Source organism: Mustela nigripes, chromosome 11, assembly GCF_022355385.1.
Source record: "Mustela nigripes isolate SB6536 chromosome 11, MUSNIG.SB6536, whole genome shotgun sequence".
Taxonomy (NCBI): Eukaryota; Metazoa; Chordata; class Mammalia; order Carnivora; family Mustelidae; genus Mustela; species Mustela nigripes.
Window position 1 is genome coordinate 38,405,597 of NC_081567.1, and position 138,622 is coordinate 38,544,218.

The 138,622-nt window shown below is 59.7% G+C and overlaps 2 protein-coding genes across 3 annotated transcripts; one reads left to right on the forward strand and one right to left on the reverse strand.

Annotated features, from left to right (window-relative positions):
* Positions 1–22,435: 22,435 nt before the first annotated feature.
* On the reverse strand, positions 22,436–27,432 carry SOX8 (SRY-box transcription factor 8). Its single transcript, XM_059415760.1, has 3 exons — positions 26,866–27,432; positions 25,267–25,496; positions 22,436–24,537 (listed from the first exon to the last, which is right to left on the reverse strand). The coding sequence occupies exons 1-3, from the start codon at positions 27,285–27,287 to the stop codon at positions 23,801–23,803; spliced, it is 1,389 nt and encodes a 462-aa protein (XP_059271743.1). The 5' UTR covers positions 27,288–27,432; the 3' UTR covers positions 22,436–23,800.
* Positions 27,433–37,548: 10,116 nt separating this feature from the next.
* On the forward strand, positions 37,549–119,481 carry LMF1 (lipase maturation factor 1). 2 transcript variants are annotated; one of them, XM_059415761.1, is made up of 11 exons: positions 37,549–37,773; positions 50,457–50,766; positions 57,216–57,226; positions 85,404–85,552; positions 99,263–99,328; positions 107,304–107,471; positions 117,463–117,646; positions 117,762–117,915; positions 118,031–118,214; positions 118,854–118,966; positions 119,262–119,481. In XM_059415761.1, exons 1-11 carry the CDS (start codon positions 37,575–37,577, stop codon positions 119,434–119,436), a joined length of 1,713 nt encoding a protein of 570 aa, XP_059271744.1. In that variant the 5' UTR covers positions 37,549–37,574; the 3' UTR covers positions 119,437–119,481. The 2 variants fall into 2 exon arrangements, with proteins under 2 accessions (XP_059271744.1, XP_059271745.1); XM_059415762.1 differs by lacking the exon at positions 107,304–107,471.
* The last annotated feature ends 19,141 nt before the right edge of the window (positions 119,482–138,622 follow it).

Sequence of the window (138,622 nt, forward strand, 5' to 3'; positions counted from 1 at the left end):
GGGGTCCGGCTGCAGGAAACAGGGAGTGGGGAGAGGACGTGGCTCCTTCCCTGTGGGGTCCGGCTGCAGGAAACAGGGAGTGGGGAGAGGACGTGGCTCCTTCCCTGTTGGCCCTCCAAGACCTCCTCAGGCCGTGGCTCCCAACGGCCTTGTATGGTGCGCCCTGCCTCTGTCTGAGCCGTCGCTCTGGGCCGTCCCTTGACCCCCAGGCCAGGCCGTCTGAGCCTGGGCCTCGGCTCTGCCGCCGCGGCGCTGGCTCAGTGGGGCTGAGAGACAGACAAAAAGGACAAGAAGGTCCTGTTCCGAGATGCCCGCCCACTCCAGACGCCCCCCAGGGAGGGACCCCACGGCTTCCCCGGGGTACAGGAGCAGCATCCCCAGCCCAGCCTAACATTCCACAGAGGGAAGCGACCAGGCCACCAGCTCTGCGTCCTCACCCAAGCCAGGCCCCCGTGAGTCAGCCCAGGAAATCCCACCCTGTGTGTGTGGCAGGGTGAGGCCTCGGGCTCTGTTTGCTCTCACTGGAAGCGGAAGAAACGTCCTGCGAAGGTACTGTGGCCACTTGCCAAGTGGATTCCGAGGGTGTTTTCCAGGCAAATCGGGAAGTGCCCTCGGCTCCTCCTCATTCTCCTGGGAAGGGCCCCCAACGCCGGCTCCTCGGGACGGAGAAACCAGGTCACACGTCCCTGACTCTGAGAGCCCGGGACCCAGCCCTCACCATCTCACAGCCAGGCGCCCACAGACGGGGCACAAATCCCTCCATACCAGGTCCCGGAGGGGAAGGAGTGGGAGCCCTCGAGGGCAGGACCCCATCCTTGCTGGGAACAACCTGCGAAGTCGGGTTAGCAAGCGTCAGACACCGGGGGGCAGGTATTGGAAACAGCAAGCACCCGCAGGGATGGAAGACCCCAGTGGGGGTCCCCGACTGCGGAGGCTCTGGAGCAGCCGACACAAAGTTCACTACCTGCCTCTGGGGGACAGAGCACACAGCTGTGGTACAGCGCCAGTTGCCACAACCCCGGCCTGAACCCTGCATTCCAGCCAGGAAAACCCCGCTTCCCTCATTTTTCTGGGGAATTCACCCAGAAGCAGAAGTTTACGCAGATCACCTGAAAACCCCGGAAAAGGTCATGGCCAGGTGAGGGACCCAGGCTCCTCCCACCCCAAGAGCCTCCATGGCCCTTGGGGCAAAGATACCAGTGGAAATTGGGGGAACCCCCATGCCCTGGCTTGGAGGCAAATCCTGGGGGTCACACCCCATAGCTCAGTTCACTTCCTGGATTCAGGGAGACACCAGGTCACAAATGGGCCAGTTCCGGCCCAGGAGCGGGGCTGGAGAGGGTGGCCTGGGCTGGTGGCTTCCTCTCTGGGGGGCAGGCTGCTGGGCTCTGCGAGGAGGTAGCTGCGGGGTAAACCCATTCCTCTCCGCACAGGCTGGGGCAGGCCTCCGGGCCCTGGCCCCAAGGAGCAGAGGGACAGATGAGGGTCCCTGGAGTCTCTGGGAACCAATAAGGCCTCCTGGAGGTCGACCACCAGGCAGCCTACAGGCTGCGGTGGGGCTGGAGTTCAAGCTCATTAGCACACACCCGGCGGCAGACCAGGGACGTCCATGGGCCCTGACCTCTCCACCTCTGTCTTTCACTGCCTGCAGGGTGGCTCGGCCCTCCCTGCTCTGGGATGCAGCCAGGCCCTGGCTCCCCTCACTCCCTGAGCAGCGCCCCCCACGGGCTTCCGGTGGCTGCCAATGAGCTGAGAACCAGGCCTGCAGGGCTAAGAGCCCTTCCCTGGCTTCCTGGTCTCCTACATGGGGCAGTGGGGGCAAGACAAGAAAGAGGAGAGGACAGGGTGTCGGGACTCCCCCAGTCCTCTGCATCTACCCACCTTGCCTGGAAAGTCCCCCCAGCAATGATGCTCTCAGGCCCCTGTGGGGAGAGGGAGACAAGTGCACGGAGTCTGTCCCCGGGGCCCGAGGACCTCCAGGTGTGCGGAGTCCTGGCAGGATAGAGAGGCAGCTCTGAGGGGTCTTCGGCCCTAGGCGGGGACCCCCCCCCAATAGGATAGGCACACGGCTGCTTGGGGAACCCGTCCACGGAGAGGAGAGAGTCCCACGCCCCCAGCCCCCAATTCCTGCCGAGCCCAAGCCCCCTGGAGAGGGCTGCTCTCCCCCAGATCTCAGGCCACATGCAAGAGAGGCTGCTGCCCCCCAAGGCCCCCGGAGGCCCCCAGAGGCCTGGCCGAGGACAGCGGATCCACATCCGCCTGCGTCTGCACGTGGGCCCTCAACAGAACCCAGAAGGTTCCATGGGCTGGGCTCCACGGCAGCCCGCCAGGTCCTTACACAGGTGAGCCTGAGGACCCGCCCCTTTCACCGTATGTCCCCGCAGCCGCCCATTGTCAGCTCCAGACACTGCCCAGACAGCCGCGGGCATCCCCGTGACCCCACAAAGGGATGGCGTCTCCAGAAATCCCAAACAAGCCGTTGTGGAGACAGAGGCCAGGCCCGGGCAGGGGCTATGCCAGCCGAGCGCAGCTGGGAGCGCAGGGAGCCTGGGCGGGCACGGCCTGCCCTGACCCTGCCCGCGCCTCCCACCTTGGGACTGGAGGGGCTCCCCGGCAGTGCAGCAGCCCCAGAGCCGGGCGCCCAGGAGCTGTCCCCGGCTTGCTGGTTTGTGGCCGACTTAATCCACACTAATTGGATTCGGCCTCAGTGCTGAAACCGCTTCGTGCCTGCCGGCCGGCTGCCACTTTTGCACAGAATTTTAATTGTTTCCAAATTAATCCTCCGACTGGAGTGAGCTCAGCGCAGATAAGCTGGTGGCAGGGAGGGGAGCGGCCGTCTTCCCATCTTCCCGGCCCCGAGCTGGCCGCCCCTCCGGGGGCGTGGGGAGGCCGAGCCTCGGACATGACGTGATCGCCGAGAAATGTCCAGCGCCTTCTCCAGCTCTCCCGCCTCCGAGAGCGCGGCCCGGCTTTCTCCTTCTGTGTGCCCTTGGCTAAGCTGCTCCCCTAATCCCATTTTCGGCAGTTTCTATCCAATTTAATACAGCTTCTGTGAGTCAAAATTAATTACCCCGTGTGTCCAGTCCTGCGTCCCGCCACTCGCCGTTCGCTGTCCTGTGGCTGGGCTCGGAAGGGAGGGCGCGGAGGGCAGGAGGGGGGAGACAAGGACAGCCCACAAGGGCAGGGGCTTTGGGGTCCACTCCCACACCGAGGGCCCCCACCAGGCTGAAGGGGCAAAGCCCCAGGCCCACAGCACGCAGGGCCAGCTCTGACACCAGGAAGACTTCCCTGATTGCCTCGGCCTCCCTGAGTGTCCCTGACATCTGTGGCCCATGCCCACGCCAAGCCCACCTTCTCACCACCCTGCTCCTGAAGGCCTCGGGCAACACACGCCCATTCCAGGTGGATAAAAATGCATAAAGTTTCCAGAAGCAGAAAAACAGATAAATGAGACTCCAGTGGAGCTGAAGCATTCCACGCCTTCATGGGACGGCGGGGGCACAGCCGGCGGAGTGGGAAAGGCGTCTGCAGGTCACACAGCCGATAAGAGCCGCGTGTCCTGGACACGTAAAGAAGTCTTACAACTGGGCGCCTGGGTGGCTCAGTGGGTTAAGCCGCTGCCTTCGGCTCAGGTCATGATCTCAGGGTCCTGGGATCGAGTCCCGCACCGGGCTCTCTGCTCAGCAGGGAGCCTGCTTCCTCCTCTCTCTCTCTCTGCCTGCCTCTCTGCCTACTTGTGATCTCTCTCTGTCAAATAAATAAAAAAAATCTTTAAAAAAAAAAAAAAAAAAAAAAAAGAAGTCTTACAACTCACCAGGAAAGCATGAACCACCTTGTCATAAAAACCGGGCAAAGGGTGTGAGCAGATGCCTCTCCAAAGGAGACGTGCGCCGGCCAGTCAGCGCACGGGGAGACGTTCAACGTTGTGAACCGCAGGCACCGGGCGAGAGGTACCACCACACACGCGCTGAGGCCCATCGGCAAACCCAGCGGCCCGAGAAGCTTGCGAGTGTCGGCGAGGGTGTCGGGCACGGAGGCCCGGGCGTGGCCAGCGGGTGTGGACACGGTGCGGGGCGGGGGGTGGGGGTGGCAGTCGGGCGTTTGCCTACAAGCGTACGCGCACACAGTTGCCGCGTGACCCATCACTTGCCCTCGCCGGCAAGCCTCCAGACCCTTGGACACACGCGTCCCCACGGAAGCCTGCACACTAATTGCTAGTGTCCTGGCTCCCCCCACAGGAGCCCAACATGGACACCATGTCCCTCCACAGAGGAGCGGACGGACGGCCCTCGGTCCATCCACACAGCGGGACAGGATCCAGCCAGAAAGAGGGGGAGGAGCGCTGACACTCGCGACCGCGTGCGCTCCATGAAATGAGGACATGTGCTGTGTGACACGTCCAGGGCAGGGAGCCCGGAGAGGACACGGGGTCAGTGGTCACCCAGGGCCAGGCACGAGGATGTGCTGCCCAAGGGGCCGGCTCGCCCAGAGGGACAAGGAGATGCTGGAAAACGACGAGACGAAGATCGCAGTCACACACTTTAGAACCGCAAACCCGAGAGCGTCTGAGTTAACATCCAAGAGAGAAAACTGGAAGTTGTTCTTGAAGAAAGCGAACCACGTGTGAACGAGGGAAGGCGAGAGGAGACACGGGAGAAACCAAGAGCTTCTGCGAGCGCCTGGGGTCCCCTGGCGGGGGGGGGGGTGTCCCTGCCTCTGCTGAGGGCTGACGCGGGCCGACGCATTCTGAGCGGGAAGGCCCGGTGCCCGGCCCGAGACCAGCACCTGCTTCCGACATGGATTAGCAGAGGGCGGGCATGAACCAAGCCTGCTGGCTCTCTAGCCCACGTGTGTGTGTGGGCCTCACACAAGTCCCCGTGAGTGTGCGCACGTCCACGTGCCTGTCCCTGTGTGTGTGCGTGCACGTCCACGCGCACATCCCTGTGAGTGTGCACACGTCCACATGCATGTCCACATCCACGTTTGTGCGCACACCCACGTGCATGTCTCCGTGAGTGTGTGCACGTCCCCGTGTGTGTGCACGCACATGTGTGTGCAAGCGTGTCTCTGCCGCGCTCCCTGTGTGTGCTGTCGTGGCAGTGTGTGTGTGTTCTCTGTGACCATGGTGAGGGCGTGCCAGGCTGGCGCAGGGAGAGGTGCCGCGCTCAGCCCATCCCTGAGCAGCATTGGGTCTGTGGCCCAAAGCCCAAGAGCCAGGAGCAGGCACCCCTTCCACACCCTGAGCTCCATAGAGACCCCGGTTCCTTCCCGACGAGTGACTCCAGAGCAGCTTCTCGGCTATCCAATCGCCTTGGGAAGCACGGACAGATGCTGCCTGGCAGAGTGGGGCAGCCCTCAGCTTCCTGGGGACACGGCGGCCACCAGAGAGCCCTGAAGACTGACTTTCCACCGATGTAACCTCCTCCCCCGTTCCTCCCAGCGTGGCCCTCGTCATCCCCTTCCCACCCACCTGCAAGGGGCTCCTGGCTGTGTATTAAGATAAAGGGGGACATGAGTGTGCTCCCGAGAGCCCCAAAACAGGCCCACGGAGGTCCTCGGGTGGTTCGGAGCCCCGGAGGAGAGCCCTTCTTGCCGGCGGCCTGTGCTCTCCCCGTGTTCTCCCACCCCCAGCATCGAAAACCTGTGGCAGGAAAACTTGCAAAACAGATGTGAAGCTCAGGAAGGGAGAAGTTTTCTAGAGAAAACTCGGGGTCCAGTCGTACAGATGGCCGTGGGCACAGACAGCCGCACCAGAACACCCGCCTGGAGGGCAGGGACCCACACTCGCGGGAGCAGTCAGGCTCAGAGGCTCTGCTGCGCACCCAGTTCCGTGCTGCCGGGTCTGGGGGTTCGAGTGGAGGAAAACACGGGGGTCCCTGTGGCCCCAGAGCTACTATTGCACCAGGGGAGGGCCGGCTGGTGGGGCTGGCGCGGCCACTGGGTTATCCCACCCACAGTTGGAGGAGGACAAGGCCGCTGGCCGGTGGGCGATGGAGTCACGCCCCTGGCCACAAGGACACTGACCCATCACGGAGTCTAACTCCTTTCCTCCAGGCCCCCTGAGCCCTCACATGCGGCTCTCACCAGTTCTCTCGCCATCCCAGAAGAGCCACACGTGGGAGCCTCCCCCACCCCCACCGCGTGTGGGACAGGATGGGCCACGGACGTGGCGTGGACACCATCAGGGTGTCCTCACTGGAGGGTGGACTGGAGGCCTGTGGCCACCAGCCAAGAAGGGCCAGGATGGCTGGGGAGAACAGCAGCAGTAGGAAACTAACGTCGGACAGGGTCCAGTAACACGGGACCCACCCCGGCCGGGGTCGGGTCCTCTCCCTAAGTTCTGAGGCTGGAAGGTCTCAGCCCAGTGCAGTGGGGCTCCAGGGATCCTGAGCCCGCAGCCACCTCCTCGGGCCTCTGTCCTCACTCTCCAGCCCCTTGGGCTATGCCCACTGCTACCCCGGGGGCAGAGCCTGCTCACCGCCCCCTGCTCCTCAGCTGTTCGGCGTCCGGGCCAGCCTGAAACACCCTGGGCTCGCGCCACCTCCCTCGATGCCCAGAGGACAGTGAGACTATGAACTGCCAGAGCCCCAGGAGGTAGGCCTCCCCGGTGTGCGTCCCTCTCCCCTGCCCATAGCCGGTCAACCCATGGAGACACCTAGGCCTCGCCAAGCCTCTGGAGGTGCCTGCAGCCTGCTACAGAGTTACCTCTGTCTGGCCCCGTCCCCCACCCCGGCACCTTGCATGTACAGCGGAAAGCCCTCCCAGGCGCCTCTGTTCCGTGGACACCCCAAGAACTCCTGATGGGCGTCCTTCCCTGCCTGTCCTTGCAAGGGTCCCCACAGGGGCCACATCCTTGTTCTCCCCACTGTGTGACCCTCAAGGGATTCCACCAGGCAGGGGCTCAGACCTCTGCAGAGGCCACGGGGGCCGCCCTGCGCCAGACTCACGCCAGCATCTTCCCGTGGGCATTCCCACCCCTTGGGCATTCTTGGAGCCCTGACTCTGGGCAAGGCTGCCTGCCATCACCCTAGTGGGAGGCTGTGATGGAAGGTTCTGGGCGTGCCGGTCCAGTCTGGACCTCCAGAACCTCCCATCACTGTACCCCTACCCCATCTGGCCAGCCCCGGTCCAGTGCTTGGCCAAAGCTGCAACCAGCCAGTGCCCCTCAGCCCCCACAGAGGCCCTCCTGTCCACCGGCCCCCGTGGACCTGGCTGTGTGCACAAAAGTCCACTTCTCTGGCCCTCCCCTATGAGCTCAAGTCAGAGGCCACAGATGGGCGCTGCACTGGGTTTAATGATGTCCCCCCGATTCATGTCCCCTGGGACCTCAGAATGTGACTTCATGTGGAAATAGCCTCCATAGATGGAATGAGGGCATCCTGGGTCGGGATGGAGGCTTTAGTCCAGCACCTTGTATCCTTGTAGGAAGAGAGACACAAGCAGGGAGAAGACAGCCTCTGTTACTAGGGGAGCCTCCTTGTTGCTGTTCTCAGACTTTGTGTGGAGTGACTACAGTGGCCCCAGGACACTGACACCAACCTCCCATGAGTCCTGGGGCCAGGAGCAGGATGCCAGCCAGTGCCTTCCAGCCGCAGCTGGAGATGGGCCCAGGGGGAGACAAAGTCTGTGGGGGCCAGGCTGGAGGTCCCCACTGAGGGTCTGCAGGCTCAGGACAAGAGTGGGGGGTCCCGGACAGAGACCCAGCAGAGCATCAGGACCCCTCACCCCAGGGCCATGGGGAAGGGGGCCGGTTTCTGTCAGGGCCTAGGAGGTACGGCCGTAGTGGAAGGAGAATGTGGAGCCTCTGGGCAGGGGGGCTGCCCCCCCAGCTTTGCGCCTGGGCCAAAGGGGTATCCCTGGGCCAGGCTCTGCTTACCTGGCTAGGCAGGGTGGCCCGCAGCTGCCGGTGTAGCACACACACACCACCCACCGCTGGGCACCCCAAGAGTTATTTCAGGCGCCTGGTGGAGACTCGACCCGTCTGGCCAGACAGGGGCACGGCCCCGCCCACCGGGTCCTCTCTGCCAGGCCTCCCTGACCCTGCCAGCCACAGTGACTCACGCCCTTGTGGAGCTGCTGGCCGCCTCAGTGCAGGGGAGCCCAAGAGCTCTGCTCCCCCAGCCCCCGCAGCAAGAGGCCCCCGTGCCAGGCCCTACAGAGAGCCAGCTGGGAGCCAGGCCTGGGGGACCTCCTTCAGCCCCGCAGCACCCCCATACCTCCCCACCTAAGCATCTTTGCACATCTGCTCCCTGCGAAGCATGAGGCCCCACCGGGAAGGTCGCTGGGGTCCTGGGGGTTGGTCGTGGCCCAATCACCCCACCTCTCTTTCTGGCTTCCCAAGGCCCAGGCTGCTGCCCCAGGTGCCATGACATGTCTCCACTTGGAAGAGGGAGAGCACCCTTGCACCGCTGTCCTCAAGCCCTGCTCCGGGGTCCACACCCCCGTCCCTCTTGGTCCATGCAGTCTGCTCTGGGCCAGGGTCTCAGGGGCCCCTTATGACTGGTGACTGAGCAAAGGGCCCAGGAAGCTTTGGGGCTTCACCACCCCAAGTTTGGGATGCCAGGACAGCCTCGGCGACAGTTTCTGTGTGAACAGGGACAGGAGAGAGCAGCTTGCCTCCTGAGCGGATGGTTTCCTGCCAGGGAAGGCCGACTGTCCATGCCCCAGGGGACAAGAAGAACTCCAAGGTCCTCTGTCCCTTGGGCGGGGGCAGATTCCCATCAGGGGTCCCTGGACCCGGGCCCTCTATAGGCACCCGGAGCTGGGTGTAGGTGCGGGGAGGGGCTCCCCTGCCTCCCTCCAGGCCAAGCCCTCCACACCATCCGTGACCCCACACCTAACTAGGGCCCCACCCATCATGTGTGCTGTGGAAGATTCCAGACGAGGGGAGGAGGAAGCAGGTCGGCAGGGCCCTCCGGGTAGAGAGCTGAGTCCGGACCCCTCTCAACTGGTGCCACCCCCCTCGCTCCCCCACTCCGTCTTCCAAAAATTCAAATCAGCACAGAATCAAGAAAACAAAAGCATCACTGCCCATTTCGAAGTGCGATTTCCATCCTATCTTCTGATTTACTGGTTACTGGAAAGTAAGTCCTACAAATGGGTTTCTGTAAAGGACTTGTTTTTGGCGAGTTTATATAGCTACCTTTGTTCACATAAAAATCCAGAGGCCGCCTCCTGTGCGCTGGGCCCCGGCCCCCTCCGACACTTGGGGGAGGCCTTTCTTGCGTGATCTGCACCCCTGCGGGTGCCGGGAGAGGCCCTGCTCCGAACGGCCGGTGCAGTAAACCCTGAGCTGGGATTTGTTTAACCTTTCACCCTGAGGCAGCAAGTGCGCCGCAGAGCACCCTGGTGCTCTCATGTGTTTTTATAACTCCTGGCAGGGCTGCTTTGGAGCCTGGAGAAAATCTGCCAATAGCCACCGCAGAGGTGGGCTTCTGCGCGGGCTGGCCCCTCCCAGGAAAAGTTCTGAAGCCTTGTGGCTCTCTGCAGCACACCCGTTCATTCATTCATTCACTTGCTTGTGCATTCACAGCTGACTTCCCTCTCCAGCCAGGGGTGGCAGCTGCTGGACTGCCCAGCCCCAGCCCCCAGTACCTGCCCACCCTGAGGCCATAGGCAGGCGATGGGGCGTGGGGACCTTCATAACACGCCCAAGTCCGTTGCCCTCAGAAATCGAGAGGAACGGCCAAAGAAGAAGGCAGGAACAGAGAAACTTGGCCTCACTTCAAGTCATCCCAGCAAGCATGGGCCACCTTCGCAGGAAGTGAGCCCTCTGTCTCTAGAGGTAACCAAGGAGAAGATGTTGGGTTCAGGATGCTGCAGGGAGCAGGGTGAGCTGGGAGACCCTGGGGTCTCTCCAGGAATGCCCCCACTCCCTGCTCAGAGAGAGCATGCTCCCGTGGGCCCCAGGCCGGTCTGCTTCTTCTTACCAACGGCCAAGACTTGGAAGGAGGCGCTAGACAGCCCAGGAACCAGGGAACGTGTGGACACCCAGGTCCACACTGAAGACCCAGCGCCTCACCAAGAAAGGCCAGCCGGCCACCCCTGGCCTTGGGGTCGCACGACCGATTTCTCGGCTCCAACACACTCTTGGGGCCTGGGTGAGATCCCCCAGGGGGATACCGCCCCCACAGTCATCCACCCAGGGTGGGGGGTGCTGCTGCAGGGCAGGCCGAGGAGAGCAGAGGGCAGGGGAGGGGGCCGTCCTCGGCCCCGAACCTGAAAGCCGCCTTTATAAACCCAGCCTTAGGAGAACGCAGTGGGAACGTTCTCCCTAGTGCGGGGCCGCAGGTGCCCTCACCCCACTCACCCTGCCTCCCCTCTGCCCAGCCGCGTCTCCGAGCCTGGCAACAGCCCCGGGGTCACCCAGAAGTCTCAGTCCCTGGCACCACCTCTGCTCATCATCACTGTTGGCCGAGGGGGGGGCAAGAGGGCAGCGGTGGGGGGGGCGGGCAGTGGCCCTGGGGGGCCTGCAGCACAGCTCCCACACGCGCCTGCCACACTCCCTGGGCCCCTGCCATGTTTGTGGGGTTTATGAGCCACCCCGGGGCCCCCGAAGGGCGCTTACATTTATGTTGGGAAACATAACAGGGCTTCTTGTCCATGAAATGCCCATTCATGGCTTCTGGAAGGGAGAGGAGCCTTGGGATCCAACCCTGCAGGAGCGTGAAACTCACCGTTGTGCTCGCCTTGCGGCTTGGCAGGCTCAGAGCCAAAGGCGGAGCCAGGCGCCCTCTCCACGGTGCTCCTCCTGGCTGTTGCCCCCGGCGCAGGGTCTCCCAGCCAAGGTCCGGCCGGGGAAGGACTGGCTGTGAGCCCGCAGGCCACTGTGTGCATCTGCACTGTGTTCCACGCAGTGGGGTGGGGCGTGAGCCCCAGGGAGGGGCTGGTTTACACAGCGAGGGGCACAGAAGCTTCCGGAAACCCTCCCAGAGCGTGGCCATGGGCTGCCTCAAGTCACACAGTCCTTGGCCTGCAAATACTTCAGTAGAATGCCTGGTGGCTTCTGTCAGCCAGGCAGCCACACTGGGCTTCACAGACGGGGGCTCAACAGGAGTGTGTGTGATAGCGACCCTACTGGCTGGAAGTCTGAGACCCAAGTGTGGGCAGGGCTGGACCCTCCGGAGGCCTTGGCTTCCAGACGCCGTCTCCTCCGGTGACGCCGGAGGGGGAGGCTCCCCAGTGAGTCTGTGTGCTCACCTCCTGGAGACACCAGGCCCCGGGTGGAGACCCCCCCTAAGGACCTCACTTTACCTTAATCACCCCTGTCTGCAAACAGTCCCAGCTGAGAAACTGGGCGTTAGGACTTCAACGACAAGATCTGGGGGACACACTGGTCTGTAAGGCAATGTCCTCCGGCAATCGCCCCAGGTGAGGTGGGGACAATGATCGGGGTTTTGCAATTTGCAAACATTTCCAGGCCCGGCTGCCCCTTCACCCCCACAGGTAGGGACCCTGATTTTCTCCCCTGGCCCCAGGCCCAAAGTGGGGATGCTGCGCTCTAACCCCCAGGAGGCACCAAGAGACAACCTCGCTGTCCAGGGACCTCGGGCGACATGCAGGACTCGGGTGCTGGTGGTGATGGGGCTGGGAGACAATTGTTAACGGACTCTCTCCACCCCTCAGGACTCCTAGAAGCAAGCCTCTCTGAGCCTCAGTTTCCCCACCTGGAGGTCACGCGTGTAAGGGCCTGTGTCTGAGCAGACTGTGTCCCTCCCGCAGCAGCTGTCGTCACTGCCAGCAAAGTCATGGATGGAGAAATCACACCTAGGGAGCAAAGGCGAGCGGAGGGCACACAGCCCACCCCCGCCAAGGGCCTGAGCGCCCAGCACCCTCCTCCCCCACACTCTCCTGCAAGGGGTCACCCTGTGCCTGCCCAGCCCCCAGACCCACGTGCTCACCCAGGCAAAGGTGGGGCCTGGCCACAGGGACACCTGCCTGAGGCTCCATGGCCTCCTGGGGCTCCCAGAGGAGGGCCCCCGCACTCTCCCTGAGAGTCTGGCAGCCCTTGGAGACAGCACTGAGCAGTTGATCCTGGTTACTGAGGTCCGATGGCCCAGGAATAATGAAAGGGGTACGATGCTGGGACGCTTTCTGGGGATGTCGGCTCGGGCAGCCTCCAGGTGCTGCTGCCCGGGGTCCATGCGGCATGTGGGGCTCAGGGCGGACAGCAGCTCCAGCAGCCCCCTCTGGGGCCAAGTCTGCGTTCCCCGCCCCAGACTCTGGCCACCAGCGGGGCTGTCTGTGAAGCCGGGAAAATCCCGCCAACGCCTGCCCCTTCCTCAAAGAGGGGTGTGTGATTCGGGGGGGACGAGCGAGCCCCTCGGCCACATGGGACCGCGGGGATGAGTATGGGGCCATCCGTGGTACTCTCCGGGTTTGCACACTGCGCGGGGAGGCCGGGGGTGAGGGGAGCAGGGTGTGCGGCCCCGACCCCAGCGCCTCTCTGGAGCTGGAGCCCTCAGCTCTGGGCAGGGTTCCCCGGGACGCCAAAGGCCGCCAGCCGTGCCTCCCCCTCCCAGCTCCTCCCTCCACACCCCTAGCATGGTTCAGGCCCCCAGACTCCAGCGGCCAGGCCCTGACAAGGGCTTTCATTTCTCCAAAACCAAAGCCATCCCTGACCCGGGAGGGCCGAGCCTGCATCCGCAGCTTGGCGCAGGGGAGGCCAGAGCCTCAGGCCCATCTCCACTCCGGATGAAGACTACCTCCTGCCCTCCGTGCCCCCAGGACCTCACTTGGGCTTTTCAGCATTCTGGAAAAGGTCAGGTTTGTCGTTAAGTGGCCACAATGCGAATGGTCTGGATGAGTCACCCTGGCGGCCACGATCCTCGTACTTTAATTCCTTTTCTTCATGGAGGTGAGATTCTGTGGCATTTCGTGCTGCCCCAACACGTGCGACCCTCAGGTCAATCCACGGTCATCCCCCCCGAAACAAGACCTTGCCCCCATCCTCAGTGACCCTCCCAGCCCTCCCCCAGCCCCCTGCAGCCACTCGTCCACTTTCTGTCTGTCTGGACGGTCCATAGAGGTGCGGTCACACAGCGTGGCCTTTCGTGAGTGGCTTCTCCCGCTGAGGGTCCTGCCTGGGGGTCAAGGGCCAGCCCCCTGGGTGTAGCCGAGTCCTGGGCCTCTGTCTACCTGCCCACGACCTCAAGTGAGCACTTTCCAGCCCACACTTGGCCACGATTTTGTCGTGGTTCCTTCTGGAGGCATTGCTGGAAAACCAAGGCCCGGGGCTGCCTGAGGATAATTTGGATCTCATTAATTTTAACCAGCCCAGGTGTGGGGTGTCAGTGTCCTGGGGGGACTGTCCGGAGACACTGATTTCCTGTCAGGCAGGTCGGTCCACGTCTGCTGTCAGAAGCAGGCTGGGCCAGGTGTGAGGGCCCTCCCGCGGCCCCGCACCAAATCGCTCTGGGGCCCCATCGGCAGGGGACGTACGGAGGCCCGGACAGGCCAAGAGGCGTGCCCAAGGCGGGACGGAGATGCCAGAGCCCAGGAGGCTATACCCCCCTGGCTCGCCTGAGAGTCCCTGCCCAGGGAGGCCGTGCCCCCCAACCCACCCCGGGGTCCCAGCCCAGTCTCTGCTTTCCCTCCCCCTGCTATCCCTCGCTCTACTTCCAGCTGATTTTTCTGTCAGCATTCCAGGGAAAATCAAATCCTCCCGGGTAGAAAGGGCATCGGTCCAAATGAGTTTTCTGAGTCTGGTTTAAAACACTTCGGGAAGCTCCAGGAGAGAAAATATGGTTTTGATTTGGTGGAGCAGGCGCAGACCCCTCGACCCTGAACTTAGCCCACATGGCCTGAGAGCCCGTCTCCGAGACTCTCCCCCAGACACCGCGCGTCACAGAGCGCGTCGCAGAGAGAGCTGGGCTGGAGCTTACTGACGAGTGGCCTCCTTCCGGGGGCCTGGAGCTCCCGTCCGAGGCCACAGCTCTCTCTGAGGCCGGGACCCGAGGGAGCTCAGAGCTCAGAGAGCCAGCCGCCGGAGTGTGGACAGACACTTGTCAAGGTCCTGAGAAGCTTGGGTGGGGAAAAGACTTGATCCCACGGGGCCCACCCTGGCCAGCACAGCTCCCCTCTCTCAACGCCCACTGCCTGGTGGCAGGCGGATGTCCGTGGTCCCCTCCCGCCTGCGACTGCCTGTGAGATGGGGTGGAGGGACATGGATGGAAGTGAGGTTCTCATAAGCACCTTGGGCACGTGTCTTGCCTTGTCTGAGGTCAGAGGCGTGGGTCACGGCCACCCTGCCCAGAAGCCATGGCGAGGCGACCCCAGGGCTACTCCTGCTTTCGGTCCCAGCCCAGGCTCTCCAGAAGCCTGAGGCCGCATCTGCCTCCCAGGTCTGGGGTCATGGGGTAAGGGCCCTCCTGCTCCTAGGGGTCCCCGGAGGTCTACACACCTCCCGCACCCCATGTTGACAGAGAATAACCCGGGAGGCCTCACCAGTGTCTTGATGCCTCGTGACCGGGAGCCCCTTGTTGCCCCACAGCAGAGGGCGGAAGACCCTGCCCAGGCTCTGAGAGGCCACAGGCTCGGAGAGGGAGGCGGAGCCTCCATGCCTCTGTTGACTGAAGACCCTCAGAGGTTCACAGCTGTGAGGGGCAACTCCAGGGGCCTGGCATGACCCAAGCGGGCCCCACTGTTGCCCTCCTGGGCCGCACGAAGTATGGGCAGGGTGACTGGGACCCACACGGTCCTGACTGGTGTGCCGGTAGCCGGTGGGGACCTGAGCAGCAGGGGTAATGATCAGAGGGGCTCACAGCTGGGGGGCAGTCCTTCTGTCCTTTCCTTTCAGGCGTTGAGTGCAAGGGGTGACCTCGGGCCCTCAGCCATCCTGGGCCTTGGTCCTCTTCCAGGCTCCCTGCCTGCCCCATTCCTCTACCTTCTTCCCCATGGGCACGGCCAGGCACCAGCACTCCCTGGACGCCCGCTGCAAGCCAGTCCCTATTGTGAACCCTGCTCCAAACCCCCCCAGGCCTGAGGGGCAGGGTCTCCAGCAGTCCTGGTGGGCACACGTGTCCTTCACTTCGTGGCCACACCAGCCTCAGAGCCCGACACCAGCACCCGTCACTCTGCCTTCTGCACCCATGGCTGTGGGGACAGCAATTTAATCCCTTTCCGTGAGCTTATCTGGGTCCAAGCGCCTCCTCACTCAAGCCCACCACCTGGCCACCGCCTAGGACCTCCGTCCCTGCTGGCTCCCCCGCCCTCCGAGGGCCCCAGGCAGGCAGCACATGGGTGTCCATTTCTCAGGTGGGTAAACTGAGTCTGTGGCTTCCCCTGACGTGTACCAGCAGGGATCTCAGAAGCTGCTGGTAGCTGGGGTCCCTCCACCCCTCTGCGCAGTGTCTGGGACGGTAGGGCCCTGCACCGTGCAGACCTGAGCTGCAGAAACTCCAAATAAAGGATGACTTGGTCGGGGATGCCTGGGGGCTTCATGCAAATGAGCCTCCTTGCGGGCTGTTTTGTAACGAAGCAGGGAGCAGGCTCGCCCACACTCCGGATCTGCCGCACCCGCTGCCGCCCACAGCCCCTGCGGAATTAGCTCGCAAATGGGAGGAACAGGTGACAGGCGCCCGCTCTGGGATGGGAGCCCTCCGATCTCACACTCGAGGTGTGCGAAGCAGGAGGCGGGGGCGCAGGCCGAGACCCTGTTGCAAATTCAGATGTACTTTGCCTCCGTTTCCAAAGCCTCGTCCCTGCTTTGCAAGAAAATGACTCTCCTGCCAGATGGGAGCAGGACGCCCACCTCCCCGCAGCGCCACACTGCGTGCATTCCTGAAGGGCTGAGAAACACCCCCCCCGCCCCCCCCCCCCGCAGCCTCCGGTGGGCCTGCGACATCCATTTCCCCAGGCGGGTAGGTGGGTGGGGCTGGGGCTGGGCTGGGGAAGGAAATACTCCAGCCAGAGCTTCCTGCGGGGGTCGCCCGGCCTCCCGGCATCTCCCGCCTGGCCTGGCAGGCCTGGCGGTCATGGGGACTGTAGCTGAGCCAGTCTTGGCGTCCCCCCACCCTGCCACTCGGGCCAGCTCCCTGGGGACCTGCGGGTCCTTCCTGGGCTCAGGGCTGAGCTGAGCATCCCTTCGTTCCCCCCACCCGGGGCCCTGGCCCTCTTTGTCCCCTTCCCAGGGTTTGGCCTGGGGTCCCAGCCAAGCCGGGAAGCACTGACCCGTCAGGCCCTGTCCCCTCATGCATTAAACTGGGCACAGACAAGGACAGCCAGCAAGCCTCCGAGCCTCGCTGAGGGTGCACTGGCTGAAGAGGAGCCGGCTGGGACGCTTTCCTTCTGGGCATGGCATTGACGTCAGCTGCCCCCTCACCGCGGAACACCCACCCGTCCCCAGCCCAGATGCAGGGGTGCTCGGGGGTCCCTTGATGACTGGATGACTTCCCCAGGACCTGGGCTGCATCGACCACCTGGCACTGAGATTTCCTCTTTTTACCCATGCTCCCTGGGCGGGGGGCGTTTCCTCTCCCAGGGATTTGGGGCAGCTGTGAGTGGGCTCCGTCCCCCTGCCCCTCCTCTCCATCAGGGGAGGAACAGTGCTCCAGATGCCCAAGAAGGTACGAAAGGCTGTCGTTGGAGCCGTTCCCCCACTTCGGGACGTTTTCTTCCCACCTTCTGAATCGGGAGGAATGTTCTAGAATGTGGAGACCCCCAAGGCTGGGAGAGACATCTAGGGACATGGCTTTCCAAAAGACAGATCCTCATAACTCTGGACTGATTCTGGAAGAAATCTCCCAGAAATGTTTTTCTCACTGCTCTGCCTTAAAAGAGAAAATCAAAACCAAACCAAACCCTAACTACTTTACATAAGTGGGGTCTTGTGGGATGTCCTCTGTCCGCGGGGGCGGCTCGGTGTTGCCTGCACTCCCTCTCACCATCGGACTGATTCCCAATGTGTGAAGGATCATAATTCATTTATTCACCAAGGGCGTGAGGAATGTTCCTGGACAGCGGTCGGCCATGACCCTCCTAGTAGAACGGGGAACATGAGCCTGTGTTGGGGCTGGGTGTGACCACACCTGGGGGCCCACCCGTTCCTAGGTCACCTCCTGTTAGCTTTCAGTGGGACCTCTGGAAGTGAGAAGAAGGGGAGGCTCCCCCTCTTCGGGGCTGATGCCCAGGGTGTCACGGCCCACCTTAGCTTCACACACACATTTGAGAGGGACACACACACACACACACACACACACACACACACACACCCCTTAGTGAGTTGCGAAGACATCGATGGTACTTCCCAGCAGTGTCTGGACACGCCACCACCTGACAGACACTTGTCACCTAGAAAGAGGTGTGGCCTCTGCTTTAGGGCACCTGACCGGGGTGGAGACCCTCTACCCAGAGACGACCAGGGCTCTCCCTCATTCTGTGTGAGAGGCTGTCCTCTGGTCTCAGGGACATGGGGACAGCCGTGGGACACAGCCCAGGATCAAGTCCTGGAGTAAGGGACACAGCTTAGCGCCCTCATCACCTGTCGCTTAGGGGTCCCTCCAGAATTGCGAGTGGGCCGAAGGAGACGGTGCTGGCACGGTCCCACCAGCAGCGTGCTGAGGCGGTGCAGAGTGCCGGTTATATCCCTGTCCCTGGACATCTGGCAAGGGAAATATTGTTGACTGACCAACTAACAAACACTGATTTTACTCTGCCATTCTCATCATCCCTGGGGCAGGGGCGACCTCTCCCCATCCACCCGGAGTTTCTCCCCCTCTGTCCCACAGGCTACCAGAGGGGCAGCAGGAAACCTAAGGACAGAGTGCAGCTAGTTTTCAAATCCAGCCCCCAGGGAGTCGTGGCTCATGGGCACAGCGGCACTGAGCCCCCACTCCTTGGGCCAGGAACCTCGGCCAGCAGGACCCCTGATGAGCCCCCCTTCACAGGCGCTCCACTCTAGCTCCCCAGCCCCCCCGAGGAGCTCAAATTTTCTGGGTGGGAGAGCCAGATCTGTGGGTGGCACTTTTTTCCTGGTGACGTCTGGATAAGCTTGACAGCAGCTCAGGGAGGAGGAGCCTGGCTCTGGGAAGAGCTTCTGGGTCTCCCCCCCTTTCTTCTCCCCTCCTTCTCCTCCCCCAACCCCTGCCTTCTGCCTCTCTCACGGTGGGGGAAGGACCCCCATGCCAGCCTCTGTACCCCACCCCCAGCCAGAAGTAGAGTCCAGGGGCCTGAACGCCATCCCCAAGTCCCTTCGCATCCAAATATTTACCACCGTGTCTGCACATAAAAATTAATACGCCAGTTTTGTCTGCGGTTCCCACTACCCGCTTTGCCTTTGGGGCTCAGGCCTGCCCCCGCTGCCCGGCTGGCCACAATGCCAGCGCCCACAAAGCCCGCACAGAGGCGGCTGGTCGCGCATACAAAGCACCCGGCCCCGCCATTATCATTCCGGAGCCGAAATCCAGCCCGGCGCGCATCTCATCGGTCATTCAGCAACCCTTAATGACTTGTCAGTTCCTTGCCCTGCCATTTTCTGTCTAATTAATTCTTTTATTGTGCACCGGATAAAGAAAGACAAAGGCCTCCCCGGCAATAATGATTCATTAAAATGCAGCGCCTTCGCCGAAGCTCTTGGCCCCGCACCAGCCCGGCTGCTCTGCCCGCTGCAGGCCCTGCCCGCCTGCCCGCCCGCCCGCCGCACTCCCACCCAGGCCGCGCACCCCTTAACCCTTTGCAGCCCCGAAGGCCTGGCTGCATCCTCCCAGGTCTCAGGCTTGAGGGGAGCTGGGGAGTGGGGCTCCCGTACACAGGGCTCAGGGAAGAGCCCAGACCGGACTTCGCAGTCACCATGCCCACCAGCGTCCTGCACTTTCCCACCGGGGCCTCAGCGGGACTGGATTCTGGCCCAGCAACCACCCCCAAAGGTTGGGGCTGCTGGGTGCATCTGCCACACACAGGACAGCATCCCCCCCTCCGCTCTGGGCCGCCCAGCATGGGTGCAGGAGGGAGGGAGGCTGAGTTGAGCACTGGGAAGAGAGTCAAGGCCCCAGAGGCACAGGGCAGGAGGGTACCTGTCAACGTGTGTCTGTCACGTGTGCCAAGCCTGGTCAATCCTCAGAGCCCCTCAGCGAGGCTGTCACCATCCCATGGTCACGGGGGAAGGAAACAGAGGCACACAGAGATGACTGACAAGGGACAGAGCTTCGGACCCCTGGCCTGGCCTGCTTGGGGTGTGGGGGGTTGTAAGACACCCCCCATGCGGCAGGAGGGAGAGGTGCCCCCTGCTTCCTGAGGCTTCTGAGTGCACATTCTCTGCCTGGTTTACTTTGAATTTTCTAACCAACAAACCCACCTCACTGTGCGGGTGAGCAAACAGAAGTGTGTGATTAGAGGTAGTAACGTGTTTAACAGTCACTCTCGGGCCTCTGTGCGGAGCTCTGGGTCACAGCCGCAGCAGCCGGTTCCTAATCTCACTGAGAGCCCCCAGCTCCACGAGGGGTCTTGTTCCCAGCTTACTGCTGGGAACTCAGAGGCTGCACGGGAAGCCAGTGCCCCGAAGCCAGCAGAGAAGGCAGGAGCTGGGGAACCCCTCAGAGCCCCACTCCCTCTCTTCCTGGAGACAAAGGGGCTGGGGGTGAGCCAGGCTGGGCTCTTGGCACCAGAAGGTCCTCCCAGGAGGGCAGGGCCATGTGTGTCTTCTCTTCTCTCCTTGGAAGGCCCCCTGGGTCATGGCAGCCCATCCTGGGAGGGGTTGGTCTGCACATCTGCCCCCTCTGGATCCAGGGACCCCGCAAGCAGGCAGGCTGTGGCCCAGGGTGACAGAGCAGCAGGAGGCATGAGGACATGAAGTCTCCAAAACACAGATCCACGATGCTCCTCTTCTCTGCCTGGGGACTGGGGTGGGTCCCTGCAGCTCCCAGCAGCCACCCAGGTGTCCTCCGGATCTGGACAGACGGGCCTGGGGGGTGCGGGGCCTGAGGAGCAGCAGGGCTGTGCCCAGCAGGGAGGGCTCAGGACACAAGGAAATGTCTCCTTCCCTCAGTAGTGCCACATGCCTGGGGCAGCAGCTCCCTCTCCCTTGTCTTGGGGTCTACACTGGCCCCAGGGGTGGGAGCAGGGGATCTCACGCCACTGTCTCCGTGGCCCTGAGACCAGTCCTGGCCAGCACAGGTTTCCCCTGAAGTGGAAAGTGTGGTGGAAAGTGTCCCAGGAGGCTGCCCAGCGGCCGTCAGTCACCACCCACAAACATGTCATGCCAGCCCTGATGTGTGGCCCACAGCCTCTGCAGACCTGGTCAGCCACAGATGAGGTCCGTGAAGATCCTCCATCCAGGGCCAGCCTGGAGGCCCTGGGCCAGACTCTGGGGAGGGAGGACAGGGGTCCACATAGCAAGGCACGTCCCTGAGTCGGTGACACTTGCCCTGGCTGTCCCCCAGATGTGGCCAAAAGTCAAAGCAGGCAGGGTGGGGGTAGAGTGTGCCCAAGGGACAGGCCTGGGTGGGGGAGTGAGGGCCTCCCCCGGCAGCTGCTCTGAGGACACGGGCCCTCCCCTGAGCTGACAGCCGCACCAGCCATGAACTCACATCCAAACAGAAAACCCACTCCTGAAAGCAGATATCATCCCAGGAAGAGCGGCTGTGAACAGGCCCGGCGTTGGGGGCGGGGGGCTTTCCCAATCTACCAGAGCAGGGTCTGGGTCATAAGGCTGTTTCCCCTTTGTCTCTGAATAGGGCATTCTGTTCAGCTGAGATCAGAGGCAATGTGCTCTGCTCTGGGGAAGGAAACGAAAAATGAGGAACTTTTCCCGCCAGCTCATCCCCAAGATGGGCCGATGGGACACTCTCCCTGAGGACGCAGACCTGGACAAGCTGTGGCAACAGCCGCCCTGGCCTTAGGCAAGGTGGGGTAAGGCCAGCCTTGTGAATGATGTCTGCTGGGAGCTCCCTGGAAAAACCCTCCCAAGCCTGAGAACCAGGGCAGCCCCTGGGACCCCTCCCAGTGGCCCTGACTGCCCCCCCCCCCCACCTAGGGATCCACCTTGCCTCCTGGCAACGTCACTGGGGACCCTGTGTTTGGGAAGCAGAGCCCCCAGGACTCCAATGCCTGAGAACATGCCCTCGGAGAACCCACTGGCCTGGCTCCCGGAAAGCGGGGGATGGGGTGGGGGGCAGAGGCACGGCCTTGAAAGAATGGTGGGGCCGTCCTCGCTCTCCCTGCAACTCCATGATGAGCTCAAAGAGAGGAAACCCTCCGGAGGCTTGCCCGGGCTGGGACCCAGGGCCGTCGGGGCCTTTGCACCAGGCAGGCTGGCGGGAGGAAGGGCCACACCCCCAAGGAGTCAACACGCAGGAGCCCCTCCAAGTGCAAACTGAACAGGCAGGGCCTCCCGCCCCCAGGAGCCTGGCACGGCCTGATCGATTCCAGAGCAGTGAAGGGGCGGCCTCGCTCCCTGTCAGGGAGCTTGATGCGGGCGCTTTCCTTGCTTTGGGGTGTCCATGGGAGAGCCTGGAGGGCCATATGGAACTGGACAGCCCTCAGCTGCACCAGGACTTGCTGGACCGGCCCCACACAAGCATCCGTGAGCCTGGCTTACAGCCCCCTGCAGACCCCGCCTGGCCCAGGAGGCTTGGCACACCCCAGACCTCACGAACCCTCATAAACCCGGGCAGCTCTTCCCCAAGACTACTCTTGGCAGGCCCGGGACAAGGCTCTCCAGCACAGGGTGAGGTCCGCGCCCTGGATCACAGCCACACGGGCGGCTGGCAGACCAGGAGACTGGCTGAGCGTCCCCCTCCCCCGCTGGAATCACAGAGCTAGTTGTTTCAGGGATCTGGGTCCTTGTGAGAAGCTCGATCTTCCTCTCAGCCCCAGATGCATCCCCAGGGCCTGGCAGCGGGTGCACCCAGCCCGGTGAAGCCCGGATGCCGGCTACATGGGCCGGGGCGGCCCCAGCAAGGGGTGAGGCCACCCCTCGCCTGCGCTAGCTCCCCACAAGCATTTCTCTCTTGAAACAGTCAGCTAACCGGACACCCCGCCTGGTGCCTGCAGGGCGGCATTCACCCAGCTCCCAGCTTGGCTGGGCGCCAGGGCCCGAAAAATGCCGTCAGCCACCCAGAAACCCAGCTCTGGGATTCGCCCGGGAGGAAACCATGGCCCCATATTGGACCCGATTTGCCTACTGAATAGGCCTTGGGTAGGGGTGGGGGGCCAGGGAAGGAAGGCTCTGGCTGGCCAGCCAGCAGCTTGGGGCCTGAGATTTGCTCAGATGCAGATGCAGCCCCTGGAGGGCGGGGGCAGGGGTGGTGGTGCCTGGCTGTGCCCCAGGGCTGGGGCGCTGTCTCCGCCCTCGTGAGGCTTCTGGTGCCCACATCCTCCAAGGAGGGCCTGGGGCGAACCCCACTCCTGCCTTGGCCGAGGCCCTCCCGCACGGGACCCCATACGTACAGAAAGCAACACACAAAATGCAGCCCACGTAGATAAAAAGCTTTTTTTTTTTTAATTTTATCAAACTGGTCTGTACAAAAGTTAGCGTTGCTTGGTCAGAAAGCAGCAGAACACAGCAGGTAGTGGCGGCGGAAGGCCAGACTCCGCGCGGAGCAGCAGAGTCGGCGTGAGAATGAGCTGTAGTTCCCTGCCCGCTCGCCCAGGAAGAGACAGGCCAAAAAAAAAAAAAAAAAAAAAAAAAAAATTGTTTCTAGAAAAAGGTAGGAAAAAGTAGAAAAAGTAAAAAGAAGCGACTTCTCAGACGTCTCTCTATGTACAAAGTTGAAAGGCACAAGGTTCCATGAAGTAGGCGCGGTCAGGGCTCTGCACACAGCGGAAGCAGGGGTTACTCCTCTAAGACTAAGCCTCTAAACACTTTAGTGGATGAGGTTTCAGCTTCACAGCTTGTAGGTGGCGTCTGGTTCCTAAGAGCCCCGATGAATGAGCTACCCCGTCCCAGGAAATCCCCATCCTGGGCGGAGACCAACTGGAGCCACAGCCCTGCCTTCCAAATGTCGGGTGGATGCCGGCACCGGGGCCAGGGCGCCCCAACCCAGTCAGAGACACTGCAAGGCAAGTCCCTTCTCCTCCCTGGGCGGGGGTGCTGGGGGGGACCCCAGAGGGGCCTGGAGCTTAGGGGGATGAGGGGGCACCCCACCTGACCTCCCAGCCCTCGTGCTCAGCCACCGGCCTCCGTTTTGTCTTCAATTCTACTCTCAGTACGAATGGACTTCATTAATTAAAGATAAAATAATACAGAACATAAATACACTTCAACAGCTTCCCAAACAAATCGAATGTGTTTAAGCTTCAAAAATAACAATTAAAAAAATAAAATAAAAAGAGAGAAATGTTAGTCGCAGCCAAACCTTGCCAGGAAGAGCCTTTCATGGCAGACAGCACCTCAGAGCGGACGGGCCGGTCCCCAGAGGGGCTCCTGCAATGGGGTCCCCTGGAGGTCTCCACGCACGTGAGGCTGGTGGGGACCCTGGAGCACAGGAGGCCGGAGACCCCACGCCTCTTCCCTCCTTTCTGTTTTGTGCTGTGGCTGCTCCGTCCACCGAGAGGCAAAACCGAGGCGCTGGTGCCGGCAGGGAAGAGGGCCCAGTGGCAGTCCTTGGTTCCAGAGTCGCCAGCCACGGTGAAAAGAGCACGGGAAAGGGGCTCTGTCAGACGCAGGGAACATGGAGATCTGGAAGCCCCCACGTGGGTTACAAAGCGAGGCTTCCCGGCACACTTCAGCCTGCACCCGCCGGGCCGTCCCCGGCCCTCCCTCACTAGCGCACCCCTCCCACTAGACAGGAGGCTCCATCCATCCTCGCCGAGATCCAGGCTGTCCCGCACCGACGCCAGTCCCCTCCCTGGGGCCACAGCACCCTCAGGGCCTGGTCAGGGTCGTGTACACGGGCTGGTCCCAGTTGCCGGGCGGGCTGTGGGCAGGCGGCACAGAGAGGCCGCTGAGCAGGGGTGAGGCATAGGGCCGCCGAGAAGGGTGGAAGTAGGGGCACTGGTAGAGGCTGGACGGGCAGCCGGGGTACGGGCCGTAGTAGCTGGGGGCCTGCAGGTCGGTGTAGTCGCCCTGTGAGCTGCTGAAGGAGCTGGCGGCCGCGGCGGGGGCGGCTGTGGTGACACTGGCCTGGCCGCTGTAGGAGCCGTAGTCGGCGCGGCCCGGGGAGCCGTGTGACTGGTCTCCATAGTGGCCAGGGCTCAGCTGCTCCGTCTTGATGTGCGGCCGCGGGGGGCCCGCCTCGGTGGGCGACGCGGAGGCTGACGGGGCTCCCTTGTGGGCCCACACGGGGGACGCCCCAATGCCTGCCGCCCCCGAGTGTGAGTAGGAGGCAGCCCCGTAGGAGCTGGCGGCCGGCTGGCCTGGCTCCGTGGGCAGGGCCGAGTGGCCGTTGAGGGGCAGGTACTGGTCGAACTCATGCACATCGAAGGTGTCCATGTTGCCGATGACCTCGCTGCTCAGCTCTGAGATGTCCACGTTGCTGAAGTCGATGTTCTGACGCCCGCTGTCCGCCAGGCGGCGGCCTTCCAGCTTCAGCTCGGGCTTGCCCCCGTGGTGCAGGTCCGTCTTGGGGGTGGTGGGTGGGGTGGGTGGCCCGTGGGTCTGCCCTGAGGACAGAGCATGTTTCAGAGATGAATGCCCCTTTTGTGGGGGGCCGGCCAGGCCAGCGATGCGCACCCGGAGGAACGCGAGCCCGCTAACTGCCGCAGGTAGAAATCAACGGCTTTTTGTTTCTGTACGTTTCCCAGAAATTCCAGCACAGCCAGACCTAGACCTCACTCCTTGGCCGAGGAAATTCCGTTAAGCACTGTTCTAGGGCAAGAGCTGGGGCTGCGGAGGCCCCGCTGTGAAGACCAAGGTAGGGGAAAGAAAAGGAAGTGCCTGGCCCCCTGCACACGACCACAACGGGACCCACACAAAACGTGTTCTCCCGGAGGCTCGCAGCTTTCGCCAGCTTGACCGAGACTGCTCGGCTGGCCAGGATTCTCCCCGTCTGTCTGATGTTAGCTGGGCAGCTGACCGCCACGCCAGGGGCAGGAGTGCTGGGTCAGCACCAGCAGGAAGGCCAGTGGAAGCAGAAACGCCTTCAGGCGGAGCAGAACACACCCACATCACCCAGCTCCAGACCACAGCAAAGCTGCGAGACCCTCAGTGCTAGGTGGGGGCTAAGCAGACCCCCGGCCGCCCGTGTGCATCGGGGAACCTGGGATTATCTCAGCGCCACCTGTCCTGGGAGTGAGCCCCACTTCCCACCCCCACTACCCATCTCAGCAGACGCCGAGACCCCCACTTCTCCTGCTGGGGCAGGCACCTGCTGTGGGGCCCCGGGAGCCCACCTGTGTGGTCGCTGTGATGGTGTGGGTCACCCAGGCTGGCATCAGCCTTGTACACGGTGCTGCCAGGGTGGGGGCCCAGCTCAGGTCCGGAGTCAGAGTCGCCTTGGCCCGTCTTCACGCTCTTCCTGCGGCGTGGCTGGTACTTGTAATCTGGGTGGTCCTTCTTGTGTTGGACCCGCAGCCGCTCTGCCTCCTCCACGAAGGGGCGCTTCTCACTCTCGCTCAGCAAGCTGCAGCAGCAAGGGCAGACGTGGGATGGCCTGGGTCCCCACTGCTGCCCCAGGGGCAGGGCCTCACCCACCCCGACACTCACGGGGAGGCCCGTGCGTGCCCCTGCACCTCAGCAGGCACCAGGCAGGCTCTCCCCTCGCCAGGGACAGGGCACTCAGGCCAGCGAGGAGTTCTGGTGAGGTCTGTTCTCACCAGGGTCACAGGAACGTGCTACAACAAGACCTAAACCTTCCCACTCCATCATCTTCTTACTTCCCTTCGCTCAGAGCCTGTGTAAGTCCCCTCCCTTTGGAGCTTTCTCAGGCAGGCGGGGAGGAGGCCGAACCCAGCAGAGAACACACCAGGGACAAAGCAAGACTTCCTGAGAACAGGCAGGGATACCTTGGGCATCTGGGCTTCCCAGACCCCCAGAAAAACTGGCAAAACCCGTGTGATCCTCCCTGAGGCTCAGAACACACACGGTCCTCTCAAACCTTTCCAGAAACTCACCTCCAACCACCTACGGGACAGGCTGCAGGGCTGCCAGAGTCCGCTGTGCCCAGAGCAGACAGAGACAGGCACACAGAGGACAGACGTCCCAACTCCCAGTGCCCACTCCCAAGGAGAGGGGCAGGAAATGGGAGCCAGTGCCCCAAACCCACAGCCATCCATTTTAAACCCAAGTAGAATAGAACACATTTGGTGGGGATAGGCAGTTCTCAGCATCACTGCTGTCCTACTTTCTGTAAAAATGTCCAGCTTTGCCATCCCCAAGTATGTGCGCAGCGTGCCCGTGCTGGACCCCTCCTGTATTTCATTTCTCATCCTTCCCTGCACAGGGTGCAGAGGTGGGAAAGGAGGAAAAAGCTGTGGGGACCCTCCACCTTCATGGAGGAGGCAGACGTGCACCCCTCCAACTAACTGCCTTCTCTTCCCCACATGGTGGTCAGAGTGGAGGGGAACCCTTTCCAAAGAGGGACACTTCCAGAGGGCACTACCCTGCCTGCTACTGTGTCCTGCTTCCAGACAGAAGCCACCTTCCCTTGGAGAGGGCTAGGCCTCCAGACTCTGGGGCCGCTCACGCGTGGGGTCCCCAATCCCCACATGCCATCCCAGCCTTCCGCAGGCTGCTGGCGACTGAGGGAGCGTGCTAGGGTTTGCACACTCGCGGGGCAGCCCTCTGTGGCCCTGACCACCTGTGCAGCCCAGTCAAAGAGGGGGTTCCCACTGGGACTGGCCCTGAGAACAGCCACTGGGAGCAGAGCCCAGGACGGGAGCAGGGCCATCTTCAGGGTCCCTGCGCACCTCCCCCAGAACCGCTCGCAGCCCGCCCGCGCGGCTGCGGGGCCCGTCCCTGCACACACGCACACCGGGGCACCGCGCACTCACCGCCACAGCTTGCCCAGCGTCTTGCTGAGCTCGGCGTTGTGCAGGTGCGGGTACTGGTCCGCCAGCTTGCGGCGCGCCGCCTGCGCCCACACCATGAAGGCGTTCATGGGCCGCTTCACGTGAGGCTTGGCCTTGAGCGCGCCGCCGCCGCCCCCGCGCACGGGCATAGGCACCAGGCTCCAGTCGTAGCCCTTGAGCACCTGCGACACGGCGTCGCGGATGCAGGCCGGGAAGCGCTCGTCCGCCGCCTCGGCCGCGTCGCCCCGGACGCCGCCCCCCGCGCCCGCCGCGCGGCCCAGGCCCTCGGACCCGGTAGGCGACGGCGGCGCGTCCGAGTCCGAGTCCTCCACGTGCGACATGGAGCTGGCGGTGCCGGACGGGCTGCAGGGCGGCTGGGCGCGGGCCTCGCTCATGTCCAGCATCGGGGCCGCGCGCGGACGGGCGCGCACCGGGACCCGCGGGGCCGCTGCTCAGCTGCGCCGCGGCCGCTCCGGAACCCGAGGTCGCCGCGCCGTGGTCCGACCTGCGTCGTCGTCGCCGCCGCCGCCGCCGCTGCCGCCGCCCGACCCGGGCCTCCCCGCCGCCGCCGCCGCCGCCGCCGCCGCCGCCGAAGCTCCGTCCCGACCGAGGACCCGCAACAAGTTTCTTTAAGCGGCGGCCGCGAGGCCCCGCCCCCTCCCCGGCTCCTCATTGGCCGGCGCGCGCCCCGCTGCCCTCGGGGGCGGAGCCTGGCGCCCGCCCCTCCCCCATCCGAAGAAAGTGCAGTGGTTCCCTCTGCGCCCCCGCACGCCCCGCCCGGCGCCGCCCCGCGCCTGGGGCCACTTTTCCAGTCGGGTCGGGGAGGGAAAGGGGTCGAGGACCGGGGACGGCGGGGCGCTCCGGGGTGTCTCTGCGAGGCGCGTTGCGGCTTCTGCGGGTCCTGCCCCCGGCCGGGTCGCCAAGCCCGGAGAAGCCCGCTCCGCTTGGAGGCGGGTCCTCCAGAGCTTCCCCCACAGGCGGTCCTGAGCCCCGACGTCTCGCCCGCAACCCAGAGGCGCCGGGGTCAACTCCTGCCAGCCTGCAGCCCAAGGGAGGGTTGGCTCGGCCGTGTAGCCTCAAAGCCCGGGCTCCCCGCCCGCAGGGCCAGCGCGCCGGGCAAGACCCTCCAGGGCGCCCTTGGTTTGCGCGCCGCGCACGTCCAGGTAAAGCGCGCCCAAGGGCCGCGGCTGGGAGCTGGACGATCCCAGGTCCCCCGCCCAGTCCGGTATGAGCGGGGAAAGCGCGGGCGGGAGAGCGGCCCCAGGAGCCGGGCAGCAGAGGGAGGCGGGAGCGCTGGGCAGGGACTGAGCTGACCCTACTTGTGGAGTCCCTGGGGCCGCCCGGCGGATGGCGTGGCCGGACGCGGGGGCCTAGGGCCTTCCGGGCCTGACCCGTTGAGGGCGGGGGGCGCTGAGGCTCTCCGGCTGGGCGGCCCTGGGTGGTCCAGCGAAGGTGATGGCCGCCCCGAGGCGCCTTCGGTGGAGGAGATGGGCGCGTCAGCCTGGAGGGAAGGGGGCGGGCTGTGCCGCCCGTCTTGGGGCAGTGGGGTCGGAGAGGGGACATTTCTCCTGAGGCTAGAGCTGGGCCGCGGCTCCGAGTCCCCGCCCGAGGCCGCCCCCGCGAGTTGGCTTTGGGCCTGGCAGTCCCCGAGGGGGGCTCAGATTCTTTTGCCAAACCCTCGGGGAGGCGAGGAACCGGCTGCCCAGAGCTTCGCCACAGGCCCCCGCGTGGCCGAGTGGGAACACGTGTGGCTGTGAGCTCTGGGTCCCGCGCCCTGGGTGACCCTAGACAAGGGCACCGATTCCCCTCCTCAGAGTCTTGGACGCCCGGGCCACTGGCCCCTGCAGCGAAGGGGCGATGCCCAGAACGGAGTGGGTGTGCTACCAGAAAACTCCAAATTTAAAGTCGGTGCGTCCACGGAAGAGTCTCGGAGTGCTCATAATACGGATCCCGGGCTCACCACCAAGCCCCGGACTGCCCAGGGCAGGCTTCCTGGCCCCACCCAGGCCTGCCCTTGCCACCGGTTGCCGATTCTTTAGCTCGCACTTGGGCCTTGAAGCCCTGTCCACCTGGGCTGCCTGTCTAGGGATGAAGCCTTCACCTCAGGGACTCTAGGGGCTGCCCAGGGATCCCACAGCCTTGCATGGGAACATGCTGGCCTCTCTGTGGGGACACCTCAGAGTCTAAGAGGGAGGAGCCCAGATTTCCTGTCACCTGCAGGTGACCCCAAGGCACAGGATGGGCTCCGCTGCTTGCCCTACATCAGCGAACCTGATATTGTGCGTTATGGCGCGGTTGCTGTCTAAGCGCTCGTGGAGGGCCCCAGGACGGCAGAGCTGAAGCCTCTGGGCTTGGCTTGTGCCCTTGTCTCCTGTCCTGTGGCCGGCCTCCCTTGGCTCTGTCACCTGCGGGGGAACATCCTTACCTGCTTGTCTGCAGTGGCCTCCCCTTGAGGTCCTGCCCTCCATCTGGGGTCCGCACTCCACACTCTGCAGCAGGAGGACTGAGGGAGGCCCAAACGGGGATCGCCTGAGGGTACGCATCCATCTTACTGGCCCGTGGGGACCCACTGCAAATGCAAGCAGGAGAAGGGTTGAGGTTGGCAGACCTGGACCCCCGAGAAAACAGGTCCCACCCCTCCCTGCATCCAGTGTACCCCTGGGCACCAGATCTGCTGTGTGCAGAGACAGGAAGCACAAACGGCAAGGGAGGCATCAGGTAAGGCAGCCTCTCCACTGGCCCAGAGGGTCATGGGCTGGTGACCACCAGGCAGGGGGAGTCCCCTGCCAATCCCTGTCATACAGGTCCTAGGCCCCACCATCAGCTCCACGGGGCTGCAGCGACTGCCCTGGAGATTGGTAGGGCTGGTGGGCCATGCCCATCATGTATGTACAGCTCATGACTCCAACAGGATGGGAAGGGAGCGCAAATCCTGCCAGGCCCGGACTCGGACTGTCTGTGTGTATGCCCTTCCCCACCAGGCAGCATCCAGGTGTAAGCTCATCGGCCCAGCGCAGGCTATGGACACATAGGATGGCACGCAGACATATTCCACAGCCTCCTGGCCTTCTGGAAAGCCCGTATACTTACCAGCGTGCCATCCAGCCTCCTCTTCCGTTAGTGCTGACCTCAGTGTGTGCCCTCAATGGCTAGGCAGGCCTTGAGCAGGTACGCGGGTGTAGCGTTCAGAGAAAGGGGTGACCGTGGTTGCTTCCTGTGTTCCTTAGTAATGATGAAGCATCTGTTTTGTGCCAGGGGCTTTAGTGGGCAAACACCAAAGAGATGCGACACTCACCACAGCAGAGGGGGGTGTGTGTGTGTGTGTGTGTGTGTGTGTGTGTGCGCGCGCGCATCTGGGAAGGAGTCTTTTGAGGAGGCAAAATTCAGCTGAGACCTAAAGCTTCCAACTTCTGGAAAAAGGAGGAAAGACCATTCTCTCAATGGCAAGGAAGTTGGGGGAAGACAACATGTGCAAAGGCCCTGAGGCAGCAGAGAGCATAGGGTATCTGAGAAAGAGTGAAGCTACAGTGATTTAAAACTTGAGGGACAGTTCTTTGAACTTCCTCTCGGTCCACCTCCTGGCTGTTCCTTCCTGCCCCCACACCCCCAACTTCACCCCGTGGCTTTTGCAGTCTCAGGGATATGATCCAATAGTCCAGGTATAAATCATATCCCTGCCCCTGGGGCCTAGGAATGTCGATGGAGATGAGGATTCTAGACCTACACCCTCGGCAGGGCCCCAAGGGCACCTGTGAAGAAGGGTGTACAGGCTGGCAAACACCCCTGTGCCAATGAGCCCGGGCTGGTCCAGGCCCGGACGGTTCCAGGGAGACCTTTTCCAGGCAGAAGACCCCCAATCCTCCCACCTGTTGGCTTCTAGGGAAGCTCAGAAAGCCCTTGCCCACATGTGTGCACCTGTGTGCATACACATACATGTGCGAGCACATGTGCATGCTCCCAGGTGTGTGTGTGTGTGTGTGTGCATGTGTGTGCCCTTATGTGTGCGTGTGCACGTACCCTGTGTGTGCCCGAGTAAATGTGTGGGCATGCCTATGTATGTGTGCCACTATGTGTACATGTGTGTGCTCATGTGCATGTGTGTGTGTGTGTGTGTGTGTGTGTGGTGGGCCCTGGGGAGGCTGAGTGGGAAGGAAGGGCTGCCCACCATGGAAGTGGGCCTTGTACTCTAACTGCTCGCAGTGCCCTGATGTCTCTGCCCACCCCCTGCCCAGCCCAGATCTTGGACAGCCTGGGAGGCCGTGTCCTTGGTGTGTACGGTCTTTCAGAGAAAGGCACGGGGGGGGTGCTCTTGAGCCCCAGGGACGGCATGTCCCCTGTGTGTCTGCAGTCGTGACCTGGGCCTCTCTGTGAGCCAGCCCAAGGCAGTTGGCATCACATCCTGGGACCCCCGGCTCAGTCTCAAAGATTAATTGGTGCTTTTAATTACTGGCTGGTCTGCAGAAACCGAAAGTCTCAGACACAGATGAGCAGTCAGCCCCAAACAGTGGCTCCATAAAGACAGCCTCGTCCTGCCCCACTGGGTCTCCAGAGAGGCGAGGGGACTCCCAGGGGCGCCAGGAGTCCAGTGTCCCTCAGTAACAGACCATCAGGGCTCTGGGCCAAGCTTTTTGTTCAAACACCCCGACTTAGTTTGCCAGCTGGCGTGGAAGTTCTGGTTTGGGTCAAAGCCCTCCCCTTGGTTGGGCTGATGTCCACTTGGGAGCTGGCTGTGTCTGTTCCTGGGCCTTCTCTGCTCTGCGTGTGGAGGACACTAGAAGGAAGATCCCGCCTGGATTCTGCTCCCTCCGCCACAGACCTTGGTGCTGCGGGCCAGCGTGTGCGGGTTGCTGAGCGGCTCGCTCCAGAGGGGGGCTCCTGCTCAAGCCAGTGTATCTTCAGGACCCCGCCCAGCCTTTAGGTAGGGATGGCCGCAGCTCTTGTCTGCACCTTGTCACCAGCTCTGAAGCCTCCTGGGAGGAAAGCCACCCTGCCCAGGGATGACTGCTGATGGCCCAGTGGGACCCTCTGTGTGGCCATTCTTGGAAAATGTTTGGGGAGAGAGCGATGCTGAACCCAGAGGGCTGAGCCCCAGTGAACACGGCCTGTCCAGTGACATGTGCTACACAGATGTGTTGAGAACAGCTGTGGTCTCTGCCCAGGCCTCCGGTCACCCCCTGCTGGTAGCGACACCCTTCACCACCAGCCCCAGCCTCCAGCTGTGCCTATCCATCTCTCCTCCCCCTGGCCTGGGCCTGGGGGGCTGACTCCACTAGTGACATTCAGGTTTTGGTGTGTGTCTTTGACGGGAGGCAGACGCTGCTTCTGTAGCAAAAAAAAAAAAAAAAAAAAAACAAAAAAAAACAAAACCGTCCTCAGGCAGGGTCCCAGGGGTCTCCGAATACAGCCTTCCTTGGACACCAGGTGTCCAGGCCAGGTGCCAGCAATATCATCGATGGGGGAAACCAAGTCCGCTGAGGTGTTAGAGACCTGGGATCTGCCATCCCATGGCAGATCCATGGCATTGACATGGTACAATACGTTCCCTTCCTTGCCTGAGCACATGGGCTTTACATAATACAGGATCCTGGGCCTCAGACCCCACCCTCATTCTGGACCCTAGGCTTTCCGGCTACTCTGGGCGCTTGCCCCCTGGACCCCAGTCCCCAGCTCAGGACCCTTGCCCTTCACCAGCAGCTGGGTCCTTGTCCCTGTGCACCAAGCTCCCCTGCGTTCTGATCACTGGGCTCCTCTGAGAGGCAACGGGGCTTGGAGAGGCTTTCCCAGCCCCCTGGCCGGAGGGGAGCCAGCACTTCGAAAGAGAACCCTCAGTCCAGAAAACTGGATTCCGAGCCCAGATAGGCTCCGGGAGCTGTGCTTGTCCTCCCGAACTCAACTTTCAGATTTAACGAGGCTTCCTGTTGAAGATAGACGTGGGAAGCCCCCGGGAATGGAGCCCCACATCTGTTACGATCGAGAAAGGCAGACGTTAGCTTGAAAAAAAGTCTCGGAGAGAAAAATCCTCTTTCAGAGTGAGGGGCCCAGGCTGGCTCTGACCCCACAGAAGGTTCCAGAGACAGGGCAGTACCAAAGACAAATTAAGGGGCACCTGGGTGGCTCAGTGGGTTAAAGCCTCTGCCTTCGGCTCAGGTCATGATTCCAGGGTCCTGGGATCGAGCCCCACATCAGGCTCTCTGCTCAGCCGGGAGCCTGCTTCCCTCTCTCTCTCTGCCTGCCTCTCTGTCTGCTTGTGATCTCCATCTGTCAAATAAAAAAAAAAAAAGAAAAAAAGAAAAAAAAGACAAATTAAAACACACCCTGTCAAAAGATTTCCTCTGTCTCCCAAAGATTTATTTTTCGGAACTTGGCGAAGGAGGCTCGAATTAAGACCCCCTCAGGCGGGAGCCTTGTGCATAAGGGAAGAAAGCTGAGAGTTCTTGGGAGCCCATCAGGAAGGCTCAGAGGAAGAGTGGCCACCTGCCCCTGCCTCCCGCCCTCAGGGTGTGGAAAGGGGCATGAGGGAGTTGCAGGGGTCCCCTGAGAAGGCACTAAAGTTCTGCAAAAGAGGGCGTCGAGGTCACGGGAATGTGACGCCTCTGTCCCCTGTGGCCCTTTGACTTTGGGTGAGTCCGGGCTTACTCTGGGCAGCAGGGGGGTCCGGAATGCCCGTCTGTTCCACGGGCTTGCCGTGGGGCCTATGTGAACTGGTGGATGCCGGCTGCTGGGCATCCAGGAGACCCCACCTGATGCTTGTCGCTTGTCAGTCCCAGTAGCAACTTCCAGAGCCCGTCTGCACTGCTGGGGCTGTCTCCACCTTCGCGGAGAATACCTCATAGGAGTGACACCTGTTCTCTTCAGAAGCGAGTCGTTTGCTAGAATCAGGGGCAGAAATCCTCCAGACGTGAGGCATAGTCCTAGAGGGTGGGGGGCACAAGCTCCGCAAGCCCATGAAATAAGGAGTTTGGGTCAAATCAGGGGTCTTGGGTGCCGATGCCATCTGGAGCCTGGTCAGGAGGGGAGTGTGGAGCCACTATGGGCCAGGCTGTAAGGCCTCCGGAGAGAGGCCCCAGCCTGCCCCGTGTCCAGCTGCTCCCAGACCTCAGCCAACTGCAGACGCACAGCCTGAGCCCAGCTCGGAGGGTAGCAGCGCGGCCGGCACCATGATTTTTGGTTTGAAGTCTGTTTGTTACACAGTATTGTTGTGGTGACTGGTAACTGACACAGATCTGCAAGTAGAATTCAGCCCGCAGTCCTCCTGTTTGTGACCCCTGGCCTGGGCAGTTTCCAAATCTTCCTTCGGGACAGAGCCTGACTCCAAGAGAAACACTTCAGAGCACGTATTCTTGTCCCATCTGGCTCAACAGCCACGGATGGTAACAGCACCCTGACTTTCTGCTTTCGTCTCTGCCTTGCGGTCGTGGCTCGTGGCTTACCGGCCTTGCCTGGCCGCACAGAACCACATCTCCTTCTGGGGTGGAGGCACGGGAAGAGAGGCGAGGGTGCCAGGAGAGGGATGGGTGAGCCAAGCAGAACAGCCGTCCGTGAGTCACAGTTCCCGCAAACCAGCAAATGGCCCAGCACCTGCTCACCCACCCCCACCGGCACCTGCCAGCCTTACCCAGGGTCTTGGCCACTGGACAGTCAGGGGGGGACCAGCCCAAACTGACCACCCCCCCAGAAGAAAGTGACAGATGTTAGCGCCCGTGGGTTCTGTCTCCCCATCAACAGATGTCAAGACATGAAAAATTGGGGTAAATGAAGGGAGGGCGATTAGGTCGGGCCCAAGCTGGGGTCTTGTGGGTGCCAGAGACAGCTGCAGACACACGGCAGGAACAATTGCCCTGAGGCAGAGGGGGCTGCCAAGCCAGGGTGCCTGGGGACAGTTGGACGAGGTGCTGACACGGGGCTCATTCCTCCGTGAAGCCCTCCCGCAGCTGCTGGGAATACCGCCAGCCCGTGGGCCTGTGTGCGCCTCCACTCTGGGACGGCACCCGGGGAGCTGTGGATAGCACCCCTGGGACGGGCCCAGGAGTTCTGGCTTGTCTGTGGGTCCGTGTGACACCAGCCCCAGGCTGGAGCTAAGGGGTCATTTCGGGGAAGCCTCCCTTTCTCTCCTCTTGTCTTCTTCTGGGCTCTTTCTCGCTCGTTCTGTCCAGGCGGGGCTCTGCACCCGTCCCTCGGGAACCAGGCTTTTTCCTCCAGCAGTTTTTGGCTTGAAAATGTAGGTTTAGGAGCCCTCCCCCTACCCCAGGGCTCCTGGTATGGGGGAGAAGCCTCTCCAGAGATAGACCCCCGCATTCCTGGGGCTTGCAGGCGTGGAAGTGAAGTTCACAGGGCAGAGCGTGTAAGCATTTGGAAGTGTGCGCTGGGTAGGCTTTCGGCGGGCTCCCCGTGCTGCGCAGCCATCACCTCTGTCTGGCTCTGGAGTACTTTCGTCACTCCCCGACCCCCAGCCCTAGACAAGCACCAGTCTGCTTTCTGTCTCTGCGGACTGTTTATCCTGGACATGTCATATACGGGGAACAGGACCACACATGACCTGTGCGTCCGCTGCTCCCGCTGGGCTTGACATGCAGCAGGTGTCAATATTTCTCTCTGCTCTCCGGCTCAGTAATAGACCAGCACACTTCTGATTAAATCGGCGTGGAAACAGACCATCCCTGAGCCGCTGGCCGGCCTCTCCTCAGGGCAAGCCCTGCTCTGTCAGGTTTGCTCCCTTGTGCGTTCTAGACCCTCAGACTCGCTGGATCTCTGCAGTCAGCAACCAGGAAGGCAGGTCCCGGAGGAAACAGAAGGACATGAGCTCCCCGCCATCCTCTCCGATGGCCTCGCCCACCCTGGGTAAACCCGGAGAGGGAGCCTGGAGCCCAGCAAGCTGGATGCTGGACAAGGCCCCTTTTCTGCTCTACACAATGCCCCATTGTGCCCTTCTCTGGGGAGAACAATGCAACTCGGGCCAGGGGAAGCCGAGGACAAAGGGCCCTTTGTGAGGACTGTCCCCACCTGAAAAGCAGCACCCTGGGTCACACCTGATGGCAGAGCTGTCCTTCCTTGCCTTCTGTCCCTTGAGCACCTCCTGCATCCGGGGGAAGGCATGGAAGCTCAAGTGGGCTTGGGCTGAGGGGCGCCAAATTCTCCCTGCTCTCCCCCAGACAGCTGTGCTAACCCATCCCAAACAGCACCCGGACCCGGCAGGGGAAGTGCAGATCGTAGCTTTGAAGGAAAGACCTGGAAGGACAGACAGGGACTAACTGTTCCCCAGACCCCCAGGGCTGGGAGCCCTTGGGCACATGGTTTCCTGCTGGGGGCTCACAAAAATGCAGAAAATGTTTGCCCCCCCCCCCCGCTGATCTTTTACATGCCCCACTTTGCAGTTGGGCTCTGAAGGGAGACCTTTCCACTGCAAAAAAGGGGGGAAGGCACTGCTTAAAAACTCACACTGTAAGATGCACGTGTTATCACTCCAGCAGTGCAGGTGGGGGACAGCCAGGGGCTGAAGAAAGGTTCCAGAAGTTGCTGATCTGTCCTAGATTTGGGGGAGTCTATGTCCAAAGCCAGTCCCTGCCCTCACAGAGCTCACACAGCAGGTAGTAAAGATATAATCAAACAAGACTGATCATTTGGCCACACAAGTATACATAATTTATACATCAAAACACTCAGAACAAGATGTCAAAACAAAACACCCAGGACAAACATTTGCAATGTACACACAAGAACAGGATCTTTAAAATGTAAAGAGTTGTGAAGAATAAGGAAAACCCACACTTGCCTCAGCGATGTGCTTCCAAGCACCTCACAGTGTGCCCACTGACCACTAAGGGTCTAATACCTACGCCGTCTTGCACGCCCTGTGTTCTTCTAAGGAGTGCCTGTGAGCACATGGCACGCTTCTCCTGAGCGGTGCCTGGGCTGCTCTGTGCTCAGAACGTGGAGTTGCTGGTGTTCTCACCAGGTTTCTGCTTGGGACATTGGTCGGTAAGTTCTTTCCTCTGAATCCTCACGGCGCCACTTTCCCCAGGGGGCTGGCGGTGCCACCCTGAGAGCCTGTAGGGGTGCTGCCTAGTGCAGCTTTGCTGCCCTGAGCTGAAGGATCTGGCTGGATTTCAGGACCCAGCCGCTGACTGTGCTCTCCCTGCTAGCTGGGTAACTGTCACCCCAACATCCTCCCAGGACAGCAGACATGAGGGCATGGGAAGGGCACCTGTAGACCCCTGGCCACACACGCTGAGCTGTCAGTGGCTGCCTCCAAGCCTTCCTCTCCTGGAATGCGACTCCATACACCGCAGGGGCACGCAGAGGGAGTGCAGCACCCACAAGGGTCCTCTGCTGCCCACGCGGACGCTGACCAGGCCCACCCCGGTCATGTCCAGACACAAGCTTTCCAACAGTCATAGAGAGAGGGTCCAGGAGGGCAGCCGCGTGGGTGAGAAAGTGCACCGGGAGCTTCTGCAACACTGGCTGATGAAAGCGCCAACCAGGGAATGAGTCCGCCGCTTTACGGATGGAGTACACGCTGGTCCTCCCAGGTACACCCCGTCTTGCCCTCACTGCTGCAGCACGCCCGGCGGCCTGCGGGGGGCGCGCGCGCGCCTGGAGCCGGAGCGCGCTCCCCGCCCATGGGCGTGGCCAGCCCTGGCGGGAGCGGCCTCCCTTTTTGGGCGGGGCGTCCGGGCGCTTGGCGCCTCACGCGCATGCGCACTGGCGGCCCCGCGATGGCGGCCCCCGAGGAGTCCCTGAGGAGGCGGAAAGCCGGGAATGCGGGCGCCGAGCCTGGGTCTCCGCCGGGACGGGGGCCGGGGCGCGAGCCCACGGGCTGTAATGCCCGTCTCCGAGCGGGCACTTTCTGGCTGACCAGGATCGTGCTCCTGAGGGCCCTCGCTTTCGTTTACTGTGAGTCCGCGGGGCCCAGGGCTCCCGTCACTGTGGCCCCCGCACGCGCCCTCGTCCCCCAGACCGTCCCCGACGCCGGGACAGCCCCTCGCCCAAGACAACGCTTTCCTCGCACTCTTCGCCCCCCGCCCCGGTCCCATCCGTCTCCCCCTTTCCCGGGGCACCTCCACAGCGCCCCCGACGCCCCTCCCCTTGCACATGCCCCTCTCCTCCCCTCAGGGCGCCCCTCCCCCCGGGCGTCCCTTCCCCCCAGGGCGCTCCCCCGGACGCCCTCTCCCGACGTGCCCCTACTCCCCAGGGCGCTCCTCACCTCTCCCCACAGGAAGCTTATCACCCCACCCCACGCCCCTCTCCTCGGGACGCCCCCCCTCCAGGGTCCCCTTTCCCTGGGACGCCTCTCCCCCTTGGGCGATCCTCCCCACAGGACGCTCTCCCTCCACAACGTGCATCCCCGGGTCTCTCCCCCATCGCTTCCCCGCCACTTCCCCAGTGCTCCTCCCTCCACTCGTGCCCCTCCCCTGCACGACGCCCCTCCTCCGGGACACACCCCCCCCCCCCCCCAAAGCCCCCTTCTGGATCGCCCCCCCCCCCCCCCCCAAAAAACGCTCCCTGGCAGACAGGGCGACCCACAAGCGCTACCCCCTCCCCCATGCTACCCCCACCCAGGCTTCTGGGTGCCCCTCTCCCTGGATGCAACACCCCTCCCACAGGCTCCCCTTCAGCCTTCAGACAGGTGCACCGCAGAGCCCCTGCTCCTTGCGCGGTCGTGCCCCCCTAGTCTGGAGCGTTGGGTTTGAGGTGAAGGTGCTCAAGGGCGACCGCACCTGCCCCCACTTGAGCACTTCCCGGGGCTTCCGCGTTCGGCCGGGGCGTGCGTGGGTGGGGGCCTCCGAGCCCCTGTCCCTAGAGCCTTGTCCGTTAGCACCCTGTGCCCCCGACTCAGCAGCGGCACCTAGGCCGCGGGCAGCCCCTTGCACAACCCGGGAGCCTGTGGAGGCTGGCCTGGCCCCAAGCCTCACCGCTGTTCTGGAAGCTTCTGAGCAGGCTTCTCGTTCCGTGGTAGGTTAAGCTTGAGCCTCAGCCCTCCTTTGACCGGCCAGGAGCCGCTGGGCCCTCCACAGTGCAGAGCCCGCAGCAGCCCTGAGGGTGAAGCCTGTGGGTGCTGAACCCACCTCCCCTCCCCCGCCCTGCATCCACAAGGGCGCAGGAGCCCTGAGCCTTCCAGCAGTGGAGCTCAAGCTCAGGTTCTCCAGCCGACCTGGGGAGCAGACTGAGAGACCCCAGCCCTGGTGGTCTCTGCTCCGGGATCCAGAGGGTGCTGGTCCCTGGCATTGCTGGCCTCCACCGCGCGGGGGTCACCGAACATCTCAGCTTCGTTTCTCAGCTCTTTCATCCCCCGAGGAAGCAGCACTGTCCTTACAGAATCACGGAACTGTGGGCTGCGCCCTAGGAGGGCGCCGGGCTTTTGCGTCTCCTGGTGCACAGGGGAGACCCGGCTTTCCAGAGCAATTCCGTGGCTTTCCGCAATGCCTCCCTCTCTTTTGTTACCGTAAACATAGTTTTCGCCAGCGCTGCCTTGTGCTCCACACTGTGACATAGTCGTTGGGAGTGTTTGAGCTGTCACTTAGCAAGAGATGGAGTGAGACAGAGGTCCCCAAGGAGGCTTCAGAGACTGTTACCAGGGGAGCCCGGAGCTGGCCCGTGGCACTGCCTGCTAACGCCAGCCCCGGCTTCCCTGGGAGCAGGGCTGCCTTTGATCTCTGCGGCTTCTCTGTTCTAGTCCTGAAGAGATTGTTCTGAGCTGCTGGGTCGTGGACAATTTAAGCCCTGTGCTGAGCACAGAACCACTTGCTTTGAGACATGCATTTTTCCCTCTTTTCTCTACATTTGGGGTAGAATCAGTGTTTTTCAGTTGTATGAAGGAACTTGTTTCCCATTTCCAGGGATGAAGTTCTCTGACAGATGACCCTGGGCAAGTGGCCATGCATCTTGCATTGGTCCCTTTCTGGAAAGTTCTGGATCTTTCTGGTAGCCTGAACTACCTCAGAGTTTCTGAAGTCCCAGTGTTTTCCATGATGCCATGGGGGCCGCCTGCACATTTCACTTGATGTGGAATTTTATAGTTGTCCCTGTGGACTCCTGACCCCACCCCAAGGCTGCATAATGAACCCCTGCCCTGCACTTCGTTCTCTGCACGTTTAAGAGAGTTTTTGCAGTCCTGTCTTGAGCGTCCCTGTTCCTCCACTCGTGAGCCTGCGGCTGGGACGGGTTCTTCCTCACACTTCTGTCCTCCATCTTCTAGCGGCATCTCGTGCTTCGGAAAATTTCCTTGACTTCTTGCATAATCTTTATCAGTACTCTTTGTCCCCACGGGATACTTTCCCATCTGTGTCCCCCTTTCCCCCCCCCCCCCCCCCCCCACCAGCTGCTTGGTGCGGACACTCAGGACACAGACCGCCTGCCCGAGAGGCCCTGACTCCCTCTGGGTTGTAGTCGCAGTTCTTCAGCTCTCACATCGCCGTCTTTTTGTCTTTTATTCTTTTAGTCTCTCTTTTTCTGGGATTTGTCCCCAAACAACTTTTTAAGAAAGAACTTGAAGCTGGACTTTCTCTGGTCTTCTTGCACCCAGGGGTCTTATGAATCTGCCTGGGTCTTCCGTTCTCAGTCGGAGCAGGTTTCTCAGAGCTTCTGGGGCTGATGATAAGTCTTCACGCAGCCGGACCCCCTACTCGCTCTTCTCCGGACGCCTAAGTAGAAGCGTTTTCCTTTTCCTTTTTCTTTTACTTTTTTTGAAGATTTTATTTATTTACTTGAGAGAGGGGCAGCAGGAGTTGGGGGAGGGGCAGAGGGAGAAGCAGACTCCCCACTGAGGAGGAAGCCCAGTGCTGGGCTCCTCCCGGGATCATGACCTGATCGGAAGGTAGATGCTTAGCCAGCTGAGCCACCCAGATGCCCCAACACTTTCATTTTTCTGCTGACACACTCTTGACACCAAATGTGGGTTTTTTTCCCTCACAAGCAGTTCTGACGCTATCTGTCCGGCATGAGTGCAGCTGCCGCCTGGCCCCACGAGACCGCCCCCACGTCCAGGCTGTCACCAGCTGTAAGTCAGGGTTCCAGACCCCCTTGTCCAACCTTAATTTGTTAGAATGGCTCACAGAACTCAGGGAAACACCTTACTCCAGTTACCGGTTCATCGTCAAGGACAGGATCCGGGAACAGCAGAAGGAAGACACCCCCAGGGCAGGTGGGTATGTGGAAGGAGCACGGGGCTTCCAGGCCCTGCCCCCTGCCCAGGGGCCACCCGCCCCCTGCTGGCACCCCCATGTGCCCAGAGACTCCCGCACCCCTTCATTTTGGTTTCTTAGGGGAGCTCAGGGCTGATGGGCTCATTGGATGATGGGCTTGATCTCCAGCCTTCTAATCCCACGTCGGGGCCTTTGGCCACCAGCCCTCAAGCTGCTCCCCTAGGTGGTGTGAAGCCGGGTAAGGCGCATCTGGCCTGGTCAGGGGCCCCTGCAGCTGCTCCTCTTGGCCCCGCTGCTCAGCGAACTCCCAGGAGCAGGGACGAGGAGCGCAGAAGCAGAAACGGTTCTGGTTCTTCGCTTCTTCATAGGTGGCATAGGTGGCGATACTACAGTGACCTGTGTTTACCTCTGGAGGCTTTCAGAGTCCCTGCTGCTGTGCCATCTTATTCTGGGTCCTTGTTATTTAATGGCATGTCGACGTGAGCGTCCCTTCCTCATTCTTTCTCAGGGCTCCTGCCCTAGTTCTGGACAGCTTCTCTGACCGTGCCCCATCTGCTGCCTCTAGGTCCCTGTGTGTCCGAACACCCCAGTGGGTCCCAGATGTGCCCCATTAGCGGACTTGTCCCCATCAAGCGTCCCAGGTTGGTGGGAGCCTGTCTGAGAAGCCACTTCCCAGAGCTAAATGAGGGCCTGTTGGAGAAGATGGGCCCCTCCCAGGCCCTGTGGATGCTGCTGCGGTGATGGCCCAGTCTGCTGAGTGTCCACGAGTAGTGATGTGGGGGCCTCCAGAGGGGGCTCTGAGCACTGTGGGAGCAGAGACATTAGGGTTCGAAGCTGAGAGCCAGTAAGGAGTTCTTGAGATGTCTTTGGTATAAAAAAGTCATTTAATTAAAGCACGGGCACAGGCGACCTATGGGCAGAAGGAGCCGAGCCGAGGTCATGGGGAGTGGCCCATTCGTACCTTCAAGTCTGGGGAGGGTTGGGGACAGTGTGAGTCTCCCAGGAATTTTGGAAACAAGGTTTTCAAGATCCCAAGGGTGCTAGCTATTGTTATTAAAAGGCCATTCTTACCATTTAGTAAAAACTCAGTTGTGAGACCCCTCAGATGTAAATTTGTGGGCCATGTGCTTGGGTGGTGATTGCTAACACGCATCTTGAGGGGTAGAGAAAAGGGAGTTTCCGAAGGAGTTTTTTTATGTTCAAGTAGACTTACAGGGTTGGGCTAGGACTGCCTTTTGTCCTTAGCAAACTGTCCACATTGGGGCAATTGAGTCCCTAGAGGAAGGTCACTGCCTGTTCCAGGACCTGTCAGTGGGCTTAGGTAGCCACGGAAATGTGATCATTTCTCGGCTGCCTTTGTTTCCCACGCCACAGAGGACAGGGGCATGTAAGCAGATTGCACATTCCACTTCCCTCTGTTACTGCGGAGTCCCTAGAATCGAATTTCTTTGAAAATCCTGTCTCTGAGTGGTCTCGGGGCTAGTTGTGGCCAGACGCTGATTCTTGGTTTTGCTTTACGTGCGTGTGTGTGTGGCGGCTCTGGCGGCTCTCCTTGTTCAGTCCATGTGCTAGCCCCGACCCGACCGCGGCTGCTCTTCGAGGCGAGTCAGAACTGCACTTTCTAGAAGCAGAAGCTGGTTGACCTCCCCATCAGGGCTCTGCTGTCTCCTCCCTCACTGCCACCCCAGGGACCGGGAAGGGGGCGCTTGCCGCGCAGACAGCAGAGCCCGGGCCTGGTGGGCACTGGACTTTCGGAACTCCTAGCTGCTCCGTGGAAAGTTTGAGGGAAAAATGGAGCCAAAAGAAATCCTGCTTCATTGTATATGGTGGTGACGCTTCCTGCTCCAAGAGCTCGCGGAGGTCAGCCCTTGTCTGTGCTCCGGGCCCTTGGATTTGAACAAGGTGCTCTGCTGGCTTTTACAGGGTTCTCTGTGAAGCACTGCCAGGTTGTTTAAAAACAGGTGCCACTGCCCGCTTCAGAGCTGTCCGCAGCGCATGCCTCCAAAGAGCGAGGCCTGGGCGCTGCCGTGCCCTGGCCAGGGCTTAGCCACACTCGGTAAAACCCCTGCCCAGAATGGCATCTGGGGTGATTCTGTTTCAGTTTTATAGACATTCATCTGAATGAGACAGAAACCTCAATTTTTAGTTTCTAAAGAAAGTATCTGCAGACGTCCTTGGTAATGGATATTTAGGGAATCTGCTCACCTCTCCTAGATCAGCATCTGGGTTACCTCCCACCCTGCACCCCCAGTTTCCTGCCTTCAGGGGCTGGGGTGGGGGTGGGGCAGACTCCTGCCTGCCTGGGGTGGGGTGGCGGGGCGGGGGTGCTAAGGCTTTGGAGGTTCAGTTGGTTGGTTGAGCTTTTGGATGCTATGATATTTTGACATTTTCACTTCTTTCTACTTAGGCATTTCTGTAACAGGAGTGGAAATTTAAATAGGTTTTCTTTCCTGAAATTTTAATCGAAGCTCTGTTCATGGCTTCCTGATAAGATAGGAAATTTCCTAAGCTTCTTGCCTTAGAATCACTTTTTAAAACTAATTGGTACGGGGCATCTGGGTGGCTCAGTCAGTTGAACAGCTCCCTTTAGCTCTGGTTGTGGTCCTGGGTCCTGGGATTGAGCCGCAGCTGGGGCTCAGCAGGGAGTCTGCTTCTCCCTCTCCCTTTGCCTCCCTTCCCCCACTCGTGTATGTGCTCGCTCGCTCTCTGTCAAATAAGTAAAATCTTTTTTTAGGAAGAAATAATGGGTGAGACCAGGGGTCCCTGGCAGCTGAGTCGGTGAAGCGTCCGACTCTTGATCTTGGGATTGTGAGCCCGAGCCTCACGTTGGGCATAAAGATTACTTTAAAAAGAGAGAGAGAGAGAAGTCCTCGAACAGATCGGTTAGACCAGATCTTGTTTTCCTTCCCTGGCAATGGAGTGTGAATCATGGTCATAGGGAGAAAGGACGTGCCTCTCTTCCGTCATCGCTCATCAGGTCCCTGTGTGGGTGAGCCCCACGGCTCTGGAATGGGCCAGGGTATCGTCAGTGAGGAAGGAGACGGGCTGGGCTCCATGTGGGGCAGCCCTGCTGTGGCCTCGAGGGTCAGTGGCATGTGGACTTGATTGGTTCTGCCCGAGGTGGAGGCGGGTGAGGGAGAAGGATGTCTGCGGGTGCTCCACTGCTTTCCCACTGACCCTCTGTGGATGGTGGGGGCTTTCGTCCTCAGGTGACTCCCACCCACTGTCCCTTCCCTTGGCCTCCCGTGGTCACGTGAGGGTCAGGCCTCACTTCTCTATCTCCGCTGCTCTGAGCTTCATATCGTGGGCGTTCAAGACACTTGGAAGAAAAAGACCAACCTGTTAAGAAAACCCCAGACTTCATTGGAATTTCTCACAGGTGCCCCTTCTCATCCCGGGGCCCCTCCCGGGGCCACACTGCACTCTGTCGCCGCGTCTCCTTGGGCCCCTCTGGTCTGTGGCAGTCTGTAGGACCTCCTTGGCTCTTCGTGAGCTTGGTCATTCTGGGAAGTTCTCGTCCCATATTTGCTCCAATGCCTCCACGCTGGGTTTGTCTGGTGTTTCTGGGACAAGACGGGTCACAGAGGCGAGGTGCCTTTGTCACCGATCGGGTGCCCAAGTCCACACGACTCGCCGTGGGCCTGTATCACCTGGTGAAGGTGTGTTTCCAGGTGTCTCCTCCCACCGGTTCCCTGTCCCTGGTTACGGTGCCCTAGGGGAGGGAGGACTCTGCTCCAGCCCCGGAGGGCATCTCCCCGCATCACTGGGAATCCCTCTGTGAGGAAGGCTCATGTCTGCTCTCCTTGTCTTCACCAGGGGCTCCAGGTTGTGTCCCACACTGTTCCTTACTGTGGCTCCAGACTGTCCGCCTCTGGTCAGCGCTCTGCGCTCCTCTTGCCCCGCCCGGCCCTGCCGTCTCCCCTTCCTTCCTTTGTTGCTCTCCTCACCCGCCTTTGCCATCCCTAACACTGGTGGTTTGTCTGGCGTAGTTTCTTCCCCAGGGAGCAGTGTTTGGAGCCCAGATCTGTGTGCCGGGAGTGCCTGCTGTCGCGTGCGGTCACAATCCGTCGGAATGTCTGCCGGGGTTAACGTGAATTCACGCTGGCCTCTCCAGTCCCGATCCAGGACACAGGTGCGCCCCTTCCTTCCTCGCTTCTCTGGAACCTCCTTGTGTCCTGCTGGGACCCTTGCTCCACCCCCCGCACATGCAGACGGCTTCAGACTGCTGCGCTCCCGCCCTAAAAAAAAACCAGCCAGACTCCGGGGTTTCTCAGCCATTCCTTTGGTCTTTGTCCTGACACTGTTCACGCGAAGCATTTTCCGGAGTCCCTTAAGCCAGCCTTCCCTTCCTCCTTGGGCACAGTGCGATGACGTTAGATATCTGCCATAGAGTGGCGTTCAGGGGTCACAGTCTGCATTTCGTCCTGGCTTCTTCTGACCTCCAGTCTGGCTTGTTTCGATGGTTCGAAAACACTGAAGTTCATTGCTTGTGACCTACAGATCTGTGGGTATTGACACATGCATGTTTCTCTGTCACGGTGGTACTATACAGGGTAGCTGTATCCCCCCCAGACTCCCCTGTGCATGTCATCACCTACCCCCCACCCAGCCCCGGCACGGCCGTTGTCGTCCCCCTGGCTTTGCCTTTTCTAGTGTGAATGGAACCCTAGAGTATGTAGCCTTTGGGTCCTATTCTGTTCGTTGGAAAAGGACATTTGTGATCCTGCCATGCTGTTGTGTGACTCAGCGGCTTGTGTAGCTTCTCTCCACTGTCCCCCCACTGTCCCCCGACTATAGGCAGCTTCCACCCGTGGATGTTTACCCCCCACATGCGGGGACCTCTGTGCTGTTTCCCATGCTAGTGGTTGTGAACCAGGCCCCTGTTGGCTGCATTTGCGCACGAGCTTTTGCGGAAATGGGAGTTTTCAGTTCATGCGGGCACAAACCTAAGCGTCGGACTTCTGGGCTATCTGCGGTAACCCGGGTTCTGCTTTAGAAGAAACAGCCAGCGCCTCGCCCACGGCAGCTGCAGCCCATGCCCTCTCGCCGGCGGTGAGCGTATGTGGCTCTGGACCCTCGGGGGCGCTTGGTGTTCCCCGCATTTGGGATTTTGCCTGTTGTGATAGGTGCTGGTGCATTCAGGCCTTACTTGGCATTTCCCCAGTAAATGCTACTGAGCGTCTTTTCTGTGTGTATGTAACATCCGTGTGTCTTACTCATGTGCCGCAGATGACTTCGGCGTCCAGGTGCTCTGCCCAGCTTAAACATTGGGCTGTTTGTTTCCTTATTCTTGACTTTCTTGAAGGCACTTAGTATCCTGCGAACACAGGATTCCGGCACTTGAATATTCTGGATGCAAGTGCCTGATCAGGTCATTTATGTGGTCTGTGAATGTTTTCTCCCAATCCGTGCTTTGTTTTTTCAGCCTCACTTACAGAGCAGGAGGTTTTCGTCTGATGCAGCTCTGTCTGTTGGTCTTTCTCTGTCTTGTGTCACACTTCCGGGGTTGCCACACCCAAGCCGCAGATTTTCTTGTAGAAGCTCCCTACTTTTACACTTCACGTGGAGGTCTGTGGTCCTTTTTGAGTAAATTTCGGGGTAACGTGTAAGATGTGTGTGGGACCGTCCGTCTGCTTCTGGTCGCCCGTTGTTCGGGATCATCTTTCTCCGTCGACCCGTCTGTGCCTCTTTGTCAGAGATCAGTTGGCCATACTCATGTGCCTTTGTTTCTGGGCTCTGTGTCCTGTGCCACGCCATCCGGGTCCTTCCTTCTGCCACACTGTCTTGATCGCCGTGCTTTGTAGTAACTCTTGACATTGGGTAGTACGGCTCCTCCGGCATCGTTCTTTCTCAGGGTCACTCTGGCGGTTCTAGTTCCTTTGCTTCTCCGCATCTGTTTTAGAACCAGCTTGTCTCTACCAACAGCGGAACTTTCTGGGTGCTTGGATCGAGACTGAGTCTGTAGGTCAGACTGGGGAGAGTGGACATCCTCGTGATGCTGAATCTCCTGGTCCACAAACGTCATGTACCTCCTGCTTATTTAGGTCTTCCTTTGTCAGTGCCTTTCTGTTTTCCACATACAGACTCTGCAGGTGTTTTGTAAGAGTTTTACTTATGTATTTTGGGGGTTGCTATTTATTATAATTAGAAAATTCAGATTACAGTTCACTGCTGATACATATGAATACAATGAACTTTTAAGTATTGATCTTGTGTTCTGTGCTTGTGATCAACTTGTTGATTAGGTCCAAGAGGGGGTTTTTTGGTATTTTTTTGAGATCTTCTACTCAGACCCTCATATCATCTGTTAATAAAGACAGTTTGATTTCTTTCTTTCCAGTCCATGTGCCTTTTACTTCTCTTGCCGGCCTCACTGTGTGAGTCAGGACTTCCATACACTGCTCAGTAGGTTGGTGAGATGTCCTTGCTTTGTCCCAGATCTCAGGAAAGGACTGAGGTCTGGTGTTGGCTGTCGTTGTGCATAGCCGCCCTTGTGGGCTGATGGAAGTTCCCTTCTGTTCCCAGCGTGCTGGAGGTTTTCACCGTGAGCAGCTGCTGAATGCTGTCACTGCTGTCATGTGTCTGCTGGTCTTACCGTATTGCTTTCTCTTCTCAGTCTGGTCGTTGGTACATCACAGTGATCTGTGAGGATTGAACCAGCCTTGCATCCCTGGCCTGCAGTGGGTTGCGATTTGTCACCCATATTTCTTGTTTTGTGAGTTTTGGTAGTTTGTGTCTTTCAAGTAATTTGTTTCATCTGAGCTGCTGAGAGACCTGTAGTATCCTTTTCATCTTTTTAGTGTCTGTGAGACCAGTAGCAGCGCTCCCTTCTCTGTTCTTGATACTGCTCTCTCTTTTTCTTGATTAGTCTGGCTAGAGGTCTGTCGGTTATCCTTTGGAAGAACCAACTTTTGATTTTCTTGATCTTATCCATTTTTTTTTCTTGTTTTCAATTTCATTCAACTCCACTCTTAAGTTTTTAAAGGTTTCTTTCCTTCTGCTTGTTTTGTGTATCATTGCTCTTTTTTTCTGATTTCTTAAAGTAGAAGTTTAGACTTGAGCCCTATCTTTCTAACGTGAGCACTTTACTATAAATTTCCCTTTAAGTGCTGCTTCAACAGCATCTTGCATTTTTTTTTTGATATATTGTGTTTTCAATTTTCATTCTGTTGAAAAATACCTTATAATTTTGCTTTTGTTTTATTTTTTAAGATTTTATTTATTTGAGAAAGAGCATAAACAGGGAGGAGGAACAGAGGAAGAAGCAGGCTCCCCACTGAGCAGAGAGCTTGATGGGAGGCTTGATCCCAGGACCCTGAGATCATGACCTGAGCTGACGGCAGAGGTTTCACCAACTGAGCTGCCCAGGTGCCCCTTTTTGTGGTTATATATGTGTATTTTTTTCAATTCGTATTCATCACATTTAACATAAGTATTCATCACATATATATGGTTTATTTAGAAGAGTGGGTGTAATTTCCAAAGACTTGGGTACGTTTCCAGATAACGTCCTGTGGCCAACTGCTAGGTTAATTCTCTTTGTTCAGGACACACATTATTTTCGATTCCAGTTCTTTTCGGTATGTTGGTATTTGCTGTGCGGTCACAGCGTGGAGTGTCCTGGCGGACGTTCCGCATAGTAGTTGAAAATCATATCTGTTTAGCTGTTGGGTAGGGTGTTCTATGGATGTCATGGTACCATATCTTGCCCTTTTATACCGTATGACAGTCTCTAACTGTCAGATCAAGTCAGTTAATGTACGCATAGCGTATAGATATGTTTTAGCTGAGGTGATTTAATATACATAAGTTTTGTTGCTAGACTCGTGCATTTAATGTTCTCATGTCTATTTGTTGATTCCTTATCATTATGCAATGTCCTTTTTTATCCCTCATATTGTTCCTTGTTTTTATGTCTTTTGTCTGATATTCATATAGCGATCAGCTTTCTTTTGATTAATGTTTGTATGATACATGTTTTTCTGTGCTTTTGCTTTTAGTCTACCTGTGTGTTTATATTTTGAATGAATTTCTTATAAACACCACAGATTTGAGTCTTTTTTTTTGTTTTAAATTTGAGGGTGAGCAAGAGAGAGCATGAGCAAGGGCAGAGGGAGAGGGGGAAGCAGACTCCCTGCTGAGCAGGGAGCCCAACGTGGGGCTCAGTCTCAGAACCCTGGGATCATGACCTGAGCTGACAGCAGACACTTAACTGACTGAGCCATCCAGGCACCTGAGTCCTGCTTTTTTATCCATTCTGACAATTTGTCTTTACTGGTAGGTTTAGAACATTCTCATTTAAAGCATCAGATTAAAATCTGTCATATTGCTAGTTGTGTTCTATTTGTTTCTTCTGTTCTTTTTTTTTTTTCTTTCCCTGCCTTCTCTTTGGTTAGTTTAGCATTTTCTATGATTCCCTTTTTGTATCTGTATTAATTATTTAGAGTCACTTAAATTTTTATTTGCTCTCCCATAGGACTTCCAGTAAACAAATTAATCTGAGCCTGCAACTTCCTGTGTGGCATCAGGTCCTTCTAAGAGTGGCTTCCAACATCTCCCTCTGGCCTTGATGTTTTCTCACATTGGGCCCTTCGTGTGCGTTAGGCGAATGTGATTGGTTTTGCTTTAGACGAGGGGTAACACACGTTTCTGCCAGTCAACATCACACTGTGAGCCCAGACCCGTGTTTGTGGAACTAGAATCTGAGCTACAGCCATGCTCCCTTCTCTCCCTCTACCCCATCCGGCCTTGTGGTGCAGCTGCCCGGCCCTCAGGCGTGCAGCTGTGTCCACAGGGCGGGCGTCCCTGCCGTGCGTGCAGTGCGGCCTGAGATGGCCTGTTGCCTTGCTCTTTCTCCTTGGTGGGCGTGGAGTCGCCCTGCTCTACACATTCGTGGAGGGGAATGTGTGCCCTCGCTCCCTGCCTGCGGCATCCCTGTGCAGACACGTCTGTGCACGCACCCAACCCTAGACTCTATAGAGTGCTGGTGTACTCTTGTGGGGCAGGGCTTGAAGGAAGCCCGCGGCCCCCAATGCGGGCGATCGTGACTGATATGTGAGCTGTAGCCCGTCCAGGAGGGCCGCTGTGGACCTGGACCATGGGCCGTGCAGACATGCGTTGTCATGACAGATGCTGAGTGATGTTCCCTTGTGGTCACGTGAGACACCTGCATCTGTGTCACATACACATACATGACACGTAATTGGACACAACCCGTGTTGGTTTGTGTATGTGTGCAACACAGCCTAACCTTCCCAGATTGGGTCTTCTAGTATTTTCCCTAGGATTTTGGAATTTGGACCTCTTGCATCCCTGCTTTGATTCCAAACCATGGCTCAGACAGCCCCTCGTCTCCTCACCCCGCCATGCCCCCTCCTGCAGGTGTCCACAGACGGCTGTGCTCCTGTTCACGGTCCTTCTGTCTGTTTCTTCCAGTCGTGGCGTTCCTGGTGGCTTTCCACCAGAACAAGCAGCTGATCGGAGACCGGGGCCTGCTGCCGTGCGGCACATACCTGAAGAGCGTACAGCAGTATTTCCGGGGCCCAGTCGGCTGGGATGCCGTGAGCTACGCACCCACCCTGCTCTGGCTGCTGGACTGGTCACACATGGACTCCAACCTGGACGCCCTGGCACTGCTTGGGCTGGGTGTCTCGTCTTTCGTCCTGCTCACTGGCTGTGCCAACATGGCGCTCATGGCCACTCTCTGGGTTCTCTACATGTCCCTGGTCAACGTGGGACAGATCTGGTAAGCAGGAGGACGTGGAGTGTTGGGGTTCAGGCAGGCTGGGGCCCCGTGGCCTGGCAGCCTCCTGGCAGCTGGGGAGACGGAGCAAGCTTGCTGCTCACGCTCGTCCGAGGGGTACCACCATGTCGCTCTGGCGGTAGGTGAGTCTGCTAGTTGCCAGTTGACCGGAATCCAAGGGACTTTGTGCCTTGGGAAGAACCATGATTCTGTTCAGTGTGGCGTGGCCACCCCTGAGAGTCTGCATTCAGCCTCCTGGGGCCGGAAAATAGGAGGTGGATGTAGGGTCCTGCCGTGGGCTTCTGGGAGTGCTCTGGGGGTGGGGGCCGGCTTTGGGGGCCCGTTTCTTCCGCTCGTCCCCACTCCAGCTCCTTCCTCGTTCAGGAGGAGCTGCTACCGGCAATGTCAGGGGTCACTATCAGGTTGGGCCTGCTTGGCGCTTCACACAGCCAGGGAGGCTGGAGGAGTCCTACGGGGAGCTGGGGGAGTGTGCCAGGGTGGCCCACCCTCCAGGGGCCCTGATGGAAGCGCAGCAGCCGCGGGCTGCTACAGTGTGCCCGAGCCGAGGGCTGGCACTCCTTCCTGTCGTGGGCTCCAGAGGAAGCACGGAGGACTCTAAGAAAAGGCATGGTTTGGGGAGAAGCTCTGGGATGGGGGTCGGTGTCTGTGCAGATGTGGAGGAAGCAGATGTGAGCATCTGCAGCTGTGCACGTGCGGAGGTGGTGGGCACTGACCGCAGGGTCATCTGTTTTCCGGAGGACAGATGTAAGTCCAGTGTCCCGACGGTTCCTCTAGCGCTGGCCCGGCCTGGGGAGGCTTGTGCAGTCTTCCCGGAATGTGGGCTCTGACCCAGACTGTCTCCACCTGGGCCTACGGAGCTGCCTGCCCTTCAGTCCCGTCTGGCAGGTCTGTTTCGACTGGTCTGTCAGGGCTGTGGCCTGGCTCCCCCATGTGCAGCTGCGCCCTGGTCCCCGTGGGCAGGTGTGCGCCACTCGGAGAGGAGTTGGGGCTGGACTCTGGCCTCTTCCTGGCCGTGGGAAGTGCCGCTTCGCACCACACTGGGGAGGCCAGGTGTGGAAGACACTCCCGTGCAGGAGGTCTGTCATGCAGATCTGGTCTGTGGCCAAGAAGGCTGGGTATCCCGGGCACCCTGGGAGACCCCTGCTCTGCCCACGCCTGGGGCCCTCCTGTCAGTGTATTACTGTTGACCATGGCGGTGCAAATGGGCTGGGGTACCTTGGGTGGGGTCTGGGTGACAGTCCCACATGCCTCCTGCACATTAAGCAGCTGTGAGGTGTGATGCCCCCTGGACCCCCACCTGCTCCTTCCCTCGTGGAATTCTTGGAGGTCAGACGCCCAAGGCGCTGTCCCTTCTGCCCCTAGGCTCTTGGTCACACACAGAGACTCTGGCTGGTATTTCTGTGGTGCTAAAGAGGTTGCTGGGTTTTGAGACATGTGCTTTTAGTCCACACCAGACCAGGGAGAGCTCTGGGCACACGCGGTGAGCACACCCGACTGTGTGGGTGGCCAGGGCGGCACACGTCCTGCATGGTGCATGGCTTGGGTCACGCTTCGGTGTCTGGCAGCCAGAGAGATCATTCTGACTTTAAGTTCCCTGTGAGAAGTATTTCCTAGTCACAAGTAGGGTATGGTCAGGAAAGAGTAACCCCAGGTTTAAACTTCTGAAAACCATTTTGGGTACGCATGGCCAAGGTAGTCTTGTATTGTTTTCACTGGAAGAGATACTTCGCTCCCCTTCCCTCGGATACGTAAAAAAGAAAAATGTGATTCAAATTAGGTTAAGCTCACTAAAGCAAAACAGAATAAAGGTACATCTTCTCAGAAATGATTAGAAAATGAGGAAGAAAACAAAATCTGTCATGGAGACCAGTGGTTTCTTCACCCTGCCCCTGCTGCTGATGCACTCATTCCCAGCCCAGCTGCTTGGCACTGGTTTCGTGCTCTGGTGGGGCCGCGGGGTTGGGCTCCGAGCCCTCTGCCTCCACGGTCTGTCCAGCCTTGCCCTTGACGCGGGTTTCCCGGACAGACGGCAGCTTCAGGGTCAGAGTGACATTGAACACTTACTAAGTGAGGACCCCTCCTGTGGACAGTAGGCTTTCTTTTTCCTGGTACCCCAGAGTGAGAGGCACAGACTGTTCTCACCTGTCCCATTTATTTAAAGTTGAAAAAAAAGAATGAGGTGAGGTGTCAGATAATGGGCACTCTTGACAGACGTCTTTCAGGTGTTGTCCAGCTCCGGGCAGGGGCACAGGGTGCTTCTCTGAGGGCACTGCTGCCTTGGTCTGGGGTCCTGTGGGGACGACCCTGCGTCCGCTGGCCGTTGCTGCGTGTGTGCGGTAGCTGTTGGTTCGCTAGGCCCTCTGCGTCTCCTGTCCCTCTGGAGGCGTCCGCCGAGCTGCTTCCCATCTCAGACTAGTGCCCCTGCCCAGGACCTGGCATCTCACACACGTGTTCCAGAGCAGTGGGAAGCCCATGCGGCTGCCCTGGGAGGCAGGTGAACCTTGCGCTTGGGGGCACCGTGAGTGTCTGAGGCAGATGCCATGGGGTGCAGGCAGGTGTCCTTACACAGCACCCTGCCCCTTCCAGAACCACAACCGTCCTTCTCCCACTCTCCTGACCCGTTCCTGACGCTGTATCATGGGTGGGAACTCACAAAGCCACTTTGTGACGGCAGTGACTAGGGATCTCATCATGGGGAGAGCGGCTCCCATCCAGGCGGTGAGCGCTCTGCAGAGTGACGGCCTGTGATGGCCCTTAGAATTGGGGGGCGGGGCGCTGATGCTCTGAGGTCCTTGCTGGGGCTGCGGGAGGCACAGCCAGAGGGAGCCCAGGGCCACGGGGGCCAGCATGAGGGACTGAGGCTGGGGGCGGACTGGGGACTGTGCCCTGGGCAGCTGCACCCCGGCGGGCCCTGTCCCAGAGCTGCAGGGCTGGCAGCAGTGTGGGTGGCCTATGGTTGGGCATGGGGTGACCGTGGACTGTGAGGGAGCACTGCCGGGCTGGACGCTCAGCCTTCCGTGAGGCCACCCCCTCTGTCTCACGAGCCCCCGTGCCTGCGGTTCCATAGCCATCGGTGGGAACCTGGGGAACCTGGGACGCCGACTCTCCCCGCTTCCCCCATGTTTCCCTGGACTCCACATCCTCCTGATTTTACCTACCAAGTGTTTCCAGAACCTTCCTCTGCTGTCAGCACCCGGTGTGGCCCCACGTTCATGACAGCTTTCAGCTCTCCTTCCCACACGGTGTTGTTTTGTCACAGGCACGGGCCAGCTTCATTCTGTCGTTCCACTTACGGGCAGTGAAGACCCACTGTTTCCGTATGTCGGGCAGTCTAAGGTGATGAATCACGATTTCTCCATGGACTCCGGCCACCGCCCTCCCTGTCAGCCTCGTGCTGAGGACCAGGGCAGACACGATGTTGGTTGTGGCCCCTGTCAGGGAATGGGAGCCCCACACCCCAGGGGAGGGGCCTGTCTGCTGCAGGAAGTAGCTGGGGCAGGGGTGCGCGTCCCAGGACCACCGGGGGCTGTGCTGTGCTCAGGAGGGTGAGGGAGGAGTGCGGTCCTTTCCCCTGTGGTGTCGCAGTAGACTTGGGCTTTCCTCTGCCTGAGTAGAGGAAGGGACACAGGAGATGCCATGCAGGCCTTGCTCATGCAAGAGAGGTGAGCAGGCAGGAAGTACGGACAGGGCCTGGCACCAGGCACCCCACGTCCTCCGGGGCTTCATCTTGGAGGCCACTGCGAGCCAGCAGTCGAGGCGCCGACGTAGGGCACACCCGTGCAGGGGTGCCGAGTGGCTTTCACCCAACTGCTTTCGCCCCCTTCCCATCCTCAGCTCTCGAGTGTGGTCGGAACAGGTTTTCTTTGCCTGGTCTACAGGGCAGGAGCATCACAAGGGTGTCCATCCCCGAGGTTGTGCGGTTGGGGCAGAGAGATGACCGCCAGTGGTTCCTCTTGCTTATGAGCAAAGGAAGCCTTGTTAGCAGGGGTGCGGCACCATCTGCCGGGTGCACACGGAGAGGAGGCGACCTGGGACTGGGTCGAGCAAGAAGGGGCCCGGGGCACACGGCTGGCAGGTGGCACCCCGTGGCTGAGCCGACGCGTCCTTGTCCTTGGACACAGTGGGCCGCGTGCACACATCTGCACGCACTGTGGACGGGTGCTGTTCTTGGTGAGGACTTGACTTTGTCTGCCTTGCACGTTGCCCAGAGCTCCAGAGGTTTCGTTCTGTGGAAGGAAGCTTGGGCCTGGCCTGTGCGGGCGCCACACACAGGTCGGGTGGCTGGTGGGGACCCGGCGGGCCGGAGTGCTTCTTCCCCCAGGCAGAGATTCTGTTGCTGCCTAGCTACTTCCCCCTCCTTTTAATTGAATAAACCTCCTTTTTGAAATAGTTGTGGGCTTACAGGTTCATTGCGGAGACAGTATAGAGAACTCCTGTGTACCCACACCCCGCTTCTTGTATTGTCTGCCTTTTCCTCGTCCAATTTAAAGAGCTAACACTGACCTCTTCCGTCCCTGGCTCCCCTCTGGGACATTTGGGCATCATGTCCCCTCAGGCTCCTCTGGGCTGAGACAGCATCTCTCACTCTCCGGCTTTGAGGAGGACCAGTCAGGGATGCTGTGGGACGTCTCTGCGCGGGGACTTGGTTGATGCTCTTTCTCGTGACTGGACTGGGCCGTGGGTTTGGGGAGAAGGCCATGGAGTGCACGCGGCCTCCTCAGCACAGCGCGGCTTGTCAGGGTGGGTGACACCGACGTGACTCGCCTGCGCCGCTGCTGCCCCCCTGCTCCCGGCCAAGGTCCCATCTGCCCTGTGTCAGGGCAGGGTGCTGGGGACTGGGACGCTTCTGCTGGGGAGTCAGGTCTCCTGGCCCTGTGTCAGTCACAGCAAGTCATTGTGAGGCTTCGGGTGTCTGTCCTCTTGCTCTAGGGCCTTAACTGTCTTGGGGACCGGTGACATTGGAAGAGAGAACGAAAGTTCAGTAGCCGTGACCACAGGAAGTTTACGTGAGTTTACAGAAGAGTCTTGTCGCACCAGTTCTGTCCTCCGACGGGGGAACGTGGAAGAACACAGGAGGCCCTAGAATTGTGACTTTGCTCCGGCCGCCCCACTTAGCATCAGTTTTCCAGAACACTGGTTTCTGATCCTTTTATCTGTGCTTTACTTTGGCAGTGCTCCTAAAGGGCTCCTTTGTTGCTAGCGAGGACGGCTGTGCGACTGCCTTTTCTCTTCCCCACCTTCCTGGCCCCCCAAAAGAAGAAAGGATTATCTCCAGAAACTTGGACGGAGGTCGGGGAGGCTCAGGGGGTCCCTTCCTGTGGAGGAAGCCGCCTTGGCCACGTCCCTCTGAGAGAGCGGACAGAGCTTGCACTTCAAAGAGCACCGAGAGCAGATGCCAGAGGGCCGCGGGGGGCGCGGGGGTCAGGGTCAGTGCCACGGGGTGCGCTGCCAGGCTGCTCCCTTCTGACTGTCAACAGTGAAAACCTCGTTTTGTCTTAAACACACTAGCACTCCCTGAGGCCCCACGCCACTGCCCGGCCCCTGCCCGCTGCCCGCAGCTCTGCCATGGACCTTGCCCAGAGCCCAGATGTTGTGTCTACTGAGTATGGACTGAAGATGGAATTGATACATAGTCGTGAACTCCTGCTTCAGTTCTGCGAGGTTCGGGGAGCAGAGTGGGGCCGTTTCCGCTCTGTGGGAGCAGTGGCCTTGCACACCCAGTGCCTGCGTGCTGCCAAGGACCCTGTGTTCGCATCACAGTCCACTCTGGGACAACCCTTCCTCAGCCCCGGGAGTGGAGACCAGACACCTTTCAGTTAGGGTCCCCTTTGCAATCATCTGTGCTCGGGGTACTGGGCAACTTTGAAACTTTCAAGTTCTAGGGTAGGACATTTTCCTGAAGTTTAATTACTTACAGAATTACTTGCCAGATTTCCACTGTTACGTTTGCTTTTTCCTGAAAGACTCCTTGATTGGCCTGGGTGGGCATGGCCTTAGACCCCTAGGTGGAATGGGGGCCTGGCCAGCAGGTGGGCCCTGCACAAAACACTTGAGGGCTGGTCTCCCCTCCCCCACCTTCTCCCACCACATTTAATGTCCATGGGGTCTGTGACCTGACCCACTGTGTCCTGGGGTCACTGAGTTGGCCTTTACCTAGTTGGGTAGCATGATACCAAATTTTTTGACAAAGCAAGGCAAAAAAATTTTTTTGAGATTTATTTGAGAGAGAGGCAGAAAGCCAGCACAATTGGGGTAGGGGGCAGAGGGAGAGGGAAGAGCAGGCTTCCCACTGAGCAGGGAGCCCAACTCAAGACTCAATCCCAGGACCCCGGGATTGTGACCTGAGCTGAAGGCAGATGCATAACCGACTGAGCCACCCAGGCACCCAGCAAGGCAGAATTTTAATGCCTTTTTCTCCTTTTGTTTTTTAGGTATTCATTTGGTAAGTGAAGTCAGAAAGTCCTCCGTGGGAGTTTAGCGTTGTTGGTGGGGTATGTATTCCCATGCTCTTCCCGCTTGTCTCCTTGCCTGAGCTGCTGTTGTCGGCTTGGCAGGTGTCCGTGTTGTCTGAGGTCCGCTGTCTAGTCTGGAATCGTGGCCCACGCTGGCTTCCGTGCCCACAGTGGTGGACCAGGGCAAGCAAGGAGGCAGAGGATGTTCAGGCGTCTTGGTGTCGATGGCGGTCTCCGCACAGCTGGGATGAGCTGCCCCACGGCAGTGACAGCACGGTCCTGTCGCGTGTCAGTTCCGTTCCCTGGGTGGAGGCCATGCCATCCTGCAGGCCAGCTCCTCCCCACTCTAGGCCGTGCCAAATTCCCAGAGGACACACGCTTGTGGAGGGGTCAACTTGGGGCTGACACTTGTGGGCACCCCAGAGGCGGTCAGGTGCCTGTTCATTTTGCTGAAGGGAGGACTTCGGATCCCGCAGCCCGTGCTCTGTGGGGAGTGCTGTTCCCAGTGTGAGCCTGTGGAGTCGGGTTTGTTCAGAAATGAGGGGCAGTGGGCACTAGGCTGCTGGTGGGGGTGAGCAGAGGACAGCCCCCTACTTCCTCTGGGCTGAGCCTCATCGCGTGCCAGTATCACAGAGACGGCTGCTCGCTCCAGCGGTCATGACAGCCTACATGCCCCACCGCACAGCACCCCCAGCGCCCAGGCAGAATCCCCGACCACACGAGGAATCCCCAGGGTCTAGTGCCCCTGTCGTGACTGGGCGCAAGGCCCTAATGCACGAAAACAAGAGCTCTCAGGAGAGGAACTGATTAGATGAGAAAAGAACCAGGTGGAAAATACAGTATTTGAAACGAAAGACTCCCTGGACCGGCTGGCTGGCAGGATGTGGGTGACAGCAGGGGATGGAGGGGTCCCAGAGGCCATCAGGCCCAGCAGAGCTCAGGCGCCATAGGGAGAGCTCAGAGGTTGGTGGCGTATGTATGGAGTCCTGGGGGGCGGGGCTCGGTGGCCAAAGTTTCCAGATGTGGAACAACACACAGATGCCTGGCCCAGAGAACCCCGTGAATCCCGCACAGCATGAACGGGAGGAGGCTCTGCCTCCAGGTCATCCACACGCTGCTGAAAACCAGGGAAAGGGAGCGTGTTGAAAGCGGTAGGAGAAAGGGGACATGGCCCTGAGAGCTCAGGAGCAGTGGGCCATGCGCCTTGGTGCTAATGTGGGAACCGGGACCCTGTCTGGGGGCGGAGCCTTCAGATCGGGGGAGTGAGAGAACTCAGGGTCCAGGGGCAGACTTGGGGTGCCAGTGTGGGGTTCCAGGTCACGCGGGAGGGACAGGAGGAATGGAAGGGTAAGCTGGGCGTCTGGGAGGAGTGCCAAGCACAGAGAGCGGGAATCTGCTGGGCAGCGTGAATGCCTCTGCTCCCCTCTTTCTTTACACACACCTGATCATTTAAAGCAAAGGACGTTGTTTACCCTGAGACGGACAGTGCCCCCCAGAGCAGACACACGCGACAGGCTGAGGGCACACAGTGGGTGGGCCCACATGGTCTCGGGTTTCCATGCGTTATGTGAAGCTGCACAACTTTTACAAAAATACATTAATTTATATGAGAGAGAGAGTGTGTGTGGACGCATGCAGGGCGGGGAGGGGCGGAGAGAGAGAGGGAGTCCTGAAGCAGGCCCCCCTCTAGCACATAGTCTGACACGGGTCTCGGCCCCAGGACCCTGAGATCACTACCTGAGCTGAGATCAAGAGTCAGATGCTCAGTAACTGTACCACTCAAGTGCCCCTGCCTTTGTTTTGTTTTGTTTTGTTTTGTTTTAATTTATTTATTATTTGAGAGCGAGCATTCACGCAGGTAGGGAGGGGCAGAGGGAGAGAGAAGCTTAGCAACTCAGCACTGAGCATGGAGCCCGACCCAGGGCTTGATCCCACGACCCTGAGATGGGGGCCTGAGCTGAAACTGAGGCCACCCAGGGTGCCCGCAAAGCTGCCCACGGTGAAGGAGAGTCACGGAGCGGGGGTGGGCAGAGGGTGCGCCGGGAGACAGGTGAGGCCCCAGCTGCACTGGGTCGTGTCAGAGCAGTCAGGAAGACACTCCGAGCTGAGAGCAGGGATGGGAGAGCATGATGGGATCGGAGGGGAACACTGACCCCTGGGGGTACAGCAGTGGGACAGAGAAGGGGGACAGGCGAGGATTGCCTGTGCTGTGCTGCTGGGCCCTGGCTCAGGAGCTGCTGAGTGGTGACACATCCTGTCCCATGTGTGGGGACACCACAAGGCACAGCAGCCGTGTACTGGCCATTAACAAGCAGGACAGTGAGGAGGGACCCTGTTTGGTGGGGTTCCATTCCCCATGAGCCCTCTGTCCCGCCAGATGGAAGAAGGGCAGCTTGCCGGCAGGCACCTCCATGGGGCAGCAGCAGGGTCTGCATCCCCGGCACTGGCTCAGGAGGGCGGGGCCGTGACGGGTTCCACCTTTCACCTTGGGCTAAGCCCTAGCAGCAAGAGGGCAAGGAGAGGCCTGGAGAGACATTGGACCTGCGGGCAGGGTGTGCCGGTGCAAGCCTGTTTCCAACCAGCAGGCTAGTACGGCAGCAGGCGGTCACGGTCATGGGCACTGATGGCAGCTACAGACCCAAGCACAGCCTGTTTCTCAGCTTGCTGGCCCCATCCCCAGCTCCCCACCCCACCCGACTGCAGCCTCTCTGCAAATGCTTGTCTGGGGGGTTATGTTCCCTTCAGGAGCTACTGTTTCCTCTTTTTTTATTTTATTTTATTTATTTATTTGACAGAGAGAGAGATCACAAGTAGGCAGAGAGGCAGGCATAGGCGGGGGGCGGGGGGAGCAGGCTCCCCACCGAGCAGAGAGCCCAGTGCGGGACTCGATCCCAGGACCCTGAAATCACGACCTGAGCCGAAGGCAGAGGCTTTAACCCACTGAGCCACCCAGGTGCCCCAAGAGCTACCGTGTCTTACACAGCATTTTACAGAACAACTCCCAGACATACACCCGTGGAAAAAAGTACTTGCTGACGGTGGGTTGTCAAGAGGTTCCAACTGCTGTTGAACTGCCAGGTATGGGCTCTGAAATCCAGGGAGGCATCTGTGCGCAGTCCCAGCCCCCAGAGGAGCGAGAAGGATGGGCCAGAAAGAGGTGCCGGGACCAGGGCATCCTTGCTGGGCCTGCAGCTGGCGGACGGACTCTGCCTGGGGTGCCCGCCGTGACGTGGCATGGGAGGAGGAAAGCACGGAACATCGGAGGCTGGAGGAGAGATAAGAGGTGGAGGAAGGTTTAAAGGAGTAAAAGCCAACTTTCTAAAAGTGAATGAAAGGCACAGGTCACAGATCCAGGAGACTACCCCACACCCCCTGCACACGCGTAAGGCTGAAAACCAGCAGGATGAGAAAATCTTGCCTCTGCGCCAGAGCGGAGGGAAGACCCCTCTGCCGGCCCACACGAGGCCTTCCCCAAGAAAGTGCGTCCGCCTCCCCTCGGTGGCCCGACCTCGGAGCTGACTGAGCCTTCCGGCAAGGGGGCCGGATGCCCACGGAGGTTGCATTCACTCAGCGAGAGGAGGAGGATGGCAGTCCGTGTGGAGGAGGGGAGCCTCTGGCCACTTGCAGAGATAGGAGAGCAAGCGAGCATCTAAGTCTGAAGTTGCAAGTGAAGCTATTCATTCATGTGGGCCTGTGTCCCTCACGGACTTCTTAGTGGCTGGACGCAGCCATCCTGGAGCGGGGGGCCCCCTCGGGGTCCAGCGCTGCCGGCGCCTTCCCGGCCAGCCCTGCCCACATATGGTCTTCCTGCTGGGGTTTGTGCTTCTGTCTGAAGCAAGAGGCAGGTGATGCAGGGATCACAGGATCCGCTCTTGCGTCCCACTCGCCAGTGGGGTGATACGGTCTAGGCGGTGCTCCGAGCAGCTGCGACAAGGGAAGGAGCGGCCGTGGGGCTGGGACGGACATCCAAGCGAGAGTGCTGCCCCGTGCTTCAGTTCGTGCGACCTCAGGGTCCTTCTCCAGCAGACCTGCCTTCTTCTTGTCTGGCTAAAATCTGGCACTTCGTGTGAACCTGTAACCGTGTTGTGACTGAGCAACCATCAGACCCTCACCCCATTTCAGGGTGGCTGAGGCCCCGTGCCCAGCGCCGCTCATTTGGGGCAGTTACAGTGAATGAGCATCAGATCAGTTTCCGTGAAGCCACCGGAAGCGCTGGTCCGTGGCTGTGAAGGGACCGGCGTGGCTGCAGATGCAGCAGGAAGACCTACCCCAGGGGACATCTGCAGGGCAGGGGTTCGCAGGGCTGCCCAAGCCGGGGCAGTGGGCTGTGGGGGACCTGTGGCCGCCCCTGGGACATGCGAGGCCGAGTCCAGGGCCCAGCCCCTCGGGGCCCCGCAGTTGGTGGCACACGGACCTTGTGCGTGGCTGTGAGACCAGGGCGGCATCCCAGCGGGAGTGTTGCTGTCGCAAGAGCCAGCGAACAGCCACTGTTTCGCTCGGCGGTCGGGCAGTCTGCGAGCCATCTGTGCGTTGTGGGCGTCGTCCTGGCGTTCACGAGCCCCAGCTGTGTCACGAGGAGCCCGAGCCGCCCGGGGTGGGGGGGCCTCCCGCGGACCGCCCACCCACCCGCATCAGAGCGCTGCTGGCCGCCGCCGCCGGTTCTGGATGCTTTCCCCTTCACTCATTGCAGAGGCCACGCCAGCGGCTGAGGTGAGGCCCGCCTGCCGGCCCCGAACCAGCACAGGAGGAAGATGGAGGCCCTGGGCCAGCCTGTTTCCTGACAGGAGCAGGTCGTCTGGGCCCGCGTGCACCTGCTCCTGCGTGTTCGTCTGTGGGCAGCATCTTTGTTTCGACCTGTGGGCTCCGATGAAGAGGCCTGCCGAGGGCCAGGGTGCCTGGGAGCACGTTCCCAGCAGGCAAGCTCCGCCAGCAGGCTGCTGGAGCAGCTACGCCAGCACTGGCGTCGGCGGCCACGGGGGTGTCGATTAAGGAGGCCCAGGTGGGAGCAGGTGCGGCCCCTTAGCCACACCTGCACCGTGGCCAGCGCTCAGTAGCCACGTCGGCCCGCACATCACAGCCCGCTGCTGAAGGAAGCCCTGTGGACTCGCTGGCTGGGACTCCAGAGGCACGGACACAAGCAGCTGCCTTCCCTGACCTCGAAGGACACGGTGGGTGAAGTATTAGCCCCTCCAGTTTGGGACGAGGGCTGCACCACCGGGCCTCTTTCTAGGCACCTTCCCTTTGTTCAGAAGGACGTCACGTTTCTCGGGGTGTCTGGGTTTCTGCTGTCATAAGGGTCCCCTCTGCAGTGTGAGTGGCTCTGGGACCCGGGGTCTTGAGTGCCCGTTTGCCGCCAGTGGGCCTGCGGGAGGGGCCGGGCACGGGAATGGGGCTGTTTACCCCGGGTCACGGGGAAGCGCCTGGCATGTTAGGAAGTTGTTTGCCGGCCGCGTCTGTGAGGAAGCTTTAGTGCGGCTGCGCCTGGAAGGCCCTGGTTTGGGAACTTTTACTGCAAAGATGGGTCTAAGTGTGATTAATTCAGGTCCCCGCTAAGTGCTATTTGCTGCTCCCCTGGGAATGTGTGCTTAGGGCGGGGAACTTGTCTGACTTCGCTCTGTCCTTGAAAGCAGCCCAGGAACCAACAGGCCTCACCCAGCTGGTGCTTCTAGTCACTTTTACCCAGAAGGGACTGCTCTTAGCCCACGACCGCCTGCCGTTGCTCAAGTGCTGTTTGGCGAGGTTGGGACCCACAGAGGGCCCCGCAGTCCTTTCCGGGTGGGGAGTCAGGCAGCTTAGCCCCAGATGCTTCTGCGGAGGCAGGCCCCGAGACCTGGTGTGGTTGAGACCTCGAGGAGAGGCTGGCCGATGGCCACAATGGGGACGGTCCCCTCGGCCAGGAGCCAGGCTGTCACAGGGGCCCTCGTGCCCCCTCCCACATACGAGAAGGATGGGTGCTTGGCTGAGGCCTCCTGTAGCGTTCAAGGCCCCTGAGGCTTCTAGAGTGTTTCCAGTCCTAAAAGGATCCCGTAAGCAGATTTTAGCTCGAGTGCGTGCAGGTGTTGCCCCCAGGTGCTCTCCCAGGCAGGTCCTGGGTCGGTCTCCCCAACCCTGATCTTCTGTCAGGAGCCCCTGGAACTTTGCTGTTCAGGAGGGCGCAGTGTGCCTCGTGAGTTCGTCTGGTTCACGCTCAGGAGTGCTGCTTCATGGACTGGTGTCTCCATCGGTTTTGGTCGTTCCATCATGGTTCTGAAGGTCTTTTGTCGTGAGGTCACTAAATCCAGCCATTTCCAAGGCCTTGCCACCCTGCTGAGTTCGGGGACCAGCAGGCAAGCGCCGACTGAGCTGTGCTGCCGGCGTGTGCCTGGGACATGCCTCAGGGTCACGTCTGCTTTGGTTTTTCTCAAACGGGGCCGACAGATTGAACCCTCACACGGCGCCTGAACATGGGAGGCGATGAAACACAGGTCCTTCTCGGTTAGACAGGGAGCCTGGGCACCCCTTCCCGGTCCCTGGAGTGTGAAGCATCTGACAGAAGGGTTCCGGGGGCTCCATGCTGGGGGACATTCCTCTGTGGGAAAAGAGCATTCTGTTTTCACTGAGGGCCCATCTAGTGGGGGACAGTATGCTCTAGGGACCGTCGGTTTCAGTAAGAAGCTCCGTGAACTACTGTTTTATGCTGATGTGCTCAAGGTTGGGTGTCAGCTGTTACTTGGGCCGGCGGTGTCCGGAGGCCCGGCCACAAACCTCTGGGTCAGGGAGCAGGACCCTGGAGGAGTTGGGGGGCTGACTGCGCTCTCACAGGGGCGTGGAGGGCAGGATAGCAGCAGAGGGGAGAGCTGAGGGGCTGGGCGGGCAGGTGCTTCTCCTGCGTGGTCGGTGTCTGGCGGGAGCGGGGCTGCAGCGGGGGCGCCCACACCTGCTGGGCCGGGCACTGAGGGCAGGTGCCTCGCTGCAGGGCCTAGTCCAAGCCTGCTGTGTCTGTGCTTGGAATGCAGAAGAACCAGCCCCTTCGGGTGTTCGGCTGTGCCTCCTGTCCAGAGCGAAACTTCTGCTGGTGCCTTATGAAGTCTGATTTTCATGCAGGTCCAGTGCTGGCATCGATGGTAACGTGGTCTGGACTCTTGAACTCTGGGTCAGTCCCAGCAGCACCTCCCGCCAGCCGTTGTGAATTAAATGCTCCCCGTGACCCCTTACCCTTGCTGCTCTTAAATTCATGCTTTAAAAACAGCTTAATGAGGGGTTTACTGGTCCAATTGGAATTTTTTATTAAAACCTATTAGTGCTGGAGCGGAGCCTGCCTACAGGAAGCGATTAGCCAGCCCCGGAGTTCCAGGCTGACTCGGCTGCAGCAGGTCCAGCAAACCGTTTCCAGACCCTCGTGGCCCCCGCACTGCGCTTTGCCTGGTTCTCATATCCTCTGCTTTAATGTATGGTTTGTCTAATTCCCTTCCCAGCCCCCATGTCCAAGCAAGCAGTTTCTTTTAATCAAATTATTGCTGTAATCAGAGGCAGCCCGGCCTGCCGTCTTGTGAGCTTTCCTGGCAGTGCACCCTTTCAGGGGTGTCTCCCCGCTGTTTCCTGGGTGCTCGGGCTGGACGAGGCTGCTCTCTGAGCACAGCCCACAGTTCTCAGCGCACCCTTCCTCCCTGACACGTGGGCCTGAGAGGGGCCTTCCGGCACTGTTGATGTTTGGTCTCTCGTCCACTCCTGTCCCGAGGAAGGACAGAGAAGCCTGGATCCAGTGATTCCCAGAGCCACCACGTGACCCGCGTGGGCTGTGACCAGGCTCCGCCAGCAGAGCTGCGCAGTGCATGGTGAGGAAATGGTCTCTAAGCGCATGTGCGAGGGGCTCAGCCCTGAGCCCCAGGGTCTCTGCCCTGGTTGGCCGGGCAGCCTGAGAGGGGCCCGGAGCCTGGCGGCCATGAGCCTGTCGTGTCTGAAATTTCAGGTGCTCTCTCAACCAGGGTCTTGGGGCCGGTCCTGATCCGGGGGGAGTATTCTTGCCTCCCCCGCCACCTCCCCAGCCATCGCCATCCTCTCTTCGCCCAGCTGTCTGTCTGCACACCACAGTTCCCTCCTCTGCTCCCCGGAACACCAGGGCACGGCGACTTTCTGCTGCCGGAGAGAAGGAGCGAGCAGTGAGGGGCTGGGGCCTGGGGGTCTTTCAAGGCACACTCCCCACGAGGAGCAGTTGGCGCTCCTGGCTATGACCCACTTGGCACAGTTGTCCCCAGGGGACTAGCATGTGGAAGGGGCAAAGTCAGGTCCAGAGTCCCCTTAGGGGACGTCTCGCACAGTACTGGGTTCTCCATCCTCGCGTGTTTGCACTGAGCATGCTGCCTGATTTTTAGTTTTGCCTTTCTTGTGTGATGTTTGCTCCTCCCTCTGTGTCAACCCCCTGCCTTATACCCTCTTTGACCCTCATGCCTCCTCAGAGCTATGTGCACACGTGGACGCACATGCACTCCGGTTAACACCACTGTACCCGAGTGGGGCCATGCTACGTGTGTGTCTGCTCTCTCTCTTCACTCAGGACTGTCTGGTGAGAGTTCTTTTGTTGGACCTACAAGGGGGGAAAAAATACACACACACACACACACATTTTTTAATTTAAAATCTTTTTTTTTTTTTTAAGATTTATCTGTCAGAGAGAGAGAGAGAGAGAGAGCCCGCACACAGAGGCAGGCAGAGCAGCAGGCAGAGGCAAAGGGAGAAGCAAGCTCCCTGCTGAGCAAGGAGCCCAACGTGGGACCCGATCCCAAGAGCCTGGGATCAGGACCTGAGCCGAAGGCAGCGGCTCAACCCACTGAGCCAGCCACTCAGGCGTCCCAAGAAAATATATTTTAAAGATCTTTTTTTCTTACACAATCAGTAACATTTTGTTTTTCTCAATTTTTCCCATCACGTTTAGCTACCCATTTCCAGTTCTAAACTTGCTTATCTCTTTAATATGTAGAATTCTAGAATAGTGAAGAAGCATTTTGTTGCTTTAATTTATACTTCTCGTTCTGAATCCATTTGGGCAGCTTTTGTCTGAAATACTTCTGAATTACCTTTTACTAAATTGTATAGATGTGGATGCTTGACTAACACTTGCTTTTTTGGCTTTTGGATTTATTTCCAATAATTTGAAACATAAATGTGAAAAATGATTTGTATCCAACTTAATACAACTTTTTTTTAAAAAGATTTTATCTATTTATTTGACAGAGGCAGGCAGTGGGGGATGGGGAGCAGGCTCCCCACTGAGCAGCGAGCCTGATGCGGGGCTTGATCCCAGGACCCTGAGAACATGACCAGAGCCCAAGGCAGAGGCTTTAACCCACTGAGCCACCCAGTCTCCCCATTAATGACTTTCAAACAGAAAAGTCACTACAGACTAAATGTGGCAAAGGATGTGCTTTGGAATTAATATAGACAGCATTTCTTGTTAGTCGCAGTAATCACGTAACAACACGGTCGATGAACTGTTGTCTCCTGGGTGCTGGTGCCCTCGTGGTTGAAAAACATGGTTTTGTCACCACCCCATTTTCTGAAGACTTGGTGCAAGTTCCTGTGGCCAGGTCTGTCTGACTGGTACACGCTCTCCCTTCCGCCGTCCCACTGTTGCTGTGAGTGGCCGCTAGGAGTGGCCTTCCCACCCCCACGCCCAGTCGTAGTTCTCTCTCTGCTGGGCAGTGCTGAGTCCTCGTCTGTTCCCTCCTTATTTCTGTGGTCAAAACTATCATGGGTCTTTTCACATAAGTGGTTTTATCTGATTTTTTAAAAATTGTGTTCCAGTTCATTAATTTGTAGTTTTTATATGTTTCCTCTTTCTAGGAGGAAGGGGTTTATTATTTTCTAAGATTTTGAGTTGATTGTTTAACTCATTAATTTTCCATCTTTTCTTGGCTGCTAATGAAAGCATGCAGACGGGTCGCCACTCTCTTCTGACTGTGTCCCTGGCCTACCCACCCTGTCAGGTGACATTCTAGTGTCTTCCTGACAATGGCACATAGTGTAGGTTTTGGGGTTTTTTCTTTAAGCTTTTATTTATTTGAAAGAGGGAGCACAAGTAGGGGGAGGGAGAAGCAGGCTTCCCGCTGAGTGGGGAGCCCAATGCAGGGCTCCAACCCAGGATCCTGGGATCATGACCTGAGCCGAAGGCAGACACTTAACCAACTCAGCTGCCTGGGCATCCCACATACTGTGGTTTTGTAATCATCAGTGCTGATACTTATTTGGTCCAAGTGCTGTTCAGAGAAGAGCTTCAAAAATCCCAAGCCCTTCAGAGTTTTATAGGTGATCTTTCGTTGATCAGTTTCTGAATTTAGTACATAGTGAGCAGATAAGTGGGCCCGAAGGTTGTTCTTTGAGTTATTTAAAAAAAAAAAAAAAAAAAAGATGTGTATGGATTAGAAAGAAATTGTTATCACACAGCTTCTAACAACAACATCAAAAAGTATCTTCTTTGACCTCTGCTCACCCCCTTCTGTTTCCCAGAGCAACTCCTTTACTCCTTCTACTACTGCTGGTATTTGCTTCCTTATTTCTGAATAATACGGTTTGTAGATTATTCTTGGTGTCTGCTTCTAGACTCGATATCCTTCTTATTATGAATGATAAGGATTACATTCTCCTATCTCTAATTCTCTTTCCCTTACCACCTCAGTAGAGTTATGTCACAAATATAATTTATGAAACTCATGTTCACTCTTTATATTGTGTAAACGTCAGCTGCTGAGCCAGCAGTGGATTGAGCTCAATTGTCTCTAATAACTCTTGGTTTCTCCTGAAGTTAATAGTTGCCTCCTCTTTTTTGGTTTGCTTTTCCATCTCTGATCATGCTTCACCATTCCATTCCACATTCACCAACACAACTGCTTGACCTCTCCCAGTACTATTTTTACTGACCCACACATGTTGAATAATCTATCACTTCCTTTCCCCCTTCACAGAGATTTCTGCTTGGGAACCGTAGCCCCCTGGAGTGGATGCTTTACAGGCCCCCGGATTTGGAGTTATAGTTCACAGAGAGTGGTCCCAGTGGTGCTAGGGGAAAGGCTTAGAGACACAGCCACTCCACTGCCTTCTTCCCCATGTATCTTCTAGAGCAACATTCTTAGGAAGGGTCTTTTTTAAGTGCTTATATTGATCACATTGTAGAAAGACCACTACAAGCAGCGGGGGAGACGAGTCCTTCCCTCTCCTTCCCTAGCACTAGCAGTTGCCTTTCTGAGGCAAGAAGAACCATCGCCCCCAACCATCACCCCCATGCTCTTTCCCTGCCAGGTAAACATTAACGCGTCCTGAATCACCCTGAGCGGCTGAGAGGCCAGAGAAGGGCTTTGGTCTTCAGACACCACTGCAGCCACTGGCTGGCCTGGAACCTCCAGAATCTGGTGTGTGTCCCTGGAGCTTCCTGGCTCCAATGCCCCATTGTTGGATGCAAGAGGAACCCAGCGTCGGCGAGCCTGACCTTTGCCAGCGCCAGTAACAGGGAGAGGCATTGTTAAGTTAGCCCGGAGTAGCAGCTGTGTGCCCGTTTCTTTTGTAAATGCTTTGATATTTTAAAACAGAAATTTTAAGCAAGGAGGCCGTACTTTGTTGCTGTTACAATAGCAGCCCTTGTGTGTGTGGACTCGTTGAATGGAGGTCCTGATACCGGGGCTGTTTCAGTGCCCTTAATAGTTCCTAAGTGCACAGAACACATCTCTTCTCAGCGGCTGGTGTCCTTTTCCTGCGGGGAACTTCACAGCTCTTCCGGAGGAGGTCCCTGTGCTTACTGTGGACGTGCTGGCAGGTCGCAGATCTACATCTCTGGGACAAGGCGGAACACCGCTGGTTTTCCATTTGGCTTTAGCCTCGGCTTTAGCGAGCGGCTTTTGAGCATTCAGAAGACTTACCTGCAGACAGGAGTGTGATACACTTTTGTGCCACATCCATTCACACTGACTTGGCCTCCAGACTGGCTGCTCCCACTGTGGGACACGGCCCCAGCCCACCTGTTTGTCTCCACCTCCCCCTGCCCCGACGTGGGTTCATATGTGTATGTCGGTTTATCATTGATCTGCCTGTCCTCCTCCCTGAGAGAGTCAGCCCATGAGGGCCAGGGCTTCGTGGGTCCCCCAGCATCACTGTGACACACAGGATGGGGGAGCTCGATCACAGCGTGGCTGGTCACGGTGAGCCTGCACGTGGGTCCGCGCTCACATGCCACGAGGAGGCAGTGGTCTGGGTTTGTAGAAGTGGCTACGCATCCTTACGTTGTCATTCTTCTCTAGACCACTGGCAGCTCAGGAGCCGAGCTTGGTGTGGTGCCTGACGTGTTCACGGAGAAAACCGATCAGGGCGTTCAATGTTCCCAGTGCTGTGGCTCTTGAACTCAGACCACGGGCACAGTTGCACCATGCGTTCTGGTGTGTGGGACATGGCTGCGTTGACGCACACACAGCCGTTCCTGGGGACTCCATGGGCCTCTGTGGCATGAGAGCCTCAGAGGTGGGAATGTGGCACCTCTTCCTCCTCCATGCTGTGAGCTGCACATAAAAGATGCACTGAGCAAGATGTCCATGGTGCACCAATTAGACCCGACCAGACACAAAGCGCAAAATGGAAAACCAACCACAGAGCAGGAGGTACCATGCGAGGTCCCGTGTGAGGTCTGTGCTCCTCGGCACCAGCCGGGGTGAACTCAGGGTTAACAGTGGCACGGCCGTGCTTTGTTCCCAGGTTGCAAGGCGAGAGGTGGCTCTTGTCCGGGGCAAAGCCCCCGGTATCCTGTCCAGGGGCAAGGCCTTGCGAGCCCGCTGCTGACCTGAGGCTGTAACTTGTACCTGGTAGAACCGTGTCAGCAGCTCTTGTAAACGATGATCTGGACCTAGTTTCTGACTCACCGAAATGTTGCAGAGAGACGTGCAGAGGCCGCATCAGCCTTAATCTTGCGTCCCTGCAGGTGGCACGTAACTGGGGTCAGACAGACATTGGCACTGGCAGGGCTGTCGACTGAACCAGACCATGGTTGGGCTTCTCCAGCTTCCCCACCGGTGCCCCTTCCCACCCCGGGGCCACACTGCACTCTGTCGCCGTCTCTCCTTGGGCCCCTCTGGTCTGCAGCAGTCTGTAGGACCTCCTTGGCTCTTCGTGAGCTTGATCATTCTGGGCAGCTCTCGTCCCATGTTTGCTCCGATGCCCCCACACTGGGTTTGTCTGGTGTTTCTGGCACGAGACAGGTCACAGAGGCGAGGTGCCCTTGTCACCGATTGGGTGCTGACTTGCGCGACTTGCCTCGGGCCTAGATCACCTGGTGAAGGTGTGTTTCCAGGTGTCTCCTCCCGCCCGTTCCCTGTCCCCTGGAAGCCGGTCACTGGGCCCGGCCCATGCCCCAGGGGAGGGAGGACTCCGCTCCAGCCCCGGAGGGCATCTCCCCGCATCACTGGGAATCCCTCAGTGAGGAAGGTTCATGTCGGCTCCCCACATCTTCACCAGGGCTCACGTCGAGTGGGGCTCTGGGTTATGTCCCACACTGTTCCAGAAGATGGGTGTCAAACAATATGTGGCTACACATTACAGTCATGTAGTCATTAGAAATTGGGGAAGTTTTTGGTTTTTATTTATTTATTTTTTTAAGATTTTGTTTATTTATTTGACAGAGATCACAAGTAGGCAGAGACGCAGGCAGAGAGGAGGAAGCAGGCTCCCCGCTGAGCAGAGAGCCTGATGTGGGGCTCAATCCCAGGACCCTGCAATCATGTCCTGAGCTGAAGGCAGAGGCTTAACTCAATGAGCCACCCAGGCGCCCCTGGGGAAGGTTTTCTTTTTGAGATTATGCAATTGTCCTATTTTTTTCCTTCAAGATTTGCCTGCTGATTTAGGCTTCCCTGCAGCCATGATTACTGCGATGTTCTGGAAGTGATTTTTCTTTCCCTCATTCCTTCTTTGGAATTCCCCTGCATGGAAGGGCCGTCCTTTCCCCACCCATTTATTTATCAAATTCTCGTTTTTGTTGCCGTGGCCACTTGCAAGATTTCACAGAGTAGGATCCTGCATGAGGAGGACCTGCTTCGCTGCTCGTCGCCCAGCCGTGGCTGTGGGAACCCCAGGGCTGGCTGCTGCGGCCTTTTGGAGTCCCCCCTCCTCCCCTGCCTGACTTCCCAGCCCTACGGGAGATGGGGGCCCATCCAGAGACGTCCCTTCTGCAGCCGTCACTTCAGCTCTTTCTCCCTAGGCCCTGGTTCCCTGTGACAGAGAACAGCGTCAGGCGCCACAGCCCAGGTGCTGGGTATATACGCTCGTCGCTCACAGTGGACGGAGCCAGGAAGTATGTGAGCACTTAGAGCCCAGCACCGACAGGCTGGGAGCGCCCCTCAGACCCGGATGCCCCTCCGAGGCCCCGGGCTGCTGGAGAGCTGCCCGCTCTGCTGGCGCCTGCGCCGTGATGCTGGGGAGCCAGCTGCGTGGGCACTGACGGGGCTTCTCAAGTCCACACCTGTGCCCGCGTCGTGGAACCTGCGGCAGGGGTTCCTGGGGGCTCTGCACTGCTCCTCGGCGTGCTGTGAGCCGGCGACAGCTCCAAACGGTAAACACGGAGCAGTACGGCCCAAAGAGGCCATCGCACCATCTGTAAATCTTAGAAAAAGCAGGCAGGGATGTGTGGGCAAGGCAAACAGAAACCGTAAGCATGGAGCGTGCTTATCACGGTGCAGCATCTGCACACTCATGGCCATGTGGTCTGGTACACGGATGTGCTATCTGTGACGTGTTGTGCTTGTGTCCGGCCCGCCCATGTGTCTGCTCGCGGTGCGCCAAGGGCTTGCGGAAGGCATTTCCACTGTGCACCTGCGCGAGAGGACCTCAGTGTCGCAGGGCGCTGTCCTCCACGGAGGCATTTATGAGAGAAAGTGCCAACGCGCCGGAACAGCAAGCCATTCGCTGAGCGGTTTTCGGGACTGAGAGCCTGTGACATGATTTGGCCAGGAATTGCGGGAGGCAGTCCTTAAACCAGCAACAAGCGGGGGTGCCGGGTGCCGGGGAGGACTGTCTGCAGCAGCCCTGGGGTGGCTGGGCAGCCGGGTCCCAGCGCGAGCCCACAACTCAGCGCCACCTCTCGAGGACAGCATGGCCACACGGGTATGGCTTGGCCTCTTCCAAGTGCATGAGCCTCTGGGTCGCCGGCCCACTTGACAGTTTTCTCCGGCAAGGCTGGGGGTGTGCAGAAAGACTGTGAGGTCTTTGCCACTGTGTTTGCGGCAGGAGAAAATGGAAACAGCCCGAAAGGTTCAGCCACAGAGAATGAGTTAAAATGACATTTCTGTGGATTACTAAACGTAATATTTAATGATGCAAAAATATACTTAAAATATATTAAAGTGGGTTTTAAACTACGTGTACTCTATTCCATTGCTACTTCTGAGAAATCCTTTGAAATGATTTTGAGGTACCTGATCAGGGAATTAGACTTATCTCTAGGTGATCAGGTCACTTTTCTTCTTAGCTCCACTTTAACTGAGCATGTTTGCTTTCCATTAAGAATTAGTAAAGTTGATAGCATTCGTTTTAATAAGTTGGTTTTAGTAAAACACGATCAGCGTTAGATGGAAGGTGAACAGCAGAGGGACCACGCTCCCAGAAGGCCGTGAGAAGTCCGGCTTGGGACAGGGAGGGCTGGAGAGGGGAGCCACTGACACTTTGGCTGGGGGCTGTAGTGAGGCCTACTCCCAGCTAGGGGCCTTTGGCTTGGTGGAAAGTCCCTTCCTTTTCTGGGACTGGGGGCTTCATGGTGTTTATGGTTAGAGGTGGGATATGGACGGGTTCAGGAGCCTGTTCTAAGTGTGGGGGCGATGGGGGCCTGCCCCTGCTGGGGGTTTGGGAGGAGTGGAGGTCTTCAGAGGATGGCAGGGTGTTCACACTAGGAGCAGACTCGGATTTGTCTCTCCTGTTGGCCAGTCCGAGGTTGACCTGTGCTCTGTGTAACTCCCGGCAGGATTGGACACAGTCTATCTAGGTTCTCTTGGTGGTGCGTGGAGAGAGCCCTCGCAGGTGTTGCATGGACAGAGCTCCTCTAGGTGCCCCGCAGGTGGTGTGAGGAGACATCCCCCCCACCCCAGTGGTGCATGGACAGAGCCCCCCCCCCCAGGTGTTGCATAGAGAGAACTCTCCCAGGTGGTATGTGGAGACGGCCTCCCCAGGTGGTGCATAAAGAGAGCCCCCCAGGTGCCCCACAGGTGGTGTGTGGAAAGAGGCCCCTAGGTGGTACGTGGAGAGGGTCCCCCACGTGGTGCGTGGAGACAGCCCTCAGGTGCCCCGTAGGTGGTATGTGGGGAGAGGCCCCCAGATGTCCCGCCGGTGGTGCATGAAGACATCCCCTGCCCCGGTGGTACATGGAGAAAGCCCCCCCCACCCACGTGGTGCGTGGACAGGAGCTTCCCCCGCAGAAGGGGTACATGAAGAGAACCACCCAGGTGCCCCCCAGGTGGTGTGTAGAGAGGGACCCCCCCAGGTGGTGCATGGAGAGAGCCACCCAGGCGCGTGGAGAGAGCCTTGCAGGTGTCCTATAGGTGGTGCATAGAGAGCGCCCCCCAGGTGGTGTGTAGAGAGGGGCCCCCCCAAGATGATGCATTGAGGGAGCCACCCCCAGGTGGTGTGTGGAGGGAGCTTCCTCCAGGTGGTACATGGAGGGATTCCCCCCAGGTGCCCCACAGACAGTGTGTGGACAGAGCCCCACAGATGCCTTCAGGTGGTGCATGGTGACATACCCACCCCCGCCTCCCGGTGGTGCATGGAGAGAGCCTCCCAGGTACCCCTGCAGATGGTATGTGGAGAGAACCCCCCCAGCTGGTACATGAGGAGACCACCCCAGGTGTCCCGTAGGTAGTGTGTGGAGAAATCCCCTCTGGTGGTGTATAGAGAGGGTTCCCCCAGGAGGTGCATGGAGAGAGCCCCCCCAGGTGTGTGGAGAGAGCCCCCAGGTGCCCCTCAGGTGGTATGTGGAGAGAGTCCCTCCGTGAGGTGGTGTGTGAAGAGAGCCCCCCAGGTGCCCTGCAGATGGTATGTGGAGATGGTCCCCCAGGGGGTGTGTGGAGAGAGGCCCCCCGTGGTAGGTGAGAAGAGGCCCCCAGATATCTTGCAGATGGTGCGTGGAGACATCCCCCCAGGTGGTGCATGGAGGGAGCTCCCCCAGGTGGTGGATGGAGAGACCCCCCCCCAGGTGGTGCGTAGATAGACACCCCACCCCGGTGGTACATGGAGAGAGCCCACAGGTGGTATGTGGAGAGGGTCCCCCCAGAGGGTACGTGGAGAGAGCCCCTCCAGGTGGTACGTGGAGAGAGCCCGCAGGTGCCCCACAGGTGGTTCATGGAGAGAACGCCCCAGGTGGTGTGTGGAGAGACGCCCACCCCACCCCCCGTACATGGAGAGAGCCCAGAGGTGCCCCGCAGGTGGTGCATGGAGAGAACCCCCCAGATGCCCTGCAGGTGGTGTGTGGGAAAGCTCCCTCTCCAGGTTGTGCATGGAGAGAGCTGAGGGTCCAAAGAGTGGTCGTCTAGGAAGCGACATCTAGGTTATCGTGGGAGGGGCTAGTAAGGCAGGGAGATGGTCTGCTGGAGCCACTGAGGGAACCCAGCAGTGGGTGTGAGTGAGCCTGAGGAAAGGATTTGGTGCCTGGGATCTGCAAGGGCAGTCCACAGAACAGGGGCGGTGCTCAGTGTGGCCCTTGGTGCTTCGTCGGGACTGGTGACTTTACTGCTTTCCTGTCCACTCTGTCTGTGCTGTGTTTCTGATTTTGTGGTTTTTGATGGCAAGAAACCCCCTTCCATCTGAGTAAGAGCTGTGTGATCTGCCTCAAGAAAGGCCCGGGGCTTGGGGATGAAAGCTGTGACTCAGGAGACAGGAAGCTGTGATTCTCACCACGCCAAGTGGCTCTCCGCGCCTCAGAAGCTTCTGGACTCCCCACAGCTCGGCCCCTTCCTAAATTCTAAGCACGTATGTGGTTGTGTTGACTCAGGCTGTCACTTGGTGTCTGGGCCCAGCCTGCCTGGGCACAGTACCCGTTCCCACAGTGTGGCAAGGTCAGCGCCCGCCACTTAGAACAGACGCCCTCATGCAGCTCTCGCACCCGCCATTCGGTCACTTGGCTTTAAGACCCAGATTGAGTATCCATAAACGGACAGTTCTCTTCCCTTTTGATGGTGCCAAAATCAGCAAGTATAGTCCTAATCCCAAGGAATATACTGACGGGGGCACACCTGGTGTGGGTATGAGCAGCGGTTGGCTTCTATGTCAACATGAGCTCCATGGTTTGGGAGCAGGACACCCCCTCTTACACGGTCACCAAACGGGAACAGAACCCTCAGTCTTCGTGAATGTGGCTGCCGGACCCCAGGACCCTGGATCCTCCCTCCCCTTTCCTTGGGCCCAGCAGGCTGGCATGTGCGGGCCATGTGGCCGCAGTCTGCTTGCTTCTGGGGGCGGCACTCTCCCCATCAGCACACCGTGGCCGCCAGCCCTCCGGCCCTCATCCGCCTCCAGCTCCTCACCTCCTTTGGGCAGCTGGCCACCGGACAGAGGATGGGGCGACGAAACCGCTGTTAGAGCTTCGCCTGAAGAGTTTGGCTAGCCTCGCCACGCTCCCGGAGCCCTGGATTTCAGCTGCTCTGCTGCTGTCCTCTTTTGGAAAACACACGCACGCTGTGCTGGTGTTTTTAAAAACCTTGTGTGTCTCTCTATAAAGTGTAATGGCTTTCCTTCTGAATATTTTCTTAAAAGACGTATTCCCATACTCACTGTAAGCTTGGCTTCTAGAACAAATGGTGGTTTAAAACCCTGCATTTCACAGGCTGGTAGGATTTGTGGACATGCTGGCAGTCAGTCTAGATGTCCCAGCAGATGGGAGAAGGCCCTGCTCACTGAACTTAGGGTTACGTGACTCTGGGAGTGTGCAACGAGGGTCTGCTGTGCCGGCTGGAGCGGACTGCAGGCCACGCTGCTTAGGAACACGCCCCCCGGCGCAGCCCCCTACAGCCGTACCTTGGAAATGTCGCGGGGGTTCCAGCAGGTTCCAACAGGTTCCAGCGTTGCTGGCCGCCTCGTGAATAAATACCTTGTGTGGGGTTGCTGTGTCTGGAGGAGACCGCGGTGTGTTCCATAGCTGTGGAGGCCTCTCCTGCGGCCCCCGGGCATCCAGACAGGATTCTGTGAGCAGCTGACTGCCTCCAGCCCTGCCATCCCCTGCCGGTCGCTGGTGGGCTAGCCATTGGCTCCAGGCGGCATCAGAGCGGGGTGCCTCACGGGTGCGGGGACTTCTCTCGCTGTCGGTCAGAAAGCACAGGCTACCTTCCCTCGCTCTGTGATGGTGAGATCAGCAACAGGCCAAGTGTTACCAACCCGATCTGTTCCCAGAAAGTTCTCCGTCAGCAGCACCGGAAGGTCTGGCCAAGGTTGTACCAAGTGTCTGGACTCAGCTCCTCGGTACCCGGTGCCCGCCCAGGGCACATGCTCTCATTCTGTCATTCTGCTTGCATTTCTCTGCAATTCTTTTTTTTTTGCGATTTTTTTTTTTTAATTGAATCAACTTTCCTTCTTCAACTCCTTGGTCGCTTGAAACCCAGCTTCTCCGGAAAACTCAAGATAGAACACTTAATCTTTCCCTTGTCAACTTCCAGGAGAATCACTGGTCCCTAAGTGCCCTATAGGGTTCCTTTTAATGTCATTTGCGATTGCTGCCAGTGCCTCTTGATAGTTAAGCTCATTTTCTGTAGATTTTTTTAAACTTTCTGTGTAGGCAAACGTGTTTTTTTTCTATGTCAAGTCTTAGAACTTTTTTCTTATTTTTACAGTGGCTAAGAATAAGTGTTACATAGGACTTTTTAAATCATGTCATGAAAAATTTTAAACATGCCAAAAGAGCTTAAAGGATTGTGTGGTAAAAACCCATATATGGACCATCTAGCTTCTACAGTTTACATTTTACTAGCTTTTTTGCTTTATTTGGCTGATCTCTTCATATCTCTGTCCATCTGTCAATCCACAATCTGTTTTGATGCGTTTCAGAGTCTGTGTCCTGTGACCCACGTACTTGCCCTGATCATTAACTTCAGCACCGCTGGTCGTTCGCTAGACTGGAGCGCTGTCCCCGACAGAGTTCACGTGCCATGAGACGCGCAGATCCTAAGTACACAGTTTTAGTGTTTGGCAAATGCGTACACCTGTGTAACTTGCTGTCAGGATGTAGAAAATTCCCGTCACTCCCGTGTATGCAAAGGGAGGACCCTGTCTATTGTGAGGTGTGTCTGTCCGCACCCATGCTTTCCACAGGGAGGGAAGGTCTGCTTTGTGCCTGGCTTCTCGGCCACTTTCCAGAGCTCCTCCTCAGCCGATACCTCTCTGCAGACAGTGTGCCTGTCCGTCCCCCACTGGGGATCCTTGATCTTGGTGGCCTGTGGGGAAGGGCCATCGTTAACAGGGTATGTCTGAGAAATGAAATCAAAATGACCCAAATGAAAGCGGATCTTCAGTAGCTGACAGTGGGGAACCATCTCCCGCTTTCTCTAGGCTGCAGTATTCTTCATAGTGACGTTTTCTAAGACTGTGTCCTGTGCTCCCAGGCAGCTGATCTGTCCCCCGAGGGACGCGAGTGCCTTCTCTCACTTGTGCTGGGCTGCTTGAGTGCTTCCTGTCCTCCAAAGATCCTTGACTGTCTCCGCATTCTGTCTCTGCGGACGGTTTGGGTCCTTGCCATGTGAAAGCGTGGGGTTCTTGGTTCTGGTCTCGGAACACAGTTGCGGGAGGTGGAAGGGTCTGCATTCAGTCTGCGGTCTGCTCGCCTCCACTGTCTGGCAAGAAGGCAGCTGTCCCTCACCCAGTCACTCCTCCAGACCTAGCGCCGTGTTTTTCTCCGACTGTGGGGGAGGGTTTGTCTCCGGTTGTCGGCAGTCTGACTCTGTGTGGCATTTTTTGGACGCTGTCTTGTGATTCTCTGAGGCTCCTGAATCTGTACCTTTATGTCTTTTACCAAATTTGAGTAACTTCTGCCAGTATATTTTCAGGGTTTTTTCTGCCCTTTTCTCTCCAAGGTTCCAATGATGTGTATGTAGGAACATCTGATGGTGTCCCCCACTTCCTAGGGGTGTGTTCTTTTGTTACTCAATCTTTGAAAAAAAAATCTAGGGGCACCTGGGTAGTCAGTCAGCATCCTACTCTTGGTTTCAGCTCAGGTCGTGATCTCAGGGTCCCGGGATCGAGCCCCATGTCGGGCTCCCTGCTCAGTGGGGAGCCTGCTACCCTCTGTCCCTCTGCCCCTCCCCTGCTCGTGTGCTAAAATAAATCTTAGGAAAAAAAAAAAAAAGATCTGTTTTTCAAGTTGAATAACTTCAGTTGAGCTATTTTCACGGTCACTACCTTTTTGTTCTGTGTCCTCCCAGCTGTTACTGCATTCATCTAGTAAAATTTTAATTTCAGATATTTTCTTTTCCAGTTCTAGAATTTGTCGGGTTGTTTTCTTGTAGTTCTGTTTCTCTGTGCAGTTTCCCTGTCTGTCCATGCCTCACGTGAGTGGAGGCGGGAGGTGCGCGACGTGCAGTCGGGGCTAGCGCATCGATCGGGAGGCTGTGCTGGGACGCGCTGTGGCCCAGTTGTAAATTTTACGTCCTGAGAAGGCGGCATCTCAGCAGAGACTTGACCAAAGGGGCCAGGAACGGGCACTGGGGGCAGAGACCTAAGGTGGGCCTGGTCTCCAGTGAGGGAGGAGAGCCGGGCTGGAGCGGAGGGGTGGGGGGGGCTGTCAGTGGGGCGCCGGCGAGCTTTGCCCTCTCCCTGCCAGGGCCTGTGCATCGCTCGTGTGCTGTTTTCCTCTGGTGATTCACATCAGCTGACTTAGCTGAAGCCCTTCCTCCGTCGTACCTGACCCTTCGAAAAACAAAAAGCATTTCTGGAAACCTGCCCTGACGGCCTCAGGGATGTGGTGCCCGTGGACATCACTGGCCCTTCCCCTCACCAGACCGCCCCCAGGCTTCTCTGCGCACAACCTGGGATCAACACTGGCCGCCGGCAGTGCCCGCGGGGTCCTCGTTCTGTGCCTGACGCCTGCCTCTCCTTTCCATGGCACCGTGGAACGTACACGCTGCCCAGAGCAGGGTCTGTGGGGTGAGCTGCGCCTTAGTGGCCGTCCTGCTTCCAGACCTGGAGCTGCCGGTCACCTCATGAGAGGGCCAGAAATCTCTCCCTCTCAAAGGGGAGTGAGGCCAATCCTATTGCGTGTGGGAAGGGGGAGCGCCGCTGTGCCCAGTGCAGTGACTCCAGGGGAGACCGTGTCTGGGGGGCTAAGGCTGCAGTGCCACCCGACCTCGGTCCTGGGCACACAGCGGCTAGAGTCGTGCGTGACCCCTTCCTGCTGTTCAGAAGAGCTGACCCTCGCGTGGTTCCCGACGCGTTCGCCTATGCATACGGTAAGTGGATGTGCCAGCCTTGTGCACCCACCAGGCCTGCCCTCCTTCGGTGACAAGGGCGCACCCCTCAGCAGCTTCGGGGATGCCCAGAAACCGTACGCACGGAGTATGTGGAAGATCGGGAACAGTGGAGGGTGAAAGTGGGTCACGCCGCAGAGCATGTGGGATGAGTGGCCCGCCTCCGCGGGCACGGGGCCCGTTGTGCACGCAGGCGGGCACTCCCTCTGCTGCATGAGGCAATGCCGTGCGGGGCCCACAGATACAGGGTGTGCCTCAGCGGACACACCTCCTGGGGCACAGTAGACCTGGAGCATCCCTTGCCGCGGCAGCCCCAGATGGCATGACCTGCACGTCTTCAGCATCCTGACAGGCTGCTTTGAGACAGGCTCCGGCTAGTTTCCAAGCGCAGGAAGGAAACAAAAGACAAAGGAATGGTAGTGCATCGTGCCCTTCAGCCGGATGTATGTTAGCTATTTGGAATATATTAATCCTAAGAAATCTCTGTTGCTAGATCTAATTTCCGTGGACAGGAAGCATTTTCATATTTATCCAAAACCAGTAAAGCTAGCTAAGGTCATTACTGAGTTTTGTTTTCGGGCTAGCTGGTGACACCTGCACAGATCTGAGCAGCAGGGGACACCTGGGGCTAGGAAGTCTGGTTGCCATGGTAACTGAGTATTAACCAGCACCGTGACAAAGTGCAGTGGACGGAGGGTCGCTGTGTGGGTGTGCAGGTTACAGAGGTCACTTCCTATTCCCTGCAACGCCCAAGGACATCCTCACAACATAGATTAACAATTTTCTAAATGATTCATAATTGGGAGCATGCAGTTTAAAATGATTTTATTTGAAGCATGAAGCCTTTAACCGACTCTTCCAAAAGTATCCACTTGCTAGAAAATTCACTCCTGTTCACGATTTGTTCACTACTGGACTTAAATCCTGCCTCCGAAATGTGGAGTCCCCGGCTTGCCTCTCCTTTCAGAAACCAGGCTTTGTCTCCTGGACTAACAGCCAGAGCAGAGCCTCTCGGGCCGCATTCCCCTACTCGGTTCATGCTGGTTCTAGGGGATTCTTGGGGGAGACCCACCTCCAACCAGGCCAGGGCTGGGGGAGGCAAGAGTGTGGGCCTATCTCTGGGGTGAGGCTGGCATCAGTACCGCCAGCCCGAGGACAAAGGACTGTCCCCAGTCTGTCCCCTTAGGGCAAGGTCGGTCAGCTCTACAAGCCATTCCGATGGCCTAAAGGGGTCATCAAGGCCAGGCCCCTCAAACGGTGTCCTTTCCTGCAGACACGTGACACATGCTGGCTGTGGCTGGTTGCCACGGCAGGGGGATATTAGCAGGGGTGAAGGCGTTGGTACCCGTGAAAGACATGGTAACCCCAGAACCGTGTGGGGCACTCTGTCACCCCCACACCATGGAAAGGGTCCCTTGCGTCGCCGTGGCCCACAGCCCTCTGGTGCCACAGCCGGACTGTGCACAGCGGACTGGTGGGCTGGTTCATCACTCCCCACCCTGGCGGAGGACCTCGAAGGTGGAGAACGCGGCGTGGAAGAGCTGTGCGTGCTCTCTGGGTGCCGCTGGGAGCCCCGGGCGGCGCCGTGGGGGGGGAGGGCGCCGTGCAGGAGTGACAGCCCGTCAGAGGGGAGGCGTCTCTCTGCCTCTTCCCAGTTTCTAACCCGAGGCTAATGGGTTTCCTGCCCCTCCTGTGGATGGCGGCTGTCACTCTTGAAGGATCTGTAGGTGCCACGCTTCAGTATTCTAAGTAGCTGTAATAAATTTCAGGAAGGTGACGAGCCCTCGCTTGGTACCGTCTCTGCCAGCGGCCGTCTGCAGTTTGCACCTCGACCAGGTCTTTCTCCAGGCTCAGAAGCAGCTGCGCTTGTGCCTCATGGGACCTCAACTCCGGATGACCTCCTCAGAGGCCTGGTGCAGGCCTCTGAACTGCCCTGGCCCCACAAGCCCCTCACCAGCCAGAGCACGTCTGCTTCCCACCACGAGCAGGCAAGACCCGGAGAGGCAGCCAGGGTCCCCCACCCCCGTGCCGTTGGCCTCAAGGCGCCATGCCTTTGGCTGCTCCCGGGTCTGCAGGCACAGGTTGGGCCTGTGGGCGCTGGGTTCTCTGGGTGTTTAACAGAAGAGCACCTTCACTCTCCACATGTCCCCAAGTAGGGCAGAAAGCTCGGTGCCACTGGTATGCTGGTTTTATTTCGAGAGCAGGTCCCTGAGGTGAGCCAGAGGCGCGGGACGCGGGGCCACAGACTGAACCCCTGTGCTTCTGCATGTGCTGAGGGTCCGCGTTCAGCACGTGCCCTGGGGTCTTTCCTCAGGCTCCCCGCAGTGGCCTGGCAGACAAGGGCGTGTGCCCCACCAGTGTGAAATGCTAGCTCGGTGGCACCAGCCAAGAGAGCAGTGCCCACCGGCCCCGGCCCCACAAGCCGCCCACTGACTGCAGGGCTCAGGGCTGTGGCTGCCCTCTGACCTGAAGGATGTGAACAGTGGTGGTTGGCCCCAAGCTCTGGGCAGAGCTACATCGGGGTTCCTGGTCCCAGCAGCAGCACCGGGGGGTTGACCCTGCAGCCTCTCTTGAGTGTGGTCCAGCCCTGGTCCCACTGCCTATCTGGTGACATGGCCAAAGAGCTAACATAGCTTGGGAGCTGCCTGCCGGCTGACAGATGCTCCGGTAGTCACTGTCCAAGTGTCAGGGTCAAGAGTGCTGACCCCATTTCTCTGAGCTTCAGGACTTCCCCCCCCAGTTCACGTGGAAGCTTCCCAAATGTGGCCTATTCACCGCTTGTCTACACTATTGCAAATAAGCCAGTAGGTTTCTGGAAGTGGCCATTCCAGAAACAGGCAGCTCCCTGGACCTCAGGCTTTGTGGCTTCCTAGAGGACGTCAACTAGCCATCCCCCCAGAGCCGTGTGGGACCACACATCGGCAGCACCCCTGAGAGACACCCGAGGGGTCGGAGCCTTCTAGGGTCACCATGGAAGCGAAATGTTTTTCTTAAAGATTTTATTTATTTGTGAGAGAGAGAAAGAGAGAGTTGTGGGGGGTGCAGCAGAAGAAACAGAATCCCAAACGGACTCTGTGCCGGCTCCACCCCACGACCTGAGCTGGTAACGTGAGCCCAAGTTGAGTCAGACGCCGCCCAGCCGACTGAGCCCCATAAGCGGGCATTGGCATAGCAGTGCAGGAGCCAGTCTGCAGTCTCCCGTCCGGAAAAGGGTCTGAGTACAGGTGGAGGAGGCGCAGGCGCCCTCCCCGAGGGACTTGAAGCTGCGGTGAGGCCGCCGTGGAGTCCGCGGGTGGCGTTCAGCGCTTGCGGCGGGGAGCCGTGTGTTGTGGGGCCCCGGCAAGCGTGGGCTGGCCGTCCTCTGCACCTGGCCACGGGGCTGTGGGAAGCCAGCCGTCCAGGCATCTGGTTCTGGGGACGCCTGCCCACCACACTGGGTGAGAACAGTGCTGCTCCTTGTGCCGCAACCCAGTCTGCTTGGCCTTGACAGGATCTGCAGGAGCAGGGGGCTCTGCCAGCGACATTTTCCATCCCAGCGGTGTTGGCGAGTGCTCATGGCCCAGGAGCCAGCAGCCAGTGACCTGGTGGCTCCAGCCGGCTGGGAGGGGTTGGCGAGGGCCTTAGGTGTCTCCACTGTCCCCGAACTCGCCAGCAGGGTAAGGAAGGTTCCAGCAGGTTCACAGGAAGCAGGAGGGCGGCTGACCCCTGCCAGTCCACGTGAGTCCCCGAGGTGGCTGTGTATCCCTCGCCCGCCCCATCACCCGCTTGCCGGCACTTGAGTGGGTCTCTGGGCTCCGCCATTTGCACATCACTTTGACTGGTGTCATTCAAACAACGTGTTAAAATTCCGCTCGGCACATCTGTGTGAAGTGCGGCGGCAATTAGAGAAGGCGGGCCTGTGCTCTGGGGAACGCTCTGCACCCGCGCCAGCGGCTCCGAGTCTGCCAGGGCTTTCCTGTGAGTGTGGGCAGCACCAGCCTTGTACTGGGGGCCGAGCAAACGTGCCCATGACCATGGGGTTCTGGGCGGGCGCCCCACCTGCCCGTCCGTCTCTGTGGCTTGCCAGGTTCTGCCCAGAAGGCCCCGCACCTGCCTGCTCGCTGGGCCACTGCCCCAAACTGCTGCTCCGTGCCGCGGGGCCTCCCGGCTCCCTCGCACTCTCGGCGCGTGGGCGGAGGGCCCGGAGCGGGCGGCAGGCCTCAGAGGTCTCTCCACGAGCAGAAGCGCCCCCTGGGAAGCAGCCGCAGCGCCCGGTCACTTCCGCCTTCTGTGGCATCCCCGGGGCAGTAGGGACATGGCTTGGGAAACAGTCCACGTGAAGCGAGCCCGAGGTTGACGACAGCCCTCTCTCAACACAAGACTGGAGAAACTGTCACAAGGAACAAAGTCTATTTCTTCTGCTTGAGACAAGAAAGGGAGTTTGAAGCAAGTTGTAAAGCAAACTCTTCCAGCGACGTGAACGAGAAGGGAACCTTGACCCTGGGTGCTCTGTGTCCGGAATCCCCAAAACAGACTAAGTGCTGAGGCTTCCTGCCTTTTTCCTCTTGGAGTTCGGACAGGAGTCAGGTCTCCCAGCACTTAGTCACGGCTGGTGGACGCCACTCACTGGGTCTCCACAGAACGGGGCATGAGTGCCCCTTCCTGGACACAGCCCCCACCTCACGTCCCAGCTCCTGAAGGCGCCCCCTCCCCCGCACTGCCCAGGCTTCTGCCTGCTTCTGGAAGCCCCTCTGGATGGGTGCAGGGTGCATGCTGGCAGCCCCAGAGTCCCCAGCACAGGTACCAGGCACTGCCTCACAGCAAACCGTCCTCTCCTACAGAGGAGCGGGTTTGGAACTGGGACTTCAGAAATTCCCGAAGACATGAGAGTAAGCGGGTCCCCCACTTTGTTATGAAAAGTGTCAAACTGCAGAGTTTCAAAGAGGGGGTGCGGTGAGACCCGTAAACCCACCACCTGGGCCACACTGGGCATCCGCTCTGCAAACGTCAACCTGTCCCACGCTGTAACCTTCTGTGCATGTCAACCCGAGTTGCAGACCCCAAGAGCTGTCTGTCCAGCCGTAAAACTCAGGTTCAGAACTCAGTTAAGTTTGTCTGTTGGCTGTTTTGTTTTGTTGCAGGAAGAAATTTACAGTGAAGTACACATTCAGCTGTCTCTGATGAGTCTTGGCCCAGGCACCCCCTGCCCCTCACCCCCGCCAGTGTCACCCTGGAGGCTAGGTGTCCATTTCTCCTGTATCCGTTCCGCTCATTCTTGAGCGTTCTGTGAATGGGACCGTAGCGCACGGACCTTGTGTAAAGTAGCTTTCATGCTGCACAAGGTTTTGAGCAAAGTGAGCTCCTAAGGGGCATGGGCAGCACACAGAAAGGCCAAGGGATGGCAGCCTGAGATCTGCTTCAGGTCCCAGCTCTGGGCATGCTTGTGAGAACGTGGAGCTGCTCCCACTGCCGTGTGCACTGCTTGCTGCGTTTCTCGGCAGCTTCCGGCTCGCACCCTTGCATCCCGAGGTGGAGCTGGGGCCCCTGACGCCGGACCTGTGTCTCCCTCTGGCTTCCCCCACCCTAGCGCAGACCGAGCAGACCCTCCCATCAGGATGTCTGGCCCTACACATCGTCACACCACCTGTTTGGTTTGGGGACCATGTAAGTTCAACTGAGTTTGGTGACTTGCTGCTCTGGAGAATGGCTGGTGCTAACGTGGCCCTTTGTGTTCTTCCTGTCCTCGTTGCAGGATGGGAGTCCCAGCTTCTGGAAACAGGATTCCTGGGGATCTTCCTGTGCCCTCTTTGGAGTCTGTCTCGACTGCCCACGGGGACCCCCCCATCCCAGATTGTGCTGTGGGGCTTTCGATGGCTGATTTTCAGAATCATGCTTGGAGCAGTAAGTAGAACTCTCATTTACTATGTTTCGGGGGAATGCGTCGCAAAGGAGCCATCCCTCACCACCCTCTTGGCTGGGCGGTGCCTGCTGGGCCCCTCCTGCCGCTCTCCATGTTCTCTGGCTGCTCTCCGTGCTCTCTGGCCTACCGTGAGCCCTTGAGATGCCCCCGGCCCTTTGCATGAGCACTCTCTGTGAACGTGTCCCAACCCTGAACCCGCTGCACAAGGGAGACTCACAGAAGAGTCCCCTGGCAGCTGCCCCTCTCCCCACCAGCCCTCCTGCTGGTTCCTGGGACTGGTTTAAGCCAGTAAGGACAGGGACAAAGCGAGACGTGCTAGAGGATTCGTGTCCCTCGGTGCCGTGGTTCTTGGTCCTGTTGCCTTAGGGAACGAAGAGGTCGACCAGACCCAGAGTGGTGGGTAGCAAAGCCACGTTCTCGAGCGAGAGTGTAAAGCTTCTGGAGAGGGCAGGGGCCGGGCTTGGAAGGGGTGCCCTGTGAGCTTCCAACGTGGGGGTTTTACAAACACTCTCAAGGAGCTATCGTAAGCCTCCTGAGACTGGGCCCGTGGGTTGGCCACTACGGTGTGACGGCTCTGACCACGTACTCGTCTGCCTCTTATTGTTCACGTGGTGGTGCTCTTAGGACCGGACATTTGGAGGCTAAGTGATAGTGGCCAGTGTTTTATGGGTCACCGTTTTCTTTTGGGACGTCCTGCGAAAGTCCCCCCTGCAGAGGCTGCAGATAGCAAGCTTTCGTGTCTCATGCACGCGATCGAACGGGATGCTAGTACACTTTCGTCTCAGCTGGCCCGGCTTCTTGGCTTCATGTTGGGGCCCCTGGTCCTGACTACATACGTGTCTGATGAGCTCCTAATAGCAAGGCTCACAGTCCCCGTGTCACCCCAAAGCAGCCACGCCGGCTTCCTCCTGTCTGCGCCTGCTGAGTGCCATCTGCAGACACGTCGCTCTCCAGGGAGTGTCTCCCACAGGCCAGGCGAGTGGGCAGCACTGTCCGACCGCTGTGGCTGCTCGGCGCATGGCCATGGCTGCCTGCCGCGGAGTCTCGGCTCACACCCTCTCACCAGGCCCCGGGCCTGGACGTCCCTGCCACCAACTTCCTCAGGGCCTTTGTAGGTGCACGCGTCTGCCTCCCGTCACCTTTCCCATTTCCAGAAACGCTCTCTGAACCGTAGAATCAGGAGTGACATGTTTCCTTCTGACCCCCAACTGACGAGGCACGGAGCCTGGCAAATTGTGTTCACTTGCTCTAGCACTTCTCTCCTTTGGTAACGAGATCTGGGTTTTTATCCTACAACACTAACTTCTTTCGTACCGGACACCTTGTCATTCAGGTCTGGGAAGTACCTGTTTGCTTGAAGTCTCCCCAGGGGCCGGGACCGGGGGCCAGCATGAACCCACAGACAGCCTGCTTCTGCCGTGCCCGAAACAGCAGCCCCCCCGCCCGTGTCCCCTGCAGTCCAGATGGCCCACAGTCCCCCCACCCCGTCCCCCGCAACTGACACTGGCTGTGTGCCCTGCATCCCCAGTAGGCAGCCTCTCACTCAGTCCGGGGCAGGGTCCGTGTGTCCTGTCTCTGACTCAGGCATGTCCAGCCAGTTCTCCAAGGAGCTGCCTTCTCCCCCACTGTGTACTTAGTGAGCGTGGTGTGGTGCACTCCCAGGGGATTCTGTGGTTGCCCTCGACAGACGCTTTGTACGTGGGAGTGTGTCCACCTCCCCTCTGCTCCGCCCAGCGGCCGTACACCCCTCTGGGGCTGCCAGTCATCGGATGCCCTCGCTCCCCAGGTCTGCGTGGCCAGCAGGAGTCTGTCTTACTGCCGCATCGCCCTCAAATGCTGAGCAGGGCCCACTCTTGCTGGCGATGGGTGGTTCCTGAGCAGCACAGGTGTCTGTGGGCACAGAGGGCCCCGACTGCTTATGGGACCACCAGGAGCCTGTGCTTACGTGTTTCTGACACCCTCCAGGATGCCAAAGCAGCTTCGTGCTGGTGTGGCGGCCGCCTGTGGTCTGCTGATGCCGCACCCGGGGCTCTCGAGAGCGGCCAGAGTACAGAAGCGGGGTGCTCTGCCTGGGACCTGGGTGCCCGTGCGGGAAGCCACAGGAGCATGCGTCTGGCTATGGTGTAGCCGGGAGGTGCTCAGCCCCGCGCAGGCGTGCGCGGCTGCAGGTGCTGGGAGCAGCCCTGTGGAGCCACGAAGGGTACGTTCTCTAGACTCCATGTCCACGTCACTACCAGGACGGCCAGCCTCCTTTTCACTGTTCCTTTTCCGCCACTGAGAAGTTCCCGGCTGCGTCTCGTAGGACACAGTTAGTAGTGGGCTGAGGCTCCGTGCACATCTCCCACCTCATCTTGATTTTCTACTCAGCTGCCTTTAAAGATGACAGCATGGTGCTCGGTTCGGCAGCACATATACTAAAGATGATAGCGTGCGCAGTTTCCTTCGCCGCGGGGGACCTGCCTGGGGCAGCAGTTTCATCAGGTGGGGGGCGGGAAGCCAAGGGCCCAATGGGAGCACAGCCAGGGTCGGGGCGCGGGGCACGGGGCGGCGGAGCTGTCAGGATGCTGGGCGCAGGGCTTGTGATACCGGGAGGGGAGTGGCCCCCACGGGGCCTGCCGGCACCCCCAAGCACCTTCCATGGCATCGTGACTGACGGCTAACCCCAGCTGCGCAGGAGTTACTGGGAAGAGGAGCCGTTCGTGCTTCTGTCGGTGCACTGGGTGCTTGTCTTCCTTTGTGGGAACGGAAGCAGAGAATGCATGGGACGGGAGAGCGGCAGCCTGCACAGCGCCTGCTGCTTAGGAAGTGACAGGGTGTGGAGGCCGCCAAGGACGGGGCTGCCAGCAGCTGGGAGCCCCGGGCCCTGGCCTGTGCCGATCTGGAGCCTTGGACACGGAGGCTGCGGTGACGGTGTCTTCCGCAGCGCTTCCGCTGTGCTGAGAGCTCAGGCCTCCCACGGTTGGGCGGCACAACCTCCCCTTCTCAGGGCTCCCACGTGTTCATGCCACGTGGGGCCGTGGAGGAGCGGTGGCAGTGGGCTGCCCGGCTCTCCCTACACAGCTGGAGATGACCCAGGGTGTTGTGCGGCCCGCATCACACCGGACAGCAGACAGTGGGGCTGGGGGAAACAGCCGGCGCCCGTTGGCTCTGCTCCACCTCACGTCCTGCTGGACTTTGGGGGCAAGGTACAGGAAGGAGGGCGCTGGGCACAGAAGGAGCCCCAAGGAGAACACGGCCCGTTGCTGTTGGAGACCTGCGACAGTGCCCAGCTCTGATCTGACCAGGAGAACCCAAGGCCGTGCAAACCCTGACCGGAGGACAGTCTTCAGAGTTACTCCCCAGCACTCTGCAGGGCTGAGGTCATGGAGTGCAGGGCATGGCTCCGCCCGGGGAGCACAGCCACTCAGCCTGCGTGCTGGATGGCCCTGGCACAGGGGAGGACTTCTGGGGGGAACTGGTAACATCGGGCAGCGTGGGGAGGTTCTGGCGTGAAATGAACGTGACAGGTGCGCAGGGCCTCCGTGCCGTGTACACAGCTTTCCCGGGCGCTGGGGTGTTCTCGAAGTAAAAGGTAAACAGCTTACATACTTGTCGTGTATGGAGGGGACAGTCCGAGAAGACACTCCGCTCTCTCAGACGTGAATTACCAACAGACAGAAGAAACAAAAACTCTGCGAAATGTCAGGAACAGCGCACCTTTCCAACTGCGTAACTACGGGCCCAGAAGCCCTCGCCAACGCATTCTCTCAACATTTACGGCAGGAAGTGTGTAAACTCGGCGCCGTGCATCCAGAGAGCGGAGAGGAAAGCCTTCCCAGCTCAGGTGTGTGAAACACGGAGGGCAAGGGCGTTTCAAGAAAAGAACGTTCCGGAGCGCTAATCTTCAGGAGCACCAACAACGTTTTGACCCGTTAGCAAACGGAAATCACCGGCACACACTTTTTGCCAAAGGAGGAGTCCCCCAGACCAAGAAAGACCGGCATCTTCACCCAGGTGCCGGGGGGTGTGGTTCTCTGCAGAGGGCCAGCGAGCCGCGCACAGGCACACATCGGAGAGGCACACATCGGAGAGGCGCTGAGAGCAGTACCCTGAAGTCACACGTCCTGAGGGTAACAGGGTGTGTCTGCAGTTTGCAACGGGCCCAGGTTTCTTAGAACACGGAGGACGTTAGCATAAAAGACAAAAACAGGTGAGTGGGACTCCGTTGGGATAAAAACCCTCTGCTCCTGGCGGATGCCAGTGGCAGACCAGGAGAGCGTGTGGTGGGTCAGTGAAGAATGCATAAAACCCAGTAACAAGGATCACTCGGCAGAAAAAGGGGATGGTTTTATCAGGTAGTTTACCAAGACCCGTAGATGGTCGCTGCCAGCACCTGAAACCCCACTCAGCCTCACTGGCCACCGCAGGAAGAACTGGACAGACAGATGGCAAGCATCCCAGCTAGGGCCGCCCCAACTACCACCGGCTGAGCGGCTTCAACAGCCTAGACTTCCTCATGCCTCTGGAGGCTGGCAGCTGAAGACCAACGTTCTGGGGACTTCCGTGCCCAGTGGGGATGCTTCCTGGCTCATGGACGGCCGCTCTCTGCTGCGTCTTCTGCTGGCCAAGGGGCAAGCCCCCGTGTCTCTACTGTGTGTGCCTATCCTGTCAGGCCGGGATCCCAGCCTCCGGCCTCTCTGACACTTAGCTCTTTCCTCAGTCTAAATATGGCCACACGGGGGGCTGAGGCTTCAGCCTGCAGACTGGGGAGGACAACTCGAGTGGGTGGGAGCAGCTAGGCCATTACCTACAAAGTTGGCCTCCTCTTCGCTGTTGTGTTCCCACCCCAGGGGGACGGAGCCAGGGGAGCCGGAAATGCGCTGCCTATAGCCTCCCCCGGCACCAGGAGCTAGAAACCAAGCTTGGCCCGTGAGCGGAAGCATGAGGACCAACCTTGCTGACTCCCCAGAATGGAACACAGAGGACCACGCCATCTCGCAGGTGGCGTGCTGGGGGAGAGAAGTCAGACACACTGTCCAGGTCCTTGTGCAGGGCCTTCCAGAACAGCAGGGCCAGCACGTGGCCATAGCCAATGTTCTGAGAAATGTTTCTGTTTTGTTAGAAGATGTTACACTTCTCCAGGATTTGGCGGGGGGACTCCTGGGGGGGGTGGGCGGACACTCAGAGTGTCTCCTGTGCTGATGGGGTAGGGGAGCTGCAGGCTTCCTGGTAGGACAAATCATTTTTTGAAACTTAACGAGGTGAACAGCGGTGGGGGAAGCAGCGGGGGAGATGGCGGCGGGCCCCCATGTTGAGCAGAGATCTCTGTGTTTGCGGGCAGGGCTAGAGACAGACAACACGGCAGTTTCTCCTTGCCATGCCTCTGCTGAGTGCCAGAGAGAATCGTGTGCCCTGCACTCCTGTAGGACCACCAGCTCAGCTGGAAGCTTCAGCTTGAGACAGTACCACAGGACCGGCTTCCTTGCCAACTCTGGGCACAACTGCAGGCATGGGCCGTGTGGGGTGGGACACCCTGATTTGTCTCCTGTCCTTAGCGCCACCAACAGGGAGGTTCCACGATGCCCCAAACCCTCCGCTCCTGTTGACGAGCTACACTCCGGCAGCTCCCTCCATGTGGCTGCGAGCTGACCTGCTGGGGGCTTCTCCAGGGAGCAGGGCTCCTTCACGCTGCTGAGCCGGGAGCGGCCGTGTGGTACAGACCACCCCCAGGCCCCCTCCCTTGGAGCCATGGCACAGGTCCACTCCGCGGGTTCCCCTGTGCCCTCCCGCTGGAATGGGGCAGACACGTCCCAGGTGCATCTCTGGAAAAGCTCTGGAACCTTTCTTGCCTGTTTCAGCTCAGTTTTCTCTTTTAGCTGCATAGATTTCAACCATATTAGTGTGGAGAATCTTTTTCATTTGCAGAAAATGGCAAAGAGCGTGGGTGTCTGACTCACTGTATTTAAGGTAATAGTTTGCCCTTAATTATGCTTTAAAAAGGTTTTCACTTTGTTCTCAAATCTCTGCTTTTGTCAAGACAGAAACGCCTCCGTGTTTGTAGCTCCATTGAGACTGGCCAGTTTCAGCGGGGGCAAGCGGTCACGTGCGCAGCCAGCATCCGAAGCCCGAGTGCTTTGCATCTGGTGCCTCCGTGCCCCGAGTCAGACCAGGCCGCAGGCTTCCACGTGGCTTCAGAGCCACGGCTGTCCTGGCCCCTTGCTGTGCCAAGGGCTGAGCCCTCCATTGCTGGAGCCCTGGCAAGCGAGCAGGACGGCAGTGAGGGGAGGCAGGAATTGGTTTCTGTCTGGACAGCCAAGACCATCTTCTTCATGGCCCACCTTCCGCTCAGTGCCTGTCTGGCTGTGCACCTGGTCTTGGTTTGCGGCCATAGGCAGGCGCTTGACAACTCGTCCCGTGAGAACCATGCAGGGGGCTCGCTGGCCCACGAGGAGGAGGAGCGTGTGCGGATCAGGCCAGGGCAGGGGAGGAGCGCTGCAGCACACCTCAGCGCAGGCAGATAAGGACAGTCAGGGCACCATGAGATCGCCCTTGTGGGGGCGCAGCAGCCTCTGTGGGCTTGGGCTCCGTTGGTCCGCGCGGCTTCCGTGTTTCTGCTCTCTCTGCGGTTCTTCCGGAACGGCGTGTCGCGCTTCTCCTGACTGTGCGTCCTTTTTACTCTTGCTTCACATTAGCCAAGAAATGATACCCTTGGGGCGCCTGGGGCGCACTGTCAGTTTAGTGTCCGACTCTTGGTTGCGGCTCAGCCCATGGTCTTGGTATGAGCTCGAGCCCTGCAATCAGGCTCATGCTCCGCAGGGAGTCTGCTGGAGATTCTCTCTCCCCCCTCCGTCCCTCTTTGCCCCTCCACCTCTCCAAAAAAATGAATATCCTGAATTCTTAATGACCAAGTCACTGCTGAAGTAAGCCATTTGGTTCAGGAGCTGCGCATTCTGCGGTGGCTGAGCAGGTCACCTGCATATTCAGTGAATGGAGAGTGCGATGGTGGGAGGCAGGGGCCCGTGCCAGAGCCCCCAGACACCTGCCGGAAGCTGACAAGGCGTGAGCCTCCCCGTCCCATACGTGTGGAGCCCTGGGTGGCCTGCCAGGAAGAGATGCCAGTGTGTTCTCTGTGCGGCTCCGTCACGGGGTGACCGCAAAGCGCCTGTTCTGCTTGTGCTCACAGCTGTGTGCTGGCGACGGCTGCAGCGCCCACTGTGGGGCCCTCCCACTGCTCCACGTGTGTAGACTGTCCTGCAACCACCAGAGGAGGAAAAGAGCGAGGACTGTGCACCTGCATTTTTCAGGTCAGTATTCGGCAGAAGCAGGAGCCCCGGTTGGGCTGTGGCCACAGCCCCAGGAGAAGGTGCTGTCCTCAGCCCACAGGCGGGTGCGTCTGAGGCCCCTGCTGCGAGAGGCCACTGTCTGCAGCCTGACAGCCTAGATGAAATGGACACGTCCCGTCACACATGCACTTCCCAAAACCAAGGAGGAAACAGGAAACCTAAACTGCTCCGTGCCTATTAAATACATTGAATCTGTAAACAGAACTCCTTCCAGAGAGAGAAGTGTGGGCCAGACGGCTTCTCGAGCAGACGCCGGAGGAGGAAACGGTCGTACTCCTACCCAGACTGTGCTGGAACACTTGCCAGGTCGTTTCGTGACTGTGAAACCAGACTCGTGGCGGTCATTACAGAGCAGGAAGAGACCGGCATCCTCCTCCCCCAGGAGCAAAGCGCAGAAACCCTTAGCAAAACACCAGCAAATCAAATCCAGCACCCAAGAAAGGCGTGGTCTATCTCGGGAATGCAAGGCTGGTTTAACGTTTGAAAATCAGTGAGTGCAGCTCACTCCGGTAACAGAAGCCCAAGACAGGTGCGCACCACAGTTCAACGCCTCACCGTGATAGCTGGGGGGCCATCCTCCGGACACATCTGAAAGCCCGGCCAGCCCGTCCTGGCTGCTGGGGATAGGAGCACTCGCGGCAGCAGACCAGGCCACTGTCTGTCCTTGCCCACAGTCAGCGTTGTTAGAAGTCATGGTGCAGGAAAATAGGAGAAAGAAAGACAACGCATAAAGCTTGGAAGAAAAGTAATGACACTGTTGTTTACACACGTGATCAGAGAAGCAGAAAGCCTGGTGGCATCTGAAAACCAGCTCGTGAAACGAGTGCGTGAACTTGGCAAGGCTCAGGACACATGGTCAGCGTGAAGCCCGGCCGTACTTGGTGTGCCATGAAGGGATCATTCCAAGAGAAGATCCGGGAAGTACCATCTCCAGCTGCCACAAGAACCACCAGGGCCGCAAGGCAGCCTGTCTGCAGCTGTCTGAGGTGCGTGGGCGGCCGACGCCAGGACGTGCACCTGGCCTCACAGGCAGGAAGACACTGTCACCGCCATGTGTTGTGTCCACACGCGTGTGCAGATTCCAGGCCGTTCCTGTCACAGTGCCAGCAGGCTTTCTGGAGAAGTTAATATGCCGACGGTCAAGCATACACGGGAAAACAGAATTTTGGAAAAGAACAAAGCTGGGAGACATACTTCCTGGTTTCACAGCTTCACGTAAAACTTAAGTGTGGCACTGACCGAAGCTAGAGAAATGGACCACGTCTCTCCTGCCAGTGGACACTCAGCCAAGGGTCCCAGTTCAAGTCCATGGAAAAAGGAAAGCCCGTTTTTGCCGACAGAGCCGAGGGGAGATGGTGAGTCTGCAAGCAAGGACGCTTGGGTGTGGTTCCATCGCACCAACTCTCGTACGAGATGGACTGGATGGAAGTGCAGAAGCAGCTCTACCAAGTTCTAAAAGGCTCGGGAGAGCGCCTTGCGGCAGTAGCCCACACAGCAAGTCGGTCGTGGCCAGCCGAGGCGTGAGGTCACACACCAGGGCTTGGCTGACAAACACAGATGCCAGGAAATAAAGGTTCCCGAAGAGAATGCACCTGCACTTACCTTGGGGTAGGTGAAGACTCTCTGACAGAACACAGAATACAGTAACTATGAGAAAACAAAATGTTGCTAAACATACTTCATTGATACTAACATTTCTCTGATCAAAACACAGCATTGAGAAGAGAGGCAAAGAGTGCACAGACCCAACCAAAAACTGACATCTGGAACACACCGCAGGAGAAGGGCGGGCACCAGGCTTAAGCACACATGGAGGACGGACACCGGAGGAGTCTAGGCTGGGACCAGCACATCCCATGGGCGGGCACCTCGTGGGGCACGATGCTGGCTCGGGGATGGGATGCAGCCTCAGGGAGAGCGGTCGGCCAGCCCCCCTGCAAGCCAGCCTTGCACTCCTGCGGGTTTGCCGGCAGAACGGAGAGCCTGCGTCTACATGGGGGCGGGCACACACCGCACGTCTGTTCATGACAGGCACACCTCGGGACAACCATGGGTCCAGCGACACAGTGTAAATGGTGGTGCTGGGGGTGCATTCGTAAGAGGCTGTGTGTGGACGTCTGGGGACAGGCAGAGCTGGTGCTGGCTACAGCTGCCTCCCGCCCAGCAGGGCCTGGGCACGCCTGGGAAGGGGTCCCCAAGAACGTTTGCGGGAGGAGTGGCTGCATCCTGCACGGGTGACCTGACTATGCGGTTGTCAGGAAGCACGGGACATTCACGATGGGTGTTCTGTTTCATGTGGTCACTGAGCCCGTCATTCAGAGCGTGTCGTGGGTCTTCTTCTCCCACACAGGACTTGCTGGCAAAGGCAGCCCCAGCCCTGGGGGACCCCAGCCCAGAGACCACCAATGCCCAGCAGACGCCGAATGTGGGGCGTGGGCTCCGGGGCAGGTAGCGCACTCCTCTCTTTAGCCCAGCCCATTTGTGCCAGGGCCCCTCGAGGCTCCAACGCTGGCTGGCAGCAGGACAGTGTTTCCGGGTGCACGTGGAACATGGGCCCGTGTCTGCTCCGCACCAAAGCAGTTGCTCCCTCGGTGTCCAAGCCGTACCCCTTGGGAGACTCGCCCCACTTCTGTGAGAGGGAGAAGGGGCTGTGGCGAGGAAACCCCCCAGGCTGCACCTGCGTCGGCTCTTTCCTTGGGAGGTGAGTAATCTGGAGCTCTCTGGGAAGCAGTTCTGTGTCCGGGTGCCCCCCCTCCTGAGGGTCTGGGTCCCGACTGGCACTGAGGGGACAAGAGAGGTGCTGCCAGCCACCTCGAGCTTCTGACCATGGGTAGAAGTCAGGACTCTCCCTCGGACTCCCATTCCTCCAGTAAAACTGCGTCAAACATAATGGAGTAAGTGTCACATGCCCCCATGAAGGCGAGCCCCGCGTGGCTGTCACCGGGTCCTTGCCATCCTGTCCCGGGATCCCCGCTCTGAGAGGAGAGCACGTCCTCCAACCTGCCTCATCACGTTCGTGCAGACAGCAGAGCGAGGGGCCGGGAGGCCGGACCACACCCCCGCTCGGTCACGGCAGCGCTGTGACCTCTGGCCTCAGCTGCAGACCCCACTCATGGCCGCACGCTCGGTACCTCAGCTGCTGTCTGCCTCCGAACAGCCTGGGCCTAGATGGGCAGCGAGGCCTCGTGGCTCCTGAGCGCCTGCAGTGCTCCCAGCTGCTGCAGGCAGCCCCTCACGGGCCGGGGTGGAAGGAGACGACACCGTGAGTCACCCCCACACACACAACACTGTTTTCCCGGCACCTACCGGCCGTGCTGACTCCACCCTGCACGCTGGACCCCGGGGCGGCTCCTGCACCGCTGTCCCCGGGCCGGGAGAATGCCGGCAGCACCTGCCACGGCAGGAGACTGAAGGCGTGGGGTGCAGTGGGATGGCTCCGTCCCGAGAGGAGCCCAAGCGGTCCTGTGACCCCAGTGCAGAGCAACAGCTCGTGACCCTCACCCTCACGTACACTCAAGACGTAGAGGCCCCCACACGCCTGCGCAGCCCCCAGAGGAGAGGGATGGCGGGAAGCCCGAGTGGCGTCCCAGACGGCCAGGCCTGCCCGCAGGAAGAGTGGCGTATCCTTCTCAGCCCATGACCCCATTACTGTGTGCAGTCCAGGGTCATCGAGCCTTCTGGAACTCGGAGGGGAGAAGCCCCAGCGTGGCCCAGCCCCCCTGTTTGCAGAGGTTGGAGGCAGGGCTGCCCGTGGGAGAGCAGGATGCCGTACGCTCTCAGGATGGGGCTGCTGCAGACAGCTCCCTGCGCCTGGTGCCCCCACAGGCCTGGCAGCACAAGGAAACAGAGGTCCTTCCTGCGCCAAGGCCTTGGGCTGCCTGTGTCCAAATGGGGGTGTCAGAAGCATGTCCTCAGACCCGTGAACATCTGGAGAGGCCTGTCCACTTCCCTGGGCAGCTGCCTTTGTGCTTCTGCCTCCCCCTCACTGCGCCAGGCCTGAGGCTGCCCCGGCAGGCCTGGAATGTTCCAGTACCTCGCACCCTCCCTTCCCCAGAGAGCAGGCGTGGACAGCTGTGGTCACGTGGCTCTCTCTGGGTCTGGCCTGGTACTGGCTTGTCTGAGCCATTTTTTCAGAACTAATTTGGGGCTGAAAAAGGCTGACAGAAGTCTTTGTTCCTTTGACGCTCACTCAGGAAGGAAAAATCCGTGGAAAATCTGACATGTGCACTACAGGGAGAAGTCAGCGGATGGGGAGGAATATAATTACTCTCCGCTCCCGGAAGAATGTCTCAGATCTTTAAGTGTCTCGTATCAGCTTAGAACTTGAATGACATTTTAATTATTTTGTTTTTTTCTTCTCTGCCTGGTTCGAGTCTCTAAAGAAACCCACTCTTGGATTCCGAGGGGTGCGGGGAGCGGAGACCCGCTCACGGGGCTGTCGCGTGACAGCAGCTGCTCTCCCGCCCTGGGGGGACGCACTTGGTCTGGACCGCAGGCGTGCAGGTCTTCCTGCGTGTCCCACAGAGGGGCACCCAGGGGCTGTGTCTCCCACATTGCTATGCCCAAGCAAACCCAGTTCCCGGAAGGACAGGACTCCAGTCTCCAAATAGTACCACCCAGGTGCCTGGTGGCTACAGCTGGGTGAGGGGGCACAAGGGCACCCCCGAGGGGCCAGCTGGCCGGGGGGGCTGAGCACAGCGAGTGCACGACCTGGTCCGAGCAGCCGGTGGTCAGGGCTTGGGACGCTGGGGTTCTCGGAACTCTGGGACATAGGTTTGTGATCCGGCCGTTGGCAGCATGTTGAGCTCCTGCCGAGCTCCTGTGCGTGGCCAGAGCGTCATTTCTCAGGCTTCGGGGGCCCCAGGGGCTGCCACATGTCCCTGGGACTTCTTGTCACATCTTGTCCCTGCCTCTTTGAGTGTTGCTGTGTCCATGCCGCTCCCCACTCAACACCCGTGTTGCCCCGCAACACATCCTGTGGGCTCTGCGTCCCAACTCCTGGGTGGTCCTTCTGCCTGGATGGCCACAGGGCTGACACAGGACCGTCCTGTTCCCGCTAAGAGCCCTCACCACCCCAGGGTCCTTCCCTGCGTCGAGGTCCCATTTTACATGTCAGCAGCAGGGCCAGTACCCAGGTCTGCGTCCACTCAGCTTGGCATTGCCACGAGGCTGTGCTGCCCACGGGACTAAAGCCCATGGTCACGGGGCGCCCGTGAGAAGGCAGAGCTGAGGCTCCCGCAGTCATCCCTCCTGGTGGCCGTCCTCCCAGCCTCAGCCCTGGCCAGCTCTGTCCTTCCCCGAACCACACTGACATGGTGGCCCCGGCGCCCCTGGGCATCGTCCACCATGGCCTTTCCTGGTCTTCTCTGCTCCAGAGGCGCCAGTCTCAGGCGTCGCTCACCCCCGCTGCCTGGCGCGTCCGTGTCTGCTCCACGCTCCTCCAGCCCATCCTGCTTCTCCGTGGCTGCCCGCCCTCCTGCCGAGGAGCCCAGCGCCTCTTCTCTGCCCACGCCACCCCAACCAAGGCAGGCCCGCTCCCGTGCCGGGATGGGCCACTGCAGGGGAGTCTGCCGACGGGGCGGGCGGGTGAAGCTGGGCTTCGGCCAGAGCAGCAGCAGCTGTAAAAACCGGCATCACGAGAGAGCCCAGCCGCGTCCCACACTGGTTTCACGGGCCGCGTACCTCCTCGCCTCCTTGGAACCACGAGTCCACGTTTAGGCTCCCCAGTGGAGCTTCCAGTGCTGGCGGGGATGGCCTCTGACTTAGGAAGGGAGCCGTGAGTTCCCGAGAGGAAGTAGGGAGCAGGCATGGTGCTGGGGACCTCGGCCACAGACCATTCAGGAGACCCTCCTCCAGAGCGGCAGAGCCGTTCCCTGGACACTCGGGTCAGGCACCCGTTTTCCCTGCGTGCTGCGCAGAAGTGAGCCTCGGGCTGCCGGGAGGGGATCTGCAGGCCCCGAGCTTCTGAGTCGCTCGCCGCCCTCCTGAGACATGCAGCCCCCTTTCCTGGCTCCCTCGGCCTCTGGCATCTGTCCAGCCGTAGCTTTGCTTTCCTGTCCGCTTTCAAAGCCTCCGAAGTGCGATGGTGCTCAGAGAACCGGAGTTTCAGGAAAGCACAGAGGTCACCACGTTCACCCAAGGAAGCTGGTAGCTGGACGCATCGCATGCATGTTGGACTTGGCCATCGAGGGCCTGGCTGTGCTGTTGCTGCGGCCACTTATGTCTCTCCTGTTGCACATCTCAGGCAGGAGACGCCCTCCTGCCGCTCCCCTGAAGCCTCCTGGGTTGCACCTGCGGCCAGTTTGCACGCCCCCTGGGACCGCTGGCAGCCTCGGGAGTGGCTCACGCTTCTGTGTCTTGCCTTGGCAGGGCCTGATCAAGATCCGGGGGGACCAGTGCTGGCGGGACCTCACCTGCATGGACTTCCACTATGAGGTGAGCTGCATGGCGGCCGCGGACCCAGCTCCCTGTCCCTGCCTGCCCAGTCCAGGGGCACCGGCCCTCATACCGCAGGCGCAAGCCTCTCGGAGGCCACAGCTCAGTTCATGGAGGCCCCTCCTGTTTGCTCTCTTGGCAGGGCACAGGCAGGTCACACGGGCGCTTGTAGGACGTCCTGTGTGCTGGGCTGGCGGGGGTCTCCTGGCCCCCACGGCTGTGGTCCAGGGGTCCATTCTGGCTGTGGGCACTGGTCCCTCCACTGCTGCGTGTGGTCCTGCCCAGGTACCCCCTGCTCCTGGCATCGGGGCTGCCAGACATGCCTCCGACAGGAGTGCATAGTGGGGAGCTGCTCTGCCACATGTCCTACCCCCCAAATCAGGGCACATGGACATGGGAGGAGGTGCAAGTCCTGCTGTCCTCAGAGACCTATGGCCCTCTCCCCCACCTCAACCCCCAGCTTTAGGCAGTTGTCATCCCTGCCCCCCACTCCCTGGGACCCCACCCAGGTCCGAGCTCCTCCAGACATTCCTGTCCCTGCTGCCCGCTCACATGTTTGTGGGGGGCTGGGACCGTGTCTCCCCGTGAATGAATTAACACGAGGGCACTTGGGTCAGAGCGACCTCATCCACTCGTCCGTGGACACAGCAAATGCCTGTCACGGTGTCCTCTGCCCCTTGTCGGCCACAAAAACACTGGTGGTGCCTGGAGCGCCACCTGTCAGATGGGACACTTGCTCCGTCTCCCACTCACAGCTACGCAGCAGCTATCCTGTAAACGCTGCTGGGACCGCCCCACTCCTCCTGTGGCTTTTCAGTCCTTGGTGTGTCAGAGCTGCTGCCTCCCGAGTCCTGGGTGCATCTGCGGCCATGTCACCTGTGACCCAGCCTGGCAGCAGGGACGTCCTGCAGGGGTGTGTTTGGCGGGGAGATCAGACTGGAGATCTCGCCCTGTCCCACCAAACTCCCCTCCCCTCCTGCCCAAGGGCCCATGAGTCCCTCCCTTGGTTCCAGAGCCAACGCCCTGTGTGCTATGCCCGTGGCCTTGGGTGCAGCCGAGGGCACAGCTGGGGCTGCTGAGCCGCGGCCCCCACCAAGCACAGCGGAACCTTCCTCTAGAGTTCCCAAACCAGCCCCAGCACTGGAGGCTTCCATATGTCTCTCGGGCTGGTGAGTCCAACATTTAACTGTGACCCCGGGACACGGTTACAGCTGTTTTGTCCCGTAACTGGGGGAGGGTCTGGTAACCTGGAAGTAATTTGAATCAAGGTTGAAGTTACCATGAAAGCTATGAATGTTCACTTGGCAGAAGCCGTGACTCGGTTATCTCCGGTGGGTGGTGGGGAGGCCCTGGGCCTCTGTGCTCTGTGCCCCTGCGGTTTTACTGATGTTATAGGAAGAGTATATTTTTGTGTGTGTCCTGGGGACTGGGTGGGTCAGCGCTGGGGCCAGGAGGCAAATGCAGTCTGGTGTGTGCTCCTGGTGCAGCCCATGCCCTGCAGTCACTGGGAAGGGCAAGCCCCGCCAGACCAAGGCCAAGTCCATGAGATACAGGGACAGAGCATCAGGGTCAGTGACGGTCGCTGCTGCAAGTACTAGACTTGAGCACAGGTCCATGTCACTCCTGCTTTTCGTACAGACCTGTGCTGCCCGCCCTCCCGCAGCCACACTGGCTCACATGCTCCTAAGGAAGCGACCTCACAGCTTGACTCGGTTTCCCCCACTTGAGTAACAACCCTGAGGTTGTGATCAGATTCGTGGCCCGTATACTAGAGTGTGTGCTCAGGTAGGCTGCTCCATCGGCGTGACCGAGTACCCAAACAGGTGGGTGCTTTGCACGTGGTTTTCGGTTACTCCTTTCTGATTTAGTTCATCATTTTCAGAGACAGCGTGTGTCCACTCAGACCTGTGTCGTGGCCCAGAGCGTGGCCTCAGGGAGCACTGCCTTTGAGCCGACCACAGGAATGTCTCGTGCCGCATGACTGCTCCCAAAGTTGGGCTGCGGGCTCGGTGCCTCCCGGTCTCCTCCCCGCTGTCCGCTCGTCCTAGTACAGTTGAGAAGGGCCCAAAACGTGCAGCAGCAACTGTGGGCGCGTGGGCCCCAGCTATGGTGTCTGCTGCCCACGCGGTGGGTCTAGACACTCTGGTACAAGGCACCTAAGTGTCGGTGCCCTGGGGCCTCCTGGTGATCCCCAGTGGCCTTAAGAAACCACCTTCTGTCCCTGGTCTCGGTGCTTCCAAGGTCTGACAGCCGCCCCCGTGCGCCCTCGCCTCCAAAGTGTGCGTCTCACATGCCGCTGTGCTGGGTCTTGTCTTGGGGGTATGACAAATTCAGCCTTTTTTTTTTTTTTTTTAAGATTTTATTAGAGTGTGAGCAAGAGGGCGCACAGGCAGGGGAATGGGCAGCGGAGCAGGGAGCCAGCCATGGGGCTCGATCCCAGGATTCTGAGGTCACGACAAGCCGCCTGGGCAGCCCCGGGTTCTGCCTCGGAGTGCGTTTGGGCCGCCCGCACCAAGCTGCGCTTCGACCTGGTTTCCGACACCGTTGCTGGCTCCTTCTCCCGTCTGTCCTCCCGCATCGCCCACGGCTTCTCTCGGGTCACTCCATTCTCACCACGGCTCCTTGGCTTCCCTTGGCTCACGAGCGGGAACGTCAGGGTTCACAGCACGTCTCAGGTGTGTCACCGCGTACCTGTGAGTGACATGCTGCTCCAGTGAGCCCTGGGGACCGGTAGGGCTGTGGCCGCGATGCTCTCTCACTCTCCCTCCCAGCCCCCCGTGGCTGTGGTCACACAGTTCCCGTCCCAGAAACCGCGTGTCGCGGTGCTCCTGTGTTTGTCCACGGACTTGCCACTTCCAGGGCTGCTGCTCTGCGTCGACTGGACCCAGCCCGCCGTCCCCCCACTGCCTGCCGGACGCCCCTCATGTTGCTCACACGTGGGCTCGCTGCCGGCGGGCTCCACTCAGAAGGCCTCTCTCCTGCCTGCCTGGGTGGTGTGCAACAGGTACAGCACGCGGGGGCAGACCACACCCATCCCTCGAAGACAAGGGTGGGACCCGGCCTCTCCCCACCATCGGGCAGGAAGAGCCCCCGCAAAGCGGGGTGGTCGGCGGCAGCTCTTGGGGTGCCACCGCAGCTCACCCTGGTGTCCAGTCCTGCCCCACAGCACTGTGACTGCTCCTGTCCCATGGGCCCTGGGGCGCCCTGTCACATTCATAGCTCGCTCCTCCTCCTACATCTTGGGTGGGCCTTGGGTGGGCGGGGGCGGCGGCCACCGCTGGCTCTGCCTTGGCCTCTCACTCGGGACGGAGCCTTCAGCCCTGACATCTGGGGCCCCACCCGTCCCGAGGCCCGTGGGGAGCCGGCCGGCAGCTGTGTACAAACAGCATCCATCTCCGGGTTTTATCCTGAGACCCTCACCAGCCAGATGCCAGCGGTCCCCCCTCCTGCCGTCCGGGGGCCACCAGCAGGTGGATGCCTCTGGTATACGGGGAGGCCCCCCACCCCTCAAACATATGGGGACTAAGAATTCCCAGTGGCCTTTCTGTGGACACCTCAGTCCTGGGCTCAACAAGGGGCAGGGGTCCTGCAGCGGAGGGCTTGTGACTCAGTCTTCTGACGGAACAGAATGCAGGTGGCTTGACGATTTTCAGAAATTTGTTCTTCAGACAAGAATTACACATATACCCTTCCTGACTGAAGCCTCAAACACATAATTTACTATCCCCGAAATGGGAAAATGGCTGAAAAAGCCATTTCTGTCTCTTTCGGACTCACCACTGAGGCCTGGAAGGGAAGGTGTTGGAACAAGCATGAAGGAACGTTGCTTTCCCCAAACCCTACAACTGTTTTTATCACCCTTCGTGTTTTTCTTTTTTAAAAGTGTCTCTTCTTAAGGGAACCAGCTGTAAAGTGTTCCTGGGGTCAGGGCTGGCCGGCCGCCAACATCCAGGCTGTGCAGCACTTGGGCCACTTGGCCACAAGGGTGAGCGTGGCTGAGCTTCCTGCCAGAGGCAGCACTGGGCACCCCTTCCCCCGCTTTATGGGGTGTGATGTTCCAGACGCCGTTTCCAGGGTTTACAGCCAGATTCTACGACACAGTGGGGTTTTTCCCAGCTTCAGTGCAAACAAAAATAAAACTGTCCTGGGCTTGCAGGAGCAGGAAGGCCTCGGGACCCTCCCCGGCCCTGCAGAGAGGGCAGGTAGAGCTGACACCCCCTGCCCAGCAGACCGTAAACCCACAAGAGGAGCCCAGTCCCTGCACGGGCAGTGCAGGCACTGGAAGACAGAGCATCCCTGGAAGGAATTCCACGCCGCGGCTAGCGTCTGTCCCCAGGCATCAGCTGGCATTTCCACAGCACGGTGGGGCCCGGCTGCTCTGAGCTCACACCTGCCGACCCCGGCCCCACTGCTCCCCCAGCCGTGCAGCTGCTCCCTGCTGTGGTGGCAGGGATACTTCTGCTGAGCATGGCTTCTCGGCACTCCCTAGGCATGTGCTGACCAGAACTGGCAGTCGCTGCCCCACAGAGAGGATACGTTTGGGCTGGAGCCCTTCTCCGAACCCTGACCTGCCTCTGCAGTGCTCTCCGTCTGGGCTCCCGCCGCTACAGGCAGGACCCAGAGGCTGAAGCAGGTGCACTGCCGGGTCCCCTCCTCATCCCTGGTCCCAGGGGCCAGCCTGCAGAGGACGCAGTGAGCCCGCCCTGGTGGACAGAGCCTTGCAGCCCAAAGGTGGGGCCAGTGCCCAGAGGCCTCAGGGGCCGCTCAGCCTCACTCCCTGCCCCGGACAGTGTATCTCTTATGGCAAATGCTGAAGCCAAGTCGTGCTCTCTGCCCTGTCGCCACCCGCACCGCGGCCGGGCACCCTCCATGGGGAGGAAGTGTCGCAGGTGGGGGCCTCTGGCAGTTTCTCCCGGATTCAGAGAGGAGCATGGCTTCCCTCCCCAGGCTCCAAGCAAGCGCGGCGAGTTGTGTTTCTTTTTCTTTATACACGCATCCTACCCTCAGCCAGGCCTGCCATCCTGGAGGAGTCCTAGAAGGTCGGCCGTCACTAGGGCCCTCCTTGGGTGCGGGCGGCCCCACACCTCCAGAGACGCGGAAGTGACCCTGTGGTGCGTGCACTTCTGGGGCAGTGACTGCTCCGAAGGCAAAGGGAAACCCATCTTCTCCCTGCATCTGTGCTCGTTCCCCTCATGTGTGCACCCTATCACCACGGTGGCCTCGACAGTCATGTGTCTCAAGTGCTTTTCAGAAGCGCGCCAGCTGAAGACTCCGCAGAACGGGCACCAAGACCTTTGTCCTTTTCGGCCATCCGTGGGCCGTCCGTGTTGGAGGGCAGAGCACATGCGGCCGCCTGTCTGGAGACCCTGTGGGACAATGAACGGGAAGGCCGCGTCACAGGGACACGCGCTGCACTTACCCACCCACGAGCAGTGGCCGCCATGTGCCCATCTACCAAGTATCAGCCACATGTCGTTCCGTGGTTGCTGGGGACTCAGTGTGGCAGAAGCCTCAGGAGGGAGCAGATAGGGTTCAGAGGTCTCGTGGCAGGTGGGCCCCCCATGCTCACAGGTGGGAACAGGTGTCGGTGGCCAAGAGCCCCTGGGGTAGATGAGAAGAGACCGGTCTGCCTCCCTGTGCGGCAGAAATCCGCTCGGAACGCGGTGGGACGCACAGCCCTGTGAGCGAGACGGCGTGGGTGCGGCAGTGGAGACGCTGTCACTCGCCTTTTTCTCTACTTGCGCCCACGGAGGAGCCCAGAGACAGCAACCCCCACGCCCAGGCTGGGTGCCGGCTCCCAGCCTGCCCTAATGGGGACCAGGGCTCCTTGGGGAGAAGAGAGGCACCGGGGGCAGCAGCAGCAAGGGGTTCTGATGACCCTGGGGCATCTTTAGGGCCAGAAAGTCGGGAGTCTCTGGAAGGGCTGTGGACACATCAGAAGTGGCCGTGAAGAAAGCCCATGTGGCCACGTGAGCGCTGATAAACAGGCTGGAGGCACACTTGACCTTGCGGTGGAAAGCCAGCTCACAGAGGCAGAAGGAACACTGGCCCCGGAAGTCACCACTCAGTGGCCAAGGGAACCCCAGATTCTGGCGAAAAACGTCCCAGGATGCTGGAACACAGGAGGCTGCTTCTGTCTGCCTCACAGTGCCAGGCGGGACCCGACGGACACCCCTCAACCCAGAAGTCCCGGCACAAAGCACCATGCCACCCTGGGTCCGCCGGGACAGCCCTGTCACCCCTGCGGGCCTCCTGCCGAGAGCATGTGCCCCAGACCCGCCCTGAGGGACACGAGGCACATGGGCTTGGCTGTGTCCTGACGTTCCAATGAGAGGCTGGCGAGGTGCAGGACTACAGGCCACGTGGCCTGGGGCCGCCCTCACACCAGCCAGGCCCATGGGCGCAACGGCCCGTCGTGGTTGTGCTTGCCAAGTCACGGGAGCACTCGCCCTTCAACGCTCTGGTGCCGCGGGGCCCAGCTGCCCACCCACCGCCGCTCCTGTGGTGGGAAGCGGGAGAGCATGGGCGCGAAGTGTGCCATTCGGGGGTTTTCTTTCCTCTTCTGACTTTTCTCTAAGTCAGAAATTGTGTCCGAATGAAAAGTTAGCAAGGGAACGAACTGGATGGGACAGTGGCCCTTCCCTAGTGGCCGTCCTTCCCGGGGCCATCTCCAGCCCTGAGTGGTGGGCAGGGGCAGTCAGCCGAGGGCTGCCGTTCACGCGACTTTTTCCCGCAGCCTCTTACCTGATCCCGCCGCCCCACGTGTCCTGGCAGGAGGCTCCGTGCCCCGAGGGCAGCACCGGGCTGGCACACCTGGACCCGTGGCACAGGCACCTCCTTGTGTCCGGAGGGGAGGGGGGACACACACCCAGGGTAGGGGTAGGAGAGCCTGCAGCCGGGCCGAGCTGGGGAGCCGGGTGGGGCCAGCACAGGCCTCCAGGGGCAACGGCAGGGGCTGCACACCCGTGACGAGTAGACATCATTTTGTACCAGAACCATGTTGGAGTTTCAAAACTGGAACCAGGTCAGCCCAACTGCTGTTGCCCGTTGTCTCTGAGACCCCGACATTCCCCTCACTCAGATGGCGACGTCATGGCCACGATGGGCAGGCGTGGAGAGAAGTCCCAGGAGGAAGAATGGGGCACATGAGGGGCTTGTGCTCAGAGCCATAGTGGCGAGAAGAGGAACAAGGCCACTCACCTGGGCTGGGCTCCCCTACACCTGCTTTTGGACGCCCTGGGTTCCAGACCCGGGTGGGGGTGGCGGGTGAGCCGGGCCACACGCGGCTCCCGGAACCAGAGCGCTCTGGGTGGTGGTCTCCTCACGGATGGCTGCGTGTACCCACCCGGGCATCGGGCTTGGGTGGGAGGCTCCCAGCCTCGGCTGCTGCCAGGGCTCTGGGGGAAGACTGGGCCACTGCGGTCAGAGGTATAGGGCCTGTCAGCTGGGTCCTGGGGCGGCCAGCACCACGGCTGAGTCAACATGCAGGCCTCCCGGGATGCTCCCCCCCGCCCCCTCACACATGCTCGGGGGCTGTTCCCAGGAACACACACGCGGCCGGAACCCCCAGCTTCCACCGGCCTCCAAGCGGAAATTCCCACATGTGAGCACGGACCTGAAACCTGGGTTCCCCTAGTGCTCATCCCTTTGCTTCTGGGTCCCCAGGACACTCAGGGTGCCCCCCGGGGCCCGCGTCAGAATTAAAGGAGACCAGGCAGGGGGAGGGCGCCCATGATTCACACCCTAAAGCTGAGACACTTGGTTCTAGGTCTGATATCTTGGCCACAGGCATCTGAGCTGCCGGAGGAAGGTCCATGGGACTGGTCTCCCCTGAGCCTTTCCCAGCCAGGACGCTCTCCTGGGACAGCCAGTGGGCACAGAGTGGGCAGGGCCGGGCGGCGTGGTGGGGGTGTGCAGAGGTCCCCTGCGGGGTGGAGCTCCAGGCTTGGCTCACGGGCCTCCTTCTGTCCCCCAGACACAGCCAGTGCCCAACCCTATGGCCTACTTCCTGCACCAGTCCCCATGGTGGGTCCACCGCTTCGAGACCCTCAGCAACCACTTCCTCGAGCTCGTGGTGCCTTTCTTCCTCTTCCTCGGACGGCGAATGTGCACCCTCCACGGGGTCTTACAGATCCTGTTCCAGGTGAGCCCCCACCTGCATCATCCCTGTAACTGTCGCTGGGAGGACAGGCAGGTGGCCTGGGACGTGCTCCTCCCTTGCGTCCGGGAAGCCGTCTGTGGTGGGTTCTAGGGGCATCCTCCCACAGGGTCATCCCTCTCCTGGGTGAGCCGTCCAGCCCTCGTCAGTCAGGCTCCAAGGTAGAGGCTGGTGCTATGTTATGTCCACGTGGACCATGGTCCTGAGCCCTCGCCTGCCGCCCTGCCTCCCCCCAGCCGTCGGCCTCAGTGCCCGTGGCACCAAGCCCGCGCCCCCTGAGCAGTGCTTCCACTGCCGCCGTCTGGGGCCTCTACTCTCTGGGCCTCTCCTTTCCCTCAACTGGGGCATCTGATCATTGATTCCCAAGAAGAACTCCGTTGGGACTTGTAAATTCCTTGTAATTTATTTATTTGACAGAGACAGTGAGAGAGGAACACAAACGGGGGAGGGAAAGAGGCAGAAGCAAAGCTGAACTGGGAGCCTGACATGGGACTCGATCCCATGACCCCGGGGATCATGACCCGAGCAGAATGCAGACACCTAACAACTGAGCCACCCAGGTCTCCCGTTTCCTTGTAATTTAAATTCAGGCAGCCGACCTGGAGGTCATCATTAGCTTTGGAGACGGAGTGTCCAAAACTGGGATTCCAACTGCTCTGTCATAGCTGCTGTCCTTGCCGGGGGACAGCTCGCAGAGGGAAGGGCATGGGCGTGAGCGTTCTGGGAAGTGCGTGCCCCACCTCGCCTGCCCACAGGGAGAGCCAAGGGCCTTGGGCCGGGGAGGGCCCTCCCCCTCGGGCTTTGCCCCTCCCTGTGTCCCGTAGTTGGCTGATCTGTTGTTCCATCGGTGGAATTTCCGGGTGTTTCCAAGTCTTTGTGGTAACAGGTAAGGCTGGGGGCGGGGGGTGTGAAGGGAGGCCCGTGTCCAGGCGGGCGTGACTCCCGTGGTACCACTGTCGTAACTAGAGCAGCGAGTTGTGCAGACGGACCCCATACTCAGGAGGCCGCAAGGGAGCGCATGCGCTCCAAAATCTGAATGCGCTCGGGGGTAGACGTAGAAAGGCATGAACCACGTCCTGTTGCCAGTTTCCAGGAACGGCCAAGCACAACACAGAAGCAAACGCACGGGGTTAAGCAGGCATTCAGGGTGGGGGCGCCTTCCCCGAAATCGCTAGGTCTGCGGCATTTTGCAGTTTCTTGCTACGGTTGCAATGACATGGGCATAGGGATGCCCACTTCTCGTAAATGCGCCGTGACATACATTAAGTGCGTGTCCTGGGGTCTCACCGTCCCCTGCCCTCCAGCCCCGAACCCCTCGCTTTACCTCCTCCCTGTGCCACGTGTCCACCTTTGTCCTATTGTGTGGCCGAGGGCCTGACAGCGGGCGGCGGCGTGCAGAAAACACCGGCAGTGTCACGGGACTGCCTTCGGGTCCTCGACCACAAGGCTGGTCCCCGCAGCGGCTATGATGGGCACAGGAGCTCTGGTCCACACCGGGGTGTGTTCATACGAGGCACCTTGCTTTTTGACACTGTAAATGCCATCTTTAACTACAACATCTTCCTTTGTGCTACCCAAGCATGCCAATACCACGGATGCAGCCATCGTCACGCGTGCCAGCCTCTGCGCCGGACAGTCCCGGATAACCATGTGCTCGCCCCGTGGCAGTTCCTGGAGTGGCGGCACACCAGCAAGTCGAGCTCCCCGCGACTGCTTCCTGCGGCTCGGGCGGTCCGGGCCCTGCCCCCGTCCCAGTGCTTGGGCAGGCAGCGCCGGGCTCCTGCATGCTCTCGAGGGCCCCAGCAGGGAATGCTGGTGTGGGCCACCCTTCCCCAAGTCCCGTCAGTTTGTGGTTTCCTTGGGCTATTTTTAGTCACTGAATTAAACACGTGGTTCTCTCTGCACCTGCTGTGAGGAGGTCACTTCACACTCCCAAGTGGCCAACGTGGTCCATCACGGTTCACCTCCCAGGACGAACGCCTCTTCGGTCACCCTGCACACTGGGATGCGTCCCGGGGGCTGCCTGGCCGGCGTGGGTGTGCACCACGCATGGCCGTCGCTGCAGGCCGTGCAGCGGTGGCGGTGACCTACCTGGCTGTGCTCCCGGCAAGCAGGACAGAGGCAGGACTGTGGGGGGATGGGGACTCGGCCCCTGGGGCTGGCGGCTGGGCCACGCCCATTTCTTCTGAAGGCAGACTTAGCAGCAGACGTTGTCCTTGGGATGGGCGGCGTGTCAGAGCAGAGCGGCTTCCCTAACAGAGCAGCCGTCCCAGCCGGCATCTTTGGACTTTCACATCTTTGTGTTCCCTCGTCTTCCTTTCATTATTCTCAGCATCCGTCTTCTGACTCAGTGGTTACACACGTGCTTCCCGCGGGTGACGTGCTCCCTGCACGACTCCACGCCCAGATTTCCCCCCCATGCGGCTGCTGCGGCCACCCAAGAGCTCAGGCCCGGGCCTGCCACCTGCTATCATCCCCCGTGCTTCAACCGCTGTTGGAGTAACATTCTTGTTGTGGACGGTCACAGATCTGCAGAAAGACACAGCACAGAGCGTGGATGGTCCCAATGTCACCGTCACATGACACGGCAGTAGAGGACCCCCTATCCATGCCACGTGACACGTTGACTCAGGAGCCCAGACGGACAGCGGGATTACAAGTTCACTGCAGGGTCACGGGCACTGTGCATCCTCTGGGTTCGGACACATCTAGTGATAGGTGTCCGTCGCACTGTCAGTCAGAGTCCCTCCACCACCCTGACAGCCATCTGTGCTCCCAGACCCCTCCCCGCCTCAAGCCCAGGGCAGCCCCTGACACTTGGCCTTCTCCAGGGCATCCCGTGGCTGCAGGCGTCCGGGACACTTGCTCTCCAGACGTCCCCTCACTTAGCAGCACACGCTCGGGGGTCCTTGTTCTCCCGGCTGAAGCGCTCACTTCCACCGTGGAGCAACCCTCTGCAGTCCGGGCGCCACAGTTCACACATCAGCCAACCAGACTGGGCTCAAGGGCAGCGCTGCGGCTGGGCTGGTGAGCCCTGCACCCCCCCCCCAGGTAAGGGCCACCCGCCGGTAGGTGGGGGCGCAAGGGCCGCACGCCTGCCGCACCCACCCTGAGCCCTGTGCTCCCACGGTCCCAAGCCAGCAGAAGGCGACTCCGGGCTGGCTCAAGCGCCCCTGATGGGGTCCACCAGTGTGGGCACCACCTCGTGCCGGACCCTCCCCTGCTGTCCCAATTCCAAGGTAACTCGGACGATCCAGCCCTGCACAGCTGGGAGTGGGGCTCTGCGTGGCTTTGGGGTCACCGTGGTGACAGACAACTGCCTGGGGAGGGGACTAGGGGGTATTCATTAGCCCCCATCCACCTTGGCTGCGGACTGCTAGGGACCCTCTCCAATCTCTAAACCTGCCTGGGCCTGGGGGAAGCAGTGTCCACCTCCCGCTTTCTCTCCCCAAAACCTGACGGCCGGCTGTGACGAGTACCAAGGAGAAGCCAGTTGTCCTGTCACTTGAAAGAGTAAGTGAAGGAGGTCTGCTACCCTGGGGCAGACTCAGCTCTCCGACCTGGGACCCTCTGAGTGCCCTTGTCCACAGAGTATGTGGCAGGACTCCTGCTCCAGGCCGGCAACTGGTTAGCTGGACCCGGCTCAGCGGCAAGTCCGAACCCCAGCCCAGGCCACCAGTGTCCCCACAGCATGTGGAGGGGCTCAGGGCTCAAGAGTGGATGGCTCAGCCAGGAGCAGCCTCGGGGTTGGGCCATGACCCGGCCCTGGGGGCGGCTGCCCGGGTGGGTAACAGTGGACAGCGGGCGCCCCAGGAGCGCAGGGCGGGGCCCAAGCTGGACTTTGCTGGCCCGCAGCTCTGGACGTTATTCCAGAAGACCAGCTCAGGAGCTTGCCTTCTGTCCCCCAGAGACCTGGGGATCCCCTGGTCCAAGCATGTCCCAGGAGTCCTCGCCAGAGCCACGGTATCACTGTGGCTCTCCAGGGTCCAGTGCGCTGCCCAGCTCTCTGGAGCAGAGAGGATGGCCGGACAGCTGGTCTGCTGCCATCCCAGGCAGTCTGGGGCTCTGGTGTGGGCACAGCCTTGCGGCCGCAGCTTAATTCTGAGGAATCCCCGCGCTGTGCCAGGGGCCGGTCACTGGGGGGAGCAGTGTACAGAGTGGGGGGGTTATGCTCAGTCCTGACAGGCCACGCTTCTCCTGTGCCCAACAGTCCGAGGGAAACCTCCAGATCGGTTGTTTCCGCTCATTCCTCCGGGGGAGGGCTGAGGATGTGGACATGCTCCTCTCCTCCTACGCTCGGTTTACACAGCTGTTCCGGAGGGTTCTGCGAGGCCACAGGGCCGCTGTCCACTTGGAGAGGTGCACGTGAGACTCAATGGGAGAGCTGAACCGCCTGGGCCCAGACGCCCCCCGCCTTGTGACATTAAGCCTCGAGTCAGGGAGGGACCCTGGCAGGGGCAGCATCTGTGAGGGACAGGAGTGGGCACCCTCCCTAGTGGGACCAGGTACTCAGAGGCCAGAGGCTCCTGGTTGGAGCAGAGAGACCCGTCTCCGCCTCCCATCATGTCCTGCTCCTTCTACCCTCTGTGACTTTGGTCGGAGTCAGGAATGGGTCATGGTGAGGGTCATCACCAGGGCAACAGCCAGAGGGAGCTGCCTCCCCCGGCTCCTGAGCCACACGCCCAGAGCTGGGGTCCCAGGACACACAAAGTTGCCCATGAGCACGTGTGTCCCCTGGGACGCCTACGCTGTAAGGGAATAGAAAAGACGTCCAGAAGTTATTCACGCGCAGATGGGCTGTTCTTGACCTGTGCCCCTGCACGCAGCCCGGAGTCCGTGCGGAGAGGCCGCCGGCCGCTGTCCTCCAGTCCCTACACTCCTAACGCTTTTGCCACTGCGGTTCAGAGCCTGACCGCATTCTTGCAGCACGGCTGTGCCGTCTGTGCAGGGCCCCGCCACACTCCCCCGTGCTCACCATGTGACTCTGCCCCTCATCCCGCTGGTGGTGTCGTAGGTTATCTCTGATCTGTTCGTCACTGTCCTCAATCAGAATTCTGGGACATGATCTCTCGGTACTTTCTCTGCCATCCTCCCTTCCCGTGGCACCCGGTGTGTCTGTCGGGCATCCGGTCCCGTCACAGTCCGTGCTGCGGCTCAGAGGGCACCTCGCCTCCGGGCCCTGCCGTCCCCGTGCCCACTCACCTCATGTCTGGGTGGGAGCCGCTCCGTTGCTGGCAGGCCCGTGGCCGCTCTCGGAGTGTGTGTGGTTCTTTTCACACTTGTCGCATTTCTCCTGCTTGTGACAGCGTCTCATAAATCCACTCTCTCGTTCGTAGAGGCTGCTTGGACACGCTTATCCACCAGTTCCAGGTTTCCCCCCGCCTCCCATCTATTCTCCTGAGCCCTTCTCCTTGGCTCGCGGGTCCTCAGGCCCCGACGGGACGCCAGCTGCCATGGGCCGTGGGTGAGGGTGCGGACGCCGTGTCCTTCTCTGTGCTAAATCCCGCCCTGCCAAGCAGCTCTCCTACTCACGGGTCTAGCTCATGGTACCGGGCGGGTCTGACGGAGCCTCCGAGGAAGGGCTGGCTTAGCCTTCCTCGGGGCTGGGCCTGGCGGGGTCTTTGCTATGTGCCTGGCTTTCCCCTAGGTCTCCACCATGTTCTCTGGGAACTTCCACGTGCCTGGGACCCTGTGGCTGGCAGACGCAAGGGCACCCTGGCCGTCCCTGCGCTTACTGGCCTGCGTGCCTCCTTCCGGCACAGCGCCAGCCCGCCGCCTTGACCTCCCCGGCATCAAGCTCTGCCCTTCAAGGGTTCCTTCCCTGGTCCGAGGCCCGCTAAATGCCTCTAGGGAGAGCAGAAGCTGGCATGGATCTGTGTGGCTGCCTGGGCTCAAGCGTCGCCAGCCCTGTCCCCCGTCCAGCTGCAGCACTGCTCCCGCCTTCCAAGCCCTTGAGCCTTGAGAAGCCAGTCACCTTGGATGCAGAGTCAGACTGTTCCTGGAGAGCCACTGAGTGACGGCACAGAAGGGTCGTGGCTTTGGGACGCAGGGGCTCTCTCCACTTATCAAGGACGAAAGGGCATGGTCAGTGGTGGCCCACCAGCGACCGATGGCTCTGTGGGAGTCTTCAGAAACTCCCAAGTTCATGCCTGCTGGGCTCTTCTCCGCAGAAGTGGCAGGAAGGGTGTGCCCGAGTGTGGGATCAGATGGTTCCAGGGACACAGACAGGACGGAGATGCTGGAGGAAACGGGGCACCTCGGACAGGCTCCCTGGACTCTCCTCTGTCCCCATCCTCACCGCTGGGGGTTTGCACATGGAACTCAGGGAGGCCCGGTGCCTGGGCGGACAGGGCCCCGGGGCTCTGCTCCGTTCTTAGGGGAGCCAGACCCCACGGCTGCGTGCTGCTCTCTCTCCAGACGACACCTGCTGTGCCCACACCACGTGACCACCTGCGCTCCAAGCCGGGCTTTGTTCCAGAGGGGGGAGTGGGCGACCCCGCACGAGGGCAGCCCCGCAATGCCGCAGGACACCCCCTGCACTGTCCTCCCACTCACGTCCGAGGCCCGGCATCCACGGGCGACTGGCCCCGCGCCTTCCATGTTTCAGTCTAAATGTTTACATGGTCTTAACATCGACTTCATCCCAGGACACGAGGGGCCCTATGAGCTGGCAGGTCACTCTGCTGGGGCGTCCTGTATAAGGGCTGTCGGGAAGCCCCTGGGGCTGGTCGGCGGGTCTGCCCTCCCCTCAGCGGCAGGCGGCTTTGGGCCTGGGTTGCTATGGGCTCTCAGCATGGCCGCGAGGGGCCAGGGGGTGACGCCATGTCTCAGAGTGGCTGCCGGCTGGGCTCGTCGCGCCTGGAGAGGTTGGCCCCTGGCCACGTGGCTGCCGGGCCTTCTACTGGTGACGGTGGCCGTGTGTCCGGGCGGTCTGAGGGTTGCCGTGAGGGTTTGCCCAGACAGGCCCCTCGTGGCTTGAGGGGGTTGCTGATGGCCAGCAGCTCAACAGGGACTCTGAGGGGCAGGTGTGAGGGCCCCCACCTGCCTGGCGCCCCACCCGGCACAAGCACGGGCTTCGGGCCATGGGGGACGTAGGCAAGGTCACCATCTCAGAAGCCCTCAGGCCATACAGAGCAGTGGAGGGAGCTGCAGCCGCCACCTTCCCCTGTGGCCGCAGAGAGCTGCACGGAGACCGCCAGTGGTCGGCATCTTGACGGGGCCCCAGACAAACAGGACGTTTCCGTGAGCGTGCAGAGACCTGCCAGACTCGGCCAGAGCAGCCCAGACTCCTGAGAGGAGGAGGCAGAGCCGAGCTTCGGGGACACCTGCCTGCCTGGTCTCTTGCTCATGCAGCAAGGAGAGACTGGGGAGCTGAGAGGAGTGTGAGGGGCCGCCGGCCCGGGAAGACGAGCTGGGAAGTCAGGCCCCCGGGGAGGAGGCACAGGGATGTGGCTCGCAGGTGGCTCCGGCAGGAGCCCCAGGGCCCCACCTGGGGGAGAGACTGCGGCCCAGGGCTATTAGTGTTGCAGACAGTGAAGAATGAGAAATCATCGATTTGGGGGATCAGAACCAAGAACGCTGGGTTTCCAAATTAATCCTGGGAGAGCCGTGAATCCACACATCTCAGGTCACACCTTGTAAAATGCCATCGTAATCCATAAAACTGACACGACCCATCGAAAGCACGGCTCCTCCTGCCAGACCCTCATTAGGCTGGCGTCTGGGACCTCACATTCGTCCCTGATGGCCGGGATCAGGACCCGGCTGAGACGCAGGGCCAGTGGTTGGCCGTGGGTCGCCTCCTGCAGGGGACAGCTGAGGCAGACCAGCGCCCAGTAATGACAGGCCCACCGGAGAGGACGAGTGGGAGCCTGGCTGCCGGGAAGCCCGATCTCGACACCCCCGCCCACGCCAGACCACACCTGTCCAGTCGCCCGCGCGAGGGGATGGCCTGCTCTGCTTGGTGGATGGCCGTGGGCTTCTGAAGGTCACGCTTGTTGCAGAAATAATGTCCGTTCGGTCATGCATGTGGATGAACTCTGGCCCTTCTCCTCCAGCCTCTGGGGTGACTGTGCGGTGTTCTGGTCTCACCATTTTTCGCAGTCGCCATGGAAGCATGTCTGGCCACTGCCCAGCTCACCAGGTCCCCCTCCCATCTTCACTGCTCCTGGGGCGGCAGGTGGCGGCTAGTGATTGCCGTTAACGGCTTCCTCTCCTGCCTCAGCCTGGGGCCGCCTCTACCCTTCCCAGGACTCACCCCTGGGACAGTTCTGGAACCCGCAGAGACTCTGCTGCAGCCCCACACCCGAGTCCACGTGAGGAAGAGCCCTCGGCCTCACAGCGCACAGAAAGCGGATTCACAGCAGCACATCACAGCTGGGGTACGTCGTCATCCTCGGAAGCCCAGAGGAAGCCAGCACTGCCCAGAACGTGGGCACAGCACGGTCGTGAAGCTCGAGACATGGGTAACTCAGAACCTCGTGAAAAGCAGACTCCTCTCCTGGAGATGCTGTCACTGGCCACGCGCCTCGTACGGACCACAGCTGGGCCAGTAGGTGCACGGGGCCCCCAGCCGGCTACGCGCGGTCCCAGAGGCAGGGGCGAGTGCACAAGCCACAGAGCCCACCAAGTTCAGGAACAGGCAGAGTGACAGGCGGCAGCGGTCAGTTCACAGGTCGTAGGGTGGAGGTTGGTAGCTGTCTGGGATGGAAGCTTCGGGATTCTATGGTGGTTTGCACAAGAGTCAGCATCTGGGAAAAGCCTTTGCACTGGGTGCTTCAGAAACGCGCGACCTCCCACGTGTGTCCGGGAGACTAAGGAGCAGAGAATGCCAAGTGGCCAGGGACACACTGCTCCTGATGGGCTCCTGAGCCCATGCCGCCGTGGGGCCACCGTGGGGCCACCGTGGGGCCACCGTGGGGCCGCCTGCTCCCACCCAGACGCCTCCTTCCCAGGGGCCCCCTCAGCAGCCGCGGCCTCGGAGGGCTGGCTGGGCGCACAGTGTCCCCTCATCGCCCTCCAGTACCCAACGACGGTGTCATCATCAGGCCAAAGATGTTATTTTTAAGTCACTAAGCAACCTGCAACACATGCAGCTGCTAGAAGGACGCTCCGGAAGTCTCAGTGCAAGGTGGCCTCAGGTGCAGCCCCTCGCCGGCCAGCAGCTCACCGGGCAAGGGGCTGAGCACGCAGGACAGCCCCGGCCGTCGCACTCCGGCCAGAGGCTTTGCGACCTTGGTTCTTAAGACCAAGAGGCTAAGTCGTCTCTAGGGTGAGCCCCACGGGGACGCTGCTGCCACCCGGTTATTACCAAGTCCTCAGATGAGCCCAGTGGGACTGGGACACGGGGGAGGCCCGCTGGATGTCATCTAGACCCTGTGTCACCCCCGACGCTTCGGCGGCACAAGCCAAGGCTGCTCCAGGCCTCTGAGGGATGGTGGCCTGCCCCAGGTCACGGTGCCCAGAAAGTGGAGGAGGTCGGGCTCCACGAAGCCGCACGGAAGGGAAGGTCAGCCACGCCCATCCCAGCATGTACCCAGGTCCAGGCCAGCCTCACGCAGAGTCACTGAGGACATGGCTCGGGGGCTGCTAGATATGGAGAGTAGGGCGGCCAAACAGGGGCCCTCATCCTGACTTCTGGGGGAGCAGCGAGAGCCTCGTCTACCTCCCGCAGGACTGAGGACACCCGCGGACAGTCACCAGCACGACGGCCCCACACTCAAACTCCAGCCCCCGGCCGCACAAAGCCGCCGGCTCCCAGGTCTGTGGGTGGGCGTCGGGCAGCCCCAGAGGCTGGAACCAAGGTCCTCAGGTTGGGGCACACCAGGGCTCTAGTAAGAACCGCCTCCGATCAGCTGAGGCGTGGGCACGCACGGGGCCTGGCCCTCCAGACGTCCCCCCACACCAGCACGGCAGCCGCCACATCCTCCAGAGTCCACTGTGGGCCTAGGCTCAGACACTGCCCCATCCCCTCCAGGCGGTCCTCATCATCAGCGGGAACCTGAGCTTCCTGAACTGGCTGACCATGGTGCCCAGCGTGGCCTGCTTCGATGACGCCACCTTGGGGTTCTTGTTTCCCTCCGGGCCCGGCGGCCTCAAGGACCGAGTCCTGAAGCTGCAGGAGGAGGCCGCCCAAGGGCTCCGGCCCCCGCCAAGATACGGTGAGTGGACAGCAGAGCCACTAGCCAGAGTCCCAGCTTGGGAGCAAGGGGCCGCCGAGGGTCTGAGCCCCGGAGCAGAGCTCAGCCCACCGTCCCCCTCTCTGCCCCCCACCAGGCTGCATGGTACGGCAGGCGGTGCATGTGGCCCTGGGCATCCTGGTGGCCTGGCTCAGTGTCCCCGTGGTCGTCAACCTGCTGAGTCCCACGCAGGTCATGAACACGTCCTTCAACCCTCTCAGGATCGTCAACACGTATGGCGCCTTCGGAAGGTACGGGCGCGGCAGCTCCTTGCCCCATCCCCTGTGCGCACACGCGGGACCCAGGGCCCTGAGGGAGCCCCCCGACCCTCCGTGTGCCACAGCCCCCTCCTTGGTCTCCCCACAGCATCACCAAGGAGCGCACAGAGGTCATCCTGCAGGGCACGGCCAGCCTCAACGCCAGCATGCCGGATGCCGTGTGGGAGGACTATGAGTTCAAGTGCAAGCCCGGTGACCCAGGGCGGCGGCTGTGCCTCATCTCCCCCTACCACTACCGCCTGGACTGGCTCATGTGGTTCGCAGCCTTCCAGGTAAGGCCTCTGCTGTCCTCCCCACCGGCTGGGTTCCCAAGGCTGCAGGCCCCACAGTGGGGACGCCCGAAGTGTGGCTGGTGGGGTGCGATCGCTGCCTCACATGACCACCCCACTGCACACATCTTCCTTCTGGGTCTTTCCCTTGGTGTTCCTGCAAGCACAGGCCCTGCCTCTGGGCAGCAGGGCCCCTCCCAGGTGGGGTCTCCGCATCCCCTGGACCGCCTCCATTAAGGGTCTGTGGACGCAGAGGGCCACAGTGTCACTATCAGCGATGGCAGGACAGGCCTGGTAGGGCTGTCCCTGTCCCGTCTGCCTGTGCAGATGGTCGCTCACGTGCGACCCCCAGGGCTGGCAGGTGCCAACACTGAGAGGCCACCACCTCGCCCCCCCAGAAGGGGACCGCCGCAGGACTCCCCCCTCTCCCGCCAAGAGGGGCCGTCCACAGACACCTGCCCAGTGAGCCAGGGCAGGCGCGGGCATGGGCCCACCTGCCGGGAGGGCTGACCCCCCACCACACCTGAGGGGGCGCAGGCGGGGAGCTGAGGGCCCTGGGCCCACGGCTGGGTTGCCTCCCCCAGAGGGCTCCCTGCGTCCCCGGCTCTGCCTGGAGCCCGCGCCCTCTCCCTTCTCGCCCAGACCTACGAGCACCACGAGTGGATCCTGCACCTGGCAGGCAAGCTCCTGGCCAACGACGCAACGGCACTGTCCCTACTGGCCCTCAACCCTTTCGAGAACAGGGCGCCCCCCAGGTAGGTACCCCCTCCTGCACGGGACCCCTGTGCACTGCAGCCTTTCGGGCCCCTCCTCCAGAGGCACCCGCAGCTAGCTTGGAACCCCTGCAACGTGCGGGTGCAGGTCCCCTGTGCTGGGAGCCCCCCCAGCCATGGCCAGTCCGCAGGGCCTGCGGGCTCCGGGCCTGAGGGCCCTTCTGCAGATGTCACCTGGGCCCCTGCGGTCCCTGGGCCGGGTCCGTGTGCCACTCCGAGGAGTGGCCACTCGGCAGGCAGCGGGACAGGCCGCCTGACCTGGGGTCTCCCCTCACAGGTGGGTCCGGGGAGAGCACTACAGGTACAAGTTCAGCCGCCCGGGGGGCCGGCACGCTGCTGCAGGCAAGTGGTGGGTCCGCAGGAGGCTCGGGCCCTACTTCCCCCCGGTCAGCCTCCCAGATCTGAAGGACTACTTCCAGTCGCGGGAGTGGCCGTACCCCGAACTGCCGTAGGAGCGGCCTCGGGCCTGCGCGCAGACCAATAAAAGCAGGAGCCCAGCTGCTGGAGTGAAGGCTCGTGTGCCCGGGCCCCGCTGCCCTGCGTCCTGACCTCTTGGGAAGCAGGCTCAGAGAGCAGGGGCTCCCCGGGCCAGCGGGTCCCCTCCTTTTGTCCTGAGTTCGTTACACAGAGCCCCTGTAAAGCCCCTGACCCCGTGGTGTCCACTGGCACCTGCCGTACAAGGGAGGGCGGGTCCCCAGTCAGGCCCTTCTGCCCGGACAGCTGAGCCCCATTCACTGCCTGGTGTGGCCCCAAGGAAGCTGCCACTCACTGTGCTCTTGGCCCCCGTGGCTATCCCCCCACATCCAGGATAAGCCTGGAAAAAGGAGAGGCCAAGGCAGCCATTCCTCCCCTCATGCCTGCCCCCTTCTCAGAACCTTCGTGCCTCCCTAGGGGGGACGTGTCCAGCATCCGGAGGCATGGACAGAAGCCCCTTGTTCCTCCTCCGGTGGGCCACCTCCTCCCCCCTCCTTTTGACCACGTCCCCCCGCCCCCCGCCCCAACTCCCTGACCTGCAGAGGGGCCTCAGCTGGGGACATCAGGCCTGGGCCCTGGGCGTGCCTGCTGCGGCTTGGGCGGGACGGGGTATTCCCGGTGTGGTGGGGCTTCCGGGCCATCTGCCTCCAGACGTGTGTGCGGCCCCAGTCCTAAGGCCTGACGTGAGCTGCGAGCAAACAGCTCCCACCAAGGGCCGCACCCCTGCTGCACCAGTGGCCCAGCCCCTGCCCCGGTCACCCCTCCCTTTTCCCACAGCTCCCCTCCCTCCCTTCCCCGACCCAAAACCGCCTGGAGGGCCACGCTGCTCCAGGGAGGGTCCCAGCGGGAACACGGTGGTTCAGGCAGGAGGCCTGGCCGGGGCGGGCACAAGTACGGGTCTGTGTGCAGCGCCCGCCCCTGAGAGCCTGCCCGGGGGGCCGGCCAGTCCAGGTGCCAACAGAGAGGCCGTGTTCCTACTCGCAGGGAAACAGGCTCCCAGTGTCTATCTCAGAACAGACGCAGCCTCAGACGGGGAGCCCGGAGCCAGCAAGTCTGCCCGTGGCCACCGCACAGAGCAGAGCACCGGCCAGCCACGGCCTGGGCAGCCCTTCCTGGGGGGCCGTCCCGGGGACTCCGCCGCTGGCCAGGGGCACCACAGTGGGCAGGGACCCAAGGAGCTTACACCTTGGCCCAGGCGGCCGCTGCCTGCCCTTGCTGCACGCCGGACTCCCTGTCCCCCGGGGCCTCAGAACCCCTGTCTGGGGGCTCCCCTCCAGGCCTCTGTCGGGCTCTGCACCACCCCCGGCCTCCCCGTACCCTTCGGAAGGCCTCGTGTCCCGGAGGCGCCCCTGTCCTGGGACAAGACAAACGTGCTCACCGTGGAGGCCACGGCAGGGGACTCTGGGTCCCGGCCATGGGGCCTCTGACAGAGGAGCCCCCTCAGATCTCCCCCAGCCTCCACCCACATGTCAGCACAGCTCCTCCGGAGGTCCCCCCAGCTCGCTAGCACAAGCCTGGGCTCAGCCCGGCAGCCACACACCTACACAGCCCTCAGGGCCACACTGCTCCTGGTCACACATGAGGCAGGTGGGGGCTCGACCCAGCCCCCAGTGACGGGCAGCACCAATCCAGGCCGGGACAAGCACCACCTCAGGAAGGGGAAAGGCCCAAACTCCATTTGCCTCCGCTCTGCCCGACCCTGCCCTCTCTTGGAATCCGCAGTTTCCACACAAGAAGGGTGGCTCGGGGACACGAAATGTGAGCCCACCATTCCCCACCAGGGCTGAGGGGCCGCTGGACCGCTGTGCCCAGGCGGACCGAGAACATCCTTTCCTCCCCGCTGGCGAGGACCAGATGTGGCAGAAGCAGTGGCTCAGGCTTCGTCCACACGCCAGAGACGCTGCCCTCACCCTCCCAGGGGTCGGGCGGGCGGGGGGGCCACCAAGGTTAAGGGAGGGGCTTGACCCAGGGGGCCGAGCCCTCTTGATCCCACTACTACACAAGGGGCCGTGTGGGAGGCAGGATGTGCGCCAGCCTCCGCCCAGCCATCGGGCGGGGGCATCTGCTGGGCCACCGGGAGGGTTCGCACCTCACTCAGATCTGAGAGCTGCGGGGGCGTCGGGTCTCTCGCAGTGCTCGGCACCTGACCTGGGACGGCCCTGTGCTCTGCGGGCCCCTGCTGCGGGAGGACAGACACCACGGTGAACCCAAGAACGTGACGGGTCACCGCCACTGGCCCAGATTGGGCCCGAAGACCGAGCGGTTCCTGCCCCCGACGGTTCCACTCGGTTTCTGGTGCAACTACTCCCACTGTTCGCCTCGTGTCCCTGTGACCTTGGGAGCGGTCCCTGACTTGGGCGAGATGGCCCTTCTCCATTCCCGATGCTGATTTTGGCCTTTCCCCTCTTACCTCCTCATCAGTCTCAAAGCCCCGACACAGGGTTTTCCTGTCAGCTCTGCTGTCGCTGGTCCGTCCAACAGGTCCCAGTGCTCGCTCGCTGCCATCTTGGGCTGAAAACTCCCGTTTCTTTCTATTCCTCCTCCTGCTCTCAGGAAGACGCAGCTGGAGGCCCCAGCCGCAGGCTCTGCCAGACACAGCGAGCCTTCCCGGAATTCTAGAAATGCTGATCTCCCCGTTAACGTGTCAGACCAACAGAGGTGGGAGTTTTGGTTGCCAGAGGAGTGCATGTGGGGCTGTCCCCTCCGCTGTCCCCCCAGCATTTGCCACCGACCCACACCTCGGCCCCAACGCCCCACAGCACCCTTCAGACTGACGTCCCTCTCAGATGCGAACCGGCTCGGGGAAGGACGGCCTCCGCGGTCCCCCGGTGGCTGCTTGCCTCCCTCTGCCCAGAAGCCCCCTGCTCCCTGGGTCCGCTCCCCATGTCAACCCCTGCCCTGCGTGCAGCATGAAGACGCCTCCGCCCCGGGGGATGCAGCTTCCAAACCCCGCTGCGAAATGGGGCTCACGGCCACGAACAGACCTTTAAGATGAAACAGTCGCGCCTTTAGCTTCCCTGACGGGGAGTGGAAACACCCACGGGAAAGCGAGCGGAAATCAGGGCCACTGCGGTGGACCTTCCGCAGGTCCCAGGAGCCGCGACAACACCATGAAGTGGCAGCAGCAGAACCAGATCCCCACAGCGAAGTGGACGAAATCCCGGAAGCCCGCAGCCACCGCAAGTGACTCAGGAAGAGACGAAGTCGCCAACTTTCACAGTGTGAAGAGGCATCCGTGTAGACGCCTCCCACCAGAGACAGCGCTAGCCCAGGCAGCCTCACTGTGTGCTCCCCAGGACGGGCAAGAACGGGCGCTGGCCCTTCCCAAACGCTCCCCAAAATCAGAGAAGGGAGCGCTTCCCAACTCCTCTCACAGGCCTGGTTTACCCTGATTAACCCCAAGATGCCAGCATCTCTCAGGATTTTTGTCGGAAGCAAACGCCCTCAACGAAACAGCAGCATGACAGATGGACGCCGCGCCGTGCCCAGGTGGGATCGGTGGGTCCCTCGCGCCCACAGAACGTGGGGGGGTGGGGGGGCACGGTCCTCTCGACGGACGCAGGAAAAGCATTTGACACAATCCAAAGCCCGTTCATGAGCAAAGCCACTCTGGAATAATAGTGATCATAAAATGTCGTCAGTGAACCCACAGCCAACAGCGAACGTGAAGACCTTCCTGCAGAGCCAGACAGACGAGAGAGGCCGCTGCCATCCATGCTCGTAACGGCGACTAAAGTTCCAGCCAGCACCGCTGGTCAAAACACTAAAACGTTTCAGGGGCACCTGGGGGGTTAAAGCCTCTGCCTTCGGCTTAGGTCATGATCCCAGGGTCCTGGGATCGAGCCCTGTGTCGGGCTCTCTGCTCAGCGGGAGCCTGCTCCCCCCTCCCCGCGTACTTGTGATCTCTGTCAAATAAATAATAAAATCTTTAAAAATAAAAAATTTTTTAAAATAAAGTTTTAATAAAGTAAAAAGAAAGTAAAATTACCTCTAATTCACAGATGACATGATCCTCTAGAAAAAAAATCCCAATGATCCACCAAAGAAATGCACTAGAGCTAATGAACCAGCTGAGCAGAGCGGCAGGTACAGAACCAGCGACGAGGAGTCGGAAACCGAAACCATGACAACAGGCTCACTCACCACTGCACCCAACAATAATAAAAAACACCTTCCAAAAGACTGAACCAGGGGCACCTGGGTGGCTCAGTGGGTTAAAGCCTCTGCCTTCGGCTCAGGTCATGGTCCCAGGGTCCTAGGATCGAGCCCCACATCGGGCTCTCTGCTCAGCAGGGAGCCTGCTTCCTCCACTCTCTCTCTCTCTCTGCCTGCCTCTCTGCCTACTTGTGATCTCTGTCAAATAAATAAAATCTTTTAAAAAAATAAAAAAATTTAAAAAATTAAAAAAGACTGAACCAAGGAGGCAAAACATCTACACGCTGAGAGCCACGTGATGCAGCTGAAACCTGCCGTGAACAAGGCGGAGGGCAGGGGAGAGACGCATGCCTGCAAGCTGGGGACAACAGTGACAAGACGTGGAAACAGCCAAGGCCGTCTGCGGGCCCAGCGAACCCTCTCCGGACACTCCAACGGCCTTGCTGTGTAGAAACGGAGCCAGCGCTCAAGTTCACAGGGAACCGCAAAGGGCCGCAAATAATAGAAACAACTGTTAGAAAGACAGTGGAAGCTTCATGTTTCCTGACCTGAAAACTTAATACAAAGCTACAGCCATCGAAACGGTGTGGTCCTGCCGCGGCCACCGACCTGTGGACAAGAGGAACAGAACGGAAGCCTCATGAACCCTCACTCAAGTGGTCAATGATTCTTGACAAGGATGCCACGACCGCTTCGTGGGAAAAGGGCAGTTGGGCGGGAGAGCAAGAGCTAGAGTACTGAAGAACGGAGCTGGGCGCTCGGAAATCAACCCAGAAAAGGGGCGCCTGGGTGGCTCACTGGGTTAAAGCCTCTGCCTGCAGCTTGGGTTGTGACCCCAGGGTCCTGGGATCAAGCCCCACATGAGGTGATTCTGGTTCAGCAGGGAGCCTGCTTCCTCCTCTCTCTCTGCCTGCCTCTCTGCCTACTTGTGATCTGTCAAATAAATAAATAAAATCTTTTAAAAAAATAATTAAACAATAAAATTCCCAGAAGAAAACATGAATTTAACAATGGATTCTGAGGACACCAACAGCAGGAGCAGCAAAAGGAGAACCAGATAGACTGGACAACAAGAAATTTAAAACTTTTGTGCACCTGAGGACATTATCGGGAAAGTGAAAAGACAAGCCACAGAGTGGGAGAAAATATTTGCACATCATCTACCTGGTAAGAGTCTTGTATCCAGGACATACATGGAACTTGTGCAGCTGAGCATCAAAGACGACAAACCCTAGTTCAAAAGGACTTGATCGGGGCGCCTGGGGGGCTTAGTGTGTTAGGCCTATGTCTTCAGTTCAGGCTCCCGGGATCAAGCCCCACATCAGGCTCCCCGCTCAGCATCGAGCCTGCTTCTCTCTCTCCCTCTGCCGGCTGCTCTACTTGCTTGAGCTCGCCCACACGCATGCTTGCTCTCTCTGACAAATACATAAAATCTTTAATTTAAAAAAAGGACTTGATCAGCCCTTTTTTCCAACGAAGAGAAACAAGTGGCCATAAAGCACACAAAAGGATACTCAGCATCTTTAGTCAGTATAACACATATATGAAAAGCACAGTGAGGTACTACTCCACACCCACTTGCATGGCTGAGGTTTGTTTTTTATTTTAAGATTTTAATTATCTGAAAGAGATCACAAGTAAGCATAGAGGCGGGGGTGGGGAGAGCATGCTCCCCGCTGAGCAGGGAGCCCAATATGGGGCTTGACCCCAGGACCCCGAGATCATGACCTGAGCCGAAGGCAGAGGCTTGACCCACTGAGCCACCCAGGTGCCCAAAATGTGGATAAACCTTGAAAGTATTATGCTCAGTAAAAAGCCAGACACAAAAGCTCACCTACCATACAGTTCTATTTATGTGAGATATCTAGAACAGGTAAGTGTGTAGAGACGGAAAAATTAATGATTGCGAAGGCTGGGGTGAGGGGAGAAGGAAGAATGACCAAATCATGGGGAGAGGGGTTCGTTCTGAGGGCATCAAACAGTTTAGAACTCGACAGGGACGGTGATGACCAAACACTGATATACTAAATGCCACCAACTGGTGGTTAAAACGAGTAACTCTGGGGGCACCTGGGTGGCTCAGTGGGTTAAGCCTCTGCCTTCAGCTCGGGTCATGATCTCAGGTCCTGGGATTGAGCCCCATATCAGGCTCTCTGCTCAGTGGGGGGCCTGCTTCCCCCTCTCTCTCTGCCTGCCTCTCTGCCTGCTTGTGATCTCTCTCTGTGTGTCTAATAAATAAATAAAATCTTTAAAAAAAAAATGAGTAACTCTGTGCTAATGTCAGTTTGACCTCAATTTTTAAAAATAAAACAGAAGCCAAAAAAAATTTCTAAGTGTCCCAAGGCCCTAGGTCTCCCTCTCTCAGAAGCCAGGAGACCTCACATTGCCACGAATTAGTGGGCGTACAGGGCAGCTAAGCAGATAAAACACTTGTCTCTCTTGTGTTAAGTGCGCGGGGCTAGATTCTCTTAAGGCCAAAACATAAGGGGGTGCTCAGCCAGTGAGACAGAAAGTGGGTGTTCAGGGCCAACATACGACCACACATGAACTCTCTTACAGATGTGCAGCTACCGACTGGTTATGGAAATTTTGAGTAAAGAGCAGCCATGCTTACACGACACATAAACCTTTTGCCGTCTAGATAGCTTTCTGCCAAGGCTGCCTGCCCTGCCCTCACCTGGAATCAGCTCGACACTAGCACAGATGGGGTTCTGCCTCACCTCTCCAAGGTGAGTGGCCACCTTGCTCCACTGGGACTGAGCTGGCTGGGTGGGCAGCAGACTGTGGGAAAGAACCACCTTGTCCTGAAGACATGTAGGACTCCTTAAATGGCCTTTGAATAAAACCAGAAGCCTTTCAGGGCCAAAACATTTGAGAACAAAACCAATGAAACCCAGTCTGGTCCTTTGAAAATACTAGAGAAATAGATAAACGTCTAGCTACAAAATCAAGGGGAAAGGAGTGAAAATACAGGTCATCAGTACCAAGAAGGAAAGCAGAGTCATCACTACAGGTCCTACGACACTGAAAGGGAAATGAGAATATTATCGACTTCATTCTCATGGATTTCACTTACTAGATGAAATGAAAACAATTCCACAAAAGATTTAAGTTACTAAAACTGAGTTACAAAGAAACAAAACTGAGGCACCTGGGTGGCTCAGTGGGTTAAAGCCTCTGCCTTCGGCTCAGGTCATGATCCCAGGGTCTTAGGATTGAGCCCTGCATTGGGCTCTCTGCTCAGCAGGGAGCCTGCTTCCCTCTCTCTCTGCCTGCCTCTCTGCATGCTTGTGATCTTTGTCTGTCAAATAAATAAAATCTTAAAACAACAACAACAACAACAAAAGAAACAAAACCCAAGGAGCCCCATAACAATGAAATGAATTGAATTTGTGAATAAAAACCTCACAAAGAAAATTTCAGGCTGGGGTGACTTAGATGAGAAAACACACTCGGTCTGTTCCACCCAACATTTAATGGAGAGAAGTAGCCCAAACACTCCCGCACTGCTGGTCAGAACAGGAAAAGGTGCAAATGTTTAGCAAAAACACTAAACATATTCCACCATACGACCCAGCCATTTTACATATCTACCAAGAGACATGAGGAAACAGACCTGTGAGCAATGCCTTTAGCAGATTTATTCAGAGTAGCCAAGAACTAAGAAACAGCCCAAGGGTCCATGAGCAGAAGAGGGGACAAGTCCACTGCGTTGTATCCACCGGCGACAGATTTTATTGACATGCGTTAACACATTTGAACCTCAGAACCATGCTGAACTAATAATGAATCCAGAGACAGAAGAATATGCACCAAAGGATTCCATTTATGTGGAACTCTAAGAAGAAAAAAAGCCTCAGCTGCAGTGACAGAAAACAGGTCAGTGATCACCTAGGGCCATGCTGGGGAGGGGCTGACTGGGAAGCAGGAACAAGGGAGGATGTGGGGGGCTGGAAACACTCTATCTCAGCCACATGGTGGGTAACGTGGTGTGCACACTTGCCAAATCCATGAAGCTGTACACTTAAAGTGGGTACATTTTTTTACATTTTATTTATTTGAGAGAGAGAAAATGAGAGAGAAGGAGCATGGGGGAGAGGGTCAGAGGGAGAAGCAGACTCCCCACCAAGCAGGGATCCCAATGTGGGACTCGATCTCAAGACTCCAGGATCATGACCTGAGCCAAAGGCAGTTGCTTAACCAACTGAGCCACTCAGGTTCCCAAAGTAGGTGCATTTTGTGTAAATTGCAACGGACCCTCCAAACAAAGCTCTGATTTGTAGTGTTTTAATTTCCACAACTTAAGTACACCCACTGCACCCGGTTTCAAGCAAGCAACATGTCATCACTCAGTGCATAGCAGAGAAGGCTAAGGGGCCAGCTCTTGAGCCGTGTGGGCCAGCACTGGCTCCTGTACGCTACCACCTGCACCTCAAAAAAGTTGTTTCTGAAAACAAAAGATGACAAAGAGACCCTGAAACATCCCCGACATGCAGTGGCGATGCCATGTGCTGATGGAGACACAGAGCAATTGAAATGCCTGTGGGGCCCAGTAGCTCCCCACCCTCCGTGTGTACACAGTGGACGCGTGGATAGGTGCCCCAAGGAGGCGCCACCGAGGGCCACAGCAGCCCTGCTCCTAAAGACAAAAACGGCCAACAACTCATCGCCAAGAGCAGGACGGATGACTGGCGCTCGTGGAATCGCTTCCAGCAGAGAGGAGGACAGTCTGCAAGGTCGGGCAGACGGGGTGAGTGGCGCGGGTGTGCCGGGCCGCAGGCGGCGTCCTGACGTGCGCAGATGCGCGGGGAGCACTGGGGGCCCCACCCAGCCAGGCTGATGACGCGGACGGACGCTGGGGCCACCAGGGGTCTGGTTCTTGGCTCTTGGTTCAACGGACACTCGGTCAAGTTCTCGCGAGCACATGGTCTGTGGACTCTTGCGTGAGTTCCAATTACGAAAATATTTTTAAAAGAAAACCCATGTTTCTGTGGTCAAGCATGAGAGCCTGCTTTGTTTCCAGTACGTTTGCCACAACAGGCGCCACATGGCGGGTCTTTTCACAGACACGCAAGAAAGTGTAAGCAGAATGCATGCGTGCGTCCCCTTGAGTCCCGGTGTCCTTAAGTCCCCGTCTTCCTGTGTGTCTTGACGGCACCACGGCTTGTTGCCGTCCCTCCCCACCCTCCATTCCCACTCTTCCAAAGCGTCTTCTGTCTTCTTTCTAAGCAGCCTCAGGACCTGCTCCAGCCCCGGCAGGGACTGGGAAAGCCTCGCGTGCCCCCTCTCTCCAGAAAGGGCTCCAGGCCGGTGGCTCGGTCCCCCCGTGAGCGTGCACGTAGCTACCCAGAGGCAGCGTAAAACCAGAGGGACACGCGCGAACCCGACAAAGCGTCACACAGCACCGAGGACCGGCCAGCCGCCCTGCTCCCACCCACGTCTACCTGCAAGGACACCTCGGTTTAAGACCGAGAGCCAGGAAAGCAGTGACAGGCAAAGCCAACGAGACCAGATGATGCCTCCTGTTGAGGGGCAACTGATGCCTTTGTCCTCAGGGAGGGTCGCCGGCGAGGCACCTCCTCCTGGCGCTGGCCGTTGCTGCACCTGGGCCTCGGAGGCCACCGCGCCAGCCCTGCAGCTGCAGGCCTCTCTGTGCTGGGCGCACATTTGCATCTCAATACCCCGATTAATATTTAAGGAGCCAGCTGTCTGCGCCACATGGGAAAGGGGGGAACCGCCTTGTTCCTTTAAGGGGTGGGCTCAAGGCTCTCCGTCATCTCCCCTCCGGGTCTTCACACTCACGCAATTCTTCTCCATGAAAAAATACCGAGCGCCATTAGCGAGTTATCAGGGCCCGACTGTGTCTCCATCAATGGCCCTCAGTCCATTGTGGCCATCATGCAGCTGCAGGGCTGGCGCAGAGCAAGCTGCCGGGCTGGGCTCGGTCCCTCTGTCTGTCCGTTGTCACCGGGCACCGCGTCCAGCGTGGCCTGTCACTGCCCCGTCAAACGGAAGTAGACAGCATGTTCAGAGCTCCCGCACTGCCCTGGGGGTCAAGCCAGCCAGCACCCCCAACCGCCCAGGGGGCCACCGGCCCCGCTGCTCTCCCCCAATCCCCACACGGCCACCAGCGCTGAGGCCTCCCTTGCTGACCACCGCCCCGAGCAGGGTCTTGGCTCACAAGTCTGCCCGGAGGCCTCCTCTGGCCTCCTCTGGGGATCTCTGGGCAGGCTTCAGTTGTAGGGAGTTCAGTGATGTCCCCCAGAACTCAGAACCTCAGAACATGACTCTCCAGAAAGAGTCTTTGCAGGTGTAATTAACTAAGAAGAGGTCATGCTGGAGGAGGGCGGGCCCTGAATCCAGTGTCTGGTCCTTGTAGTAAGAGGAAACAGGCACAGGGAAAAGAAGACCATGCGACCCCAGATCCCCTGTCCCCAGAAATTGACACACCCAGCAACAGTGGAGGCAGAGATCTGGGCCCAAGAGAGCCCGCATACCCAGGACGGCCACTCAGAGCTCCCCTCCTTTCCAACCTGGGGGGCAGGGGCCAGGTGCCTCCTGGGACAGCAGCCCCACCAAGGTCAGGGAGCAGGGAAGCAGGGGCAACAGCTGTCTGGGCGCTGCCCTCCCAAGCACCGTCTGGCCTCCTGACCTCACCTGCCCTCGTGAGTCCTGGGCCCCCTTCAAGCCCAAGCACCCAGCCAGGAACCACCTGAGACCCTTCACCCACACCCGGGGGCGGGCATCTCACTGTCAACACATAGGAATGCCTGGGTCACCGCATTCCTGGCGGCCTCAGCTGGGCACTCATGGGAGGCGGGGCCTCCACCTACAGAGGGCGAGGGTCACAGGCCCGGTGCTCGCACTGGTGGGATTCGGCTTCCCCCAGCCCCCACCCAAGGGCAGGTCTAGAGAAAGTCACTCCTCAGAGCTCTTCTGCAAATTCCTCCTCAGACAGCATGGCGAGGCCCCCAGACCCACGCACCGCCGCAGTCCTGCCCACCAGGCAGAAGAGGCAGAGTCACGGGCAGCACCCACGCTCTCCCACGGCCGTGCGGGCTCAGGGGTACGGGGACTGCCTGACGGACTTAACACGCCGTTTCCCCCCGACGAAGACCCCAAGGACCGGCTCTGCCCTGGCCAAGGGGAAACAGGCTCTGCGCACCTACCTGCTGGGAGGGGACCTGCCCGTCCCCATCCCAGCACTGCTCCCGCCGCTGGACACCTACGGGGTCCCTGACCCAGAAACTCTGCCGCTTCCGCTTTTCCCAGCCCAGGGTGTTGGGCGAAGCCAACCCACGAAGAGGCAGGAGAGTTCGCCCAGCCACTCCCATCCCTGCCACTGGGGACTGGGGGAGTCTGGGGACTCAGAGGCGGGGCCCGGGCAGCCGCACTGTCGCCAGCACTCAAGGTTTCCACGAGGAACACATGCAGGCCGGGCAGACCGGCGGCAGATTCTTGCCAAACCTCTGAGAAAGCCTCTGGTTTCCGAGCGTGGGGCTGGGAACTGCAGACTGGGGCGGCGGGCTGACCTGTGTCCTCGAGTTTCCCGAGGAGGAGGGACGCCCATGCCCTGGGGAGAGAAAGCGAAGGATGCCCAGAGACAGCGAGGGCACTGGTGAGGGCCCATGAGCGCGGCCGCGGCGGGGACGCCCCCACGTCCAGACATGTGCACACAAATGTGCGGCAGCACCAACGGCCACGTGTGCCAGTGTCACACTGTCCCAGATGGCACGAGCGGCTGGAGCACCCGCAGCCGGGAGTGACCGCACAGACCGACCGTCCGCCCCGGGGGCCTGCGGCGGGGGCGCCCACGCCGAGGGCATCTGCCCCAAGGGGCAGCCATGTGCCCAAGGCATCGGCCGCCCTTTCCCCCTACAGGGAGCTCCCCACGAGCTTCGGGATGCCAGAGGAAGAACCCCTCTGGGTTCAGACGCCCCTTCCAAAGGGAGGTCCACCAGCCCGGGGGTGAGGTGGGGGCATCCATGGCCCGCCGGCGCCCACACCCTCAGTCTCGCTGACCCACCCCTGTGCCCCCTCAGGATGCCCACCAGTGTGCTGGCCACAGCTTTCCGAGAGCCCCGGAAAGTGCCAGGAGGACAGTAACTGTCTGCAGGGCCGCCAGCCCCCTGCCCCATCGGCAGCTGCACTGGCCAGACCCACCCAGGGCAGCCATGAGCCATGAGCCCAGGCAGGAGCCCATCGCCACCACTGCACACAGCCCACTGGCTCATTCCACATTCACTGGTGTCACAGGATCTTAGCGGCAAGACACAGTCACCAAGGGGGACACCCCCTATCATCCATGAGTGCTGGGGTGGGGGAAGAGCAGCAAAGCACAGAGGGCCTCCAGGTGGAGGCAGCAGCCCTGGAAGCCTCAGGAGGCCCTGCCTGCCAACAGCACAGACACACCACGGTCTCTGTCACCTCTAGGTGACGACACCTCTGTCACCACTAGGCTTCCTTCCCTTGTCCCTAGGACCAGTGGAGGCCACCTGAGGGGGCTCCATGCATTCCTGGCATTGGCTTTCCCTCAACCCAGCCATGCCCTAAGGCCCAGGACAAGGGCTGCCAGTGCTGGAAGGAAGCCGTGTGGAACCCAGGAAGCTGCCGGGATCCCGGACTCAGTAGGACCCACCTTTCTGGGGCTAGGGTCTATGGCTCAGGGTCCAGGTGCAGCTCTTCTCGGGAACGAGATTTAAATGCAAATCATCTCCCAGGAACAGGCTGCCAGGGAGGGAGGAAACGAAGACACCCAGCACGCAGCTGCCACTCCAGCTGGGTGCGGAGAAGAGCAGCCCCAGGGGGCAAGAGGCAAACCCCACACAGAGGAGCGGTGCCCATCCCAGGGCTGAGGGCAGCCAGCCCGCGGCCTGTCGGAGCACAGGGACCCCAGCCGGGCTGACCGCACAAGGCTGGACTCTGATCCCAGAGAACAAAGTGTCCTCCTGCTCTGTGGCTGATGGCACGGGACAATGCCAGACCCACGATGCCCACGGGTCCCCACACAGAATGGGAGCACTGAGCATGGCTCTGTTCCTGAGAGGGACGCCCCGCTGGGAGCCACGCACAGCCCTGTCACTCCCGCAAAGCTAAGGAAAGAACCCTGAACACGTGAGACGGGCCGACACGAGGGCACCCACCACGGTCCTCACCTGCCTGCGGGGCAGGGACACACTCACACACACACAGGTCGGGGCAGAAGCTGAGAAGACTAGAATGATTCTCCTGCCTCGATGATCCCAAGGCCCTGGATTCTGAACCAAGAATCCGTGGGTCACTGTGTAGGCTTGGAAGCTGCCCACCCCACGGGTGGGTGGTCCATGGGTCCAGATCAGGGCCAGGGAGGGGATGCACCCCTGCCCCGATGTCCTTGATGCCTGCCCCCACTCCTGGGGCTATACCAAGTGCAGCCCACATGGCCAGGGACTCAGCCTAAGTAGGGGACTCCAAAATGACCCACGTCCTAAGCCCCAGAACCTACAGATGTGACCTCACTTGGAAAAACAGATCTTTACTGTTGTCATGAAATTAAAGATCTCAAGATGAGACCATCCTGGCTCACGAGGAGAGGTCCTGAATCCAGTGACAAGTGTCCTTAAAGAGACACGGATAAGGCGCCTGGGTGGCTCAGTGGGTTGAGCCTCTGCCTTTGGCTTGGGTCATGATCTCAGGGTCCTGGAATGTGTCCCGCATTGGGCTCTCTGCTTAGCAGGGAGCCTGCTTCTCTCTCTCTCTGCCTACCTCTCTGCCCACTGGTGATCTCTGTCGAATAAATAAATTTTTTTAAAAAAAGAGAGAGACTCTGAGAAGCCACACGAAGATGGAGGCAGAGATTAGAGGGATGTGGCCACAACGCAAGGGACACCCAGAGCCTCCAGAGGCAGGAAGGAGTCTCCCCCAGAGCCTCTGGAGAGAGCATAGCCCCACTAGCACCTTCTTCTCGGACTTTCAGCCTCCAGAAGTGTGAGAAAGTCCGTTTCCATCGTTTTCAGCCGCCCAGTTTGTGGTGAGTTGTTACGGCAGCCATGGGACAGTAACAGAGCCACCAGCCCAGAGGTGATGCAGGTGTAACAGGGGCACCCATCACTCCCACGCTTCCCCTGACTTCTCTGGTCAGCCCTGGGGGTACAGCTGCCCCTCAGCCTCATGAGGACTCACCCCTGACCTCAGGCGACCCCAGATATGTCCCCAGTAAGAAGTAGAAACACCTCCCCTCAGAGAATTTACATGAAACGGACCAATTCCTCCAAGTCACAGAACAGCGAAGCCACCTAAAGTATTAACGGACACTGAGCAGTCTTGTAGCTACAAAAGACGCTGGACTCACAGTCACACATAAAGGGAAGTGTCGGCCCAAGCGGTTCAGCTGTGAATTCTGCCAAGCGCTTACAGGAGCAGTAGCACCGATTATCCCCAAGCCCCTCTAGAAAGGACAAACACAGGGACACCTCCCGGTTCATTTTATCAGGCCAGCATTACTCCGAGACCAGAACCAGGACAGACGACACACGAAAACCACAGACCAACGTCCCTCACAACCAGAGAAGTCCTTGACAACCTGCTAGAAACGTGCCAGCCCCGTGCCCGGGCGGACGGGCCCACGCGCTGCGGGCACCTGGGCGGCAGCCGGTGAGCGCAGGGCTTCTGGCCTCGGCTCAGCTCTGTCTCCAGGTCACACCACTGGCCCTGAGGCGGGCTCCACACTCAGCAGGGAGTCTGCTTGCAATCCTCCCTGCCTCCGCCCCGGCCCCCCCACCCCTGCCCTGTGCCCCGGCCCCCCCACCCCTGCCCTGTGCACGCGATTGTTCTCCCATCCTCTCAAAATAATTAACTAAATAAACGAGGAGAAAAGAAAAGACTCACACTGACCCAGCTGGGCTCACCACAAAAACTGGAAGATCTGTTAACAACTAAGTAAGAAAACACACACGACCTTATCCGTAGATGCAAAAAAAACAAAAAACCATACCCTAGACAGAATTCAGCATCTACTCGTACTAAAGGAGTTTTCTTACCTGTCAGCAAATGAGAAGGGAACCTCCCCCCCACCCGACCCGTGCACAGGGGAGACGGCCCCTCCTCGCAGGTCGGGCCCAGCACAAGCACGGCTGTCCGCCGCAGCCCTTCAGCATCACGCGCGGACGGAAAGGATATGGGACGCGCCGCAGAGAGTCCAAGAAACCTGACGAATGCAGCCAATGGATCCTCCATATGCGCAGCTTCAGGACCGGCGGGGCCCTCGGGACGGATGGACGGGCAAGAGTGCATGGAGTCTGCAGGGCGACGGGGCAGGCACGGGTTACCGACGGCCCTTCCTCAGAACCCACAGCCTGTCCCAGGAGGGTGCGCTTCTTGACCAGCCATCACAATGGGATCGTTTCAGAAACAGAAGAGAAGGGGACCTCGGGGTGTCTGTGGGCGTCAGTCCCCTCATCAGGACCTGAGTCATGGCCCAGGTGCCGCAGAGCCCCCAAGGATCCCCACAGCCCAGCCCCTCACCCAGAACTTAATTACATCCACAAAGACCCAATTTCCAAACAAGGTCATGTTCAGAGGCTCTAGGGACCCCTCTTTGGGGGAACCACCCAGCCCACCAGGATCCGCAAACCAGCCTGGCACGGGGAGACACTACCAGCCTCAGCACATTCCCACAGCCTGGGAAGCACCCCCAGGCCAGACCCTGGCCACCCTGCGCCTATCAGAGCCTCCATGCCAGCACATGCAGGGTGCTCACGTGCGCTCCGAGGGGAAGGCCTCTGATCTCTGACCGGTCTCTCCACTCACAGATCCCCCGGTGGGCCTCCCGCCCCAGATTCGATGATGCCCGATCTGCAGGGAAGGGAAGTGTGGGGGTGACGGGTGCCCGATCCGCAGTCCTCTGCCAGCTCTCAGCTTGAGGGGCCCAACAAGGATGACCCAGCACCGCCTGAGTGGGAGCGCCGCCATCAAGTGACAGCGGAGGTGGAGCCCGCCGCCTCACTGGTTTATGGCCGTAGGGTCTGGCCAGGCTGCCTCCCCGCGAGTCCATTCCCTCTGACGCGTTGGGGTGATCCTATCTCTGAGAAAAGCGAGAATGTTCCAGGCCTTGCCCCTCCCTCACAGAACTGCTAGGCTCCTGGCAAGGCCTCCTGAGGGACAGGCACCCAGGCCTGCAGGCAGCGCAGAGGTCAGAACTGGACCCGGTGCCACGTCCTCGGGCTGCCCCAGCTCACGGCTGAGGGTCGTTAGCACTTAGTAGGCTCATGGTGGAGCCACCTGGGCCTGGGCATTCCTCTGCGGGAAGTTTTAAATTATGAATTTAATCTCTTTATTACAAATCTACTCAGACTACTTCCTCTGAAGCAGTCACCGGAGTCATCTTTCTAAGAATTTACACGTTGTCTCTATTAACACGTCAGTATATGGTCTCAACTGCAGCTCCTCGTGACCTTAAGTCAACAGTGACACAAGGCCAGTGACCCTCTGGACACACAGGAACCACGACAGCCCGTGGCCGGCCTCACGCCTAACCTTACAGCAGAAAGCTCAGGCTGTCAGGCTCCCCGCATCCAACATGCGTCTCTGCTGCACCCTCTTCGAGTTGAAGAAATCGTGTACCATCCCTCATTTTCTCAATTTTTTCATGAACCGGTGCTGAAAGCTAATTACGTTTCCAGCATCAACTCATAAACAAACTGAAATGATCCATTTTCAGATACAAAATTACATCATCGAATCCCCGACATGACGCAGTGATACGCTCGCTCGTAAACACGTACTTCCAAACCATAAATATTTATAACGCAAGTCGAACTCGCTGACGACAGTGTTCTCATCTCCCACACCGCTACTTACCTTCACACCACCCATTCAGCGTCTTAAGAGGAGCGCGTTCAAGTCCCCACAGACATCCCCACCTTTGCCCTGAAAGTGACCTGTGGCATCCAGGCCCGGCCCGGCCACCAGAGCCAGCAGTGGCAGCTGTTAGCAATGTATCAGACACTGACTTTAAATACCCGGGGGCACAACATAGGGCTAGCCTCGCCCCTTGGGGCTGCTGCTTCAAAAAACCCAGCGACCTGCTTTAAGTAAGATTTTATTTATTTATTTGACAGAGATCACAGGCAGGCAGAGAGAGAGGGGCAAGAAGATTCCCCGCTGAGCAGAGAGCCTGATGCAGGGCTCGATCCCAGGACCCTGAGACCACGACCTGAGCTGAAGGCAGAGGCTCAACCCACTGAGCCACCCATGCGCCCCTTGCTGTGGTTTTTGTTTGTTTATTTAAATTATCACGGCAGTCCTGCTGGGGAGACAATGTTGAGAAGCCCACAGAAGGCAGAGGAATCGCATCTGATTCTGAACCAAAGCCCGTGGACATTTCATGTCCAGTTTTGGGGGCCAGTCTGCATCATCCTTGGGCCAGAGCAGCCCTGGTTCTCAGGCTGGACCCACAGGCCTCTGGGTGGGGACAGCCCTGGCCCTGTGTCCCTGTTATAAGTGCATTCTCAAAGTTCCTCTTAAGTTTTGACACAGAAAAGACAAAAAGCAAAAACAATAGAATCACACAGATGTCAGACGTCCGAGGGCACGTCCTGGTGCAGCTCACAGGGAAAGAAGGAACCCGCCTGGGCTCTTGGCGCTCTTTTCCAAAGGTGTCCCAAACATCTTCTCTCCCCAAGCTGCCCCACCCACCCCGCGCCTTGCCATGGGAGGGGCATGTAGGCAGCAGGACTCTGCGGAGCCTCCCCTCACCCGGGCTCGGGGGGCCACTCGGGCCAGCAGGAGCCCGTACCCCGGGGTCTGTGCCCTGTCCAGACCACTCCAAAATGGGAAGGTGACCAGCACCAACCCAACAACCGATGTGCGGCCCCACCAGGATGGGCAGGCGCAGGCTCCGCTGGGGCATGAAGGAAGGGTGTATGGGACTCTGCAGGCCTCCCTGGGGGGACCCGCCCGCACTCCACCTGGGGCGCCCCAGCTGACCGAGCCAAGCCCGCATACCCCCCCCCCCCACACACACACTCCTGCAGACAACTGCGCCTCTCAGAGCCCACAGCTACCCTCCAGGCGGACTACGTCTGCCCCACAACACAGAGACCCCGTGCTGGGCCGGGTTCCAGGCACCCCCAGCCACAGCCTCCCTGAGCCACGTGAGCCCCCAGAGAGCCCCCCGCCCACCCTGGAGTCCGCAGCGGCTCAGTGGCCCCGCCACCCAAACGCCGGACACACCAGCCCCCAAGCCGTCTGCACAGCCACCCCCCAGCCGTCCCTGTAAGGGCCTGCCCCTCCCAAAGGAACTTGCTTGTGGACCCCGATGTAGGGGTGGGGCAGGCCAGGTGAAGATGTCCAATCGGTGCAGCATGTGTATATCCACTAGGGTGGATTGAGATCCGATTGGCCACCTGTATAGGGATGGGACTCAACCAACTGCATAAAGGTTGCTGCGACGGGAGCAGGAGAGCTGCAACAGGGAGCAGAAGAGTCGACGGGAGCAGAAGAGTCCACGGGAGTGGAGGAGCTATAACAGCTCTTGTAAGAGCTATAACCGCCGCGAGCGGTCCCACCTCCGGCGGTCCTGCCTCCGGCGGCCCCGAGAGCCGCCGCCTGCAGCCTCCAGCATCCGGCGGCCCCGAGCCGCCGCCTGCAGCCTCCAGCCACCGGGGGTCCCGAGCCACCGCCTGCAGCCTCCAGCCGCCTGCAGCTTCAAGCCCCCTGAGGCCCCGCCTTCGGTGGCCCTGAGCCACCTGCAGCCTTCAGCCGCGTGCAGCTTCCAGCAACCCCGAGCTGCCCAGACACCAGCGGTCCAGCTGTCAGCGGTCCCTCGACATCTGCGGCCCTGAGACACCAGCGGTCCAGCTGTCAGCAGTCCCTCGATGCCTGCGGCCCTGAGACTCCAGTGGTCCAGCAGCCCAGCGGTCAGCGGTCCCGAGATACCAGTGGTCCAGCAGTCCTGTGCTCAGTGGTCCCCACGCCTGCAGCCCCTAGACGTCAATGGTGCCGAGACACCAGCAGTCCAGCGGCCCAGCA

What these genes read in the sequence shown, in the direction of transcription:
- SOX8 (XM_059415760.1), bottom strand. Translation starts at nt 27,287, where the DNA reads ATGCTGGACATGAGCGAGGCCCGCGCCCAGCCGCCCTGCAGCCCGTCC. An exon ending in ACGCTGGGCAAGCTGTGGCG is followed by an intron (nt 25,497 to 26,865) that starts GTGAGTGCGCGG and finishes TTGCTGCTGCAG; the next exon opens with CTTGCTGAGCGAGAGTGAGA. An exon ending in CCATCACAGCGACCACACAG is followed by an intron (nt 24,538 to 25,266) that starts GTGGGCTCCCGG and finishes CTCTGTCCTCAG; the next exon opens with GGCAGACCCACGGGCCACCC.
- LMF1 (XM_059415761.1), top strand. Translation starts at nt 37,575, where the DNA reads ATGCGCACTGGCGGCCCCGCGATGGCGGCCCCCGAGGAGTCCCTGAGG. An exon ending in TCAGAATCATGCTTGGAGCA is followed by an intron (nt 85,553 to 99,262) that starts GTAAGTAGAACT and finishes TTGCCTTGGCAG; the next exon opens with GGCCTGATCAAGATCCGGGG. An exon ending in TCTTACAGATCCTGTTCCAG is followed by an intron (nt 107,472 to 117,462) that starts GTGAGCCCCCAC and finishes CATCCCCTCCAG; the next exon opens with GCGGTCCTCATCATCAGCGG.